This window comes from Lynx rufus, unplaced genomic scaffold (assembly GCF_022079265.1).
Source record: "Lynx rufus isolate CCGP_SWC_20201006 ecotype Redwood Valley unplaced genomic scaffold, mLynRuf1.p SCAF_24, whole genome shotgun sequence".
NCBI lineage: Eukaryota > Metazoa > Chordata > Mammalia > Carnivora > Felidae > Lynx > Lynx rufus.
In genome coordinates this window covers 16,670,435-16,809,182 of record NW_025814839.1, presented here as the reverse complement: position 1 = coordinate 16,809,182, position 138,748 = coordinate 16,670,435, and the positions used below count along the sequence as shown (strand labels likewise).

General features: G+C 47.5%; 4 protein-coding genes across 7 annotated transcripts; 2 read left to right on the top strand and 2 right to left on the bottom strand.

Moving 5' to 3' along the window:
• Positions 1-87,858: 87,858 nt before the first annotated feature.
• SMTN (smoothelin) lies at positions 87,859-110,354 on the top strand. 3 transcript variants are annotated; one of them, XM_047088387.1, is made up of 22 exons: positions 87,859-88,002; positions 89,688-89,817; positions 94,351-94,499; positions 94,889-94,982; positions 95,069-95,147; positions 95,243-95,340; positions 96,238-96,558; positions 96,647-96,719; positions 97,317-97,388; positions 97,469-97,589; positions 97,671-97,990; positions 98,180-98,352; positions 101,493-101,645; positions 101,733-101,808; positions 102,894-103,058; positions 103,156-103,218; positions 103,441-103,507; positions 104,453-104,626; positions 104,814-104,931; positions 105,523-105,674; positions 106,633-106,798; positions 110,050-110,354. In XM_047088387.1, exons 2-21 carry the CDS (start codon positions 89,767-89,769, stop codon positions 106,775-106,777), a joined length of 2,664 nt encoding a protein of 887 aa, XP_046944343.1. In that variant the 5' UTR covers positions 87,859-88,002; positions 89,688-89,766; the 3' UTR covers positions 106,778-106,798; positions 110,050-110,354. The 3 variants fall into 3 exon arrangements, with proteins under 3 accessions (XP_046944343.1, XP_046944341.1, XP_046944342.1); XM_047088385.1 differs by having other exon boundaries at positions 97,469-97,990; XM_047088386.1 differs by lacking the exon at positions 97,317-97,388 and having other exon boundaries at positions 97,469-97,990.
• A 159-nt stretch (positions 110,355-110,513) lies between these two features.
• SELENOM (selenoprotein M) lies at positions 110,514-113,020 on the bottom strand. Its single transcript, XM_047088186.1, has 5 exons — positions 112,828-113,020; positions 111,590-111,625; positions 111,372-111,406; positions 110,941-111,019; positions 110,514-110,863 (listed from the first exon to the last, which is right to left on the bottom strand). Exons 1-5 carry the CDS (start codon positions 112,945-112,947, stop codon positions 110,705-110,707), a joined length of 429 nt encoding a protein of 142 aa, XP_046944142.1. The 5' UTR covers positions 112,948-113,020; the 3' UTR covers positions 110,514-110,704.
• Positions 113,021-120,646: 7,626 nt separating this feature from the next.
• On the top strand, positions 120,647-129,605 carry INPP5J (inositol polyphosphate-5-phosphatase J). Of its 2 annotated transcripts, none has more exons than XM_047088395.1 (13): positions 120,647-120,751; positions 122,390-122,446; positions 123,885-124,006; positions 124,138-124,246; positions 124,456-124,572; positions 124,908-125,083; positions 125,496-125,607; positions 125,748-125,857; positions 125,996-126,179; positions 128,093-128,230; positions 128,392-128,469; positions 128,586-128,690; positions 128,889-129,605. In XM_047088395.1, the coding sequence occupies exons 1-13, from the start codon at positions 120,647-120,649 to the stop codon at positions 129,393-129,395; spliced, it is 1,920 nt and encodes a 639-aa protein (XP_046944351.1). In that variant the 3' UTR covers positions 129,396-129,605. The 2 variants fall into 2 exon arrangements, with proteins under 2 accessions (XP_046944351.1, XP_046944350.1); XM_047088394.1 differs by having other exon boundaries at positions 122,390-123,543; positions 123,890-124,006.
• Positions 129,606-129,783: 178 nt separating this feature from the next.
• PLA2G3 (phospholipase A2 group III) lies at positions 129,784-135,186 on the bottom strand. The gene is made up of 7 exons (XM_047088415.1): positions 134,646-135,186; positions 133,499-133,631; positions 133,116-133,250; positions 132,543-132,850; positions 131,718-131,847; positions 131,492-131,608; positions 129,784-130,842 (listed from the first exon to the last, which is right to left on the bottom strand). Exons 1-7 carry the CDS (start codon positions 135,184-135,186, stop codon positions 130,638-130,640), a joined length of 1,569 nt encoding a protein of 522 aa, XP_046944371.1. The 3' UTR covers positions 129,784-130,637.
• Between the last annotated feature and the right edge of the window lie 3,562 nt (positions 135,187-138,748).

The following is a 138,748-nucleotide window of genomic DNA, read 5'->3' as shown; positions in this document are numbered from 1 at the left end:
TTAATAAAGTACATGTATTGTGTATGGACATGGGAAAATGGCCATGATATATTAAGTGAAACTATTAATAGAAAAAATGTATAGTGTGAACTCACTTAAAAATTTGTGTTTATGATGCATAGAAAAGTCTACTAATGGCTTTCTTCGAATAGTGTAGATTACATGAGACTTTCAACTTTATACATTTCTGTATTTGAATATTTTACACTACTCACATTACTTTTAAACTTTATTTAAAATAAAAGAATTTTAAAAATTAAATTTATTGCTTATTGTTTGACTCTGGCAAGTTACTTACCACCAAGCCTATTTTGTCAAATAATATAAAATACCTGTCTTCATGTTAGTGAATATTTAGATAAATATATTCATCATCCAGTACTGAAACTGACAAGGTCATTGTACTTTGTTTGAGGAACTCAGAATTCAGTAATTGTTTTTTTTTAATTATCCAAGCCTATCTCTTTAAATGAGTGTATTTGGACTATCAGGATATCATAGTATCAGTGTTCATCAGTGATTCACCAGTTCTTAACTGATATTGATCTACTAAGGCCTATTGCAGTGTTCACACTGGGTAGGTAGAAGGGGGGAAAAATCACATTTTCTTTGAAATCCTTGGTTATTCTTACTTCACTACAGTCAAGTTCGATAGTGGCCTTTTTATTGCAAAGTCCAGTACATGTACCTCTTCCGTGAACTTCCAGCAGACTGCTCCCAACACACCTTGGCACTCTTTTTTCCCTTAGGTGTTGTGACATTTCTCATTTTCTTCCTGCCTTTCTGGCTATGCTCCACTGTAGATACTTTTCTTCTCCCCATCATTTAAATATTAGTATAATGGTCATCCATTGATTTTTGCCTCCCCTGAGTCATTTCTCCTTTCCTTTAGTGATAGATTCCCACTTTTCTTTGGGATGACTTTTGAGTCATAGGTGACCCAAAATCAGGAGCCGGGTCATTCTGATGGTAGTGTTCCAAGGAAACTCTATCAGAATTGGTGCAAGGACATCCCTCTTGGTTCCCTGGTTCCTGTTGTCAAGGCCCAGCTATCCCAAGTTTTACTTTGATTTTTATAGACCCCCATGTATCCATAAAATATGTTCCCTTTTCATTTGTTAGCTAAAGCAGGTTTGTATTGCTTGCATCCAAATTACTGAATGATAACAGGAATTGATACCACGGAATTAAGCTTCAGACCCTGAGGAACATGGAAGATCTGGAACTGAGACTGAAATACAAGCAGCAAAAACTTGCTCTGTGTCCCAGGGTGGGGGAAATGAGCAATTCTTATTGGCAAAGGAGCCAGTACAGGTACTTCCCCCTTGTCATTTGGAAGCATGTGCCGAGTGACAGCAAAATTTGGATAACCAGGTAGCTGTTGACAATAGAACAATTTTAAATGGATAAGAAAGCTGTTCTACTGGCAGTGTCTTTTCACTAATGTATACAGGTGTGTTGGTGATGGTTAAATATGCCAGCAGATGCATAAGTTGTACATTTCAAGGCACACCTTAGTTTAATAACTGAAGGAGACTATCACCCAGGAATCTTAGGTTTGACACTGAATGTGATACATGGAAATTATTTTTAAGTTCTCTCCTGGGGGAGAAGAATCCATTTTCTACAGTATATTGAATGGAAACATTTATAAAATTATTCATGTTGAAGAATGCATGTTCTGGACAGCCAAAGGATGTAACATAATGGACAGCTATATTCATCTGCCCAGTGCCTTTTTCCTCCTTTGAAAGCAGCACTTCACCTTCCCTTTGGGAAACTGCCCTTCTCCCATGCTACCAGAAAATAATTTGTAAGGGGCATATGAGTTCATGTTACTGAGACTTCCTCAGTTGCCCAGATTTCCTGATTTTCTTGAATGTTAAGCTTCTCTAATTCTTGGGAACTGCCTTATTATATCCTTCCAATAAATTCCATTGGCCGTACAGGCTGTTACATATGGCTGCGAAAGATATCCCTGTATAACCATATGCAGAGGCCCTTGTAGCCAGGGTCAATTTTTGTTACTTACAGTCAGAGAACCCCAAGTGAATCAGTGCCCCTCCTATGTCTTGGGCTTTCTTGCCCTACTCTGAAAAATCTCAATTTCTTATTTTTTTTTTTTTTTTTTAAATTTTTTTTTTCAACGTTTATTTATTTTTGGGACAGAGAGAGACAGAGCATGAACGGGGGAGGGGCAGAGACAGAGGGAGACACAGAATTGGAAACAGGCTCCAGGCTCCGAGCCATCAGCCCAGAGCCTGACGCGGGGCTCGAACTCACAGACCGCGAGATCGTGACCTGGCTGAAGTCGGACGCTTAACCGACTGCGCCACCCAGGCGCCCCGAAAAATCTCAATTTCCATGGCTTTGGTGTCCAACTATATGTTGATAACTTCCAGAGTCCTATTTTCAGCCCAGATGTATTTCCTGAGCTCTAGATCTGAAAGTCCACCTGGCATTTGGATGTCCCTCTGCTTGATGAACACACAGATACTTCACACTAACCCAATCATTTTCCCCCTCAAAATCTGCTCTTCTAGTGTTCTGTTCTTGATAAATGGCACCACCCTCCACCCTGTTTATCAAACCAGAACACAGGAATTATTCTTGTCACTTCCTTCTCCCCTGTCACCCCAGACGTCCCTGTTAGTCATTAAACTCTCTTGGTGTATCATGTAAATAAATATACCTTAAAACTGTCTGCTTCTATCATCCTTGTCCAATGTATCTATTGCTAGGACTACTGTGATGCCATTCTAGTGTCACTGTCTCTGCTGTTGTCCTACTATAGTCTGTTCTTTACAGAGCAGCTGGAGTAATCTTTGATACGCAGATCTGATTGAGTCACTCCCTGCCTAAAACCTTTTAATGGTTCTCCAATTGTTTCAGAATAAAATCTCAATTTTTATTCTGGAACTTTATCCATGTTTACAAGGCTTTTTGTTATCTTAACTCAAGCCTTTTATCTTTCACCACTTGAAACAGGAACAGCTCAACTTCATATATTGGAGTTTCTTATAATATTTCATATGAAAAAAGGATTCCATGTGGTTTCTTTTAGTTTTTATTTATTTATTTATTTATTTATTTTTGAGAGAGACAGAGCACAGCAGGGGAGGGGCAGAGAGAGAGAGGGAGACACAGAATCCAAAGCAGGCTCCAGGTTCTGAGCTGTCAGCACAGAGCCTGACACGGGGCTCAAACCCAAGAACTGCAAGATTATGTCTTGAGCCAGTCAGACACTTAACTGACCACCCAGGTGCCCCGGATTCCATGTATGTAAAGAGAAGATTCCATTAAAAGAATAAAATCAAAACCCATTGGTATTCAGAACTACCCAATTGGGGCACCTGGGTGGCTCAGTTGGTTAAATGTCTGACTTCAGCTCAGGTCATGCTCTCAGTCTATGAGTTTGAGCCCCGCTTCGAACCTGTGCTGACAGCTCAGAGTCTGGAGCCTGCTTCAGATTCTCTCTCTCTCTCTCTCTCTCTCTTTCTCTCTCTGCCCCTCCCCCACTCGTGCTCTGTCTCTCTCCTAAAAATAAACATTAAAAGATTAAAAAAAAAAAAACTACCCAATTGATTACCTATTTCTGTGAATACTATATTTTCTTCCAAATATCTCTTTCCATGAAGTTTCTAAATTAAATATCATATGTTACTACTATATAGAACTACAGTAAATGCCTAAAACGCAACCAAATCCCTGACTCAAAAGATACACAATGCCAGAGGGACTACAAATTTAAATGCTAAAATGAAATATTGGAAGCATTTTTAGGAGACTTTGTAATCTTATGATGGGGAATCATAAGCAAAACAAAATCTAGAAGCCCTCAAGGAAATTATAGACATATTTGACTACATGAGCAACTTTGGGGAGAACAAGTCTTGGTTCTATAAAAGACACCTGACAGATGGGAAAAATTTTCCAACACAAGTGACAGAAATAGAATTAATATCCCTAGTATACAGAGAATTCCTACGCATTGATTACTACAAAACAGTCATCCCAATAGCAATGCAAGAAATCTAAAAGATCAACAATAATTATCACTAACCATTTATTTAGAACTTGCTATGCGGTAGACATTGTTTCACTTTACAAGTATTATTTACCCTTGGAGATAGGTAATGTCCTTATTTTACAGCTAAGAAAACAGGCTCAGAGGAGTAAAGTAACTTGCCCAAGTCATACAATAGGTGGTCCCACGTCTTGAGCTATGACACAAACCCAAGTAATTCGACTCTTGAGTCCATGCTTCAAACCATTATTCTCTCTGGCATTTCAATAAGCATATGAAAGTGGATCAAGTGTACACTTGGTCAGTGAAATGTAAATCAAAACCCAGTACCATTGGTCACCTGTCAATCAGATGCAAAATTTAAAAGAACAATGATCAGTGCTGGCAATAATTAGGATACATGACAACTTTGTACATTGTTGGTGCGAATGTGGATTGTTCCAGTCTTTTAAAATAATCTGGCCATATCAATTACAATTTTTAAATGCATCTTTTAACCTAGCAGTCCCACTTTGAAAAACTGTCTCAAAGAACTAAAGGCACTGAGATACAAGGACATCAGTAGGAGACATTAGCTGCAACACAGCCTGTGGTAACAGAAAAATGGAAACAATTTGAGAGTCCGTCAAAGGGGAATGGTTGAATCATTTATAGAACAGCTACACTCTGAAGTATTATGGTGCTGTATAAAAGAATGAGATTTCTAGCTCTTGTGGCATGTCCATGATATGTTTAAGTGAAAAGACAAAGTTACAGAATAATGTATATCGTGAGCCCCTTTTTGTGAAAACAAAACCTACAAGTGTCTCAGTGAATAAATGATCATGAAAGAAAGGTGGACACACAGCAGACTATTAGGTGTAAACTGAAGAGTTTGAAGAAATTTAGTACTTTCTACATATTGGCATGGTTTCACTAGTTGTGGGAAATATATGCCTTTTTAAAATAAAAAACAAACTCCTTTCTAAGAAATAATATATATATATATTTTAATTTTTAACGTTTATTTATTTTAGAGAGAGAGAGACAGAACGTGAGTGGGGGAGGGGAAGAGAAAGAGAAAGAGACACAGAATCCGAAACAGGCTCCAAGCTGTAAGCACAGAGCCTAAGGTGGGGCTTAAACCCGGGAACGGCGAGATGATGACCTAGGCTGAAGTCAGATGCTTAATCACCTGAGCCACCCAGGCACCCCAATTTAAATATATTTTTTAAAGAAGCAATTAAATTGCAACTGGACATTTTGTAATTAAAATATGCTAATCGAAGAATGATCATCAAAGGGCAACAAAGAATATGGTTAGTTACATTTTACATATTTAGGGTTGCTTTTTGAACGTGCTTGGTTTCCAAGTGACAGGTCCTTAGCCTTTGGATAGGCCACTCTGTGCAACAAAGAGCTGTTCATTAAGGTGCCACGTTCTGACAAAGATTGGTTGTCTCCTTGTGTCTGTTCTGCCCAGAATAAACACATTTCCCAGCCTCCTTTGCATGTAGGTATAGCCCACTGACTACATTTTAGCCAATAGGGCATGAGCAACTGCTGCAACTTGTCCATAAAAGAATGTGTGCCCATCTCTTCCTTCCATTCTGCTGACTGCAATGTGGGCTTGGCGGCTGGAACTTGAGCATGTCATAGACTATGAAGGAGAAGGAGCTGTGTGTGAATGGTGATGGAGCAACAAGCTAGAAGAAGCTTAGGTTTGTGATGAATACGGAGCCACCATACGCCTGAACTGTTTACCTCTGGGCTTTGTTTATAAGAAAAGCTTCTATCCTCTTTACCTAATTGGTACTTGAGGTTTTCTCTCCTTCACAGCTGAACCTAATCTGCCCACAAATACTTTGATGGGAATATTTCTTAGTACTTTCTCAATCCATCTGTTCTAATTTTTATGCTACCGAAGCAATCTGCCCCCTAGCTGGACTGACAAAAAGTGCAGTGCCCTAGGTGGATGACTGGTCAGGTCAAGAACTAGGCATGTGTCTCCCATCATAATCAGTTGCTTTATTAGCCAGGTGCCCATTCTTTATGCTCCCGGAGTTCCCACTGCTGTGGACATCTATTGCTTTTGTATTCTCATTATCCATCGCCACTTCTTTTGAATTTCCCTCCAGGACTTTTTGTATGCTAACTACTCCTGGCTCCAGGGTGAGCACATAACCAAGGCTTACTGACCAGAGCCCTGCAGCCCCTTGATCAGGGTATTTACGTAAGGGATGAACACATGATCTAAGCCAAACCAATCGTATAGAAACTAGAAGTTAATTCTGAGAGGTGAGAGGATGGGGGCGGGCGTGTTTAAACAATGGAGAAAGGCATTTCTTTTTGTTTTGGATCCACCAAATTTAGAACTGTAAGGCTATCAGTCTGGTACTGCTGGTAACCATCTTGCTACCTTAAGGAGACTGCCTGAGAATGGAACATGCACAGGGGCCTAAGAAAGAGCATCCTCAAAGATATTGTCCCCCCGGGGTCCAGCCATTCCTGAAGCTAAACTAACCCTGGCCTTTTTTTGCAAGCCAGTAAATCCAACTTTCACCTATTTCATTTGAGTTGTCTTCTCTTTTCATGAAATGGACAAAGTCCTAACTAAGCCATCCCATTTCAATTTATTACCAGCACCTGACATGTAATGTTTAGAAAATATTATGAGATCAGTCCATAAGAGGCAGAAACTTAGAACCTGTTAACTCCAGTAGATTGAGCCACAGAAGTTTCTGCGTTGGCAGAACTGAAGACACTGGCAAGCTGCTTAACCTCTCTGAGCCAATTTCTTTATTCATAAAAGGAAGAATAGCAACAGTCCCAATCTCAAAGAATGTGAGGATTGGGACACAGTACTAAGCACAGTGCCTGGCACCCAATAAGCCCTTAGGAAATGGCAGTTGTTGTTAGTAGTAACATTGAGGCAACAATAGCCTGGAAGCCTCTCAGCTCAGCCAGCCAGCCATTCCCCTGCCATCTTTTTAATCTCAACTTGCCAGTGTCAATGGCATACATGCCATCATATTCAATCTCTTTTATAAGAAAAATCAATTCCTTATTTGCCCTATCACTCTTGGGAGTGCTGGTGGCAGCAAAACATGTCACATTCCATTTCTCTTGTGGGCTGAGGTCCTTGGATGCCACCCATGCCAGCTGGCCTGTTAGCAAATGTGGCAGAAAGCCTGGATTAAGGAGGCTCAATTCTCATTGATAGAAACATGTTCTTCCTCATCTGTCAGAGCAGGTGGCCAATCTGGGCATGCTCCAGACAGATGAGTGGCTCACCACTTCACTGTCACATTGAGACTCAGCACTCCCAACTGCTCCTCATTTAAAACAACAACAACAACAAGCAGGGTTAAGTCACAGTTAAGAATCCTGATCATTCACACCAAGAATAAAAGGTATTTTTCTGTTTTCTGTTCAGGTATAATTCTGACTATCCCAGAAGGCCTATGGCTTTATCCCAGGTTGCCATCCTGGACTGCCAGGACTTCGAATCTTAAGGAAAGTAGCTGAAATCAGACCTAGTCATTAGGTCAGGGAAAATTGGCCAAAGCCAAATTTCATCAAGTGGCAAGCACTGAGGGGCCTCGGGAAGCCCCAGGCTCGTTATTGTCATTCTCCTGGGGCAAAAGCAACAGAACAGAAACATCCAGCTACGTTTGCCTGACTCAATGCCAGACTTCTTTGGACAAGAACTCTGATTTCTCAAGTTCAGAAGATGTCTGGGACTGTCTGGATTTGGGGAGAAAATAGTTTTCCCAGAGAAGGTATTCAACTTCAGATGCTGTTTTAGATGGTCCAGGACTCTGGAGATATACACAGATCAGGGCTTCAAAGACTGCTGAGTTGGTGGGAGGGAGGGAGAGGATGATAGGAGGACCATCAAGCCCACTTCACTCTTACCACAAAGATTTCCTGACATGGTCAAAAGATAATGACTACAGTCCTCAAGATGGTGTTAACTTCTGTCCCATCTTCAGAACACATTGCCTGTAGCATACTATGAATTAACATGTTTAAATCCTTTGGTTGCATTGTGACCAGCACAATTATGCTGAAGTATATTGTTGTGTGTATGTTACAAAATTCATTTTACAATGTGATCAGTTATACCACAAATTTTGAAAAGTTTATGACAAAACAAGCATGAAATTAGAGTCCAAGGCCACCCACACATATCTGCCACCATCACCACTGAGCTGAGACAGCCCAGAAAGCCATCCCAAAGGCAGGGCTCAGCTGGGGTCTCCATGAAAGGCAGCCTGTGGCAGGAGACCATCAAACCTCCTGTGGTCCCTACAGAGGATCTAAGTAATTACATGGCTTCTTCCCATCACTCCCTGCCCCAAAGCAAAACCCCTAGCCACTCTGAGATATTTCATTTTCTCTAATGTTGGGAAATCTTTCAGTAATCAAAAGTAAATGTGGAAAATTTCAAGAAACCTCAAGTCTATAAAAGCAGGCATCCTTGGCCTTGGCTGACAAGCAAGTTGATACCAAGTTTTTTTTAGCGCTTCGCCAAATGGATTGCTGTTTCCTCGGGCCTTGGGCACCCAAAAAGGGAACGAGGGCTCAGGCTATATTTATGGCTCTTTGCCTAGATACCTCTCCCAGTCCCCTCTTTTAAGCAAAGAGCCCCACTCTATAATCATATTTTGTCCTCCAGAGCCAGACCTTGCCTATTTGGACCTGTTTTATGATAAGTAGGTACTTTTGGCTTTACTTTCTGTGCTTGTCCTTGGGCCTAAGGGGGAGAAGCAGAACCTGCTTGTTCCCCCTCCCTTGCTTCTCTCATTCTGGTCTTTCTTCCACTTAGAAAATTTGAGTCAAGCTTCCATGTTCCTCACATATGGGCCTTTCAGGAAACCAACTTCCTTTTACACATCTCTGTGTACCAAGTTGATATGGAGAAGATCCTCACATACTCTCCCCAACTCTGGTTCTCCCCCTTTTCCTAATCCTATTGTGTCCACCTTCTATCCATACCTTGTGAAATTTTTTATGGAGGAAGGTGCTCAAGATATATAGAGACATAAGAAAAATGGCTGTAAGAAATTTGAAAACTATATGCAGGTTATTACTATGAATTGAGTCAAAATGTGGTGTTACAGGTCCAGTTACATAATTTGTGGACCCCAGTGCAAAATGAAAAGACAAAGGCCCTTGTTCAAAAATTATTAAGAATTTCAAGATGGCTCAGGGTGCCTAGGTAGCTCAGTTGGGTAAAGCATCTGACTCTTGATTTCAGCTCAGGTAATGATCTCACAGTTTGTGAGTTTGAGCCCCATGTTGGGCTCTACACTGACAGTACAGAGCCTGCTTGGGATTCTCTCCCTCTCTCTCTGTCCCTCCCCCCCCCCACAAAAATAAATAAATAAATAAACATTTTTTTAAAAAAAGAATTTCAAGATGGCAGCAGCAGAGCATTAAGCCAATGTGAGGCCCTCCTGAGCACAGGACTCTTCTAAGTATGGGGTCCTAAATATGCATGCAGGCCCCATGCCCAGGAATCTGGTTCTGGTGGTATATTTCTCTCAAATACCCTTTGGTTAACAGCCTGAAACACATCCATGCCACTCAGTCTGCCAATTCTGGCCAGCATTTGGTATATCAATATTATAATATATACTAGTAATTATCATTTATTAGTGCTAAGAATGGAACTAAGCCCTCTGGCTGTTAACTCAGTTAATACTCAGAATATTCTAGTCATTACAGAGGAGGAAAACCTGAGTCCCTCATCTTGTAGGTGGTCTTCTACTCAGATTTCTAACCAAAACCCCATCCTCTAAATGACAGATCTCTTTCAGCCTGGAAATCAGTGGGACCCATGGTGGTGGATAAATAACAGAGGTAAGACTTTTATAGGCATTCAAACCAGGAGATTTTCACATAACAGAATAATAACTTTCATTTAAGAAAAAACCTTTAGTTCGTGCCAGGTGCTGTGCTCTGCAGTTTACACCGTCATCTAATTTGACACCTTTCTGGTGTGAGTTTTATTCCCTAGCCCTAGTGCAAAAAGTTCCTTAAGTCTTTATCTCTCTATAGGTCGTTTAATACTGCCCTGAGTCAGCTTGCCCACATACAGCCCCACCCCAGCCATGGGCTCTTTGTGATGTCAGAAAACAGACCCCACATGGAGGCTTCTCTGCCTTCTCATGACATTATGGCTGAGGACTTCTTTTCCTTCTGGTATCCAGGGACACTGGCCCTTACCTCAGTTCCTCAGACATACACCTGGACCTTCCCCTTCTTCACTGCCAATGGTTTATTTCAGTTCCCCCCAAAAAGAAGCAATGCAAGGACAAGCAAGACCCAGGTCACTTCCATGTTTGAACATGTTCCAAATCCTGTCCCCCTTCTGATTTCAAATTTTCCATGGCCTTGAAACATTAAACACTAAGGGGATGGGGGTATAAGGCAGAAATTCCAGCCTCCTTTTGCTAGGGCTCAGCTGCAGAAAGGAACTACTGACATTAGAGGGTGTTTGTTTGTTTTTTTTTAATTTCAGTAACTTGCCACATTATATCAGATTAAGAAACTTTGGCTGAAAGGAGAAGTCACTGATCTCAGGTCCTATAGATAAGAAATGGCAGGGCTGGGGATTTGAAGCTGTTGACTCTAACCTTCAACTGTGGACTCCCTACCCCAGCATTAGAGTCACCCTGAGAAAGCTCATTAAAACTTCCCAGGCCACACACTGGCCTACAGAATGAGAAACTGAGAACAGTCTGCATTTTTTAACATCCTGTGTGTTACCTAGAAGCTTTGGGAATTTTTACTTAAAATTCCAGCCAACTTCACAATATTAACTGTGGCAGACAAACTCTAAGGTGCCCCCACTATGATCAGTGCCTTCTGGCGTTCACACCTGTCTTAGCTCAGGGTGCCATAAGAGAATACCATAGACTGGATGGTCTACTCAACAAAAACTTATTCTCTCACAGTTGTAGAGGCTGGAAGTCTGAGATCAGGGTGACCTGCCAATTTGGTTTGTAGTAAGGGCTCTCCTCCTGGCTTGCAGATGACTACCTTTTTGCAACAGCCTCACATGGCCTTTCCTCAATGTGTGTGTGAGAGGACAGAGTGAGATCTTTGGTACCTCCTCTTATTTCTTCTGTAGAGGTCCCATCTCCAAATACAGCCATGCCGGGGGTTAAGGCTTCCACACGATTCTGTTCATAACACACAACATTCAGTTCATAACAACACCTTTGAGTAATCCATTCGGCTTCAGTTGGACTTCCCCCTGAAGTGGGACTTGTGATTTGCTTCTAACCAATAGCATCTGGCAAAAGTGATGGGATGTCCCTCTGTGATTTCATTGCATTATATAAAACCCCATCTTGCTAGCAAAATTGCTCTACCGGCTCTTCTTGCTGATTTGTTGAAGTAAGTGGCCATGTTGGGAAAGCCCACATGGCAAAAATTACAGACAGCCTCTAGGAGCAAAGGGTGGCCTCCAGACAAAGGAAGAAGCTGAGGCCCTCGATCTTACAGCCTTGAATTCTGTTAACAACCTTAGTGACCTTGTGAACAGGTTTTTCCCCATTCATGCCTCTTGATGAGAATGAAGTCTGGCCAACACTTTGGCTGGTGCCTTGTGAGTCCTTGAGAAGAGGAGTCAGCCAAGCCATGCCTGGACTCTCAACCCACAGAAACCGTGAGGTAATAAATGTGTGCTTCTCTAAGTCCCTAACTCATTTGTTACACAGCAATGGAAAGAAAGCTAATACATTAGAAAACATCACAGTCTCCACTAACAGGGCTCCCTCTTTTTTTCACTTCTACCTAGAAGAGCTTGTGTACCTACTGAGCATGACAAAGAACACATGCCAAATTGTCTATTAAAAAAATTTTTTTAATTTCTTGATTATGCAAAGTAATAGATATTCATTGTAGTACATCTGGAGGCACACCAAAAAGAAAATAAAAATTACCAGGAATAATTTCCTCCCACTCCCTCAGATAACCACAGATAACATATTGGCAAACAGCCTCCCCCAACTTGGTTCTATGCAGAGAGACCAGATAAAGTTACGAACAGAGAACACTCTGTACGGACTGTTTTGTAGCTTGTCCTTTCCACAGTGTCAGCCCACATTTTCTAAAGAATTTGAAGCATTGGAGGGGTGAACTTGTTCTTGGTATTTTGGGAGATTGCCAGACCCCACTTTTAATGACCTCAGGTTTTTCCCAGGCTGGGCTTTGGCAAAGGGGACTCATAAAGAGAAAAGTGAGGCCAGAGAATGGGTGACATGCCCAAAGCCAGATAGCCTGTTGTCATCCAGAAATTTCTCCCCCCTTCAAATGCCTCATAACATTGTAGTTGAGCTGTTATATCCCCAAATCTGTTACTCTAGAAAATCTTGGGAGAGTTCGGTTCGTGTAATCCACAACCTAACCTCTAACCAAGAGGGGTGCTCAGAGGGGCTTGGAATAGAGACAGCCAGCACCCCTCTCCTGAGACCTGGCCGGCCCACCATTCATGAGGTCTGATTATCCCCTGGCCCCCAGAGCAGCTAAAACGACCCCTGGTGCACCATTTCAGAACTTTTAGGGTTTGATCTTTTGAATGTGAGAGGGAAGGTAGTAAGGAAGGAGATGAGAAAAGGAAGGCAAGAATCATTTATCCAGTAAATTTGTCACGCTTCTGGAAGTCCAGGCCTTAAGCTAGGTACTGAAGCCATGGAGATAAGTACCACAAGGTCCCAACCCTAAACAATACTCCTATATTTGAATGTGATACAACAAACAGGTATTATTCCTGCAATTAAAAAAAAAAGTTTAGCAAATATATTTTTTTAAGATTTATTTATTTATGGGAGAGTGCAAGCCGGGGAGGGGCAGAGAGAGGGAGACAGGAGATTCAAAGCAGATTCCATGCTGACAGGCTGACAGCAACCAGATTGATGCGGGGCTCAAACCCACACACTACAAGATCGTGACGTGAAGTCGGACTCTCAATTGACTGAGCCACCCAGGTGCCCCAGTAAAGACATTTTTAAGAATGCCTGAGTTAGTTTAGGGGCACCTGGGTGGCTCAGTCGGTAAGCGTCCAACTTCAGCTCAGGTCATGATCTCATGGTTCACGGGTTCGAACCCCATGTCGGGCTCTGTGCTGATAGTTCAGAGCCTGGGGCCTGCTTCAGATTCTGTGTCTCCCTCGCTCTCTGCTCCTCCCCCATTCATACTCTGTCTCTCTCTCAAAAATAAATAAACATTAAAAAAATTTTTTTAAATAATAAAAATAAATAAATTTTTAAAAAGAATGCCTGAGTTAGTTTAACACTTGTAATTGTGTGATTATTCCAGTTGTTTATTATTATGTAACAAACCACCCCAAAACTTCATAGTATAAAATAACAACCATTTAATATACTCATGATTCTATAGGGTCAGAATTGCACAGAATATAGGATGGATGATTCATCTCTGTGCTTAGATATCTGGGACACCAACTGGAGTGCCTAATATGGCTATAGATGGCTGAAACAGCTCACCTAGGGCCATCTGTCTGGGTCCTCAGTTGTTCTCTGTGATGTATCTTCTAGGTCAGGAATGACCAAGATGGCTCCCTCATGTCGATGCATGGCACCCGAGCTGAGAACAGTTGGCTAGCTGGAGGCAGGTTGGGTTACTTTCTGTGACGCTGCCTTTCCACATGACTAGCTTGGGCTTCGCCTCAGCATGGCAGTCTCAGGATAGTCAGACTTCTATGTCGTTATGTGGCTTCCCCCAGAGCAAGAATTCCAGGAAAGAGGAGATCCTGTAATCAAAACTGAAGCCACAGTGCCAAAGTCACATACCATTACTTCTATTTTATTTTCTGTTCATTAGAAACAAATCACCAAGTCTAGCCCACACTTAAGGGAAAGAGAACTAAGTTCTATCTCTTGAAGAGAGGAGTATTAAAGAATTTGTTATTGTTGTTATTTTTTAAGTAGGCTCCATGCCCAGTACAGAGACCAATGCAAGGTTTGAACTCTTAACCTGGAGATCAAGACCTGAGCTGAGATCAAGAGTCACTGACTCTTGGGGCGCCTGGGTGGCTTGGTCGGTTAAGCGTCCGACTTCGGCTCCGGTCATGATCTCACGTCGGTGAGTTCAAGCCCCACGTCGGGCTCTGTGCTGACAGCTCAGAGCCTGGAGCCTGTTTCAGATTCTGTGTCTCCCTCTCTCTCTGGTCCTCCCCTGTTCATGCTCTGTCTCTCTCTGTCTCAAAAATAAATAAACGTTAAAAAAAAAATTTTTTTTTAATAAAAAAAAAAAGAGTCACTGACTCTTGACACTTAACCAACTCAGTCACTTCACCAACTGAGCCACCCATGTGCCCCAGGGGTATTAAAGAATTTATGGACGTATTTCTTCAAAAGCACCACATCAGCCATATATTTCACTACATCCTGGGCCTTAGACAGGCACCCCCTCCAATCCTCTGCTCTCTTGGAACCAGTTCAAATCTCCAGCCTTGTCTCATAATGAGCAGTGTGACTGATATCCTTTTCCCTCTGGTCTCTCCCAAACACTCCTGCTCTTGTCTTCTATCCACAAGAACTTAACAGTATATATTTTCCCATCCTTTAAACAGTCCCCTCCCTTAAATGAATTCTGACACCAATTGTTAAAATAATAAAAATTCTGTTTCTTACATGAAACTTTGTATGGAAGAAATTATTCTGAAAGGAAAGTCCCTCTCCAGCCATACTGTTAAGCAAATGTGAGGACAAAAGATATCTGAAGACAGGCAGGGACTCTGAAACTTTCTCTTATACACCCCCTCTGAAGAAAAACACTTGAGAAAGTACTCCAAAACTGATAAAGGAGTCCAGGGAAAAGACTAGCAGGAAAAAAAAAAACAAAAAAAAAAAACAACAAAAAACAGGTGCCTGTGTAGCTCAGTCTTTAAGCATCTGACTTTTGCCGAGGTTATGTTCTCACAGTTCGTGAGTTCAAGTCCCGCATTGGGTGAGCTCCAGCCCTGCTTCAGGTAAGCACCAGCTCCGATTCAAGTAAGCCCCCCTTCTCTCTCTCTCCTCACTCTCTCTGCCCCTCACTCACTTCTGCCCTCTCTCTCTCTCTCAAAAAGAAAGAAAGAACCAAGAACAGTGGAACTAAAGCAAGAAAATGTTTGAAAAAAATCCAACCTAACAGCTATTCACCAGACTTACAATACAATCTGTCAAAACCAGAATTGGATATTAGCTGTCTTTGGGACAAAAACTGTAGGAAAGAAATAGATGTCATTGTGCAAATTAAGTAAAAATCTGAAAATCCTTAAAAGTGAAGATAAGAGCTTCTGGGTGGCTCAGTCAGTTAAGCGTCCTACTTCGGCACCGGTCATGCTCTTGTAGCTGGTAGGTTCAAGCCCTGCATCTGGTTCTGTGCTGACAGCTTAGAGCCTGGAGCCTTTTCAGAGTCTGTGCCTCCATCTCTCTGCCCTTCCCCTACTCACACTCTCTCTCTCTCCCTCTCTCTCTCTCTCTCTCAAAAATAAACATTAAAAAAAAAAAATTTTTTAAGTGAAGTGAAGACACAAGACTCTCTGCCAAAAAAGGAGGATGTAGTTAAGAAAATCGGTGGAAGGAGCACCTGGGTGGCTTAGTCAGTTAAGCAATCAACTTTGGCTCAGGTCATGATCTCACCGGTTTGTGAGTTCAAGCCCCGCATTGGGCTCTGTGCTGGCAGCTCAGATCCTAGAACCTGCTTTGGATTCTGTGTCTCCCTCTTTTTCTCTGCCCCTCCCCTGCTCACACTCTCTCTCTGTCTCTCTCTGTCTCAAAAATAAATAAACATTAAAAAAAATTGGTGGAGGGAGGTGGGGTGAGGAGTGAGATACAAGCTACACTGGAAAATCATGGTCAGGCTAAAATGCACATGATTTTGGACAAATGATTGTGATTTAAACAGTGAGAAACAAAAATCACCAAATAGTCTAAAACAAAGCTGACTTTATTGCCTTCCTGGCACAGGAGAGCCATGCCACTCAAATGCAAGTTCCACAGGTCTCTCTGAGTGAAAACTGAAGTAAATAAAAGGGCAGGAAAAAAGAATGCATCAAATAAGGCAAGATTCTGATTTATGGTCTAGCTGGTTCACAAAGCAGATTGTCAAACCATGTTTGCACATGGTCACCCTTAAATTCGGTATCACAGATAGAAGGAATCTGATTTCGAATAAGTCCAAAACGTTACAAGATTCCCCTGGGTCTCAGGTCATTCAGCAAGGTGCTTGAATGTACATGTTTGAAGCATAGCAAAGTGCTGTTTGTTTGTTTGTTTTTTAACAAGTATGAAACTACCCATCCCTTATTGGACAAAAAAAAAAAAAATGGATAGAGAAATAAGATTAATATTCTGAATTCATGATTGATTTTGTTGAGTTTAAAGTAGCAGGAATAAGTATTTTCACAGGATGTCTTTTTTTTTTTTTTTTTTTTATCCCTACAAGCAATCTGTCACTTTTATTGGATCTTTTCTTGGATCAGCCTTTCTCAATTGCTTTCTTCTAATGGGTTCAGGTTTAAATCCTTATCCTGTTCAATAAATCTTTTTTAAAGTGTATGTGCGTGTTTACTGTCTACTTAGCCATGACAGTTGTCTTCTGATTTTCATTTGGCAGGTGACAAGGTTTTATTACATGGAAATTTAAAGTTACAGCTATTAAGCAAACAAAGTTTAATCAAAAACACAAGGTTCCCTGGGAATGCAAGCTGGTGCAGCCACTCTGGAAAACAGTATGGAGGTTCCTCAAAAAACTAAAAATAGAACTACCCTACAACCCAGCAATTGCACTACTAGGCATTTATCCAAGGGATACAGATGTGCTGTTTCGAAGGGACACATGCACCCCCATGTTTATAGCAGCACTAGCAAAAATAGCCAAAGTATGGAAAGAGCCCAAATGTCCATCGATGGATGAATGGATAAAGAAGATGTGGTATATATATACAATGGAGTATTACTTGGCAATCAAAAAGAATGAAATCTTGCCATTTGCAACTACGTGGATGGAACTAGAGGGTATTATGCTAAGCGAAATTAGTCAGAGAAAGACAAAAATCATATGATTTCACTCATATGAGGACTTTAAGAGAAAAAACAGATGAACATAAGGGAAGGGAAACAAAAATAATATAAAAGCAGGGAGGGGGACAAAACAGAAGAGACTCATAAATATGGAGAACAAACTGAGGGTTACTGGAGGGGTTGTGGGGGGGGGGATGGGATAAATTGGTAAAGGGCATTAAGGAATCTACTCCTGAAATCATTGTTACACTATATGCTAACTAACTTGGATGTAAATTTAAAAAAATAAAAAATTAAATTAAAAAATTAAAATAATTAAAATAATAACAAAAAAATAAAAGTGAAAAAAAAAACCCACACCGTTCCCATCCTTACTATTTCACAATCTCTTTTTAGCTATAGAAGGGAGGCACCAGGGTGGCTCAGTCAATTAAGTGTCTAACTCTCGATCTCAGTCAGTTCAGGTCTTGATCTCAGAGTTGTGAGTTCAAGCCCCACACTGGGCTCTGCACTGGGCATGAAGTCTACTGAAAGAAAGAAAGAAAGAAAGAAAGAAAGAAAGAAGAATCTGAGGGAGGCAAAAGGAGACTCTGGTTTCACTTCAGTTCTTTTTCTTCTATTAAATTCTAGTAAGATAAATTAAATGTTTTATTTAAAAAAAATTTTTTTTAACGTTTATTCATTCTTGAGACAGAGAGAGACACAGCATGAACGGGGGAGGGGCAGAGAGAGAGGGAAACACAGAATCGGAAGCAGGCTCCGGGCTCTGAGCCATCAGCCCAGAGCCCGATGCGGGGCTCGAACTGGTGGACTGCGAAATCGTGACCTGAGCCGAAGTCGGACGCCCAACTGACTGAGCTACCCAGGCGCCCCTAAATGTTTTATTTTAAAAAGCTGAGACTCCATATGTCATGGTGATGAAATTAATGATGATTTTTTATTTTCATCTGTATGTGTTTGTATTTCTGTAATTTTCTTTAAACATTTAACCACAGATGATCCTGACTGGCTAAGTCAGTAGAACATGTGACTCTTGATCTAGGGGTTCTAAGTTTGAGCACCACTTTGGGCATAGAGCCTACTAAAACAAAACAACAACAACAACAACGACAAAATTCACTCCACCCTAAAAATAAGTTATGTTTTAAAAGAATAATTACAGGGGCACCTGGGTGGCTCAGTCAGTTAAGCAGTTGACTCTTGATTTCAGCTCAGGTCATGATCTCACGGTTTGTGAGTTTGAGCCTGACATCGGGTTCTGCTCTAACTGCGCAGAGCCTGCTTGGGATTCTCTCTCCCCTCTCTCTCTCTCTCTGCCTCTCCCCTGCTCTCTCTCTGTCTCTCAAAAATAAAGAAATGTTTAAAAAGTTAATAATTATAAAAGAAAAATAAATAAAAATTTAATCACAAATATGCATTATTTTTGAATCATAAAATGTTATTTTATAAAAAAAATTCAAATATATATTTTAATGGATGCTCATGACAACTTTAACCTTAAAAATAAAACTGCCAGTTATTTTACCAGCAAAAATTGGCTTATTCAAGAAGGCAGGGAATTGCAATCGGGGACAAACAAGCTATGGCAAAACCATAGAGGCAAGTCCACAGAACAAAGAAGAGGAATGCTTTGTTATTGAGAAAAGGGGGAGATTGGAGGGACTCTTATAAACAAAAAGTCCATTGGGGTGCCTGGGTGGCTCATCTGGTTAAACTAGTGACTTGGGCTCAGGTCATGATCTCACAGTTCATCAGTTCAAGCCCCGCGTCAGGCTCTGGGCTAACAGCTCAGAGCCTGGAGCCTGCTTTGGATTCTGTGTCTCTGTCTCTCTCTGACCCTCCCCTGCTTGTCTGTCTCAAAAATAAATAAACATTTTTAATAAATAAATAAAGAAACAAACAAAAAGTCCATTGGCGTAAACTGGGAGTTTGAAGTATAGTGGCTTTTCATTGGCTGAGCTGTGACAGTCTCTCCTTGACTAAGCTGTTGCCAGGGGAGGAGGAAAGCCTTCCTCCTGCTGGGATAGTAAAGAAGTATCCACATGCAAGGTGTGTCTCTTCCCGTAGGGTCTGCAATTGAGAAGTGATAGGGCTTGAGAGTGCCCCCTGTCAGCTTCCTGACTTCATTCTTTTTTTTTTTTTTAACATTCATTTTATTTTTGAGAGACAGAGAGAAAAGAGCATGAGCCAGGTAGGGGCAGAGAGAGACAGAGACACAGAATCCAAAGCAGGCTCCAGGCTCTGAGCTGTCAGCACAGAGTCCGATGCGGGGCTGAACTCACGAACTGTGGGGTCATGACCTGAGCCAAAGTCAGATGCTTAATCGACTGAGCCACCCAAGCACCTCCCTGACTTCATTCTACATGAGGTTTCCTTTTATTAATTTCCACACAACATCGTTCATAATAACAAAAAATGGCAAGCAATGGAAAGCTCTGTCAACAAGGGAAGAGAGTGGTTAAAGTATTGTATCCTCATAAGTGATGATATAGCTATTAAAAATATTGAGGTAGTTTTACATGAAGGGACTTGGAAAAATATTAAAGAAAGCAAATCGCAGAAAAAATATAGTTTCATGTCTGTGGGGTATAGAGAGCAAGATGGAGTCACTCATGTCAAGCAGTAACTCATGTTAAGCAGTGACATAAGCAGCCAAGGGTGTTGCAAGTAAGACCAGATATCACTGAAACCAGCATAGTCTGGTGGCACTCAGACAACCAGCAAAGCCAAGAAAGCCTGGAAAAAGCAAGAGCTGATAATCACTAGAACCAGAAATCGTCTGCAAAGACCCAGGGCTGATTAAACTCCTTTAAGAAGGGAGGACTTTTGGGGCACAGGCCAAGTCATGATCTCAGGTCATGATCTCATGGTTTGTGGATGCAAGCCCCGTGCCGGGCTCTGTGCTGACACCTCAGAGCCTGGAGGCTGCTTCAAATTCTGTGTCTCCCTCTCTCTCTGCCTCTCCCCTGCTCACACTCTGTCTCTCTCTCAAAAATAAACAAACATTAAAAAAAAAAAAAGAAGGAGGGAGGACTTTTGTAGCCAACTGTCAGATTCTCTAGATGCTGAACCTTCCATGTCTGACTGCATTTGAAAGGCAACTTCCGTCAAACCTTCCTCTTGGGGTGCCTGGGTGGCTCAGTCCATTAAGCAGCCAACTCTTGGTTTTGGCTCAGGTCATGATCTCGCAGTTTGTGAGTTTGAGCCATGCATCGGGCTCTGCACAGAGCTTGCTTCGGATTCTCTCTCTCTCTCTCTCTGCCCCTCCCGTGCTCATGCTCTCTCTCTCAAAATAAAGTAAAAATAAAATAAAATAAAAAGCTTCCTCTCAATTGATCTCTGAACATAATAGAGATCCTCCACTGCTTCAACATAAGCAATAACACCCTAGAACAGACGACCTGGACCAGACTGAGTCATCATTTCAACTGCAGGCTCACTGACCGATTTGGTATTCAGTTCATTAACTTCTTACCCCTTATTGTATCTTGTTGTGCTGGCTTGTATTGTGCCTTGCTTTGTGTGACATGTGTGAAGCCAAGGTAAATGCCTACTGAAATGTCATTGAGTTTGGAATCCTGGTTAACAATTACGTTAACCTCGCTTTATGATAGAATGAGGGTGACGTTATGGAAAGACATAACTTGTGTCTTTGTAGTGTGCTCAAGACATGGGCTACAAGAGTTCAATTTAAATTACCTAGGTATAACTCAAAGGATTTGGAGATTAAAAAGAGAGAAACATAGAGATATATGTGTACAAGTGTATATTTATGTGTATGGAAATGCAACTTGACCCCTAAATGCAAACTGGTACTCAAGTGGAAAAAAATGATCTGATTTAGGAAAACTAGGTAGAGTTACTAAAGAAGGTACAGTATATCTTAAGAGCACATATACTGAACTGTATGAAATGTGAAATCTTTTAGGGGTAATTTTGACAATAATAAAATTTTACATTATGAACTGACTTTAGAAGCCATCACTAAACACCATGTTAGGACATAACTTCACTCCTTATGTGTGGACGAGAAATTAACATCTGATAACTGATGTTAACCTTTAGTTAACAGTCGCTGGGAGACAGACTGTTACTTTGTGTTTTTTTGAGAATTTTTTTAAACATGTATTCATTTTTGAGAGACAGAGGGTGAGTGGGGGAAGGGCATAGAGAGAGGGGGGAGACAGAATCCAAAGCAGACTCCAGGCTCTGAGCTGTCAGCACAGAGCCAGACGTGGGGCTTGAACCCATTGACCCTGAGATTATGACCTGAGCTGAAGTCAGACGTTCAACCGACTGAGCCACCCAGGAGCCCCCAGACTGTTACTTTTAATACTTACCCACATAGAGTTCTATATTTTGGATTTGTTAGGTTTATTCATAATTTATCACTTTCAAAAATTATAAAGATTTATAAGTCTTTATATAATGCACATTATCTTTCTCCATTAATATATATTCTTATAATACTATTTTTAATGGTTGCATTTAGTTGGACATTTAAGTCTTCTAGTTTTTTATAATGATAAACACTCTCATACATAAACCTTTGTTCATTTTTCCATTTATTCTTTTATGAATTCATCCTGGGGGCGGGGGGGGGGTGGGGAGTGGGGAAAGGATATGCATTGTTTAGTAACATATTTGTGAGGATAAAGTAAAATAATGCTGAAAAGAACCTCACTTCTATAATTTTTGCCACTGGGCTTGGACCCAGGTCTGAAAATCCCTGAAGGTTAAACAAACATCTGGGCCCCATTTCAGTTGCCACAGACTAGGCTTGTCCCTGAATGGTACACGGACCCTGACCCTGACACTGACTCTGAGCTCAGGAAATTCAGCCTTTTTTTTTTCTTTTGAAGTTTATTTATTTATTTTGAGAGAGAGAGAGAGAGAGAGCTTGAGCAGAGGAGAGGCAGAGAGAGAGAGAGAGGGAGAGAATCCCAAGCATGAGACTCCATCCCAGGAACCACTAGATCATGACCTGAGCCTAAATCAAAAGTCTGACGCATAACTGACTGAACCACCCAGGTGCCCCCAGGGAACTCACGTCTTGAGGGGAAAACTGACAGAAATAGTTACAAAATAATGCAACTCATGTCAAAATGAAAGTGCAATGTCAGAAGTGGGCTACACTTCTCAAACTTTAACAGGCACATGCATCACCTAGAGATCATTTAAAAGGCAGACCCCTGATTCAGTACGTCTCCTGGAATAGAGCCTGAGATTTTGCATTTCTACCAATTTCCAGGTGATGCCAAAAGTGTGGTCATTTGCACACCACACTTTTGGTAGCAAGCGTACAAATAGAAGATAAACAGAGCTTTCCAGATGCCTGAACAGAATTTTGAAAGATGAATATGAATTGCCCAGTGAGTTAAGGAGGGAAAAGTTACCTTGATGAGGTGTGGGACCCAAGGAATTTAACAAAAATCCCCCACCCCTGGACAAGCAGAGCAAGACTAACTCCATTTTGTGCTACACCCACCATCTCATGTATAACCCCCATATGACCTACTTATTGCTTAAGACACTCCCCCACCCTAGTCAAGCCGCTAAGCACACCCTTACTGGAAATCGGCTCATATAGGAATGCGGAACCCCTAACCGCCAAACTTGCGCGCCAATTCTTAAACCCCACCTTTTGCCCGCCAAACTTGCGTGCCAATTCTGACCAGAGTGATAGGCAAGTTCAAACAGTTACTATAGGGTAAATTGTAATTCAATTGGCTACCTGCGTGTGGACTGACATGACTATGCAACTTTCTGTGTGTGTTACAATCTCATTGGCCACTGGCCCCTATAAAACTGCTACGCCTCTTAACCTAGGGGTCCAAGTCCCTGCTCCGCTGTGTCGGGTATACTTGGGCCCAAGCTCAAGCTTGCAAATAAACCCTCGTGCATTTGCATTGGTATCGGCTCCTTGGTGGTCTCTCGGATTCGAAATCGGGGGCATTACAGAGGGACCACAAGGCAAATGGAGGGCAAAATACAAGCTAGCACACACACCACCCCCCAAAGTGGGATATGTGTTACTCCTCAGGCAAAAACAAAGGAAAAGAATTTTGGCTGCCCAAAAACAAAGGAAAATGGGAAAAAATGGTTAAACTGAATAGAGTCTCAAGCAGTTTACAAGAAAAAGGCAATCCCATCAACAGCCTAAAGTCCAGGAACTCCCTACTGTCTTAATGTTAATGCTTTGATAGATGGCAAAACAACATTAGCTTGACAATAGCTAGGCCTTCAATAATCTGTGAGTCTTTAGCATATGAAAATCCCTTTGGAGCTCCCTCTCCCCTGACTCCATAAAATGGTCCCCATCCCGCCCCCACCCCTACAGTGCAGCTCTTCCTGCCCATGAGTCCTTTCCCCATGCTTTAATAAAATCACCTTTTTGCACCAAAGACGTCTTCAAGAATCTTTCTTGGCCATCGGCTCTGAACCTCACGAACCCCACCATCACCCCCAAATCTCAACACGCTGGCAAAGGGAAGGGCTTATGAAAAGACACAGAGGTACAAATGGCATGGTTTGTCTAAAGCACCAAGTTCAGGGACGCCTGGGTTGCTCAGTCACCCAGTCAGTTAAGCGTCTGACTTCAGCTCAGGTCATGATCACATGGTCCTTGAGTTCCAGCCCTGTGTCGGGCTCTGTGCTGACAGCTCAGAGCCTGGAGCCTGCTTCAGATTCTGTGTCTCCCTCTCTCTTTGGCCCTCCTCTGTTCATGCTCTGTCTCTCTCTGTCTCAAAAATAAACATTAAAATAAATAAATAAAGCTCCAATTTCAAAAGGTAAGATTCAAAAGCACCAAGATCAAAAGGAAAGATCAAAAGAGCTTTCTGACCTTCCCTAAGGTGGCATCAATGGTGATGAAACAGAGGAGGAGGAGACTTCAGGGTGAACCCTCCAGCTGGATAACTGACTGGATATGAGAAGTAGAGGAGGGCATTGGGGTTAGGGGGATGGGTGCCCCCACCAAGTGATTGAATAAAGAACCTAGTGCAGATTTGACAGAGAAAGTAATGAGTTCATTTTGAGATTTGTGGAAAGGAGGTGGAGGAGTAGGAAGCAGTGAGACATTAGTGAGCCCTCTGGGGACAAGCTGGAGCAGGTAACAGGCAAGTTGTCAATGTGCTGGGTAGTCAAAGCCATGGACTGAAAGGAGAAGGATTCTCTAAGCCAAAGGAATAGACTGAGACACTCAGAACCACCACTGTAAAGCTGCAAACCCATAAATGATGTTTCTCATCCTATAGTTGAGAATGTGGGGATAAAGCTAGATGCCCTAGACACCCCAAAATTATCATCAACACCTCACACAAAGAAATTGCATGGAAATGTTTATAGCAGCTTTATTCATAATTGCCCCAAACCGGAAGCAATCAAAATGTCTTTCAATAGATGAATGGATAACTAAACTACGGTACATTGATACAGTGGATTGTTATTCAGCAATGTAAAGAAATAAGCTATTAAGCCATGAAAAGACATAGAAAAACCTTAAATGCATATTACAGAGTGAAAGAAGCTGATATGAAAAGGCTATGATTGTATGATTCCAGCTGGACAACACAACACTGTAGAGACAGTAAAATAATCAGTGGATGCTAGTTGAGATATTGTGATTTATAATAAGAATTAAGCATTTGGCAAATCAAAACCACAATGAGATACCACCTCACACCTGTCAGAATGGCTGACATTAACAATGCAGGCAACAACAGATGCTGGTGAGGATGCAGAGAAAGAGGATCTCTTTTGCACTGCTCGTGAGAATGCAAATTGGTGCAGCCAGTCTGGAAAACAGTACGGAGGTTCCTCAAAAAACTAAAAATAGAACTACCTACGACCCAGCAATTGCACTACTAGGTATTTATCCAAGGGATACAGGTATGCTGTTTCGAAGGGGCACATGCAACCTCATGTTTATAGCAACACTATCAACAATAGCCAAAGTATGGAAAGAGCCCCAATGTCCATCGATGGATGAGTGGATAAAGACGATGTGGTATGCACACACACACACACACACACACACACACACACACACACAATGAAGTATTACTCTGCAATCAAAAAGAATGAAATCTTGCCATTTGCAACTATGTGGATGGAACTAGAAGGTATTATGCTAAGTGAAATTAGTCAGTCAGAGAAAGACAAATATCATATAACTTCACTCAAATGAGGACCTTAAGATACAAAACAGATGAACATAAGGGAATGGAAACAAAAATAATATAGAAACAGGGAGAGGGACAAAACATAAGAGATTGTTAAATATGGAGAACAAACAGGGTTACTGGAGGGGTTGTGGGAGGAGGGATGGACTAAATTGGTAAGGGGCATTAAGGAATCTACTCCTGAAATCATTGTTGCACTATATGCTAACTAACTTGGATGTAAATTAAAAAAAAAAAAAAATTAAATTAAAATACAAAAAAAAAAAAAAAAGAATTAAGTATTTGGTCTTCATCCCTGTTCTGACACAAAGCTCCTAAAAACCTTGGAATTTGCTCAGTGACAAGAGTGACAAAATGTGTCTTTGTTATGTGAATGAAGTGGCTTTTGGAAAACCCCTAGGTAACCTAAGGGTGGGGGTTCCTTCCCAAGAGAAACAACCACGTGATTAAATAGTTAGAATTTTCAGTCCCACCACCACCCCCACCTCTAGGGTGGGGAGAAGGGCTTGATATTGAACTCAATCATACCTATATTATGAAGCCTTCAAAAAAACCCAAAAGGACAGGGTTTGGAGAGCCGCCAAGTTGGTGAACACATAGAAATACAAGAGAATTCCAGAATGCCTTCTGGAAACTCTGGGCCTCTTCCCACATACCTTACCCTATGCATCTCTCCCATCTGGCTGTTCCTGAGTTATATCTTTTTATAACAAACTGGTAATTTGGTAAGTAAAATGTTTGTCTGATTCTTTGAGACACTCTAGCAAGTTACTAAAACCCACGGATGGGTCATGGGAATATTTGATCTATAGCCGATTGGTCAGAAGCACAAATGACAACCCAGACTTGTGATTAGCTTCTGAAGAGTTGGGGGGTGGGAGGTTGTGTCTTGTAGGACTGAACCCTCAACCTGTGGGATCTTAAGCTCTCTCCAGACAGATAGTGTCAGAATTGAGTTAATTGAGTTAATTGCTTGTGGTGTTGGAAAAGTACACACAGAGGTTCGTGGAGAGGGATGAATAATGAGGCACAGGGGATTTTAAGGCAATGAAATTCTATGATCCTGTAATGGTGGATACAATTCATTATTGCAATTCTCAAAACTCAGAACTGTACCACACAAAGAGTGAACCTTAATGTCTGCAAATTTTTAAAAAGTCACATAGGAAGTTGGGGGATCCTAGGAAGGAAGGCAGGCCATGATAAAAGAATTTGACTCTATAAATGTATGAGTAGGTGAAACAACTTCACTGAAGGGGATCGGGTACTGATCTAAACAAATCTTTGGAATAAGTCCAGTCTTAAAGGCAAAAGGAAATACACAGAAGCATTGCTCTATTGATATGATTGTTTCCTATGTGGGTACAGGTTAACAATTCTGATATAAGAATACTGGAATAGAATGGTTAAATAAATGGGTATCAGGTGGCAATTTTCTGTGTTGGAATAGGAGTTTACAGATAACCAAAGGTAGAAACCTGGAATGATCCATGTGGTATTGGATACATCAACATGAGCTCATGTTCAGCTCTCTCTCTCTATATATATACATATATATAAATATATAGCTATATATAGAAAAATGCATAGATGTGTGTGTGCGCATGTGTGTATATAGTTATAGTTAGTAAAACACAAATATTTTTTGCTTTATCAGCTGAGAGGGCCTAAAAGAAATGACACTCCTGTAGCCACAAGAATGCCTAATGTCCAGATCTTGGTTTCTAATGCTGATCTTCAATAAAAGGAACCAGAACTCCTTGCAGAAATAGTTGGTTCTAGGACAGGTGCAGGAAATACACAAGATGATCCAGGATCATCATATAATGCCAAAGAGTAAAGAAATACTCAAAAAAAAAATTAATGAGAATATGTCACAGGAACCAACTGAAACAGTTCCTGATGGCCAAAGCTAAAACAATTTGAGCAAGAAAAAAAGTAGTATTGGATTATGACACAAAGCAAAAAATAAATATCCATTAGTCCATAATGATATAAATGACTGAATAAATTAAGAAAAGGGAGAGAAGACGACAAGTCTTCTACACAGAATGGAATGAGCTGAATAGTGTCCCTCAAAGACTCATGTTCACTGGAACCTCAGAATGTGACTTTCTTTGGAAATAGGTTATTTGCAAACAGAATTAGCTAAAGATCTTCAGCTGTTTCACTGGATTTACAGTGAGCCCTTAATCCAGTGATTGGTGTCCTTATAAGAAGAGAAGAGGACACAGAGGTACACAAAGAAGGCCATGTGAATGTTGAGGCAGAGATTGGAGTCATGCTGTCACAAACTAAGTAATGCCTGGGGTTACCAGAAGCTGGAAGAGCCACAGAAGGATTCTTTCCCAGATCCTTCAGAGGAAACATGGCCCTGCCGACACTTTGACTTCAGACTTCTAGACTCCAGAACTCTGAGAGAATACATTTCTGTTGTTTTAAACCACCCAGTCGGTGGTAATTTGTTATTGGCAGCTCTAGGACTAATACACAAAAGAATTCTAAATAATTTATGTAGATATTCTGCTCTCAAGGAGGGGGAGCATCAGTCTTCACCCATTAGGCACAGTCTGTGCATAGTGACTTCCTTGCAAAGTGTACGATATAGAAAGGGGAACAACGAGTAACTTGACAGTGGAGAAACCTGACAAACACTACATCAGCCATGTGATCAAGGCCAATATCAACAGTCATAAATCGTGTATGCTTACTATGAGGTAATGAAAATGGAGACCTCTGTGGTCTCCCTCCCAATAGCCCAAAATCATGAGACAAGCCTAACAGTGGAGCAGCCTAGAAAATACTTGACCAGTAGTTCTCAAAACTGTCAAGGTCACCAACAATCAGAAAATATGATAAACAGTCACAGCCAAGAGGGGCCTAAGGAGAGATGACAACTTAGTGTAATGTGGTATCCTGGAGGAATCCTGGAACAGAAGAAGGACATTAGGTGAAAACTAAGAAAATCTGGATAAAGTATGGATTTTAGTTAATTGTAATGTATCAGTATGATTCACTAATTGTAAGCAAATGTATCATACTAATGGAAGATGTTAATAATAGGGAAATCAGATGCAGGGTACTCCATACTATCTTGTCAATTTTTCTATGAATCTAAAATGTTCTAAAAATAAAGTGTATTAAAAAGAAAAAAAACTAAACACAAAGATGTAGAAAGTGAAGATCTTTCTCTTCTGTTTTGAAGTCTTAATCCTCAGAGGATTAGATTAATTAATACATTAATAAACTTGGTGCATATCCAAAAAAGAAAATTATTAACATCTCCCAGGGATGTGCTCCAGGGAGCCATGGTTGTCATCTCTGGCATCAACCTGTACATCCCAGCAACTCTTGTCTGACTGCACGAGCAGGATGACCCTGTCAGCCCTGACGACCCAAGCCCCTTGTTCTCAGGGAGTCAGTGCTCAAGAGCACCCTACAGAGATGACCCTCCCAGACCACAGCTGATTGGCCCAGGGGTGGACATCAAGTTCCAGCTGAGCAAATCAGACTCTGCCCTGGAACGTGCTTATTCCCTCAAAAGTCAGTCCTGCAGCATTGAACTGGAAGGAAAACAAAAACTCCAGTGGCCATCTGCTGGACAGACAGGGAGAAACAGTCAAGAGGCCAGGAATCTCTTGGACAGACAGTTCCCGCTCCAGCACATGGTGAAAAGGAAGAAGCCTGTCCCTGGCAACAGGTGTTATCCATCAAGGAAAGCAACATGGCATTTTACAGAACGTGTGCTATTTGTACACATGGCAAACAACTATTATAATCCATTTGCCTTAAAAGACAATGAAGAAAACCTGGGTGGCTCAGTCGGTTAACATCCAACTTCGGCTCAGGTCATGATCTCATGGTTCTTGGGTTCCAGTCCGGCATCAGGCTCTGTGCTAACATTTCAGAACCTGGAGCCTGCTTCAGATTCTGTGTCTCCCCCTTTGTCTGTCCTTCTCTCAGCTCACACTCTGTCTCTCTCTCTTTCTCTAGAATAAATAATATGTTAAAAAACATTTTAAAGAAAGAAAGAAAGAAAAGGAAACCAAAAGATTTCTTCACAGGGGAATTTTGTAGAAAGTTTAGTGCTAGTTAGGTTTTTCTTTTTCTTTTTCTTTTTTTTTTGTAATCATTAATTTTGAATGTGCTGGGGGAGTTATAAACAAATCCTTGCACCTATCAATAATATTTTAAAATAACAATAACAATAATGATAGCTTATGCTTACTAGTTCCCAGTTGCCTTTATAGGAACCAGACTAAGCATTCGACATACACTGTCTCTTTCATTCTTCATTAGCCCCAGGAATTAAGCACTAATATCATCTCCATTTTACACACAAGGAAACAGACGCTTGGAATGTTAGTATCTTACCCACAATCAAATAGTGTTTAACTTGTCAGCTGAGAAGTCACAGTGTCCCTAAACAGAAGGAAATGTAGAAAATGTTGAGGCTGCTGTGCACTTCTAAGGGGAATCCATTGAGCTGAACCTGTTCAATGCCGTTTGTTTCTGTAACAGAGCCGGAGCCTCCAGAAAACTCAGGAGCTCTGCGGGGGCAAGGCAGGACTGTGAGCCGGCCAACTGCATAGACCTGTCCTACAGCAAAGCCCATGGAAGAGTGGGCCTAGAGCTCTCCAGTTCAAAGAAGCACAGCTGAGATGTGGCCTACCATGGGCAAGATTTGGAGCTGGACCCCCACAACAAGACCTGTAAGGCAGAGCTGAAGCTTAGAGCGAGTCACATGGGAGGTGTCATCATCTTTGATACCACCAGCCTGCTGAAGAACCCAGGCTTCATGAGCATGGCACCAAACCCGATGTATAGTTCCCAAGTTCAACAGCTGCTGCATAGGAAGGAGAGTGCAGTAAGAGAATGATGGCAGTGATGACCATGACAGAGCTGGTGAATGCTGGACTGGAAGTGAAAGATTTAAAACAAAATGAGGATACGCAGTGGAGAAGGTTAGTCACTGAAGTCTTGACTGCTTGAAGGCAATGATTTCAGACTGGAAAACAAAAATTGAAGAAATCTACATGGACATTGGGGAAAAGGAGGTGGGTGGAAAAGTTGCCTGGTGATAGTTAAGAAGTAACTGGTCTTCAAGGTGCATAAGAGGGATTTATAGTAGGGAAATGGGATGATTTAGATCTCCTCATAGACTGCAGAGGGAGGGAGGGAGAGAGACAAACCAAAAAACAGAATCTTTTTTTAAAAATTTATTTGTATTCAAGTTAGTTAATATATAGTGTAGTATTGGTTTCAGGAGTATAATTTAGTGACTCATGATGAGCACGTAACACCCACTGTGCTCATCCCAACAAGTGCCCTCCTTAATGCCCCTTGCCCATTTGGCCCATCCCCCCATCGACCTCCCCTCCAGCAACCCTCAGCTTGTTCTCTGTATTTAAGAATCTCTTATGGTTTGCATCCCTCTCTGCTTTTATCTTATTTTACCCTCCCTTCCCCTATGTTCATCTGTTGTGTTTCTTAAATTCCACGTATGAGTGACATCATATGGTATTTATCTTTCTCTGATTGACTTATTTCACTTAGCATACTACACTCTAGTTCCATCCATGTTGTTGCAAATGGCAAGATTTCATTCTTTTTCATCACTGAACAGTATTCCATTGTATATATATACTACATCTTCTTTATCCATTCATCAGTCAATGGACATTTGGGGTGTTTCCATAACTTGGCTACTGTTGGTAGCACTGCTATAAGTATTGGGGTGCATGTGCTCCTTCAAATCAGCATGTTTGTATCCTTTGGATAAATACCTACTAGTTCAATTGCTTAGTCAGAGGGTAGTTCTATTTTGTATTTTTTGAGTAACCTCCATATTGTTTTCCAGAATGTCTGCACCAGTTTGCATTCCCACCAACAGTGCAAAAGAGATCCTCTTTCTCTGTATCCTCTCCAACATCTGTTGTTGCCTGAGTTGTTAATTTTAGACATTCTGATGGCTGTGAGGTGGTATCTCATTGTTGTTTTGATTTGTAGTTCCCTGATGATGAGACTCTTAACTATAGAGAACAAACTGATGGTTGCCAGAGGGGAGGTAAGTAGAGGGATGGGTGAAATGAGTGATGTGGATTGGGAAGTGCATTTGTCATGATGAGCAACGGGTAATTTAAATAAATAAATAAATAAATAAATAAATAAATAAATAAATCCCATAGCCTTAAATATGGCCCTATTACTTTAGAGAGATTTTAGGTAAGAAATTCAAAATACTAGGTAATGGTGAAGAGTGAGGAAGAACAGAATGAACCACAGAATAGGGGTGTCCATGGAGCATGAGTGGAAGAAACTCCCTCTCTATGTTGTGTTTGCCATCAGAATTGTATATGGGAGATAAAGAAGCATGGCAAGTCATTTTGGGACCAGTCTTTAGGGGTGTCAAAGGAACAACAACAGCATCAACTCTACATCTCCCCACCCACAGAGATGTCAAAAGTAGTTCTTTGTGATGTTGAAGCCACCCCAGGGCTACCATTGGCTGGAACAGTGCCTTGGTGACCAAAGCCAAAGGGTGTGGCTCCTTGTTGCCTAAGGGAGGGTGGGGGGGGGTATGTGTATATACACACATAGAGGTCAGGAATCCTGGGATAGATCACTGGGAGGCTTAAATATGGTGATGGGATGTGCACACCGGAAGAACCTAGCATAAATGTAGAACAACCAAGCATAAGAATGAAACGGCCAACCCCACGCACCAAAGGAAGGAAGGAGCAGAACATTTCCTGTCAATCCAACAACAAAAAAAATGACAAGGTGCAAAAGGGAATCACAAGGGCAACGTTAGGCCTTCAACAGAATTCAAAAAAAACAAAGAAAGCAGAAAAGCCAACAATAATAGTCTGTTACTACAGGATGAACAAGAAAATAAATCAAAATCGGCTGGAATATAAAGAGACTCCAGAGAGCTCCGATGATCCAAGTAATGCCCTGTGAGTGGCAGGGGCCAGAGATTTGGACCTATCTCCTGTGTCTCATGAGGATGCAGTGAATTGCCAACTACAGAAAGACCAAATCTGAAAAATAGAGGGTATACCAGTGGTGATGATGGCAATAAGTCAAGTTATCAACAAGGAAAAAAAAACTTGAGAGCTGAGTCTTTTTTTTTTTAATGTTTATTCATTGTTGAGAGGCAGAGAGAGACAGTGCGAGTGGGGGAAGGGCAAAGAGAGAGGGAGACACAGAATCTGAAGCAGGCTCCAGGCTCTGAGCTGTCAGCACACAGCACAGAGCCCGACGTGGGGCTCGAACTCACAATGGTGAGATCATGACTTGAGCTGAAGTTGGACACTTAACCAGCTGAGCCACCCAAGCACCCCTGAGTCTTTTTTTATTTAAGTTCATTTATTTTGAGAAAGAGAGAGCACTAGCAGGGGAGGGGCAGAGAGAGAAGGAGAGAGAGAATCCTAAGTGGCTTGTATGATGATAGCTTGGAGCCTTATGTGGGGCTCCACACAGGGTTCGATCCCATGAACCATGAGATCATGACCTGGGCCAAAATCAAGAGTTGGACACAACTGACTGAGACACCCAGGCACCCTGAGAGCTGTGTCTTAAATCCAGATCTATCTGATTCCAGGGCCCATTCTTTTGAGACCAGTTGATACAGACCTTTCAAAACAATTCATGGGTTATAGTGGAATAGAGCACAGGCAAAGTCTTTGCCTCAGTTTACTCATCAGGGGTGCGTGGCTGGCTCAGTTGGTAGAGCATGCAATCTTGATTTCAGGGTTCTGAGTTCAAAACCCACAATGGGAGTAGAGCTTACTTTAAAAAAAAACAGTTCCTCATGAGTAATACCTACCTCATGATGATTAAAAGAAATACAACCTATAAAATGCCTTCATAGTGTTTGACACATAATAGGCACTTAAGAAACCAGTATTTCCAGTGTTAACTGAGTATAAAATCCAACCAGCAGAAATCTTAGTTGGCCAAAACAAGGACTGATTGGCCCAAACAAGGACAAGGTATATGTGGGGGAAGGGGTGTGGGGGGGTGCTCTTTGGTTATCCTACTCTTTTTTTTTTTTTAATGTTTATTTACTTTGAGAAAGAGAGAGAATCTGAAGTAGGTTCCATGCTGTCAGCATAGAGCGGGACGAGGGGCTCAATCTCACAAACCATGAGATCATGACATGAGCCTAAATCAAGAGATGAAGAGTCAGACGCTCAAGTGGCTGAGCTACCTAGGCATCTCTATCCTACTCTTGTTTTTCGGAGGGGATTTCAAAGATTAAAACACACACACACACACACACACACACACACACACTGTTGCCATGTCTTGCAATGAAAAGCCACACAAGTTTTTAAGATTTTGAATTAGCCACAAACATTTCAAACTTAGGAGATCACACAGAAAAATACGGATTCCCAGTTTCTTTGGACAAATTGGAAGCCCTGGCAGCACTAGACGCTTATTCCCCAGTGCTGCAATCACCGGAGCTGAGAGGTCTTGTTTAGACAGAGGGTATGCCCTCTGTAGGCATGTGTCATAGTCACTACGACCCATAATGTTCCTAACGTGGAGGCCTCTGAGATGGCTCGCAATGTTCTTTTCTAACATTTTATTATATCAAACATACAGAAAAGCAGAAATAATAGTACAATGAACTCTGTATTCATTTCTTATGGTTGCTATTAGAAATTACCATAGATTGGATGGCTTAAAACAACAGAAATTTATTTTATTTTTTTAAGGTTTTTTTTTCAGAAATTAATTTTTTCACAGTTCTGGAGGAAGTCAAAACATGAGCAGGGCCATGCTCCCTCTGAAGGCTCTAGGGAAAAAACTTTCTTAGCTTCTTCCTAGCTTCTGGTGATTTCCAGTAATCCTCGGTGTTCCTTGGCTTGTTGGAAACAATCTCTACCTCTGTCTTCACATAATGGGTTCTCCCTGTGTGTCTCTGTGTCTCCAAACCTCTCTCATTGTATCCTCATAGGATTGAGGGTCCCTTCTAATCCAGTATGACTGCATTTTAACTTGATTACACCTGCAAAGGCCCTATTTCCAAATAAGGTCATAATCAACAATACTGGAGGTTAGGACTTTAATATATCTTTTTAGGAGACACAATTCAACCCACTACAACTCCCCATTATCCATCACCCAGCTTCAATAACTATCTATATATTGCCAAAACTGCTTCATATATGCCTCCCGCCCCCTACTTTTGGCCCATTACTGATTTTTTCCCAGCCTTATGGAGGTATTTATACAATAAAATTCACCAAAGATAAGCATACAATTAAACCAATTTTGGTAACTTTATAAAGTTATACAACCATCACCACAATTATTTTAGAATATTGCCAGAACCCTAACACATTCGCCTGTGAGTGCAAACACTCACCTCCACTTCAAGCTCAGCCCTGGGCAAACAATGACCTACTTTCTGTGTCTACAAATGTGTCTCCTCTGGGCATTTCATTTAAGTGGAATCATATAATATGAGACCATGTGTGTCTGGCTGTTTTCATTTAGCATAAGGTTTTCAAGGTTCATCCCTGTTGTAGCTTGTATCAGTATTTCATTACTTTTTATTGCTGAATAATATTCTATGCTGAATAATTTTCCATTGTTACCATATTTTGTTTATCCATTCACCAATTGGTGGGCATTTTGGATTGTTTCCAGTTTGGGGCTATTATGTGTGATGCTGTCATGAACATTCATGTACAAATTTTTGTGTGGACATATTTTCATTTCTGTTGGGTTGATACCTAGAAGTGTATCTGCTGAGTAATGCACTAATTCTGTTTAGTGCCTAGTGTTTTCCAAAGCAGCATACTTTTTACATCCCTATCAACAGTGTGTAAGGATTCTGATTTCTTCATATTCTCACCAATACTTGTTATCGACTTTTTGAGTATGGCCATTCTAGTGAGTGTGAATCATGGTTTTGATTTGCATTTATCTGATGACTAACGAATTTGAGGCTCTTTGCATGTGTGTATTGACTATTTGTGTATCTTCTTTGGAGAAATGCTTATTCAAGTTTTTTGCTCATTTTTGTTTAAGTTTATTTATTTTGAATGAGAGAGAGAACAAGCATGAGCAGGGGAGGGGCAGAGAGAGAATCCCAAGCAGGCTCTGCACTGTCAGCACAGAGCTAGACTCTGGGCTCAAACTCACAAACTGTGAGATCATGACCTGAGCCAAAATCCAGAGTTGGAAGCTTAACCAACTGAGCCACCCAGGTGCCACTTTTGCCCATTTTTAAATTGGGTTATTGGGCTTTTTTATGATTGAGTTATAAAAATTGTTTATATATTCTAGATATCAGTCCCTTATCAGATATATGATTTGTAAATATTTTCTCCCATTCTTTGGGTTTTCATTTCATTTTCTTGCATTGTCAATTTGTTGTCCAAAACCGACCTCCATGCTTTGGAGCCAAAATATAACATGAAGACAGAGTTTGGGATAAAGAAGAACAACAGCTTTATTGCTTTGCCAGGCACAGGAGGCTGCAGCAGGATATGGCCTTCAAAACACTGCACACCTGCCGAGAGGAAGGGACTGGGGCAGGGGGTTATGGGGAAATACAGGATCTAGCTGGTTTTGACAGGAATCGTGTACTTGCTGCCAGCCTCTGTCAGGTCTTTAGGGTGGTACTGAGTTCTTCAAACAAAAGGCTAAGAAGGGAGGACGGGAGGTTTGCAGAAGAGAGGAAAAATGTTACTTTAAAATAGAGCCTCGAGGGACACATGGGCAGTTCAGTTGGTTAAGCATGGCTCAGGTCATGATCTCATGTTTCAAGCCCTGTGTCAGGCTCTATGCTGACAGCTGGAGCCTGCTTGGGAGTCTCCCTTCCTCTCTCTCTCTGCCCCTCCCCCACTCTCTCGTGCTTTCTCATTCTCTCTCTCTCTCTCTCAAATAAATTAACATTTAAAATAAAACCGAGTCTTATTGAAGCATTAGGGTAGCCCTTTTGATTTTTGTTCAACTTTATGCTTTTAAACTGTTCCACTTTGAAGCATAAAAGTTTTTAATTTTGGTGAAGTCCAGTTTCTCTCTTTTTCTTTTGTTCCTCATGCTTTTGGCGGCATATCTAAGAATCCATTCCCAAATCCGAGGTCATGAGCTATAACCCTATATTTTCTTCTAAGAGTTTTATACTTCTAGCTCTTACACTTATGTCTTTGATCTATTTTTCACTAATTTTTACATATGGTGTGAGATAAGAACCAAACTTCATTCTTTTGCATGTAGTGATCCAGTTGTCCCAGCACTATTTATTGAAGACTATTATTTTCCCATTAAATGACGTTGGTGGCATCCTTGTCAAAAATCAATTGGCCATAGACACATGGGTTTACTTTTGGACTCTCAATTCTATTTCATTCATCTATATGTTCTTCCTTATGCTAGTAACACACTGTCTCAATTATTGTTGCTTTGTAGTAAGTTTTGAAATTAGGAAGTGTGAGTTCTCTAACTTTTTTTTTTCAAGATTGTTTTGGTTACTCTTGGCAATTCCATGTGAAATCTAGAATCAGCTTGTCAGTTTCTACAAAGAAGCCAGCTAGGATTCTGATATTGTGTTGAATCTGTAGATCATTTTGGAGAGTATTACCGTTTAACAGTATAGACTTTCCAATTCATGAACATGACATCTTTTTCCATATATTTAGATTTTTCTCCCATTTCTCTCAACAATGGTTTTTTTTTTTTTTTTTGGAGATGTTTTGTGCATCTTTTGTTAAATGGTTCCTAAGTATTTTTTCCTTTTTGATGCTATTGTAAATATAATTATTCTCTTAATTTCATTTTAAGATTGTTCATTGCAATTGTATAGAAATACAATTGGTAATTTTGCATATTGATCTTGTATCCTGCAACTTTGCTGAACTTGTTTCCTACTATAAGCTTTTTTAATGTATTCCTTTGGATTTTCTTCTTTTTTTAATGTTTATTTATTTAGAGAGAGAGAACATGAGCAGGGGAGGAGCAGAGAGAGAGAGAGAGGGGAGAGAGAGAATACCAAGCAGGCTCTGTGCTGTCAGCACAGAGCTCCCAGATGCAGGGCTTGATCTCATGAATCATGAGATCATGACCTGAGCTGAAATCAAAGAGTCTGACACTTAAACCAACTGAGTCACCCAGGCACCCCTGTTCCTTTGGATTTTCTATATACAAATCATGTCATTGGCAAATGCAGATTTACTTTTTCTTTTCCAGTTCAATTATTTTTCTTGCTTAATTTTTCTGGTTAGAACCTTTAACACAATGGTGAAGAGAAGTGCCACGAGTGGACATTTTGTCTTATTTCTGATCCTAAGGGGAAATTTTGGTGTTAAGTATGATGATAGCTGTAAGCTTTTCATAGTTACCTTTTATCATGTTGAAGTTCCCTTCTATTCCTATTTTATTGAATGTTTTTACCATGAAAAGGTGTTGGATTTTGTCAAATGCTTTTTCTGCATCTATTGAGATATTCATGTAGTTTTTGTTATTTATTCTATTGATATTATGTATTACATTAATTAACTTTTGGATGTTAACCAACCTCGTATTCCTGGGATAAATTCCACTTAGTCACGGTGTATAGTTCTTATTTTCTGTTGTTGGGTTCTAGTCCATTTTTTAAAAGTGTACTGTGTTATTATTATTGAGTTGTAAAAGTTATTTATATGTTACAGATACAACTTATTTATCAAATAATATGGTTCAAAAATATGTTTCCCAATCTGTAATTTGTCTTTTTATCTTTTTATAAATGTGTGCTTCACAGAACAAAAGTTTTTCATTTTATTAAAACCCAATTTAGTTTTTTCTTTTGTGGATCATTATTTTAGTTCATATCTGAGAACACAAAGGTTTTCTCCTGTGTTTTCTTCTAAAAGGTTTAGAGCTGTAGTTCTTAAATTTATGTCTGTGACCTTTTTTCAATTCATTTTTCAGTATGGTGTGAGGTAAGGGTGTAAATTCATCATTTGCATATTGATATCCAATTGTACCAAAACCATTTGCTGAAAAAAAAACTACCTTTTCTTTATCAAATTGTCTTGACAGTTTGTCGCAAATCAATTGACCATAAACATAAGGGTTTATTTCTGGGCTCTTGATTCTATTTTATTGATATATATCTAGCAATTTGCCAGTTGAGTTTGTATTTGGTCAGTGTAAGTCCTCCAACTCTTCTTTATTTTCCAAATTCTTTTGCCTATTTTAGAAACTTGCATTTCCATATAAATTTTAGGATAGGTATGACAATTTCTACAAAAATCCTCCTAGGATTTTACTGGGATTGTATTGAAAGTGTAGATCAATTTGGGGGAAATTGCCATCCTAACAAGTCCATGATCATGAATGCCTCTCCATACATTCCAATATTCTTAAATTTCTCTCAGCAATGTTTTGTAAGTTTTGGTGTATAATCTTGCACTCCTTTTAATAAATTTATTCCTAAGCATTTTATTCTCTTTTTTTATGCTAATGTGAATGGAATAATTTTTCTCACTCCATTTTTAAATTATTTGTTGCTAGTGCAGACAAATACAATTTTGTTTTAAGATTTTATTTTTTAGGGGTGCCTGGGTGGCTCAGTCAATTAAGCGTCTGACTTCAGGTCAGGTCATGATCTCATGGTTCATGAGTTTGATCCCCACATCAGGCTCTCTTCTGTCAGCAGAGCCCACTTTGGATCCTCTGTTCCGCTCTCTTTCTGCCCTTCTCCACCTCATGCTCTCTCTGTCTCTCTCAAAAACAAATAAACATTTTAAAAAGTTTTTAAGATTTTATTTTTTAAGTAATCTTTACACCCAACATGGGGCTCAAACTTACAACTCTGAGATCCAGAGTCCCATGTTCTACTGACTGAGCCAACCAGGCACCCCTACTATTTTTTCCTTTATATTAACTTTGTATCCTATAACTTTACTAAACTCATTCATTAGTTCTTACAGTTTGTGTGTGTGATGGGAGGGAAATTCCTTAGGATTTAAAAAAAATTTTAAATGTATTTTAAATAATCTCTACACCCAATGTGGGGCTTGAACTCACAAGAGCCTCATGCTCTTCCAACTGAGCTAGTCAGGTGCCCCTCTTTAGGATTTTCTATATGATGACCATGTTATCTCTGAATAAACACAGGTCTACTTTTTTATTCCCAAAGGTGCCTTTAATTTCATTTCATTCTTTTTGCCTTGATGCCTATCTAGAACCTCCAGTACAATGTTGCATACAAGTGGCAAAAGTGGACACACCCTTGCCTTGTTTCTGATCTTAGCAGAAAAGGCATTTCAATCTTTCACCATAATGATGGTAGTCATAGGTTTTTCATTAAATTCTTCTTTTTTCTTCCAAGATTTTATTCAAATTCAAGTTAGTTAACATACAGTGTAGTATTGGCTTCAGGAGTAGAATTTAGTGATTCACCACTTACATACAACACCCAGTGCTCATCATAAGTGCCCTCCTTAATGTCCATCACCCATTTAGCCCATTCCCCTACCCACCTCCCCTCCAGCAATCCTCAACTTGATCTCCATAGTTAAGAGTCTCTTATGGTTTGCCTTCCTCTCTGTTTTTATCCTAATTTTTACTCCCCTTCCCCTATGTTCATCTGTTGTGTTTCTTAAATTCCACATGAGTGAAATCATATGGTATTTGTCTTTCTCTGACTGACTTATTTTGCTTAGCGCAATACTCTAGTTCTATCCATGTCATTGCAAATGGCAAGGTTTCATTTTTTTTGATGCCTGAGTAATATTCCATTGTATATATGTACACCACATCTTCTTTATCCATTTATCTGTTGATGGACATTTTGGGTCTTTCCATAATTGGCTATTGTTGATAGTGCTGCTATAAACATTGGGGTGCATGTCCTCCTTTGAGTCAGTACTTTTGTATCCTTTGGATAAATACCTAGTAGTACAATTGCTGAGTCATAGGGTAGTTCTATTTTTAACCTTTTGAGGAACTTCCATACTGTTTTCCAGAGTGTCTGCACCAGTTTGCATTCCTACCAACAGTGTAAGAGAGTTTGCCTTTCTCCTCATCCTCACCAACATCTCTTGTTTCTTGAGTTTAATTTTAGCCATTCTGACAGGTGTGAGGTGGTATCTCATTGTGGTTTTGATTTGTATTTCCCTGATGATGAGTGATCTTGAGCATTTTTTCATGTGTCTGTTAGCCATCTGGATGTCTTCTTTAGAGAAATGTCTGTTCATGTCTTCTGCCCATTTCTTAACTGGATTATTTATTTTTTGAGTGTTGAGTTTGACAAGTTTTTTTATAGATTTTGGATTCTGGCCTTTTATCAGATATGTCCTTTGCAAATATCTTCTTCTATTCCATACGTTGTTTTTTAGTTTTGTTGCTTCCTTGGCTGTGAAGAAGTTTTTATCTTGATGAAGTCCCAATAGTTCATTTTCACTTTTGTTGTCCTTGCCTCCAGAGATGTGTCTAGTAAGAAGTTGCTATAGCAAGGCCAAAGAGGTTTCTGCCTGTGTTTTACTCTAGATTTTGATGGTTTCCTGTCTCCCATTTAGGTCTTTCATCCATTTTGAATTTATTTCTGTGTACAGTGTAAGAAAGTAGTAACCTTCTATTCTAAGTTTATTGAGAATTTTTATTATTACTAGGTGTTGGATTTTGTCAGAAGATTTTCCTGTACCTATTGAGATGATTGTGTAGGTTTTGTCCTTTATTTTCACTGGTTTTTATTTTTTATTTTTTATGCCCAATGGGCTTCTTTCATTTACGTTGGCATCTTGGCAACTGTAGGTTGTGCCCCTTATTGTTTACTTAATAAAAAAATGTTTATTTATTTATTTTGAGAAAGAGTGGGTGAGCAGGGGAGGTGCAGAGAGAGAGAATCCTAACCAGGCTCCACACTCAGTACACAGCTCAATGTGGGGCTCAATCTCACAAACTGTGAGATCATGACCTGAGCTAAAATCAAGAGTCGGACGCTTAATTGACTAAGCCACTCAGGCATCACTTAATAATTTTCTTTATTAAAAATTTTTTTAATGTTTATTTATTTTTGAGACAGAGAGACACAGAGCATGAACAGGGGAGGGTCAGAGAGAGAGGGAGACACAGAATCTGAAACAGGCTCCGGGCTCTGAGCTGTCAGCACAGAGCCCGATGCGGGGCTCGAACCCATGGACTGCGAGATCATGACCTGGGCCGAAGTCGGACGCTCAACCAACTGAGCCACCCAGGTGCCCCAATAATTTTCTTTAAATTAGGGTGCTTGACTGGCTCAGCCAAAAGAACATGTGACTCTTGATCTCGGAGTCATGGGTTTGAGCCCAAGGTTGGGTATAGAGATCACTTCAACAAACAAACAATCAAACAAACTAACTTAAAAAAATAATTTTATTTAAATCAACTCACTTGAAAAAGTTGTTTCAGGAGCGCCTGGATGGCTCAGTCAGTTAAGCATCTGACTCTTGATTTTGGCTCAGGTCATAACCTCATGGTGGTGGGATCAAGCCCTGTGTTGGGCTCCCCACTGAGCTTGGAGCCTGCTTGGGATTCTCTCTTTCCTTCTCCCTCTGCCTCCCCCTTCCCCACACTTGCACACATGCTTCTCTCTCTCTCAAAAATAAATAAATAAATAAATAAATAAATAAATAAATAAATAAATATTTTTATTTTGAAATAATTATAGATTCACTGGAAGGAGCAAGAAATGTACAGGGAGGTCCCATGCACTCCACCCAGACTCCCCAGTGGCAACATCTTACATAATTTAACAATTTATGGACCATGCTTTTGATATCAAAACCGGGAAGCTGATCTCGATATAATCCACAGAACACATTCAGATATGCACCTGTGTCTGTGTATGTATATGTGAGTATGTGTGTGTGTGTGTGTGTGTGTGTGTGTAGTGTTATGCAGTTTTATTGCATGTGTGGCTGAACCATCATAAGACTTCCTCCTGCTTCCTTTGTAGCCACACCCACTTCACTCCCTACCCATCCTTCATCCCTGGCAACCACTAATCTAGTCTCCATCTCTATAGCTGGTATTTAATGAATGTCACATAAATAGAATTGTGCAGTACACATTCTTTTGAGGCTGACTTTTTTCACTCAGCATACTTTCTTTGATGTTCAACCAAATGATTGCCTGTATGAATAGTTTCTTAGGGTTCTTTTTGTTTTTGTTTTATTTATTTATTTACTTACTTATTTATTGCTGAGTAGTATTCCATGGTCTGAATGTAGCATGGTTTTTTTCACCATTCATCCACTAAAGGACATTTGGGTAATTTTCAGTTCGGGGATATTATGAATAAAGCTTCTATGAATATTTGTATACGTGTTTCTGTAAGAAAGTAAGTTTTCATTGATGGGTTGTATGGTAGGTCCATTTTTAGTTTTTTTTATTTTTAATTTTTTTTTCAATGTTTATTTATTTTTGGGACAGAGAGAGACAGAGCATGAACGGGGGAGGGGCAGAGAGAGAGGGAGACACAGAATCGGAAACAGGCTCCAGGCTCCGAGCCATCAGCCCAGAGCCTGACGCGGGGCTCGAACCCACGGACCGCGAGATCGTGACCTGGCTGAAGTCGGACGCTTAATCGACTGTGCCACCCAGGCGCCCCGGTCCATTTTTAGTTTTGAAAGAAACTGTTTTCCAGAGATGCTGTACCATTTTATACTCCCACCAGCAATACGAATGATCCCATTTCTCCACATCCTCACCAGCATTTAGTGTTATAATTCCGTATTATTTTGTTCTAATAGGTGTGTGGTGATTTTACTTGCATTTGACTAATGTCTAATGATGTTGAACATCTTTTCGTACATGCTTCTTTTTGCCATCTGTATATATCCTCTTCGATGCAATGTCTGTACATGTTTTTTCCCCATTTTCTAATCAGAGTGTTTGGTTTTCTTAATGTTCAGTTTTCGAGAGTTCTTTATATATTCAAGATACTATTCTTTTGTCTGATATGTGGTTTGTAAATATTTTCTCCCAACCTATCATTTGTCTTTTGATCCTCTTATTGGTCTTCTGTAGAGCAAAAGTTTTTAACTTTGGCAAGCTCCAATTTATCAATTTTCCATTATGGACCATGCTTTTTAAAATAAGAATTGTGGGGCACCTGGGTGGTCAGTTGAGCATCCAGCTTCGGCTCAGGTCATGATCTAGCAGTTTGTGGGTTCAAGCCCCACATTGGGCTCGCTGCACTAAAGCTGCTATCATTGCAGAGCCTGCTTCAGATCCTCTGTCCCCTTCTTTCTGCTCCTCCCCCACTTGTACTTTCTCTCAAAAATAACTAAACATTTAAAAAATAAAAATAAAAATTGTATATATTAAAGGTGTACAACACGATGCTTTGATGTACATATATAGTGAAACAATTACTACAGTGAAGTTAATTAACTTACCTCCTCACATAGTTCCTCTTTTCTTGGTGATGAGAGCATGCAAAATCTGTTAGCAAATTTCCAATATTATTAACTATAGTCATCATGCTGTACAATAAATCTCTAGGTTTACTCACCTTACATAACAGCAACTTGTACCCTTTGACCGATATCTCCCCATGCCCCCCACCCCACCACCCCAACCCCTGATAACCACTGTTATACTCTCTGGGTTCTATGAGTTTGACTTTTTTAGATTCGACATGTAAGTGAGATCATGTAGGGTTGTTTGTTTTTTTTTTCTTTCTGTGAATAGCTTATTTCACTTAACATACTGTATGGATCAATGCTTTTGGTATGAAATCTAAAAACTTTTTGCCTAGTTCTGGGTTTCAAAGATTTTCTCCTATGTTTTATTTTTCCCAGATGTTTTATAGCTTTATGTTTCACACTTTAGTTCATAATTCATTTTGAGTTGCTTTTTATAAGGTGTGAGGTTTTCTTTTTTCTTTTTTTCTTCTTGCCATTTTGGCACCATTTACTGAAAAAGTTATCCTTCCTCTATTGAATTGCTTTTGCTCTTTGTCAAAAATTAATTGGGCATATTTATGTGGATCTATTTCTGGATTCTCTATCCTATTCCATTGACATTCCCTGCATTAGGTCCTGTGGCTATATAGTATGCCTTAACATTGGGAAAGTGATTCCTCCTATTTTATTCTTTTTAAAAATTGCTTTGGTTGGGGTGCCTGGTTTGCTCAGTCAGTTGAGTGTCTGACTCTTGATGTTGGCTCAGGTTGTATCTTGCTGTTGTGGGATTGAGCCCCGTGTTGGACTCCAAGTTAAGCATGAAGCCTGCTTGGGATTTTCTCTCTCTCTGCCCCTCCCCCACTCACATATGGGCACTCTCTCTCTCTCAAAATAAATAAACTTCAAAATAAAACAAAATAAAATTGAGCCCTTTCCTTTTCATATAAATTTTAGAATAAGATTGTCACTGTCTAAAAAAAATATTTTTTGCTGAGATTTTGATAGAAATTTTGTTAGATCCATAGATGAATGTAAGCAAAATTGACATCTTTGTAATAATGAATCTTTCAATTCATGAACATGATATGTTTCTCTAAGTATTTAGGGCTTCTTTGATTTGTTTCTTCAGAATTTTATAATTTTCATCAGACAGATTCTGTTCATATTTTGTTGGACTTAGGCCTGAGTGTACAATTTTAAATGTAATGATGGGTTACATTAGTTGATTTTCAAATAATGAAACAGATTTGCATACCTTGAATAAATTCCACTTGGTTGTGGTATATTATTCTTTTTATTCATTGTTGGATTTGATTTCCTAAAAATTCTTTGAGAATTTTTGTGTCTAAATATATGAGAAATACTGATCTGTAGTTTTTTCTTTTTGAGCTGCTTTTGTCTGTATTTGGTATAGGGACAGTACTAGCCTCATAAAATGAGTTAGGAAGTGAAAAATTTTCTTTTATATTCTGGGAGAGAGTGTGCATAATTGGTGTTAATTCCTTGACTGTTAGGTAACATTCTCCAGTAAACCATCAGGGCCTGGAGGGTTTTTTTTGTTTTGTTTTGTTTTTGAGAGCATTTAAAGTTTTAATTTTTTAATAATTAAAGCATTATTAAGGCTATCTATTTCACCTTGACTGAGCTTTGGTAGATTATAGGTTTTGAAGAATTAGTTCATCTCTTCTAAGTTCAGTTGTTTCTGAACTTAGAAGTTGTTTCTTCAGTGAAGTTATTTGTAGTATTCTTTTATTATCCTTTTAATAACTGCATGATTTGTTATGATATCTCCCATTCCATCCTGATATTGATTTCTCTTTTTTGTCAGTCTTGCCATAGGTTTGTCAATTTTTAAATATTTCCCCAAAGAAATAGCTTTTTATTTTATTAATTTTCTCCATTGTTTTTCTGTTTTCTTTTTTGTTTGTTTGTTTTTCTGTTTTCAATTTCATTTCTCTCTGCTCTTATATTTATTATTTTCTTCTCTCTGCTTTGGGTTTATTTTTCTCTTTCTAGTTTCTTGAGGTGGGAACTTAGATTATTAATTTAATATCTTTACTATTTTCTAATGTAAGGATTTTTTAGTGCTATCAATTTCCCTCTCAGGACTGCTTTAGCTACATCCCACAAATGTTAATATGTTATATTTTCATTTTCATTCAGTTATATATTTTTTAAAAATGTCCTTTGGTAGGGGCACCTGGGTGGCTCAGTCGGTTAAGCATCTGACTTTGGCTCAAGGTCATGATCTCACAGTTTGTGGATCCTGCTTCAGATTTTGTGTTTTCCTCTCTCTGCCCCTCCCCTGCTTGCACTCCGTCTCTCTCTCTTAATAATAAATAAACATTAAACATTTTTTTTAATTTCATTTGATATTTCTTCTTTAACCTATGAATTATATTAAAGTGTTTAATTTAATTTCCAGGAGTTTGGAGATTTTCCTGTTGTGTTTCTGTTACTGGTTTCTAGTTTGATTCCATTATGGTCCAAGCACATACACTGTATGATTTCAATTTTTAAAAATTTGTTTAAGTTTGTTTTATGACCCAGGATATGGTTCACCTTGGTGAATGTTCCTTGGTCACTTGGAAGGTATATATATTTTGTTTTGGTTAGGTGGAGAGCTCTATAAATGTCCTTTAGACCCTTTTGGTTGATGGTGTTGTTCAATTCTCCAAATCTCTTCTGATTTGTTTAGTAGTTCTATCAATTGCTGAGAATGATATGCTAAAATTCCCAATTCTAATTGTAGATTTATCTATTTCTCCTTCTGGTTATATCACTTTTGCTTGTATATTTTGGAGCTCTGATGTTTGTTGCATATACATTTAGGATTGCTATATCTTTTTCATGGATTGATCATTTTATCATTAAATATTGTCCTTCTTTGTTTCTAGTGATTTTCTTGCTCTGAATTCTAATTTTTTGACTATTAATATAGTCATTCCTTCTTTTTAAAATTAATGTTTGCATGATATAACTTTTTTATCATTTTACTTTCAACCTACCTATACACTATGTTCGAGATGAATTGCTTGTAGACAGCATATAGTTGGATCATAATTTTGAAGTAACTATTGATATGTTAGGCTTAAGTCTGCCATTTTATTATGTGTTTTCTGTTTTTTCCCTTTGTTTCTCATCCTGTTGCTTTTTACTACCTTCATATAGGTTAAACTTTTAAGTAAAGGTAACATTTTTAGAGTTCCAGTTTGATTTATGATGTTTTTGAGTATATTGCTTTGAATACAGATACAATATACATATGAAGTGTGCAATATATTGTACAGAATGTATAACATACAAATTTATATATTTGTAGTGTTTCGAGTGACTCTCCTAGGTATTACCATATAATTATGTAATTCATCACAGCCCACTGGTGTTGATATTTACCACACTGAGTGAAGTCTAGAAATGATATTTCCCATTTAGTTCTCTTTACCTTTCCACTTTTTTGAGATAATTGTCTTATATAGTTCCTCTATATACATTGTGTGCGACATCAGATGATATTATAAATTTTGCTTCAATCATAAAATATGATTAAAAATCATGAGGTGAAGGATAGTTTACTTTTATTTCTACCCATTCCGTTGCTCTTTAATTTCTTTTTTTTTTTTTATTTAAAAAAAAATTTTTTTTTCAACGTTTATTTATTTTTGGGACAGAGAGAGACAGAGCATGAACGGGGGAGGGGCAGAGAGAGAGGGAGACACAGAATCGGAAACAGGTTCCAGGCTCTGAGCCGTCAGCCCAGAGCCCGACGCGGGGCTCGAACTCCCGGACCGCGAGATCGTGACCTGGCTGAAGTCGGACGCTTAACCGACTGCGCCACCCAGGCGCCCCGCTCTTTAATTTCTAAACGTTCTGTCATTTTCTTTCTGATGAGAGAATAAACTTTACCCATTCTTTAGTGGCAAGTCTGCTAGCAGCAAATTCTCTTAGTTTTCATTCATCTTAGAATGGTTTTATTTCCTCCTTCATTCCTCAAGGATAGTTTCACCAGATATAAGATTTGGGGTTGACAGTTTTTTATTTTATTCAGCAATTGAAAAATGTTGTGCTATTTACATCCTGATTCTATGGTTTCAGATGAGAAAGTTGCTATCATTGAAGGTAATATTCCTTTATTGGTAATGTATCATTTCTCTCTGGTGGCTTTTATTTTTTTCTTTGTCTTTGGTTTTTAGAAGTTTAATTAAGATGTACCTTGATGTGGATCTCTTTGAGTTTATCCTATTTGGGGTTCATTAAGCTTCATGTATCTATATTTTTATGTCTTTCACCAAATTTGAGAAGTTTTCAAATATTGTTTCTTTGAACACCTTTTTAGTCCCACACTCTTTCTCCACTTCTGGAACATGATATGAAAGTTAGATCCTTTGTTATCGTCCCACAGATCCATGTCCCACAGATCCATGAGTCTCTGTTCAATTTTTTTCAATATTTAAAAAAAATTTTTTTGAAGCAGTTTTAGTTTCAAAGTGAAACTGAGATGAAGGTAGACAGATTTTCCTTATTTGCCATGCCCCATACATGCATGGCCTTTCTTATCAATATTCCTCACCAGAGATGTACATTTGTTAATAACTGATGAACCCATAGTAACACATCATTATCACCAAAAGTCCATAGTTATCTTAGGGTTCATTCTTGGTTTTATATAGTCTATCAGTTTGGACAAATGTATAACAATATGTATCCTTTATGCTCTACATATTCATCCCTCCCTACCCCTAACCCCTGGTAACCACTTATATTTGTACTGTCCACATAAGTTTTGCCTTTTCCAGAATATCATATAGTTGGAATCATACAGTATGTAAATTTTTCAGATTGACCTCTTTCACCTAATACTATGCATTTACGGTTTTACCATGTCTTTCCTTTCATTTCTTAATTGCTCATTTATTTTTAGTGGTGAATAGTATTTCATTATCTGTATGTACCACAATTTATTTATCCATTCTCACAAAAAGATACCTTGGTTCTTTCCAATTTTTGGCAATTATACATAAAGCTGCTATAAAAGTTTATGTATAGGTTTTTGCGTAAACATACTTTTCCACTCCTTTAGGTAAATAGCAAGGAGCACAATTGCTGGATTGTATGTAAGAGTATGTTTAGTTTTGTAAAAAACTGCCAAGATGTCTTCCAAAGTGGTTGCCATTTTGCACGATCTTTTCATATGCTTATTTGCCATCTTTATATCTTCTTTGGTGAGGTGTCTGTTAAATGTTTGGCCAATTTTTTTAACAAAATTTTAATCAAAAAAATTTTAATTTTTTTACCTTCTTATTGTTGAGTTTTAAGTGTTCTTTGCATATTTTGGATGAGTCCTTTATCAGATGTCTTTTATGTATTTTTTTCAGTCCTTTTTCTCTCTGCTGTGCAGATTGAGAAGGTTCTATAGTCCTGTCTTCAAGTTCACAATTCTATTCTCTATCATGTCCACTCCCCTAATGAGCTTTTATTTTGGTTATTGTAGTTTTTAGTTCTGTAGCTACCACTTGGTTCTTTTTATAACTTCTATTTCTTTGTTGAGATTTTCTGTTTTTACATTGTTTCAAGAGAATTTATAATTATTGTTGGAGCATTCTTATGATGGCTGCTTTAAAATCCTGTTTGTCAGACAATTCAAACGTCTATTTCATCTTATAATTAGCACATGTTAAGATTCTTTTCTCATCCAAATTATGATTTTCCTAGTTCTTGGTATAATAGATGATTTTTTAAGTTTTATTTATTTAAGTAATCACTGCACCTAATGTGGGGCTTGAGTTCATGATCCCAAGATGAAGAGTCACACACTCCTCCAACTGAGCCAGCCAGGCGCCCCTGACAGATGGTTTTTTATTGCATCCTGGACATTTTGGTTATTGTATTAGGGGGCTGTTGATCTGACTAAAATCTTCTATTTTGGTAATCACCCTGTTCACATGTAGGTTCTGGCCTATTTCTGTGGGCTTGAGTTCCACTGGCAGCCTAATTTTCTGAGCCCTTGTACAGCTATAATAATCTGCTTCACTCCTCTGGTGATGTTAAGGTTCCTGCTCAATCCCTTATGGTGCCATATGTGGGGGAGAAGTGTTATTCTGGGTCACTTGCTGTCACCGAGGACCTTCTGGCAGTGGTGGGGTTGAGCAGATGCCGCTGGGCCTAGGACTCCCTATGCCACTGGATACCAGAAAAGCAAGGAAACACAGGATTTTGCTGCTGCTGCTGCTTGCTGCTGCCACTGTGGATAGATGGGACTGCCCACCAGTGCCCTGGTTATGGAATGGAAGTTATTATGGCTGAGACTTTGCTCCTGCCCCTACTGGCAGCAAATGAAGCTATCCATATGGGCCACAGTTGTGGAGTAGGTCAATCATGTTACAAAACTGAATGACATGTATTACCAATTTTAACTCCTTCTAAGAACACAATGGCCACGCTAATATGTTTGGAGGACCAGTTTTAAGTTTTCCTCTACAATGCATGTAATGATTGATAGGGAAATAAAAGGTATTTATCCTTGTACCACCTGAAATCACTTCATGGACACCTAAGGCCAATTTGGGGAACCAGCCCTACAGCACACTGAGACTGAAGCTTTGTTTGCCCTGCCTGACGGTGTGGTGAGTAGAAATAATGTCCCAAATGACCTAAGGCTATTTTGTGCCAGGAGAAACTCTAGAATGGGTCTTTGATGCTGTCACCTCACCACATTACAGGCCAAAACCATGATCTGGTTGAAATTCAGAAAACAGCTTGGTGTGTGCAAGCTCCATGTCTCACCTCAAGCAGCAGCCAAATGCTCATATGCTTCCACATTTACCCACTTACATGCTAATCCACTTATATGATTGCCTGCTTACATGTTTACTTATTTACAAACTTTCTGCCCACACATTAGGTGCTTCCTCCCTGACCTCGTTCCACAATTACATCCTGACACACTTACCAGCTTACGTGTTTACCTCCTTACATGCCACACACGTATCTCCTTGCACATGTACCTCTTACGTACTTACACACTCGTGTGCTAACACAATTACTCCTCCAGTCGCTTACACAATTACAGACTCATTTAATCGCAAGCTTACACAATTACATGCTTATCACCCACTCACACAGCTCCAGTTCCAGATCTGGTGTGGTCTCAGCTGCAAAGACACCCGGTTTAACAAGGAAAGGAGGTTGGATTTCAGGGAAGGAAGGCCCTTAGTCACACTCCCAGCAGTCAGGCCCACTCTCATCTCTGGCTCCCGCCTCATACCAGCCTGTTCTTGCAAGAGCCCCTGTCCACACCTCTGACAGTTGCCAACATATTTCCTGTGGTCTGAACATTTTTGGTGGGATATTTTTCCTTCGTCTCCATGTGTGTCAAGTTGGAAGAAAAACAACCAGCATTTGGGACACTTGCACATTCACAGCTTTGTGTGAGGCACCCTGTGTACATTCTCCTCCCCAGTCTTTTGGCAACTGGCCTGCTCCATGAACTGATCCGTTCCCTCTGGTGTGAGTCAGAGTTGATTTTCAAATCAGTAGACACTGGCTTCATGGATGGTGTATGGATAAATCTCCAGGGAAGAACATCCTGAATATGGCTAGTGGAGGGGAAAGAGAACTGGACTGGGGAGTCCATTGGCCTGAATTTGGTGTCCAGATGGGCCTCTTCTAAGCTGTGTGATCTTGAGGAAGTCATTTATCCCCTCTGAGTCTCTGTTTCCTCATACAAGAGAAGGGACAACTGGGGACATAGAGAGGCAGAGACTGGGTCCTTCTGCCTTTCTTTTCTATCCCTGAGTCCGGGTACACAATAGACTAGTAAATGCCTTCCAACCGGAACAATCTTATCCAGACATTCATACTCCGCTGAGCGCCAGACAAGTGATAGGAAAGTGACAGAGCAGTATTCTCAAAGTGGGGTCCCCTCTACCTGTATCAGAATCATTACAATGCTGTGTTAAATACAGATTCCTGGGCCCTAGCACCTCTGGGGATAGGACCCAGAAGCCAGCAATTTAACAACTTGCATAGAGAGAATCACATGCATAGTGTGTGGGAAATAATTTACACTGCTCCCTTTTCTCCACATAATGGATTCTTGTTCATCCTTCAAGTGAACGTCAATGTCGCCTCCACCATGAAGCCTGCCTAGACTCACCCCAGATAGAATTAATTGTATCATCCTCTATGGGATATCTTATTCACATTTGTGTCCCAGACCTATCCCAGGAGCACATAGCAGATGGTCATAATTAAAAATAACCTCCCTCCCTTGACCTGTAAGGCCCTCAATGAACTGATCCTTCCCATTTCTACCTGTCCTCCATACCCCATCAGTTCATCTCTCCTGCCTCTGCCCTGATCCTCAATGTTCCTAGCAGACTGGCCTTCATTCTGTATCTTAATCAAGCCAATTTTTGTCCAGCCTCTCAGCCTTTGCTCTCAGTCCTTCCTCTGACTGAAGCACTCTTTCTTCAGATCTTTGCATGACTGGCTCCTTCCCACTGCACATTCCAATTCTAGATCAAATATCATCTTCTCAGAGATACCTTCTCTGCTCACCCAGCTGAAGAAGGTCCCCAGTAACATCTGTCTCATCACACCATTTTCACTTTACCACACATTTCTTTTTAAATGTTTGCTGTCTGCCTCTCCCCAGGGAACATAAGCTCACGAGATGAGAGATCTTTATAAGTTTAGCTCTGTAATTCTTAACCAGGGTTGATTTTTTACCCCCTGCCCCGGGTCATTTGGCAGTGTCTGGAGACATTCTAGGCTGTCACACTGGGCAGGAGCTACTGGCATCTAGTGAGTAGATACCAGGAATGCTGCTAAACATTTTGCAAGGTACAAGACAAGACAAAGAATTACCCAGCCCCAAATAATAATAGTGCCAGAGTGGAGAGATCCTGGTCCAGCTCATCTCTGATGCCCCAGTGCCTGGACCAGCACCTGGCAAATCTTCCGCAGTTCAAACATTTTTGTGGCATGAACGAATAAAATGTTTCAATTAAACATTGGATTTAATTTTGAAGCCCCAAAAGTCCTTAGAGAGCAATTAAGCCACAAGTTTTCACACTCTGTTTCTGAAAGCCTCAGGCTATGGAGCAGAGTTTCAGGAATTCTGTACACCATGAAGAATTTCCAGCTAAATGCTGACGACGTAAATTTTGTGACTATGGTCTGTTTTATATATTGGGGTCCTGATTGTCTGACAAGTTCTCCTGCTTACAAAAATTGTTCCCAACCAGCCCCCTTATTTCACCAAGCTGGAAGACAGGATACAAAGAAGCTGATAGGCCTGGGTCTCCCGAGTACCTGGCTGGCCTTGGTCACAGACTGGCCACAGCTCTGTGATTTGCCAAAGACACAATTTAGGAGCAAGTTGATGTGATATTAGCAGTTACAGGCATCAGAGACTTATGGGGTGGGTTTTTATCTCGGCTATGCCTCCAACCAATTGTGTGACCTTGGAAAAGCCACTTACCTCTTTGAGCTTCAGTTTCCCCCTGAGGATCTACAAACTAGAGATAATAATAGCACCTCCCTTATAAGGGTGTGATGCAGATCTAAGAAGTTAATATGTGAAAAATGTTCAGAACAGTGTCTAGCACAAAGTAACTGCGATATGTCAGGTGGGTGACCAGCTCATCCCAGTCTGCCTGGGATTTTCCTGGTTTTAGCACTAGAAGCCCTGTGTCCCAAGAAACCAATCAATCTAAGCAAAGAGGAATAATTGGTTATCCAGGCTGCAGTGCATGTTTAATTTTTTTTTAAATTGTCTGATGTTTAGTATCTTCCTATATTAATGTTGTTTGACTTTTCATTACTTAGTATGTTTCATATAATGAGCATGAGAGAAGGATTACTGACAAATCATTTACACAGATGGGATAGCAGGGGACAACTTTAGCCTACTTTCTTCTTTTTTTTTCCCCCTAGAGTGTTTCCCCTTGCCACATATGGTAATGACATTAGTGACTTTTTGCATTGATTTATGAGAACATTTTTCCTGAGTACTATTTTTCTCAACACTTTAATATTATCCCCATTTTTTTCAGTTTTATTGGGATGTAATTGACGTACAGCACTGAATAAGTTTAAGCTGTACGGCATAATGATTTGACTTAACCCACTTCTTAAAATTTTTTTAAGTTTATTTATGTATTTTGAGAAAGAGAGAGAGAGAGCATGAATCGGGGAGAGGCAGAGAGAGAATCCCAAGCAGGCTCTGCGATGTTAGCATGGAGCCTGACATGGGGCTCGAACCTATGAACCTTGAGATCATGACCTGAGCCAAAATCAAGAGTCAAGACACCTAACCGACTGAGCCACCCAGGCACCCATTAACCTACTTTCTAATAATGAAGCAAATGAAACTGTTGACCTTTATTTATCAATTCATGCAAGGAGACCCACAGCACCTCTACTTAGAAAGCACTTTTTTTGGCGGGGGTGGGGGGGTGCCTGGGTGGCTCAGTCGGTTATGTGTCTGACTTCAGCTCAGGTCCTGATCTTGCAGTTTGTGAGTTTGAGCCCGGCATCGGACTCTGTGCTGTGCTGACAGCTCAGAGCCTGGGGCCTGCTTTGGATTCTGTGTCTCTCTCTCTCTGCCCCTCCTCTGCTCACACTCTTGTCTTTCTCTCTCAAAAATAAATAAAACATTTAAAAATTAAAAAAAAAGAAAACACTTTTTAAAAATGCTTATTTATTTATTTTGAGAGAGAGCACTCACCTGAGCTGGGGTGGGGCAGAGAGAGAGAATCCCAAGCAAGCTTCTTCGTGCTGTCAGCACAGAGCCCAAGGTGAGGCTCGAGCCCACAAACCACAAGATCATGACCAAGAGTCAAGCATTTGGGGTGCCTGGGTGGCTCAGTCAATTGAGTGTCCGACTTTGGCTCAGGTCATTATCTCACAGTTCATGGATTCAAGCCCCACATTGGACTTTCCACTGATAGTGTGGAGACTGCTTCAGATTCTCTATCTCCTTATCTCTCTGCTCCTCCCCCTTCTCAAAAATAAATAAACATTAAAAAACAAGAGAGAGGGGCGTCTGGGTGGCTCAGTCGGTTGAGGGGCCGACTTCAGCTCAGGTCATGATCTCGCGGTCCGTGGGTTTGAGCCCCGCATCGGGCTCTGTGCTGACAGCTCAGAGCCTGGAGCCTGTTTCAGATTCTGTGTCTCCCTCTCTCTGACCCTCCCCCATTCATGCTCTGTCTCTCTCTGTCTCAAAAATAAATAAAAAAAAAAAAAAAAAAGAGAGAGAGTCAGATGCTTAACCCACTGAGCCACCCAGGCGACCCTAGACAGCACTTTTATAGCTGTTGGTTTCTTACTGGATGTCCTCAAACAAGAGAACTTTGTTTCTTTTTTCCACAAGTCTGTATTTCCAACAGTTTACTGCTTCATACTAAATTTTCCCCAGTAACACAGAATCTTGGAACTAGAAAGAAGTTTATATTTAGTACAACTGTGCTATTTCCCAGATGGGAAAACTGAGCCCAGAGAAGCCACTCCCTTTTCTGAGGTCCCATACTAATGAAGCATGACGTTGGGGCTCAGACCCAGGGTTCGATTCCTGGGCCAGGGTGTTCTCAGAGGTTCCCAAACTGGGTTCCACATCCAGTGGAAACATTAAGTGTCACAGAGAAGTGGGTAGCTAAGGAGTGAGAGGGAACCTGTGTCACTCAGCAATCAAAACCCTCCTCCTTCTATCACAGAAGCTCCACTTTCATGTGCTAAAAAAATATTTTTTGAAGGCCACTCAATTGTATTATAAGATTGACATTTTCTTCCCTGGAAAATTTGCTCCCATGGAGAAAACTTAACTACTTCTTTGAACCACGTTTTTCTTTTTTACGTGGTTGGAAAAGCAGATGCGTGGCCCTTTAAAAGCCAGCAGTTAAAATGAAAGGCTCATTCACTCACGGGAATGAGCTGGGTGAGTCAGGGCGTTGGTAACAACTAGCCCAGATGTATAATCTTGTGCCTAACACTTAGGAAAATGCTGCCGTTAGGGATCACTTAATAGAACCTTAGAGTGAGGGTCCAGGGGGATCCCAAGGTAGACAGTCTGCAAGAAGCAGGATGGTGGGGGACAAATTGCAGTGAGATCACCTAGAACCCAGGCCCAGGGTGCTGGGCAGGGCAGGAGTTGCTGTTGGTGAGTTCTGCTTCTCCCTACCCTCTCCAATATGATTTTAAGCTGAAACAGACAAAATCCAAGACCAGGAAAACATCCTGGGTTGACCCCCCCCCCAAAAAAGTGGAAGAAAGACAACAAGAAATGGCAAAGCAAAGTTCACAACCTTTGTCCAGAGCGATTCTGGCTTAAAGGAAGGGCGAGGAGGCATCAGCTGATTCCCCATAGCAGAGGTGAAAGCTCAAACTTGACACTCAGCATGACTGGGTTTGAATCTCAGGCTCACCCACTCATTAGCTGTGCAACCTCAGGAAAGTTACCTCACCTCTCTGAGCATCCTTTCCTCATTGGCAAATGTAGATTGAAATGGTACCGGACATATAGGTCCGGTGAAGGATTAGGAAAGAGGAGGGCGGCGACTGGGTGGTTCAGTCCGTTAAGCTTCTGACTCTTGACTCTTGATTTTGGCTCAGCTCATGATCACTGTTTGTGGGATTGAGCCCCCTGTTGGGCTCTGTGCTGACAGCACGAGCCTGCTTGGGATTCTCTCTCTTGCTCTCTCTCTTTCTGCCCTTCCCTGGCTCACACTCACACGTGTGTGCTCTCTCTTTCTCTCAAAATAAACAAACTTTAAAAAAAAAGAAAAGAGGAGGTCTCTGCTCCTTACAGTGCTTCTGTGCCAAGGGAACAGTTGTAGCCACTTTCTATGAAGCACCTACTAAGTGCCCGTGTATGGATGCCAGAGCCTAGCTGTGCAGCCTCTGTCTATTGGGGATACTACCTGGTACTGCAGTAGTTCAGAGTAGGGCTCTCACCATTGTAATTTGTATCCAAAATAGTTTTGAGTCAAAGAACATTCTGGGAGACCCAGAGTTCATCAGTCTTTGCCATGGGTTACTCTGTTTGGCCAGCCCTCCCCACACAGCAAGGGCTCAAGAAATATTTGTTGAATGAGTGACTCAATGATGGAAGAAATTAATGAAAGATGAAATGTTGGTGAGTGTCCCCTACTGGATGGAGGAAGATTTGAAAAAAAAAAAAAAAACCCTCAGGAATTCATGAACATAATGTTGAATGAAATAAGCCAGATACAAGAGAATGTTCAGTGTGATGACATTTGTATGGATTTCTAGAATGGGCAAGATAAATCTGTGATGATAGGAGTCAGAATCGTGGTTACCTGAAGATGGAAGGAAGAGAGCTAGGAAATGGCAGAGCTGGGGTTTAAACCAGAGGCCACTGCCAGCTAAGCCCATGTTCTTAACCCCTTAGACAAACTGCTGCTCAGAAGCCATACAGCCCAGTTTCCCATCAGATTTTGAGAGCTCCTTTACAGTCTCTGCCAAATGATTGGCCAGGTTCCACTTGCATATTTCCAGTGACAGAGAGCTCATTACCTATATGCTTGCAAAGGAGAACTTGGGAGGAAGAGTTCTAGTCCTTATAACAGCCTCTGCTTTCTCCTGCTTGACCTCAGTTATCTTGTGACTGCCACACCTAGGGACTTTTATCCAGAAGTGGCCTTTCTCCTTGTCCAGTCCCTCAGGCTCAATGGGAAGGGTAGGGGTCGTGGTGATAACTTTATAGTGGATTCTCTCACACACGCCATTCTTGTTCCTTTGAAGAGAAGAGAAGGCAAAAGTGTCATGGAGGATGATTTGGGAACAGTTCAACAAATGTAAAATGTACATATTCTATAACCCAACCATCTCTCTTCTTGCACATGCATCCAGAGATGGAGGGGCAAAGAAGCACAGAGCAGCAGGGTTTGTGAGAATAAAAACCTCACAAACAATCTAAATGTCCATTGATGGAGGACTGGTTACAACACCAGAGTGTGTCCTTCCACTGAAGGATGCCAGAGCAGTTTAAAAGGTTGGGAATGAGGTATCCACCCAAGAGAAATGAGAACACATACCCACATAAAGACTTGCATGCAAACATTCATAGCAATATTATTCCTAATAGCCTCAAACTGGATACACTCCTAGAGTCCACCAACTGGCAAATGAACAAGCAAAATGTAGCATATCTGTACGATGGAATATTAGCAAAAAAAAAAAAAAATTACAGAAAAGAAAACATGAGGGGTGCCTGGGTGGGTCAGTTGGTTAAGTGCCAGACAATTAACAGCTTAGGTCATGATCTCATGGTTCGTGGGTTCGAGCCCCGCATCGGACTCTGTGCTGACAGCTCAGAGTCTAGAACCTGCTTCAGATTCTGTGCCTTTCCCTCTCTCTGCCCCTCCCCGACTCATGCTCTGTCTCTATCTCTCAAAAATAAACATTGAAAAAAAACTTTTTAAATTTCTTTTAATGTTTATTTTTGAGAGAGAGACAGAGTGCGAGCAGGGGAGGGACAGAGAGAGAAGGAGACACAGAATCCGAAGTAGGCTCCAGCCTCCAAGCTGTTAGCACAGAGCCCATTGTGGGGCTCGAACCCACCAGCTGTGAGATCATGACCTGAGCCGAAGTCGGATGCTCAACTGACTGAGCCACCCAGGCGCCCCTCCTTGGACAATTTTTTAACTTAAAACAAGCAAGCAAGCAAGCAAGAAGAAAAGAAGCAATACAAAAGAGCCTAGAGGCTACGGTCCATCCTCCAGCCCATCTTTTACAATTACTGGGCCCATGGATTTAGGAAATTGTCATTTGTAAGCAGTAAATTGGATGTGTCTAAACTTAGAAAGGACTTCAGGAATGATCTAGTCCAGTTCCTTTGCTCTATAGGTGGAGAAACTGAGGCCCAGGGAGGGACTGCAGCCTGGCCAACGCCAAAGCTTGTTGGGCTTGGGCCAGGGCTGCAGTCCAAGCCCCGGATGAAGCTCCTAGCTCTGCCCCCGCACTATACTCTGCACAAATTGTTTCGTGTCTCCGGGAAGGGGGAGTTTATAAATTTGGCCACGTTTTGGAACAACAGAGCCATAAATGGACATGCCCGCAGGAGGCTGGGAGGTACCTGACCTTTGAGGCTGGGGGTGGGGAGGGGAAGGGAGAACAGGGCCAGCAGCCTCAGCCCTGGCCCAGATTCTTGCATCCAGGAGAAAAGAAAACTGGAGAAAAGAGCTAGTCCAGAGGGAGGCTGCAGATGAAGCAGGTAAACACGGAGGGCCACATGGACCTGGGTCAAAGGCCCCCCGCCTACCACTGTTTGGCTGGGTAACCTTGGACACATGCCTTCACCTCTCTGAGCCTCAGTGGTCACCAAACCTGGTAAATGATGAGAACGTGTGGAAAGGTTATAAAAATGCAGATGACCAGGCCCCAACTCCAGCTTACAGAGAATCAGATTCTCCCAAGATGGGTCCCAGGCAACTGTATTTTCCAGAAGCATCTTGTGGTAGTCTGCATCACTAGAGAACTGGAATTCAGGAGTCACTGACATCAGCCTTAAAACAGGCTTCTCAAAATCATTATTTTTATTAGACTCTTGCCCATAGAGGAAAACCCAGGCTGCCTAGCATGCCATTCAAGGCCTCCATGGCAACAGAACAACTTCACCCCCTCCCCACTTCAGCCCTTTACATTCATCCCTCCGTTGTTTCAGCAAACAAGGTTGAGTATCCCCTCTACAGCCCCACATAAAACCAGGTCTCTGCCTTCCCTGGCAGTCCAAAGTGGGAATAAATCAAATTCTACACTCCATGATTCTCTTCCTTTTTTAAACACATTCACATTCACACTTTCCAAACGAGACAGTTCCTTCAAGTTGGACAGTCCACCATCCCATTTGGCTTCTCTTTTGATGGAAAATCCATATCCCTTCTTCCATGAAGTTTTCCAGCTGTTCTCTGCCCCGCCCCCCCCCCCAGATGGAATCACTACCTATACAGGGCTCTACCCTCTAAATGAATGAGTAAATAAATGAGTGGAATTCTTGATTGATTTGCCTCCCGGCCCTGGCGCAGTTTGTAGCCAATAAAAATGTTTGTTGCAATACAATGAACACTGGATTCTCTGAGCCAACTCTGATCTGAATGCAACTACCACTGAAAAACATTCAGTCAGTCAACATTTACTGAACATGTATTATGCACCGGGCATGTGTAAACAAACCAGATCACTCCAGATGGGGTTAAGTGCAAAAATGAGTGCTCTGAGAGAGAACAATTGAGAGGTGCTGTTTCAAAGAGGGTGGTGAGGAAGCCCCTAGGAGCTGAGGCAGAGCTGGCCTGCAGAGCCCTAGAAGGGGTGACTTGATTTGGGTTTGAGAAGGGCTCTTGGGCTTCTAGGTGGTGAGTGGAGGTGGGGTGGGGACAGTGCCAGAGCCGAGTGATGTGATTAACAATGGTGTGGAGAGGTGGGGCCCAGCCACACGAAGACAGATGCCACAGGGGGGCCTGCAGCTTGGGTGGGACAGCTCATCTTCCAAACTTTAGAGTCTTTGATGCTCTGAGCCTTATATGTTTTAAACACACACACACACACACACACACACACACACACACACACAATTAAAGAAAACAAAATCCCTCAGAGCCTCAGAAGTTGGCTAAAGCCCATAGGATTGTCTGTTTTTTTAAAAAAATATATTTTCCCACTGAATCTTCAGTTTTGTATTTCCAGCAGCTGGCATCCACCCAAGGGGACAAGTTAGCTGAGACAAACAGGCTTCCGTCCCTCTGTCATTGTCCTCTGGATCGCTCGTGGCTGCTAAAAGGGTCATTTCCTGAGGCCTCAGCAGGGCTAGGAGGGTGAGGTGTGGGGGCCAGGCCTTCCCACGGATGCAGCTGGGTCAGCTGCATTTCCCGAGAGGACATTGCTTTGGGGGAGGGGGTGGGGCAGGCAAAAAGCAGCCCCGGAGGTCAGGCAAGCAGCTCCAGCCCAACACTTCATTAGTAAGTCAGTCACTTGAGGTTTAACAAAACAATGTGGTGAGGTTCCCAGGCTAGCCCACAAGAAGAGCCTGTAGGTCTGATATTGGAGAGTCATTTGTGTAGGATGAGAGGAACTTAGCCCAAGAGAGGTTCTGGGCCACCTGATTTCAAGACTCACCAAATTCAGGCTAGGTGACCTGGGAATGATCCTTTAAGGTGAGGCTGGGCTGTGAACACAGAAAAGCCCTTCCCTCACTGGGAGGGGCAGGGGGCCCTGACTCTGGGACAGGGGACTCCAGGCATGGAGCCCACTCAACTCCATGACTATCTAAGCCACACACAAATTTTAAGTTACTAGGTTCAGCCCCTCCTAGTTACAATCTGGTTTCTTAAACTGATGCTCTGCCCCTGTGATGCGGAGGCTGCCAAGGCTGTGTCTGTCCCAAACCCATCAAATAACCTCCCACAAACCCATTAATCTTGTATCAGGATCATGCACCTTCCTCTCATGTCACTGTCCCTCATTGCTCTCCCAGTGCTCATTACACTGGCTTGGTTTGGGTTTCTCTTTCCTGCCCCGTGGCCTTTGCCCATGCTGTTCCCTCTGCCTGGATCAAGAGGCAAAGTGCTTCCTAGTTCCTTTTTCCTCCTAGAGCTAACGCCAAATAGCAGTAGTGATTTGTGCAGTAATTTGCATGATATCATCTTCCTCCAAAGCATCATTAAAGACGTTCCACCATTGGCCTCTAAATTGGCCACAGAAAGGGAAAGAAAGAAAAAGGACAGTATGTGGAGGGGCTTTTTGGCCCGAGTCTGGAAGAGGTGCACATCCCTTCTGCTCACATTTCATTGTCTGAGAACATGGCCCCTCCTAACTACAAGAGAGACTGGGAAGTAGGGTCTAGCTGGGCCTCAAAGAGGAAGAGATGGATATTCATGCATACTAGCTGACTATCACAGAAATGTGGCTCCCTGACACGAGAAGAAAGGGGTGATGGAGGCCTGGACAGGAAAAAGCCCCTGCTGTTGCAGTACACACCCTTCACATCCTTCCCCAGAGGGAGAGACGTGTCTCCTGGGCCTGTGTCCACCTTTTCCTGTGAATGTAAAACTAATTAGTGGTCAACTCCTGGAGCAGACATAGCCCCTATCCCATGGACGATCACCTCTACCCACCAAAGGCTGCTCACTGAATGCCTGATGGTGTTGTTCTGGCCTCAGGAGCACACTGGAAGTGCCAAGAATTGGCACCCCCAGAAGTAGCCCTTGGCCATCGAAGGATAGAAAATTGGTGGATAGACAACCCAACTCCCTAACCCTTTGGTTGGGATGGCTGAGGTATGGCCTACACGGTCTCTGGGAGGTCCCTAGTAGGGCGGAGCGCTGGTTGTTCACCACAGTAACTGTCCTGATAATGCTTCCCCTACTGGCTCACTTCCACTCCCTGTCTCGCTTCCCCACTCCCTGAAAGGAATTCCTGGGTTCACTTCCCAGATAGATTCCTGACACTTAAATATTTGTTTTAGGGTCTGCTTCTGGGAGGACCCAAACCAAGGCAGCTCCCCGTGCTCAGGAACAATGACCCATACTCTCCTCCCCTCCCATGTCCAGCCTTGTGCTTCAGGGATGCACAGACATCCTTTTGAATTACTTTTAGAAACACAAAAACACATGTCAATGGATTGGTCATCTTGGCCAGGGCCTTGAGGCCAGGGAGAGGGCCTCATGTACTTGAAAACAAGCCTCGGAGGATTTATCTGCCCATTCTGTTTCTTTCCCACACACAGGAAAATCCTGGGCAGGCAGAGCTTCCTGACTCGGGGTGGGGGGGTGGTGGGGAGAAGCCGACAGTGCAGGGTGAAGACTCTCCGCCTTACAAAGAAAATGTCTGGGTGGTTTGAGGGAATGACTGTTACCTTCCTCACTGACTGGAGAAAGGGAAAGTTCAGAATTCTGAGTTCTAGTCCTCAGTCTGCCACTAGTTTACTGTGCCACTCCGGGCTGTTCCCTCCCCCTGGGCCTCAGATTCCCATCTATACAGGTAGAATAATTGTGCACCAGGATATCTTAGCATTGCTACATTCTGCATTTCTTCTGAACTCAGATCCAGGCCTGGCACACTATTTCACTTGTGAAAACTTTTAAGGGATTCAGGAAGTTAAAGCATACAAGTATGTGGAGTATTTTGGAAAACCAGTATTAGCAACAATTAAGAAGAGTTATAGTGATTTGTCCTGTTAATGGAATTTTCCATGGAAAAATACTTTTAAACATATATTTTCTTAATAGATTGGCATTCACTATCAACTTTTCTCTTTTCTTTTTTCCAGGCTCGCTCTGGTCTCTACTTTACAGGCCAAGTTACTTTGACCAATGAGATCATGTTGTTCACTCTCTTAAAACTCATTCATGGATACACAGTGTCAAGCAGGGCCTCCCACAGTGCTTTGCACAATAGCAAATGATTGATTATTGAATTGAATTTGATTTCCAAGCTACTGTGGCCCAAGAAGACACCTTAGGAATGCTTGTTAGAATTGTGTCTAAAGTAAAAGCTAAAAGGCTATGAGTAAACGTGAGGGAAAGCTTATCTGAGAGTAAGGTGCTTGGTATGGACATTGTGGTGTTGGTTTTGGTACTCAGTTGGCCTTTTAGCTTCATTTCAGCTTGTAGATAGATGAAGTCATTGCACAAGTTACTCCAGTTAAGTGAGCTGCTATTGTGCATGCAGACCGTATTGGTTAGGGATGCATTAAGCTGCAAGTTGTAGGATACAGTAGCTTAAACCATAACCACATTGATTTCTTGCTTGTCTGCAAATCTGGATGCAGGTGGGCATAGAGTTAGTCCACCTGCTTAATGATGTTATAAAGACACAGGTCCTTTTTAAAAAAAAAAAAAATTAATACTTATTTTTGAGAGAGAGAGAGAGAGAGAGATTGAGAGCTCATGCATGAGCAGGGGAGGGGCAGAGAGAGAGGAAGACACAGAATCCAAAGCAGGCATCAGGCTCCGAGCTCTAAGCTGTCAGCACAGAGCCTGATGTGGGACTCGAACTCACAAACCACAAGATCATGACCTGAGCCAAAGTTGGACGCTTAACCAACTGAGCCATCCAGGCGCCCCAACACAGGTCCTTTTTACTTTTTCACTCCTCTAACCTTATTTTCAGGGCCTCACGGTCCCAAGATGGCTGTCATTTCTATAAGTATCATCCTTGTTTAAGGAGGGTAATACCCCTGAGCTCTCCTCTCCCTTTTGATCCTTTTATGAGGAAAGCTTCCTAGAAGCACCCTAGCATACTTTCCCTATGTCTTACTAGTCAGAACTAGGTTACATGACCGTTCATATTAGTTACCCATTGCTGGGGAACAAATAACCCCAAACCTAGATTCTCAACACTGCCGTAAATATTTTCCTATCTCTCAGTTTCTGTGGGTCAGTTGGGATGGTGTAGTTTGGTGGTTCTGAATCAGGATCTCTTAGGGGTGATTTGTGCCTGTGTCTTCATTTATAAAGATGACTATATGATGACATGGAGAGTTCGATGCCACTGAAAGAAAAGTTTAACATTACTCACAGTTCTCCTAGAAACAAGAGGCACAGCATGTGTGTGGGGCCATAGGGGGAAGCACCAGTGTTGGTCAGGAGGCAGAAAGGAGCAAGAGAAAGCCAAGGCCATAACCTTCATTAGGGTTTCCGTGGGATAGGCAAGGAAAGGCAGGGTAATGTTTGGGTAGTTTGGGTAATTCCAGTGGGCTCCGGGGCACAGGGGCTGTCCCTAGTTGTCTAGTACCTGGCTTTGGGATGATCTAAGTCAAGGGAAATATTAGCTTGGTATATGAGTTAGATAAAGAAGTGTCAGGAGCGTATGGACTCAGGATTGGTTGGTTTGTACATAAAAGGTGGGCTCACCAACAGGTTGTTTACTGTCTCTAGGAATTAGCTAGCCCTGGGTGGGGCAGTCTTTTCCCAGCCAGCAAGGCCCCCCAAAGATGTTTAAACATCATAAAATATAGAAAAGTTAAAATATGATTAATACAGGGGTGCCTGGCTGGCTCAATTGGTAGAGCATGTGACTCTTGATCTCAGGGTTGTAAGTTCAACCCCCAAATTGAGTGTAGATATTACTTAAAAAATCTTAGGGCACCTGGTGGCTCAGTCAGTTAAGCATCTGACTTCAGTTCAGGTCATGATTTTGTCATTTGTGGGCTCAAGCCCCACATCAGGCTCTCTGCTGTCAGCACAGAGCCTGCTTTGGATTCTCTCTCTCTCTCTCTCTCTCTCTCTCTCTCTCTCTCTCTCCACCCTTCCCCTGCTCATGCTCATTCTCCCTCAAAAATAAATAAATGTTTAAAAAATAAATAAATCAAATCTTAAAAAATATATGATTAATACAAAGATATCTCTGGCTGATGCTGCAAGTCAAAATGTTGGCCCACATTCAAAGGTTTGACTGGGGCTGGAGCCACTTTCCAGGTCTCTCACTCACATGCCTGGCATGTTGGTGCTGGCTACTAGTGGCAGGACTTAGTTCCTCCCATGTGGGCCTCTCCACAGGGCTGTTGAGTGCCCTCACATCATGGTGGTTAATTTCCCCCAGAGCAAGTAATCTAAGAGAGCAAGGTAACAGCAACAATGGTTTTCATGACCTACCCTCAGAAGTCACTCTTTGAAATGAGTCACTAAGTCTAGCCTACATTCAAGGTTGTGGGGATGAATTTCCACCTTTTCAAAAGGAGGGTGTCAAAAAATTTTACAGACATATTTTAAGGCCACCAGACCATTCCTGACTGCAAGGGAGTCTGGAAAGGCAAAAGAGAACAGGATTGTTGTGACTAGCTTAGACTAATCATGACTGACTCATAGCCTGGGATACAATCCCACCCCAGACAAAAATCAGTGTTCAGTTAATGAGGAAAGAGAGGGAAGGCTGGTGGGAGGCATTTTATCTGCCACAATGGTGATGATAAAGATGAAGGGGACTAAGGTTTCCAGGTATCCTGATATTGCATGAGATATATTCCTACTAAAACATTATTTGTTGCTTATATGAAAGTCAGTTGGTTTTTTTTTTTTTAATTTTTTTTTTCAACGTTTATTTATTTTGGGGACAGAGAGAGACAGAGCATGAACGGGGGAGGGGCAGAGAGAGAGGGAGACACAGAATCGGAAACAGGCTCCAGGCTCTGAGCCATCAGCCCAGAGCCCGACGCGGGGCTCGAACTCACAGACCGGGAGATCGTGACCTGGCTGAAGTCGGACGCTTAACCGACTGCGCCACCCAGGCGCCCCAGTTGTTTTTTTTTTTTTTAAAGAGAGAGAGAGAGAGTCTCAAGCATGCTCTGCACTCAGTGGCGTGGAACCAGATGCAGGGCTCAATCCCACAACCCTGGGATCATGACCTGAGCCAAAATCGAGAGTCAGACACTCAACCAACCAAACCACCCAGGTGCCCTTCTGAAAGGCAAATTTAACTGGTGTCTTCTATTTTCATTTGCTAAAAATCTAGCTCCCATGGTGGGAAATAAGTCTTCAATGGTCATGGAAGGAAGCCAGTGAGGAGGTGGCACTTCTTAGGAAGGAGGAGCTAAAGGAAGCCTGGGGGTGCCTGGAAGAGGAACAGATGTTTCAAAGCCTAGGGTAGGTTCCTTTTGGTGGGGGAGAGCAGGAGGGTGAGGTTGAGGCCTTCTGTGGTCCCAGTCTTTCTCTCCTCTGCTCCCAGGCCACCTCCGCATCCACCCAACACCAACACCAACACCCCCAACACCACCATTTCCTCCATTTTGATCTCAAAAGATATCCGGGAAGCTCTAGCTAGAGGTATCTCTCTTTTCAACACCCTGAAAAACCAACTCATAAAGCCGAAGTAGGGGCTGCGGGCAGCGTGGCAAAGCGCATGAGTGGTGTGAGAACTTGGAGCCTCACTGTGTGACCTCAAGCAAGGCCCTCCCCTCTCTGGGCTTCCCTTTCCTTGGCTGTATAATGATGGTTGGTCTAAATTGTCTCCAAAGGCCCTTTTACTTGGCCTATGTGTCTCCTTCCCAAAAAGGAACAAAAAGACATGGGTGGTTTCTCTCGTCCCGTCTCCAAGCCAAATTCAGACGAAAATGTCCAGGGTGACATAGATTTAATATAAACAGTGGTGCACTGATACTCACAAATACCCCAAAAGGAGTCCCAGATGAGCTATTTTTATCCTTAAAACACACACACACACACACACACACACACACACATACTCACTCCAACCCCCATCACCCCCACCCATAAATTCTTCCAGTTGGTTTTTACAAGAAGACAAGAGTTCCAGTTAAGAGTGCTAATTAAACAGCTTTGACTGTGGGCAGAAGGGAGGCTGGCGAAAATCTTCTCTCTGGGCATGATGTCATCATAATTGTGCATTTCTCATGACCCAAGAATGTGAGTGTGTTTGCACTGCACGTTGAAGCCAGTGATGCAAGTGTGGCCTGGTAAACAGGCCCCAGACAGGCAGGCCCTGCAAGGAGCCGCCGTGCAGAGGCCTGGCGGAGGCCCAGGTTGCTCTTAACTCCTTCCTGGCAGAACTGGCTGGTGGGCTGCTGAGGTTTGGCTAGGGAGCCTTCTCTACTCAGCCCTTGCTTCTCTCCCAGCCAGGGTCCCTGCTGGTGACAAGCTCTGAATGTGGAGTCACTGAGACCTGCATTCTACCCACCTGCACCATTTGCTTGCTCGAGGGCCTGGGGTATGTGACTTCTCTGCCCCGAGCCTCAGTTTTCTCATCTGAGAAAATGGGGAGATGAATCAGGGCTTCAGTCCCTTGTCTTCAACTCTACAGTCCACAAAGCCCAAATATCCAAGGGCTTTTCCATACATTTGAAGAAAACTCGTGTGGAGGCCAAACCTGGGGCCCCACTTAGATTCAATACTTAAACTTCTCACTACAGCAATATTCATATATTTGATTGGAGATGGGTGGGCCCAGTCCCCACCAGATTAAAAAAAATTTTTAATGTTTATTTATTTTCAAGAGAGAGAGAAACAGAGTGTGAGGAGGGGAGGGGCAGAGAGAGAGGGAAACACAGAATCCAAGGCAGGCTCCAGGCTCTGAGCTGTCAGCACAGAGCCCGATGCAGGGCTTGAACTCATGAACTGTGAGATCATGACCTGAGTCAAGTCAGACGCTTAACTGACTGAGCCACCCAGACGCCCCCAGCTCACCTTTTAAAACCCCCAACATTCTGAGTTCTGAAACCTGACCAGCCCCAAGAGTGTTGATCAGGGGTTGTAGGCCTGGGGCACCTGCCTTTTGTTCACTGGGAGACGTACTAAGACACTGCCTTCTGCTGAAAAGTCCTCCCTGAGCACAGGGCTTAGCTCTGTGTCAGCTGTGTCCCAAGCTGCCAGCTCAGTGCCTGGAACACAGCAGTCACCCAACCAACAGCTATTGAATCAATAGCTGAAGTTACTCATACCCCATAAATGCTGGGATGTTGATCAAGGGGAAACTGAGGCCCGAGCCTCTGAGATAGCCTTCCCTGGATCCTTTCCCACAGAGGGAGTTCTGACTTTCCCCAAAAAAGGTAGCTGCTCACATTTCTGTGTTGGCCTGCTCACAAACAGCTTGGTGACCCCCCTCTGACATTCCAGAGCAGCCTCCTCCCCGGCTGGCTGGTTTGCGGGCATCAACGAGTTTTCTTTGGCAGAAGGTTCAACTGATTGGAAAAAAAAAAAAAAAAAAAAAGGCAGGGCGGGGGGGGGGGGGGACAAGTTGAAAGCTGGAGGTGGGGAAGGGGTGGTCACAGGGTAGAGTGGGGGCTTCTGGGGAAGCTGAGATCTGCCAGCTGGCCTGAGACTGTGGACCAGATTCTGGGACCCTTCTGAGGACTGTGACTGTGTCAGTAAGCTCCTGTCTTAATCCTAGAACTGGAGAATTACCCAGACCTGTGCAGAGCTGCCAGGATGGAAAAGGCCTCCCCAGTGTGGTCTGACCTATTCCCAGCTGCTGTGGAGCCCCGAGTAACTCCCTTTTCCTCTCTGGGTCTTCGCATGATAAGGTTGGAGAATCCAGCAAAACAAAGCTGACATTATAGACACACACTTGAGTCCAGGCCCAGGCTCTTCCTCTAATTGGACAGGGAGTTAGAGCCAGTCACTTTCCTTCTCTGAGCCTCAGTCACCTCATCTGTAAAATGGCACTGAGTTATAGGGATTGTGTCCTGATGAATGTGTTTGGCACATAGTAGTGATAAAGGAATGTTAGTAAATTACCCTTGGCCTGGATAGCCCTCCTGATCTGATGTTCTATGTTAGGCACTAAGCACAGTAATAACCTCATTGTCTGAGCACCCACTATGTTCCAGGCACTGTGCTAAGTGATTTACAAGCATTATTTTTTTCCATCCTCCCAAAATCTCTCAAATGGGTACCAGCACTATCCCCATTTGTCAGAGGAGAAGATAAGGTTCTGAAAAGTGAAGTGACTCTCCCAAGGCTGCACAGTTAGTGAGAAGCAGAGCTGGATCTTCTGGACTCTAAACACTTCATACCAGGCTTCAAGAAAGATCTAGCAGCTAATTCTGTGCTCAGCTCCTTGAAGCAAGAGATTCCAAGCCCAGCTGGGCCACACCCTGATGTAACATATGACCAGTGCAGGGGCCTCAGTTCCCCTATTGGAACCATGGGGAAGATCCTCCTTACTCTGCAGCGCTGAGGTAAGGATGCTGGTGACCTTGAGAAGGATTTGCAAGCTATGAGATAGGACAGGCACTCTCAAAGGCTCAGAAATGGGGGACCAAGGGAAAGAATTAATCCTTTCTAGTCTCCCTAGCAAGTATCAGATCAACCATGGAGAGACTGGAGTAGGGAAAGTGAGTGAGGGATAGTTGCATTGGAAAGGCTCTGGGTTAAGGGAACTACTCAGAAGCTAAGAAGTGAAGAAGTGGTCCCAGCCCTCCCCTAGGACCTGACCTTCACCACAGTCTGTCCGTCCATAAAGAGTTGGGCAGAACTGCCTCTAGAGTCCAATGGATCAGAGTTCAAGTCTCAGTGCCACCCATCTCCACTGGGCATCCTTTGGACTTCCCCTCTCTTCATGTCAGTCTTCCCAACTGTGAAATGGAGGTGATAACAAGAGCCTCATCAGGACTGTAGTGAAGACAAGCCTTGCCCAAGGATATTGGTTGAATAATTATCTCCTGGCACCTTGTCTGCAAGGCTTCTAGTCTGGAAGGAGAGACTATATATAAAGTGTCTGGCACAGGTAGGTGCCCACTGGATGGATGGAAGGAAAGAAGGAAGGAAGGAAGGAAGGAAGGAAGGAAGGAGAAAAGGTAGGAAGGAGAGGGAAAAAGAGGGAAGGGGAGGGGAGGGAGGAAGGAAGGAAGGTATGAATGGATGTGATGAGTATCTTACTCTAAGTCACACAGTCTGGAAGTAACTATTCCTGACCTCACACTGGGCACCAACGAAAGCACAAGAGTTGGTTAGAGAGAGGCACTCCCTGAGCAAAGGTTTGGAGTTAGGAATTATTACAGCATGGATAAGACACTGGTCTCACTTGCTCAACAGGATCCTATGAGGAAGGGGATCTGATTACAGGCTCTCCCAGAGTCCTTTGGGGCAAACCCAGCAGTTTGTATGGGGAGTAAGGCCCCACAGCCCAGAGGAGCAGGCAGGAGCAAGCCCAGCCTGGGGGTCAGGCCTCAGAGGGCCTGGTATGGCCATATTTGGTTTTCAAGGAACTGGGAGGCTTCTTACCAGCTCTGCTGCCCACGCACGGGAGTAAGGCCACCCACAGTTGCTGAGTCAGGCAGACAGCTGGGGTCGGGAGCAGAGGCCCCACAAACAGGCAACTGTAGCACAGTTGTCCAGAGCCTGGTCTCTAGAGTCAAGAAGATGTGGATTCAAATCCTGCCTGACTCTGATAACTGTGTGACTAGGCCAGCCACATCACCTTTCAGAGATTTTGTTTCCTTTACCTGTAAAATAAAATGACAGCAGTAAGGACGAGCACCATGACTGAGTTTGCTATGTGCCAGTCTGTGCTGAGGGTTCTGCCTGCATTATCTTGCTTAATTCTCATCACGATAGAGAAGTATTTTTATTGTACCCATGAAACACAACACGTGAGACCAGTGTTTCTCATTTGTGCCTCAATAATTCCTGATCCCAAGCCTTTGCTACAGTCTCCTCCACCTGGAGTGCCTCTCTCTCCCTCACCAGCTCTATGTGTTCTTTGGTGTCCAGTACGGGATTCTGACTGTGGGACATGGCTATCCCCAGACGAGGAAGCTGAGGCACAGAGAAGCGAGGTCACATGCAAGTAAGAGACATAGCTAGGAATAGCTAGGAAGTACGGAGCAACTTCCCCACCTTCCCATTCTATGATATCATCACTTCCCTACTCAAATACCTCCACCTGCCCCTATAAAACAATTCTCCCCTTTTCCAGTTTCCAATTTGCTGCCAAAGCCTAACAAAGCCTGCTCAGGCCCTCCTAACCGCCCCATGCAGAAGGTAGGCTAGACAGCACCGCCATTTTATGGATGGGAAAACCGAGGCTCCGAGAACTAAAGCAACTTGCCTGAGAATTAGCAACCAGCCAGAGGGGCAACCAGAATTAGGCTGCAATGCTGACTCCCATTCCAGTGCTCTCTCCATCACAGTAAGCTGACCCTCCACGTTTTGAGAAGAGAGCTTTCACCTCTCCTCCCAGTCAAGCCACCTCTAGACAGATGTAAGGATAAAAGAGAAAATGGGGGTGCCTGGGTGGCTCAGATTCTTGATTCTGGCTCAGGTCATGAACCCAGGGTCATGGGATCTAGCCCATGTCAGGCTCCATGCTGAGCGTGGAGCCTGCTTAAGATTTTCTCTACCCCGCTCCCCGCCCCTCTCTCCCTCCGCCTCCTCCCCCACTCATGCTCTCTCTCTAAAATAAATAAAATATTTTTTAAAAATTAAAAAAAAAAGAGAAAATGAATCTGAGGCCCACTTGAAAGGAAAGGTCAGGCAAGACTAGTAGGGCATTTCGCAGATAGATAAAGAAATCTGGCCTGATTTGAAAATCATAAAAGAATGAAGTGAATGAACAAGCTATAACAGTTCTGAATCAGATCATTCCCTCATGACATGCAGGAGACCAGAACAGCTTTCTAACTCATTAGCTCATCTCATTCGTTTCGGAGGTACCTCTTGCCCTACCATGTGTCGGTAGCCGTGCTGTGCTGAGAGGCGAGAACTCTGCCCCAGAGGAATCATTACCTGGGTGCTTCCCAGACTCGGGGATTTTACATCCCAGTAAAGTGTTCTCCCCAAATGCGGCCACATTATGTTATTTGTCAAAGAACATTAAAGAAAAGGAAAAATAAAGCATTACTTTCTACTCTCACCAAAAAATTTAATAAGGACTAATCTCAGAATCTAGCAGTTAAAAAAAATTACCTTTGTAACTCACCACATTGTTCTAGTTTTCTCCCTAGCCGCAGGCCGATGCAAACTGTATCTAAGTGGGCATTTGGCAATTCCCAGATGAGTGGGAGAAAGAAAACATCTACAGAAATCATTCAGAGTAGCTATATTCTTTGGGAGTCTTTGGGTTGAGAGCTACATAAAACTATCCTGGCTACCTTAATACAGATTTTTGGGGAAGGGATTTTATTGGTAGATTGGATTCTAGGGATTATGTAGTAGACAGTAGGGTCAACCAACCAACCTACACCTGGCAAGGACAGAAAACTCCAAAAACAAATAGAATTAGGTCTCTCTCGGTTACACTCTCGCTCTCTGCTTCTCTCTGTTACCGTTCTTCCCTCTCTAGTGGCAGATAGGGTTCCCCCACGTAGCAGAGAAAGTGATGGCTAACAGCTTCCATGTTTCATAACTCATGCCACCATAGACAGATCAATTAACTTCTCAGTTCCAGTAGGGGGGAGGGGAGGGATCCCGGAAAGTGTCTGATTGGCCCAACTGAGTCAGGTGTCTATCCCTGGACCAATCAACTGTGGCTTGGGATTGGTCTGTAAAAACATGGCAGCTTCCATGAAAAGTCATGGTTGGAGTCAGAAGAGGGAAGAAGGGGGCGCCTGGGTGGCGCAGTCGGTTAAGCGTCCGACTTCAGCCAGGTCACGATCTCGCGCTCCGTGAGTTCGAGCCCCGCGTCGGGCTCTGGGCTGATGGCTCAGAGCCTGGAGCCTGTTTCCCATTCTGTGTCTCCCTCTCTCTCTGCCCCTCCCCCGTTCATGCTCTGTCTCTCTCTGTCCCAAAAATAAATAAACGTTGAAAAAAAAATTTTTAAAAAAAAAAAAAAAAAAAAAAAAGAAGAGGGAAGAAGATCTAGGCCAGTGGACTGGGCGGAAAATACCACAAATGTCCATTGTGGAGATGGTAAATGCCCTAATAAAGGTGCAGATAAAGTATCACAGGAGTTCAAGGGAAGATGACATGATTTCTAGCTGTGGAGATCAAGTAGACCTTCTTGGAAGAAGATCTGAGCTGAGAATATGTGGAATATACAGAGATTCTAAACGTCATTTCAAATTCAAAGAGAAAAATAATAAGTACTGGTAGAGGAGAAGGTGTCATCTGAAGAAGCTATATATTAATGCTTTACTTTGTCAAGATTTTTATTATTTTTAAAAAATGAGATATAATTCATATATCAAATTTATAAAATATTTTATTATGAAATAACTTTAGACTTATAGAAAGTTGCAAAAGTAGTTCAGAGTTCTGCTAAAGTCTTCACCTTCTGTACCCCTCACGTAGTTCCCCCTAATATTAACATCTTACACGACCTTGATACAACAATCAGAACCAGGAAATTACCACTAATAGAATACTATCAACTAACCAACAGAGCTTGTTTGAATTTTGCCAGTTTTACTTTTGCTGTAATCCAGAATCCCACATTGCATTTAATTGTTATGTCTGCTTAGTCTCCTCTAATCTGTGACAGTTCCCCCAATCTCTCTTTTCTCTTGAAACCTTGACACTGAAGAGTGATGGTAAGTCATTTTACAAAATAGCCCTCAATTTGAATGTCTAATGTTTTCTCATAATTGGATCAAGATTATGCATTTTTGGCAAGAATGCCACAGAAGCAATGCTGTACCCTTCTTAGTGCATCATTCAGGGGCTACATTCTGTCAACGTGATTTATTACCAGTGATGTTAACATCGATCACTTGCTTAAGGAGGCATCTGGCAAGTTTCTCTGTTGAAAAGGGCCCGTTTGTAATTAGTAAGCATCTTGTGGGGGAGATAGTTAAGACTACACAAAAATATAAATTTCTCATCATTTAAAAAGTGCTATCAAATGTACACTTTCTACTTTTATTCCGCAAACATCAACTGTACACCCACTAAGCACTGGCCCAAGATAATGACTTGGTTATGTATGGCCCCATGACCTTGCTAGACCGTAGGATCCTTATCTGTAAAATGGGTGTAATTCTGTCTTACCACCCAGGGCTGCCAAGGATAAAGTAGAACCATGCTTGTTGAAAGTATTCTGTAATGCTAGCTGGGATTTTTCATTCTCCTTCTGGGGATCTCCACTTTGTTGTCACTTCCACCTATCATAGGTCTTCATTTCCATCCTGCCTGCATCCATGCCTGCAGGCTTCTGTCTGTTCTCACTGACCAGACTCCCTCAGCCTATTTGCCAAGCCTTATTTGTGATGTCATTTAATAAGTTTTGGAGACAAAAGGTGAGCCCTGTAGAGGCTGACAATTTCCTCCAGAATCTCTGCTTATAATTTTGGGAGGTGTCTCAAGGTGTTGAGTGACACCTGGGACCCATGGGTGGCAGGCGGGAGGTCCTTTCTTCCATGATAGAAATAAGTGGAAGAAGTAGGAATTGCCTTCCTCCAATAATGTGTTGGCCCTGAAAAGGAAACTCTCACACCCCACAGAGTATTGAACAAGCTTGGATGGATACTTGTCTCTTACAGAGAGCTCTAACATGGGCATACTTTATTTATTTATGCATTTATGTATGTACGTATTTATTTATTTATTTAGGAGAGAGAGCAGAAAGAGAAGGAGAGAGAGAATCTTAAGCAGGCTCCATGCCCAGTGCAGAGCCCGACATGGGGCCTGATCTCATGATGGTGAGATGACCTGTGCCAAAGTCAAGAGTCAGATGTTTAACAGACTGAACCACTCAGGCACCCCTAAGATGGGCATACTTTAGGGGCGCCTGGGTGGCGCAGTCGGTTAAGCGTCCGACTTCAGCCAGGTCACGATCTCGCGGTCCGGGAGTTCGAGCCCCGCGTCAGGCTCTGGGCTGATGGCTCAGAGCCTGGAGCCTGTTTCCGATTCTGTGTCTCCCTCTCTCTCTGCCCCTCCCCCGTTCATGCTCTGTCTCTCTCTGTCTGAAAAATAAATAAACGTTGAAAAAAAAATTTAAAAATAAAAAAAATAAAAAAAATAAAAAAAAGATGGGCATACTTTAAATTAACAACTTCATAATGCCAAAGGATGAGCTCACCCCTGACTCAACCTCCTAATTTCTAATTTGAGAACAAGACTTTAGCAAACCAAGAAAGAGGCACAAGTTAAGTAGCAGGTCTCACTAACCTTAGCTGTCACAGTCACTCCTGAGGTTGAATTCAACCTTTTTAATTTTTTTTCCTAACGTGTATTTATCTTTGAGAGAGAGAAAGAGAGAGAGTGGGAGTAGGGGAGGGGCAGAGAGAGAGGTAGACACAGAATGCGAAGCAGGCTCCTGGCTCTGGGCTGTCAGCACAAAGGCCAACATGGGGCCTGAACTGACGAATCGCGAGATCATGACCTGAGCCAAAGTCAGATGCTTAACTGACTGAACCACCCAGGCGCCCCGAATTCAGAGACAGGAGCCATCCATGCTTGGCTGGTTCTTTGTACCAGATCATTATGAAGATCAATAGGATAGAGGATGAAAGTGCTTTGGAACTTCTATAGGACCAAGTCAATATTGCTTCTCCCATTCTGTCCCAAGGGCAGCTTTTAGGAACTGCTTGCCCAGAGCAAAGAAGGAAGGTTGAAGCCCCCCAGCTCTGACATCAGCACGAGCCACCCTCTGCCTTCCTTCAGCCAAGCAGATGAGCACCTCAAAATAGAGCCCTCTAAGTAGAGACCCAGCAGCATACAGGGCATTCCCTCCAGGGTCCTGAGCAGTTTCCTCCTGGACAAGTCACAGGCCTGGGTTTCTCCCACCCATCTAATATCTGGGACACAAGCTGCTGTAGGTTGGACTCTTGCCCCACTAGCACCTAGGCAGGAATTTGTAGCAGCAGCTCAAGACTATTTGCCAATTTTATTGACCTCTCCCCAGTGGGCCCTGGGAAACACCATCCCCTGTAGACCACTAAGGCAACAGCTCTTCTCAAAGGCCTAGTAACCTTCAGGTTTAAGAGACTTCCTCCCTCCTATCACCCAGTTGATTCTTGTGGCCACAAACCCAAACTACAATGTGCACATGAATCCCCCTGAAAATCTTTTTGAAATACAGATTCTGGTTCGGTAGGTTTGGGGTGAGGCCTAAGACTGTGTTTCCACCAAGTGCCCAGAAGATGCCAAAGCTGCTGGTCCATAGACCACACTCTGAATGCAAGAAGTGTTTACTTCTAACCAACAGGCTGATCACAAGGAGGTCTGGAAAGCAGAAAACAATTTGAACTGAAACAACGCCTTTGTTGTTTCTACCTTGAAGTTTTTATAATCTTGATACCACTTCTGATGGCCTTCCAGCAGAGTCTCATTTTGGTCAATGTGATCCAGGGAGGTTTCTAGTTTTTGCAAACAAAGGACCTTTCCAAATACCACAAAGCAGTTTGCCCCCCAAGGTCAGAAAGGTTTACTCTCCCTCAGTGCACTCCTTATCTTCCAGCCCCAACCACCACAGCCTGGTTAGAGCCATCTGCTTCTCAAAAGAATCAAGTCCTTTGTAGGGGGACATTTAAATCTCCTTCAACAACATAAAAGGGGTTTTCAAACATTACCCTGGGGATTCCTTATTGCCCTCTCTTAATATTTTTCCAGAAAGAGGGGCATCTGGGTGCCTCAGTTGGGTAAGTGTCTGACTTCAGCTCAGGTCATGATCTCACAGTTCTTGAGTTTGAGCCCCACATCAGGCTCTGCGCTGACAGCTCAGAGCCTGGAGCCTGCTTGAGATTCTGTGTCTCCCTCTTGCTCTCTGCCCCTCCCCCATTCCTACTCTGTCTCTCTCTCTCTCTCAAAAATAAAATAAAAACATTGAAAATATATTTTTTTCCAGAAAGAGACCTGAGGTTCCTTTCTGAGCTTCAGTCCCTTGTTCTCCTCCCAGCCCCTTAGCTGTCTTGTGCATTAATTAGCTGGTAACTAATTACTCCCTAATTGTCAACCAGCTGACCCATTACAGGTTCCCACCCACATCAGTGACAGGACAGGGGGGTCAGGGCGAACCCCCTTCCTTTTGGCAGAGACTTGGCTGGGTTTACTTCTCCTGACCCTGCCCCCAGAAGGGGGAGTTATCCACCTGATTGGTCAGATTCCAGAATCCTGACTGGTCTTTGGTGGGGTGTAAGGCATTCTTTCCAAGATCCCAATCTCCACAGGTCCACTGGGGACTTAGGGCGGAACCCCTTGCAGGATTCACTTCAGAAGGGAGCAGCTACCCTGGGGGAATGCAAACCCAGGCTGGAGAGGAGGGAGAAATAAAAATGCAGATTACCCTGTGAAATTTCCCGATTTTCAAAGGTCAACAACAAATTCAAAAAGTGTTTTTTTAATTTTTTTCTAATGTTTATTTCTTTATTTTGAGAGAGAGAGAGAGAGAGAGAGAGAGAGTGTGTGTGTGTGTGTGTGTGCATGCGCCAGCGGGGGAGGGGAAGAGAGAGATGGGGAGAGGGAGAGAGAATCCCAGACAGGCTCTGCACTCTTAGCTCGGAGGCTGATGCAGAGCTCGATCTCACAAACCATGAGACCATGACCTGAGCCAAAATCAAGAGTTAGATGCTTAACGAACTGAGCCACCCAGGTGCCCTTAAATTTTTTTTTAAATTTTATTTTAGAGAGAGAGCACGCACAAGCAGGGGAGAGAGGCAGAGGGAGAGAGAGAGAGAGAGAGAGAGAGAGAGAGAGAGAGAGAGAATCTTGAGCAGGCTCCATGCTCAGTGAGGAGCCCAAGGTGGGGCTCGATCCCACAACCCTGGAATCATGACCTGAGCTGAAATCAAGAGTCAGACGCTCAAACGACTGAGCTACCCAGGTGCCCCCAAAAAGCTTTTTAAAAGCCCTGTAGGCCAGACACATGTCTATGGGCAGGACCTGGCCCAATGGGCACCATGGGTACGGTGAGGTTTGGTGAATATCTAGAGGTGTAAGGGTGATGGAGAGGAGTGAGGAAGGATGCTACCTACATCCCGGATTCTGGAACACCCTTACTGGCAAAGACGTGCTCCAGGAGGAACTCACTGCCACAGGCATATTGCAAGGTTCTGTGCGAGGTTGGGGGTTACAAAGCACACTGTGAGGTTTCACACTTCTCCAAGGCAGGATGGGCAAATGGCAGGAGACCTGGGTTCTAGTCCTGGCTTGCCCTCCTGTAATTACTTTGTGTCCTCAGGCTAGTTCATCATCTCTGGGATTCACACACAGCCTGTGTTAGCAACAGGTTAACTAAATCATGTGAGGAAAGATTATGAAGGACCTTGAGTGTCTGTGTAGGGAGTTTGAGCTGGATCTGATTAGGGGGTAGAAGCCACTGCAGGTTCTTGAGCAAGGGAATGACATTCTGAGTAAAGTATTTCAGGAAAATCAATCAGGCCACCAGTGCAGAGAAGAGGGTCCCATATCATCCAGGTGTGGTGTCACAGCAACTGTGGTGAGACAGCAACTAAAGCTTATGCAAATCAGATCTTATCATCCCTAGCTCAAAAGCCTTCAGTGGCTCCCTACAGTCCTCACATTGAAGTCCTTCTTACTGTGGTCCATAGGCAGGACCAACTTCACAGGTGTATGATCTGTGCAGTTCCCCAGGGTCCCGTGCTTGGGTTAATGCTCTACTGTTACCATCTTGAAATTCTTAATTGTTTGTTTGTTTGTTTGCTTTTTTAACAAGGGGCTTCATGTTTTCATTTTGCACCAGACCCCACAAATTATATGGCTAGTACCACCCATAGGGACCCTTTGGTCTGGTTCCTGCTCCCCTCTCCCTTCTCATTCCCACCCCCCTCCCCCCACTCTCTTACCCTTCAAACTCCAGTCACAGACTGTCAGCTCCATAATACCTGTCAAGTCTCAGCATATGCTCACGAACCTCTGACTGGCTGGCTGCAAAGGGAGGCTCAGAGATGGGTTAAATGGGGAAGAAGGGGAGGCCACCTCTTTCCCATCTTGGACCTTTCCTTCTGTGTGAGCAGACATTTTCAGAATGCCCAGACCACACACCCAGCAGGGTCTGCTCTGGCTCTGGCCTTTCCCCAGCTGGAGCCCATTAGCTCCAGACCCTCTTGCCCTGCCCCTTTCTCAGTGATGGGACAATCCTAGAAGTGGATTGGGAAGGGAATGAATTTTACAGGGCCAAACTGTAGTCTAAAGGAAGCAATAATGAGGGCATTTTAGACTTCTGTCAGCAGAATAGACATGGGTGCTTGGGGGCTTTGTGCTTATAAAGGTTTGTTGAGTGACTAATATACAACCGAGGGAATTTTTTCTTCTCTTAACCAAGTAAATAAAACCATTCACACACACCAAAGAGGTAGGAGGAAGGGACAGAATTTGCACAAAACATAATAAATGTGCTGACCCTGGCAAGGTAAGATCAGAAATAACATCACATCTGTCCAGGTGGCTCACATTTATTAGGCAGTGCCCACATACCAGGATCTAAGCTAAGCTCTTGACGCACATAAGCTCCTGAATGTTCACCCCACCCTATGAGGTTGGAACTATTCCTCTCCCCATTTTGGGGATGAGAAAGCTGAAGCCCAGAGAAACTAAGTAACTTGCCTAATGTCACACAGTGAAGAAGTGAGAGTTGAGACTTATACCCAGACCTGTCCAACTCTAGATCTGTCCTGAATGCTTCACTACCACAAAATAGCTACTAACTGGCTCGCTGTATGATTTCAGGCAAATTCCTCAACCTCTCTGAGCCTCAGATTCTTCACCTATAAGTTGTCCCTTATTTAAACCACCCTGTGCTAGGTGCTGGTAATAATTTTTTTTTGATGTTTATTTTTGAGAGAGACAGAGACAGAATGTGAGTGGGTTGGGGTAGAGAGAGAGGGAGACACAGAATCCAAAGCAGGCTCCAGTCTCTGAGCTGTCAGCACAGAGCCTGACACAGGGCTCAAACTCATGAACTGTGAGATCATGACCTGAGCTAAAGTGGGACACTCAACCGACTGAGCCATCCAGGCACCCCTGGAATTAATTCTTTTTAGATATTAGGTCTCTGCTTGACCCTTCATGACAGCCTGGTGAGAGAGAGAATGTGGCAGAAACAATGCTTTATGTTCTCCACCATGTTCCCTCTTCCTGGGCACAAAGGAAGGGCGCATCCTCATCTTCCCTTGCAGTTAGTAGAGTCATGTGGCTACATTCTGGCCAATGAAATGACATGTCACCCCCGGGCAAAGCAATTAAGAGTAGGTGAGCCTCATTTGATTTTTAGGCTCCCTTTCCACATGCAGAAGATTCAAAAATGGATTCCAGGGAGGGCCTGAAGGAGTCATTGCTTGGAAGAGAGGTGCCTACCAAGAGAAATGGGTTGGGAGAGGGCTGCTCTTTATCAGACTTTATGTGAGTAAAAAATAAACTCTGCTTGGGTTAAGCCACTGAGATTTTCAGTTTGTTACATTAATTACACTGAATGAAACTGTATACCGGGGGGGCCTGGCTGGCTCAGTTGGAAGAGCATGTGACTCTTGATCTCAGGGCCATGAGTTCAGGCCCCACGTTGGGTGTAAACATTACTTAAATAAATAAATAAACTAAAAAAAAAGGGGGGGGACATCTGGGTGGCTCAGTCAGTTGAACATCTGACTTCATTTCAGGTCATGATCTCACAGTTAGTGAGTTCGAGCCTTATATCGGGCTCTGCTCTCAGCACAGAGCCCACTTTAGATCCTCTGTCTTCCTCTCTCTCTACTCCTCCCCCACCTCTCAAAGACAAATAAACATTAAAAAAAAAAAAAAAACTGGGGGCCCCTGGGTGGCTCAGTTGGTTGAGCATCCAACTTCAGCTCAGGTCATGATCTCACAGTTCATGGGTTCAAGCCCTGTATCAGGCTCTGCTCTGGCAGTGTGGAGTCTGCTTAGGATTCCCTCTCTCTGCCCCTCCCCCATTTGTACTCTCTCTCTCAAAATAAGTAAACTTAATAAAAACCGTATGCCAGTTATTAATTGCTACAGCAATGCTGCATAACAAATCACCCCAAACTGAGTGCAATAAAACAGTAACCATTTATTTAACTCATGATTTCATGGATTGACAATTTGGGCTGGGCTCAGCCAAAGGTTCTTCTGGTCTTAGCTGGGCTTATTCATCTGTGGTCAGCTGTTGGATCAGCTGGCGACTGACTAGCACAGCCTCAGCTAGGACAACTCATTCCTGTTCCAGTGGTCTCTCATCCTCATGCAGGACAGCCCAGATTTGTTCATGTGACAGCTGAGAAGGTTCCAACAGAACAAGCAGAAGCTACAGGATCTCTTAAAGTCCAGGCTCAGAACTGGCAGTGTCAACTTCCCTGAATTCTATGGGCCAAAATTAGTCATATGGCTGAGCCCTGATGCAGGGGGTAAGGAAATAGATTCTCCTGATGGGACGGGGTTTCAAGGTCACATTGCAAATGGGCTTGCTTACAGGGAGGCAAAGCATTGAAGTTTTCTTTTTTTTAATGTTTATTTTTGAGAGGGGGTAGGGGCAGAGAGAGAGGGAGACAGAGGATCTGAAGCAGGCTCTGCACTGACAGCACAGAACCCAATTCAGGACTCGAACTCAAGAACTATGAGATCATGACCTGAACAGAAGTCAGACACTTAATGGACTGAGCCACCCAGGCACTCCGCATTGAAGTAATTTTTGCAAACTATCTACTACAGGAAGTATTAGTGCCCCCATTTGAAAGACAAGGAAACTGAGGCCCAGGAAGATGAAGTAGATAGTGAATGGAAGAATTGGGATTTAAGCAAAGCCTGAAGCACTCTTCAAGCCCCAAGGTTCGCTAGTGACTCTGAGAAATGGACCTCTTCGTCCAGAAGGAACCTTTCCACCTCTGCAAGCTGAACCTAGAATCTAGCACCCTAGCCTCCTGGGGGAAGAGGTCCCAAAATCTGGAACTTGCTCTAGCCTTTGGAAGAACAGGTCATACTTACAGAAATTTGAGACTACAGAACATCTTGAGCTCCAAGCCTGAAGCGTCTGTGACTGCAGTAAACTGGGGCTAGCAGATGATCCTTCCCCTCCTGGCCTTCATACATCAGATGTCCCTAAAGACCTACTTTGCTGTGTGACCCAGGCATAGCCCACACCCCACTCTGTGCCTCAGTATCAGGAAGCAAACTGTAAAGAGAGAAGAGTTCAGCCTCTGGAATCACAGCACTGGCCTCCAATCCTGACTCTTGCTGTTTGTCCTGGGCAAGTCCCTTCTCCTCTCTGAGCCTCACATTTCTCTCTCTTCTATAAAACAGGTACAAGAAGAGTCCCCACCATGGAGGCTGCTGTAAGAATTGAATGAGTGTGGGGCACCTGGATGGCTCAGTCAGTTAAGTGTCTGACTTCAACTCAGGTCATGACCTCACAGTTCGTGAGTTCAAGCCCCGCGTCGGGCTCTGTGCTGATAGCTCAGAGCCTGGAACCTGCTTCCGATTCTGTGTCTCCCTCTCTCTCTGCCCCCTGCCCTGCTCACACTCTGTCTCTCAAAAAGTGAATAAACATTAAAATAAAATTAAAAAGAAAAAAGAATTGAATGAGTGAATACATAATGTAAATGCACGATGTAAACAACCCACTATCCTCAAGGTGGGCGCCTACTATCTGGCAGGTGGTATTAGTATCATCTCAACCAAACCCTCATTTTACAGAGAAGAAAACAGAAGTTAAGGCAGGTGATGCAAGTTTCCAAAGCCACACAGCTAAGGAGCAGTGATGTCCCAGCATACTCAGGTTTATCTGATTCCAGAAGCCAAGGTCCTAACTTCCCTAGAGTTTGAGAGTCCTGGGTTAGAGTTTGAGAGTCCTGGGTTTGAGTCTCAACTCTGCCCCTTCAGCCACATGACTTTGGGCAAGTCCCTTTTCTCTTTGGGTCTTTTTTTCCTCATAAAAATAAATGATTTTCCCATAATACCTCAAATGGGAAAATACACAGAAAATGCTTAGTGCAGCATCCAGGACAGACATGTATATGCTCAGCAATTAGAGGCTGCCATAATCATTAGAGGAGAGTTGCTTAAGTCTCTGTGCCTCAGTTTCTCTATCCATCAAATAGCGTTAATAATAGTCTTATCTTATTGGAGTGGCCATGAGGAATAAGTGAGTTACTGTGAGCTAAGCTTTAGCACAAAGCTTGGCACATGCATATACTTCATAAGCACTCGCTTTTATTTTTAAAGTCCTGAAACCTGTTTCAGGCCAGCACAAGACAGTAGGGGACCCTAGCAATCCACTGGCTGCAGCTCCAGGCATTGCCTTTGCTGCCACTCAGCTATTATTAGGCCCAGAGTCCTCCTTTCAAATCCAGATGGGGAGCTAGAAGGGTGGGCAGGGCTGGGCCTGGCTGGCGGATGGCTGGGAAAGCTGCTTGGAGGCCGGTTTGGGTTTGGGCCCCACCCCGCCTGCCCTCCCTCGCCTGCAGCCGGTCCAGCTGCCACGTCTACACTTGGCTCTGAGGTCTGCACCAAACACTCCCTCCCACTGTGGCCGCCTCCTCTGGGAAGGTTCAGAACATTTCCACAGCCTCAGCACTTTACCCACTCCAGAGAGACCAGGTCTGCGTGGAAACTATGAATTGGACACTGCTCACCTCTGGAGCCTGCAAAGGGGCCATCTACGCTCTGGCATAGAGGTCTTCATGCTTTCAATGAGATCTATTGGGTCGATCAAGGAGAAAGGGACACACAGCTGGGTTCAAATCCCAGCCCTACCACCAACATGCTGTGTCAACTTGGACAAGTGACCTTCCCTCTCTGAGCTTCAGTTTCTTTATCTATCAAATGGATATAATCTTAGCACCTACTGCACAGGGTGGTGATGATGATTAAATGAGTGAATGGCACATAATAGGCACTCAATATGTGCCAGCTATTGTTATTTCATGCTTGGGCGTGCCAAGCCAAGGGGGAAATAAGAGATTTGGGATGCTAGGGATCTGGGGTGCAGAGTGGCTCCACATCCAAATTGCTATGTGACCTGAAGCCTGTTCCTTGTCCTCTCTGGGACTCAGATTATCTATTTGGATCATAACGCAGGCATCTAGGATTCTGTGATGCCAAGATGCAGCAGCTATGCTGAATAGTTAAGAAATAGGATAAGGGCCCATGTGGGCAGGTACAGATCCCAAATGGCAAAAAGCAGGGTACTATGGTTAAGAATAAAGATTCTGGGTTCAAATCCTGCATGAAGTGCTAGCAAGGCTTGGCCTCACTGAGCCTGTCTCCTCTTCTGTATAATGATGGTCCTACCTCACAGGGCTCAAGCTGTGAGGGTCTTGGTAATAACAAAATAGCCTCTCATGTATTATAAGGGTGATCTAGAGCCATGCTCCAACCCATGGAGCCCCTGTCATGAACCTAGATGGATGTCAGGCATCAGGGAACTCCCAGAAATCACAAGAGGTCCAGGCCAGCCCATCCAGAATCCTCTCCTTTTTCCATGAGGCTGAGTTCCTGGGGTTCATCACTGCACAGTGGGCATCTCAGGCCTCCTTCTCCTTCCCAGAGCCCACTTGCCTCCAAGTTTCCAAGGAAGAGTCATTCCTTTCCCATCCCTCAGCACTTAAGGCCAGGCCCCCTTCTACTCCAAGCCCGGAAGTTTATCTGGCACTGTCGCTCAGAGAACACAGCAGCTGGATGACATCATAGAGGAGACAGCCTTGTCAAACTGGTTTGCCAAACAGGTCCCCAGTCCTACTCCTGGGGCTGCTGGCCATGATCATGGGGGCCTCCAGTTCTGCCCATGAGGAGGAAGGTCACAGCCCTTGGATCCTGCCAACCTCAGTAAGGACCAGTTGTCCTCAAGGACCTCATGCTCCAGCTTCACCTGCTTGACTTTTCCCCAACAAAATCCTCACAGTCTTACCTCCCTTCCTTTGTTCATGCTGTTCCCTTCACCAGATTGCCCTTCCCCATCCCCGCAGCATGCCAAACAGCAAGTGAGAGCTTCATTTTGTACAGCTTTTAGGGTCCAGATACTGTGTCTCCCCCACTCTGACTAGGCTGTGAGACCCCACCAGCAGGCCCAACCCCGACCCATGCCTAACCCTACATCCCTCCCTGTAACCAGCAGCCCCCTGGATGCCCTCATAGACCCAAGGTTCTGGCCTTGGCTGGCCTCACAGGTACTTGTGAACGTATCCCAAGGTGGGGCCTCCCTGAAAGTCCTGGTATTTTATGTTGTCTAGTCTGGGGGGAGAGAACTTAGGGAGCTCAGGCCATAATTCCTACATTGTGCAGATAAGAAAATCAAGGCTCTGAGAGGACCAAATCTTTGCCTGGGGCAGAGTCAGGGCTAAGACCCATCACCTTTCTTGCCTCCTGATCCCAGGCCTTGGCTGTTTTTGCAGGACCCTAGATGGGGGGGAGGGGGGGGTGCGGAGAGGAAGCCAGGGTAATTCAGGGATCTGGCACTGCTGGCTTGGTAAAACATTTATTCTCAGACTCAAGCACTAGAGCAAAATATTACCCTTGGCCCCTGAGCTGCTCCAGCCACTCTCTGCTCTGCCAGTCCAGGATTAGATCTGGAGGGATCTGGACCCTTTCTATTATAGCCCCTTGCTCGGGAGGACCAGAAGCAGGCCAGTCCAATCCCATCCTTTTTCAGATGGATAGAATGAGGCCCAGGCCTCCCCAGTGCCTACAAGATATGTTCACTCTGCTCACCTGGCATTCAAGGCCCTTCACAGATGGGATGACCCTTATCTCCATTTCTTGCTCCATCCACAACCCATCTCTCCTCCTTTTCCTACTTACAAACCTCCTGTCCTTTACTCACACTATTCCCCTACCACAATGCCTTTCCCCCTCTTCTCTGGGTGATGAATTTCTATGCATCTTTCCTCAAGGATCGGTTTGCACATCACTTCCTCCAAGAAGTCTTCCAGGATTTCCCCCATCCTAGAGGCAGCAAGATGGAGGAAAGGGCCTTAGGCATGAGGCAGAATTCCACTCATTTGAGTGCTATTACCAGCCCAAGGTGCCTTCACCTCCCTAAGCTTCCTTCTCTGTAAAATCCAGGTAATACTTGTCTTGCACAGTGCTCAACTTGCAATAGGGTAAACCCTGTGTTTGACATGCAGCAGGTACTCAGATAATGCCAGGCCCTCCTCATGGGTTGTTTACTCCTTCCTAAACTGTGGCTGAAAGCTTCTCCAGCACTGCATGCGGCTACCCTTTGATCTTTGTTTCACCACCACCACTATCCCCCCCCCCCCTTTACAGGGAGGAAGGAAGAATCAGGCAGGTAGGTCTGGAAGAGGACCCCAGCCCTGAGGGCTTGACGGCAGGGAAGGACCCAAGCATCTCTTCCTTGCTGCAAACACCTGGTGAGCACGCGTGACAGATTAAGTAGGTGGGAGCACACTCAACTGTGTGGTTCCTCCCAGCCTGCAGGAAGGGGCGAGGGGTGAGGGGCGGGACTAGCTTGAAGCAAGCCATTCATTGGAGCAGACAGCCACATTCTCAGGCAGGCCCTGAGAATCCCAGCTAGCCTAGGTGTGCCCCACCCCAACGGGCTGTTCCAAGGGGCACCCCAGGTTTGAAGTAGAATCAAGTTAGCCTTGATTGGGCTCTGTTTGCTCCTCCTCCTGTATGACCTTCACAAGTCTCTTCCCTCTCTATGTTTTGGTCTTCCCATGTGGAAAGTGGAACCACCTCTCAAGATGTGGGGATCAAAGAAGATGACACTTTTTAAGAGTCTGGGAGTCTCTCTAGATGGGGGTGAGGTGGGATGGGTGGTCCCAGAGGATCTGGACAGCAGGGCTGTGGGGCTCTGCTGGGACAGTACACTGAAACCACTCCCCCACAACCCCACCTCACAATGGGTAAAAGCAGATTCTGGACTTAAAAGGTGTTGGTATGAATCACACAGTTCCACTACCTATCAGCTGTCGTCCTCAACTGTAAAATGGGGCATTAACAGTTGGGCTCAAAACAGTCGTTATAGGGATTATATGCCTGGTACATGGCAAGTGCAAAATAAATGTGTTGGTATTGTTTTTATTTGACATACAGGACTCCAGACCCCCCCTCCCGGATTCCTTAAACAGGCAGGGTCCAGTGACCCTGGATCTGTGGATCTGTGGGAGGGTCCTGGGCCTCCAACACGACATGAAGTGGCTTTCCCCAGTGGGTCTAAGCTCTTGGGTCCTCTGGCTGATTCCAGGTGTTGTCTTGGGCATGTTGTCTCTGTCTGGGCCTCAATTTCCCCCATTTGTTGAATGAGACCATGGACTCTGTATTCCCCATTTAGGACTAGCGCAACCAGAAGCGCACCCTCAGGGGGCTGGGGAGGGAAAAGCATGACAGATGAATGAAACGTCCGTTCAAAGGTGTATCGACTGGGGAAAAGTTACTGTGATTGATCCTGCTCCACCTGAGATGTTCTTTGTGATGCACCAACATAGGGTCGAGGTGCTGCCGGTCACAGTCCCTGCTCTGAGGTGGCCGGGACCAGGTGTCCCAAAAGCAGCCTGGGCGGCAGCCAAGCCCAAATGCTAACGCGAGAAGGGGGCGGAGTCGGGGGAAGGGACAGGGTCTCACGAACAAAGAGGATGGCGGAGAGGGGCAGTTCTGAAGATTCCGCGAATCTTCAGACGGACGGTCCCGAGCCACTTACCCCAGCTTTCGGCGCCCTCCCCGACTTTAGTGCAAAGCTGCGTCCTCCTGCCGACTACCGCCCAACCAGCCAAGGCCCCGGCGGCAGTGGCCCCAAGACTACAAGCCCCTACAGTCCTGCCCTCGAGGGGCGGGGCCTGCTACAGGGGCGTGGTCGTCAAATTGAATTTCCCCAATGGGGCACGAGGATGGGCGGGACCCTCCCAAGGATTGGCTGCCGTGGCGGCTCGGGGCAGGGCTGGCAGGGCCGCTGGCGCGGCTGGACGGGCGGCGCTTGCAGAATCTCGGGGACGGTTGCTGAGGGGGACTGGGATCCCGGTCGCGGCGCCTTCCGCCTGACCGTTCCTAGTCTATCTGTCGGATCCCGAGTGACCTAACCTGAGCCCGCGCCGGACGGGTGGGCCGGACTGAGAGGTGGGTGTGCAGGCCTCTGGGCGGCACCAGGACCCTCGACGGGTCCTGGGGGTGGAACCCGGATATCTGAACTAGGGTTCTGGGACTCCCAGACGTGGAAGCTCCCACCCATCCACGGGGGCTCTAAGCCATGAGATAAGGTTCTAGACTGCGGGAAAGGATATCACGGACCTCCAGGAGGCTCCACAACCCCCAGGGACCCTAGACTATGGGGGCACACGCCTTGGGGAAGGTCCCACATTACTCTGAGGCTTCTCTCAATCCCCGGAGACCCCAGACTATTTGTATGACAGGGAGCCCTGTCCCGCAGCAGCGGCAGTCCCTAAGGACTTCCTGGGCGTCCTAGATTATGCATTAGCGACCCCTGCCCTTCAGTAGACATGGGGGAATTCAGTGTCCATGGAACCTAAGTCTGGTGATTGCTGAGTGACACCCTTGGGGTTACCCCAAAGTAGGTAGATAAGAGGCAAGGACCCCCCCCCCAGATGAAAGATGGGTGGTTGACACCCACCCACGCCTAAGGGGATGGGACAAGCAAGCAGCGACTTGAACTGGGGGTCTGAAGAACCCCAACTGTATGAATTAGGAGCCCCCCTCAGACCCCTTTACCGGATGGGGTGACTCGACAAGTGACTGTTCTGGGGAGGGGGAAGGCATGACTGAGAGATGAATCATTGAGGGGGGGGGTGGCAATCCTGGGGCCATTTCAGTCACCATACATTAAGCACCTATGGTGTGTCAGGTTGTGGGCCCTCAAATTCCATAGACATGAGGGCTGCAGGAAGAAGGAAGGAGCTGCACTAGGAGGTTGGGCCAGGATTTAGGGGGCCATTTTGATGCAATGATGGAGCAAAAAAAGCCCCTAGGGGCACTTTGGAAGGGGGCTTCAGAAGCCAGAAGTGGCCAAGATTTTGATTAAATCCGTTCCTGCTCTTTGGGTCTTTGGAATCCTACCTTCCCCTTGTGACAAATCCCCGCCCTCTCCAATCCTCAGTTTGCCTATCCAGAGGCTGGACGTGTCAGGTTCTGTAGGCCATTCTAGCTGGGGAATTCAATTCTAAGTGTGTAAATTGGCAGGAGGAGCCGGTTGCCTGGACACCTGGCTTCATGAGGTCTGGGCAACTGGCATCAGGGGGAGGGCAGGAAGGGGAGGAGAAAAGAGGAGTGTGTATAGAGGGCTGCCCTCAAGAACTGGAAGACAGGAGGTTACCTCCGATGGATTAAATCACCTGGGGTAAGGAGGGCAAGTGGCAGCAAGGATTTGGATATGGGCTCAGCCCACAGAGACTGAGCTTTTGGTCCGAGTGGGGGCTGGGCAGGCCCTGGGGATGGGTGGGTGGGGCAGGAAATGAGTCTGGCAGGCACCCCCTGGTGGTGAGCACGGCTGTGGTGGACCTTCTCAATCCTCTAAACTCTCTGATGCTTAAGACAGGGTGAGGGCCCAGTTTAGGCCACACAGCAGGCTGGCATTGAGTTCGCTGTGCTGGAACCAGGGACTCCCACACTTGGTTTAAGTTTTTCAACATACCACCCTAGGGCAGAGAGCAACCCCCAGCCAGCAGCCACAGGTAGTAAGAATGGGACACCAACAGATTATCATGGGTTAGAGAAACTGAGGCACAGGGCCCAAGTGCCTGTGGTTTCTAGAGGTCCCAGCAGGCCTGATTCATGTCTGTCCCCTGCAGATTCCTTGAGCTGGTGTCAGGTGCCACAGGCACCAGGGATCTCACCAGGAGGGGACAGACAGAGCTAGGAGCCATCGTGATGGCAGATGAGGCCTTAGCTGGGCTGGACGAAGGAGCCCTGCGGAAGCTGGTAAGTGGCCCGATCATCCCTGCTGTGATAACAGGCAAGCCAGGTCAGAGGCAGGGCCTGTCCAGGCTACCTCTCAGCTGACAAGAGGAGGGGAGGGAGGAGGGGGGAGGATGAGGGCTCAGGGGAACAGGGCTAAACCTGTTATGCATGGCTGATGCAGAGGACCCAGTAGCATGTGCCTGTCTGTGCCAGGTGCTGAGGCCTGGTCCCTCCCAGTCCCCCCACTGCTACCACCTGTTTAAACAGTAACTGCTGAGGACTCGCCCATGTGTAACCACAGGTGTGGGGAGGCTAGATTTTCTCTCCCAAGCAACAGCCTGGGCAGTGTCCACCCCTGGAGGCTGGCCCAATGATAATAGTAGCAGCAATGATTAAAAATGCCAGGGCACAGTAGGGGTCAGGCTGGGTGCTAGACCATCTCACAGAATGGTCACAGCAGCTCCAAAAGCCAAGAGGGCACTGTGGCTCAGGTGAAATAACCTCCCTTAGGGCACCCTGCTAGGAAGATAGAGTGCCAGGATCCAAACAAACCCCAAAGAGGGCCATGGGGGACCATATCTTGGGTAAGTCAAGGTCAGAAGAGCCCATAAAAAGAGACAGGCTTTGGGGGCCCTTATAAGCTCTGTCACTTCTAGTCTGTCATTTTTTTCTGAGCCTCAGTTTCTTTACCTGTAAAATGGGAGCTGGAGATGTGTGCAAACATATATGTAGGTCCTAGAGTTGGCATGGGGATGGAATGAGGCATGGGCCCAGATCTTAGGGTGGAAGAAGGATGGGCCCACTCTTTCCTCACTTTCTTGAGGCCCTATCTAACCATAGCCTCCCCCTTCCCCCATTGCCATGCACAGAAAGGCTTTAGGGCAACAAAAGAGGGCAGACATGTACCCACTATCAAAGGCAGGGAGCTGCAGCACTGGAGGGGCCAGAGCTCTGCGCCCACCCTCCCAGCTCCGCCCTTGACCCTTGTGAGGGTGGACAGTGGAGGGGGAGTGGGATTAAAGATTTACCTTTCCTAAGAGAAGGCAAGTGACCTACCCACCCCCATACCATTCTTCCGGACGCAGGGGTCACTCGGCAGTGTCCAGTGCTGCCATAAGCTACCCAAGGCAGTCAGACCAGCACCTTAGACTCTCTGGGTGTCTGCCATCACCACAGCCAGCTGTGTGCTGGATTGGTTTCCCAGGGGTTCCCACCACGTCAGCTCGACCTCCCCCCTCAGGTCAGGAAGTCAGATGGGGGTAGTAGACGCAGAGCGTTCCAGAAAGAAAGCCAGGTCCCCGCGCATCTCCATCTCTAGGGGTCCACTCTGAGGCTCAGGGTTCTCCAGTCGCCACTCCCTAACCCCATGCAGAGTTTGGGTGCTGGGTTTTCAGAGAAGCCAGAGCGGTAGCTGTAATCGGCCCAGCCCCGCCCCCTCCCTGGGAAAGGACTAAACCACTCGCTGCCCCTCGTCTAGGGGCGGCAAAACCGCCCAAAGTCTTTCGCACCCCCAGACCGGTTCCTCCACGGCCGGCGCCCCGCCATTACTTCGCCCGGGCATTGCCGAGGGTCCCGCCCAGAGCTCCGGCCTGGCTCCCGCCGGCCTCGTGGCAAGAACGGCGGCGTCCCAAGCCGGGCCCCTCCCCGCGGGGTCGGGCCTTATAAGGGAAAGCTGGCCGGCGCCCCAGCTTCGGGCCGATTGGGGACCCGGGCAGCCGCTTCCGGCCTACGCTCCCGCACATTCCTGTGGACGAGGCGGGGGTGCCTGCGCGGGATGGGGGCACTTGGGGACAGGCACGCCGCGTGCCCCTCCGCCACATACCGGACGCCCTCCTCCTCAGTCCCGGGTTCAAGTTCAGGCTCCGACGCTCCCTAGCTGGGTGACCTAGGGAAGCTGCTTAAGTTCTGTGAACTCCGATTTCTTCTCCACAACGAGAGACATTAAAGCAGGCGGTGGCGGGGGGCTTCCTGTCTGGCTCCCGACTGGGCGCCTAGTGCTGGGCTCCCCGGGAGAGGCGTGGGCCGTGCCCTGCCTGGGAGGGCGGGCGGTTCCGGAGCCTTCGGACCTTCAGCGCCCCCTGGCGAGGCCTCGCTCCACTGCCGGCCCGTCCCCCATGGGACTGAGCGAATGCCTGGAAAGTCTCCTGTATTGTGCTAGTGAGGAGACTGAGGCCCAGGGAGAGCCAGAGCGGGTCAGACCCCACCCCCCACTCCCAAACGGCGAGGGCAGAAAGGCCCGGAGACCCGCCCCCCAGGAGGAGGAAGTGCCCTCTTTCCTCCCGGGAGAATTTCACTGGGCAGTTTCAGAAACCGCCCTATCCCCTTCCCCTTCCCTCTGGTGGACAATGGCGCTTTGTACTTCCTTCCCTCCCTCCCACAGCCCCCTCCACACACAACGGTGGGGCCCGAGAGGGTAGGGAATATAGGATGCACAGCAGGGTTACTGTGGGCAGGCCTTTGCTTTCAGGCCCAAAGAGGAAAGGTCATGCTGGGAATGATCAGTGGAATGAGGTTGTCCTTCCCCCAGCCCCATCCCACCCACTTGGGGAGAGTATCAGACAGGGACCAGGGACTTCTACTTTCCAGATGGGGATAGTGAGGCTCCTAGGGATTACAGAGGTAGCCAAGTTTCCACATCAGGCTGTTTTCAGAGATAAGAACCCAGTCTCTGGAACCCAGGGCATTGGGAAGGGGTACCCAGGAGACAAAGGGCTAGTCATTTTATCTCTTAGCCTCTTTACCCTCTGTCTGTCTCTGTCTCTACCCTCTGGTCTATCTCTAGTCTAGACTAGAGAGGGTTCCTAACATAGTATGCCAAGGTCCTTGAGGTACCCACCATGGCAGACACACCCCAGCAACAGAGCTATCTTCAGCCCAAGGCAGACTCTGGAGTCCGAGAAACCTGGGTTCAAATCCTGGCTCGGGTCATTTGGCCTTTAGCAAATGACTTCTCCCCACTGAGCCACAGTTTCTTCATCTGTCAAATGGGAGTAATAAGGTACCTAGGATTTCTGTGAGATTAGGACAAACTGCGGACTCAGCGCAGGACCTGTTAGATAGGTTCTCAATGTTACTGATATCTCGTATCTTGTACTCTTTTGCCCTTGCCTCTCTCTCCTTCTGAGTGGCTGGAACCAAGGAGGGGGTGATGTTTACTGCATGTACAGCTATGAAGGGGGGACCCCAAGTCGCTGCCCCCATCCCCATCCACTGCCCTGAGGTGGGAGTCATTATTCCATTTGGCAAATGAGAAAAACAAGACACAGAGAGGTTAAGGACATGCTCCTGACCACCCAGCCAGGACTGGACTGAAGCTGGAGCAAGCTGGGGGTTCTGGCCTGAGCCTCAGGGACCCTCCCATAGCTCTTCAGCAATGTGGAGCCTGAAGGAACCATGGAGGGATCTGTCCCCCGGGGGTCTCCCTACTCTTTTCAGACTGGGACAAGTGATGGCAGAGTTGGGCCAGCCCATGCACCCTGTTGTAACTTGGACCCCCACCCGGGAACAGGAAGGAATGATGGGGGAGGAGCTATAAAGAAAGGAAGTAGAGGATTCCTGGACCCTCCCCCTGAATGATTTGGGGAGTGGGGACAGAGGAAATCACTTTGCCTATACTTGCTCCTATTTGGCTCAGGCCCATACTGGGGATTTATCTCAGCCATTATCTTCCTGGGGTCCCTGTGCCAGTCCTCTCTCTCTTGAGATTGGGCTGGGGAGGTGGGTGGTAGCAGTGTAGGGGAGGCAACAGAATTGACTGACTCTGCCCAGAAAAGGTGCCCTTTCCTGAGAGTGGTTAAACCAACCATCTCCAATTTCCCAGGAATTAAGGGGCTAAGAAGCTGGTGGGAGCACCTGTCCCTCATTGCCCTCTCTAGGGCCCTGGGTAGACTCTAATGCAGCTCTATTATCTGAGGGACTGACCTTCCTACTCTGGGCCTTGGCCCCTTTGACAGTGGATAGCGCTGGGCCAGTACAGGCAGGAGAAAATAGCCCCCAGCCAAGCAATAAACTAGGACTCCTGAGCACCTGCCCTGCCTCAGTTTTCCCATCAGTCCAGTGTGGATGAGGCTGCCACCCCCAGCAAGACTGTAGTGCTTTGGGACTAGAACATGGGAGTCTTCCTTGCTCACAGGGTGGACTCCATCTGCCCTAATCACCCTTCCTTCCCCAGGGACACTGTTGGGGCCCTGTAGGGTAGCCTCCTTCTTCCTGCAATACTCCCTGGCCCTTGGGAATTTGATGAAGGACTCTGAGTGACAGGAGTTGAGTCTCAAGAAGGAGTGCCTGGCTTGGCACCTGGCACAGATGGGCAGTTGCTGGCTGCCCACTCTGTGAACCATAGTGCACAGTAGGCTGTCCAAGAGCTCTGGTTCCATAAGCCAGGTCTCCCTGAGACCCTGCGTGGGTGGGAGGGCAGGCTCGTGACAGACATGTGGCAGAGAGAGTGGAGACAGACCACTCATTGTGGCCCAGGCCAAGCTGTGGGCAGCTGGTGCCCGCCCTCCGCCCCTGGCAGCCAAAATGATTTGCCCCTCACCCCCGCCTGCCCCACAGTTGGAGGTCACAGCGGATCTGGCAGAGCGGCGGCGCATCCGCTCAGCCATCCGGGAGTTGCAGCGGCAGGAGCTGCAGCGTGAGGAGGAGGCCCTGGCATCCAAGCGCTTCCGTGCTGAGCGGCAGGACAACAAGGAGAACTGGCTGCAGTGAGTGGCCAGGGAGGGATGGTCATGCAGGTGGGAGGAGTATGTGCCAGGGCTCGGCTTGTGTTGTGCAGGCAGGCACGAGCACAGGTGTGTCCGCTGCCCATGTGGGTGTGCAAATGGCAGTATAGGCAGGCATATGGAATATACAGGGATGTTTATGGGCATGGACCACTCACCAGTCATGGAGTCCTGGACACACCCACGTAGATAACACGTCTGAGCCTGTGGTATTAGTGCTCACGTACATGGGCATGCATGTGCCAGCATGTAGCCAGAGGGTGTGCTTAGCTACCTACTCCTCTGTGTACCCTGTCCTGCCCCTACCCTCAGCCCACATCCTCCATGACTTGGCTATGGCAGTAGGAGTTATAGTCATGATGTCCCTGCAGCTCTCAGCAGCAGGAAGCGGAGCAGCAAGCTGCTCTGGCGCGGCTGGCAGGGCGGCTGGAGTCCATGAATGACGTGGAAGAGCTGACTGCACTGGTGAGGCCCAGGGCAGGGGATGTGGCAGGGCAGGGGAAGACCTGGACTCCACAGTCCAGCACCTGCGGCCTGTTTCTCACCCATAGCTGCGAGGTGCTGGTGAGTATGAGGAACGCAAGCTGATCCGAGCTGCCATCCGCCGCATAAGGGCCCAGGAGATTGAGGGTATGTGCCCTGCCCTGGCCCTACCCTGTGTACTGCTGCATGCCACCCACAGCACCTGCTGGCCACTCACCTGACATGTTTTCCTTCCCTTCCAGCTGCCACGTTGGCTGGGAGGTTGTGCAGCGGACGTCCCAACAGTGGCTCAAGAGAAGAGAGCAAGGGGCGGGCAGCACACAGGCTGGAACGGTGTGAGGTAAGGAATGTGAGCAAGGTGGGCAGGTAGCCCAGTGTCCTGTGCCCACAGATGCTAGCAGCACAGAGCACCTACTTGTCTTTGCTAGACTGGTACCTCATGGGGTGGGGAGGTGTTTGGGGGACACTATCTGCCTAGTCTCTTGGATAACCTCTGGCCACATGTCCCCCAATCCAGACTTTGTATCTTCCCCTCAAAGCCAGACTGTCTACACAGCTCCTGAGTGTGTCTCCCTTACCAACTTGCTGGCCTGCCTTCTTCCATAACTACATTTCACCCCACCATGGCCATCCAGCCTCCACTCAGTAGCCAGTGCAATCTCCCTGAAATGCAGATCTGAACCTGACCTCCCTAGCTTAAACCTAGCCTGAGGCTGTCCTTCTCCCTCCAGACAGCCCACATCCTTAGCTTGACTCTACATATCACACCCCAGCTGACTCTGTGGAGCACTGTTCTCCAGGAGTATGGGTGAGAGGTCGGGCCATGGAGGTTCCTTCAGTGGCCAGCAGAGGCCGCTGGTCCCAGTTCTTGAAGGACTCCCCCTCCCCGCCACCCCGCCCCAAGCTGCCCCCGCCACACACACACTCTGATTAACCAGGCCAGGATCAGGGGTCAGAGGCCTCTGCTCCAGGGATCTGTTAAGGTTGGGAGTCCCCAGGAGGTCTCCTGTCATCCCCAACCCCTGGCATAGTATCTAGTCCTCTTTGAACCACGCTTGACCAGGCAGTGCCAGGAGGTTAGGAAGTGAGTATCAGAGACCTCCCATGGTGTGCCAGTGCCCCTGCATGTGCAGGTGTGCCCACAGGAAGCTATGCCTAACCCCTCTGCTTTGCATGCCCTGCCCTGGGCACCTGCCAGCCTGGGGAGCCTTGACTGCATCATGTGGGTCTCCCACAGGTGCCGGAGCGAGAGAAACAGAAGCAGCAGGCAGAGATCCCAGAGCCAACCCCAACCCCCCAGGGCACCAGCCGAGATGTGACCACAGTGACACTCCTGGTGCAGGCCCCACCTGGGGGCACACCCAGCTTACCTGCCTCACCCGTCAGTTCACCTACCACTGCTTCTCCTGAGCCTCCACTAGAGCCTTCTGAGGCCCAGTGTCCTGCTGCTGAGGCTGTGGGCAGCCCCGAGTCACCCTCCAGCCCACCCAGGGCCACCAGCCCTGAGCCCCAGGAGCTGCCAGCCACCCCCAGCACTGAGAGGCAGGTGGTCAACAAGGTGAGTCTGGATGAGGGACAGGGATGCCAAGCAGGTGAGCTCCTCAGTTTGGGAGTCAGGCCCTGCCCATGCTATGTCTCCCCTGCAGCTCCTGCCTGGCCCCACAGAGCCCCCAGCTGTCCAAGGCCCCACCAAAGGTCCCTCCGACACAAAGAGAGCAGGTGAGGGTCCCCATAGGGGTAGCTATAGGCCTCCCCTTCCCTGTCTGGAAAATGGGCTCTAATGCCTAGACAGCTTCAGCTTCCTCAAGAGGAAGCAGTCCCTAACACTCCTCCCACTGCCCTGAAGTGTTCCCACCCCCAGCCTGGCCCTCCCCAACCCCCATCCCATGGCCAGAGGCCTCCCTGCAGCCTTGAAAGGCAACGGGCCTCAGGCACATTCTTTTCCCCAATAAGGGAGTGCGCCCATCTCCCAGCTGAGGCCATGGGCAGTGCTGGACGGGGCGGGGGGGTGTCCTGTATCCCCATCAGCAGGAAGGATCTGGGCACCCTTCCTCCAGCCTAAGCCTAGCCCAAGCCCCCAGGAGTGTCCAAGTCATCCTAGGGTCAGTGCAGGAGGAGAAGGAGGAGCCTATAAGAGAGATACAGCTGAGTGGGGAGGCCAGGAGCTATGGGAGGTGCAACATGGGACGGGGAGGCTGGAATACAGGAAGGGGTTGGGAAGCTGAGGAGGTGTGGAGGAGAGACTTATGAGAGGCGGAACTTCCATATCCACTCTCCTCTGTCTTTCCCCACCTGGCCATCTCTCCAAACTGCCAGACCTGGCTGGACCCCGTCCCTGCCAACGCTCCCTGTCCATGCTCAGTCCCTGCCAGCCAGCCCAGAACCGAGGTACTACCTGTTCCCACTATTGCAGACTTGGGGCAGTCCCTGTCCCACCCAGTCACTGATAACCCTCCTGTCCCTTCTAGAGCCCACCACTCTTGCCAGTGGACCTTCCTCATTCCAGCGGGCTGGCTCCGTGCGGGATCGTGTGCGCAAGTTCACATCTGATTCTCCTATGGCTGCTGGGCTTCAGGAGGGTCCACCCCGGTTGGTCCTGGGTCCCTCGACCCCCACAAGACTCCTGGGCCCCTCCCACATCAGCACTACTCCTGCCTCCTCTTCCAACAGCTCCTCCTCACGGGGCTCCAGCGACACCTCCTCCCGACTCAGCAAGGAGCCACGAGGAACAGCCAGGCCCCTGGCCCAGCTTCAGAGCTGCCCCCGGGAGGAGGGCCCCGGGAGGCGGGGCTTGGCTGCCAGGCCCCTTGAAAACGGAGCAGGGGGGCCCGTGGCCCGCTCAGAGGAGCCCAGTGCCCTGCTTCCTGTGCCTATCGGCACTGCCGAGCCAGGGGCCAGTATGAAGACCACATTCACCATCGAGATCAAGGATGGCCGTGGCCAGGCATCCACAGGCCGAGTGCTGCTGCCCACAGGCAACCAGAGGGCAGGTAGGCCTCCCCCCTGTCTCCCCACTGCTGGGGATGAGCATTTGCAGACAGCTCTGCATATAGAACGAGTGCTGTGGTCAGGCTTCAGGGTGTCTCCAAAGGATGTGCTGGGAGCAAGGGGCCCCATTAACCTTGGCTGGCATTGCCCTCACCCCAGCTGATCTAACAGTGGCCCTTCTCCTCCTCCAGAACTGACACTGGGACTACGGGCGCCTCCCACCCTCCTTAGCACCAGCAGTGGGGGCAAGAGCACCATCACCCATATCAGCAGCCCTGGGACCCTGGCGCGCCTGGGTAGCGTCACTCACGTCACCAGCTTCAGCCATGCCTCCCCTGATAGCCGGGGAGGCTGCGGCATTAAGGTGAGCCCATTCTTACCCCACCAGCGTCACCATCCATCAATCTTATATAAACTGCTTCAGGATGTAGGGCTAGCAGGATTCCTCTGCTTCATTCCTCCCCCACTGAACACATGGGGAAACTGAGGCCCAGAGAGAGAAGGTGGCTACCTACAGTCCAGAACCAGTTGGTGGCAGAGCTAAAGGCAGACCCTAGTGTACCAAGCCACTAGGTGTGTCAGAAGCTTACTCTGTACTGGCCTCAAGCTTCTCACATGCTGATCTCTGGTCTTTAGTCCAAAATAGGTTGGTTGATTCCTAATGAACAGATGGGAAAATTCAAGCTCAGAGAGGATGGTGAGGACTTGCCCCCTCTTCTGATGGCCCCAGTGCCCCTGCTCCTACTCCATACTGGAGCTCAGCCCCAAGAAGCAAAGCTGCTGATCTGCTCATCCAAGATCAGCCTAGCCTGTTAGGAGATTGGAGATTAGTGATTACCATCTGCGTCAACATCTCTGGGGGAGGGGGGGTTGAACAGAAACATTGATGGGGGGACAGGCAGGGGGTGCCAGTCAGGTGAGGCAGCAGCCTAACAGGTGCCACGGGAACTGAATACGCCGCATCCCTCCATTATTCATTCCTGAGCCTGGGATCAGCTGGCTGGAAGCTCAGCTGGGGAAGGGATCCCCAGTGGGCCACCTGACTGTCCAGGTAATGTCCTCTGTGCTGCACCAGGGACTGAATGGGACTTTGGTTGAGGTGAGATGGCTAGAGCCAGCTTTGGGCCTTCTCAGGGGTAACAGGGAGAGGGTGGGGGGAAGAAAGCACCCTTACCCCCACAGAGCAGGACTTAACTGCTCTCTGCCAAGAGAGTGAGGGGATGGTAGCTGAGGCCCTTGGGGTGGGTGGGAGGTGAAACAGTGAGCCCTGCATGTGATACCACTAACGCATCTCAATTTCCCCATCTAGAATCAAGGGAAAGCAGAAAAGTACCTAAAATGTGCTCAAAGTCTGTGGTTGTATCCAAGCACCACAGACAGGCCAGAGGATATTTATCTCAGGGACGAGATGCTTGTTATAGCAGATTGCTCAAAGTCCCGCCTCTCTGTGCCTCCATTTCCTCCATTTGTTCAAGGATTTCTAAAACAGCATGGCATGAAGGCAAAGGAGTGCAGGCTCTTGGAGTCTGGCAGACTGGATCCTCACAGCTAATGCAAATGGTAGCCCAGGCAGGCCCATTTATTGCTTCCTGCCTCAGTTTCCCCATCTGTGGGGCATGGAGCCCTGGCCTAGGTAATTCTTCAGAACCTGTGCAGCTTTGCTGTGTTGCCAGTCTGTGATCTCTGCACGGCCAGCACCAGGCCTGGCCGTCTGCCTGCTTGGACAGGCCACCCCTCCCCCACAACCCCCTCCACAAGGAGCCCAGAATAGGTTTCTATTTGGGCCACAGCCCCAGCTGGCGGGTGGCAGGCTGGGAGGCTGGGAGGCCAGCAGGGGCGGAGCAGGCCCACTGCCCTTGCCTTCGCCCTCAGGCCAGCTGCAAAGACTCTGACACTGCCAGCCAGAGGCAACTGTCCCTACCACTGTCCCCATCGTCATCCCACCACAGAGCCCCTGCCATCACCATGCCGGGGGTACCAGGGCCCGGGTCTGAGCTGGCTGCAGCCCTTGAGGAACGATTGCACTTGGCGTTGGAAGAGCTGCGGGCAGTGGCTGAGGCAGGGCGGGCGGCAGTGACCCAGGCAGCTGAGGCAGCTGCCTCGGCCATGGAGCCAGTGGCCCGGGCAGCTGAAGAGCTGCGGGTGGAGACAGCAGCACTGAGCCGGCGGCTGGATGCACTGGGCAGGCAGGTGGAGGTGCTGAGCCTGCGCCTGGGGGTCCCACTTGTGCCTGACCTTGAGCCTGAGCTGGAGCCCAGTGAGCTGCTCCTGGCTGCTGCCGACCCCGAGGCCCTCTTCCAGGCGGCTGAGGATGCCGGGACCCCTGTGGCCCACCCGCCTGCCTTCAGCACCCGCCGCCGCTCCTCTGCTGGCCCTGCCCGCAGCAGCAGTCTCGTAAGTCCCTATGGGCTGGGGGGACAGGGGTGGTTTTGAGCAGGTTCTGCCCCTGCTGACTGACCTTTGGTGTGCCACTACCTTCTCTGAGCCTCAGTTTACATATCTGCAGAGGGGACTGGAGTGCTAGTGCTCTAACACTCAGGCAAGAGAGTGCCAGGCTCCTGGCCCTGAGGCATGCATGGCGGCTGCCCTAGCAGCCCCTGGCCAGGGCCCAGTCCCCACCCCCACCCCTACTATGCCCCAGTCAGGCTGAGTCTCCCTAGAGCAGCTGCCACCTCAGCTCTCCTTACCCTTACAGCAGACTGAGAGGCCCTGCCAGGAGGAGAGGGGCTGTGATAGTTGGGCTGGGGGCTTGTCTGCAAGTGCTTAGAAGATGTCCTGGGAGGGGTAGGGTGCTAGGTTGGGGCCACAGGCCCTTTAGAGGGTAGTTCCCAGTATGGAGCAGGGAGCAGGAGCAAGCTTCAGAGAGGACTTGGCTCTGGGCAGTCCCAGTCAGACACCTGGTCAGGAGCCCAAGGGCCCTGGTCCAGCCCCTTTGGTGTGTGTGTGTGTGTGTGTGTGTGTGTGTGTGTGTGTGTGTGTGTGGGGCATGTGCTGCCTGGGCACTGGCCCAGGAGGGCTCAGGCCTTGGGAACTTCCAGGACAGAGCACAGCCTGCTTGGGAGGAGGCTGGGAATGAAGCAGCAGAAAGAACTCAGGTTTAGGAGATAAGCTCAGCTCAGACCCCAGGCTACATCACACTTCTAGGACTGTGGGCAAGTCATGCAGCTACCCTGAGCCTCAGTTTTCCCTTGTGTTAAATAGGGACAGTAAAATCCCTAGTGCTTATACAATGCTTACTACCAAATGAAAATCACCGTTATTGACACTGTTAATTATATTAACGCAATTCCACGTACACGGGAAGCCCTACAACAAGGCTGTCAGTGCCTCTTCTCTGAGTCTGACACCAGACGACCATCTTTGCACAGGCAGTCTGACTGGTTAGTAGTTATTTCCAAGGCTGTGCCAGCAGACCCACGGCCCGGTCCCCTAACCATTGGCATGGGCATGGTTGGTTTTGTCCACACCCCTCCTTAAAGTCCATGCCCACTCCCCACCCTGCAGATGGAGCCAGAGCCAGCAGAGCCCCCGTCTGCAGAAGTGGAAGTGGCTAACGGTGCTGAGCACACCCGGGTAGACAAAGCACCAGAGACGCGGAGTCCCCTGAACACTGAGGAGCTGATGGCCATCGAGGATGAAAGCATCCTGGACAAGATGGTATGGCCAGATCTGGTGGACTAGGGGTTGGCAGGGGGCAGGGACCAGCAGGCACCAGGTGGGTAATGACAGGGGTTCTATCTGCAGCTGGATCAGACTACAGACTTTGAGGAGCGGAAGCTCATCCGGGCTGCGCTACGTGAGCTCCGACAAAAGAAGAGAGGTAGAGAGCCTGTTGCCCCACCCTAGATCCAGTTGCTCCATTCCCCAGCTGCTCCCTTTACTCTGGGGTCCATTCATGGACATGCTAGTTCAGTACCTGCCCTACCCAGCTTCTTCTCTAGACCCAAATGTTCCCTTGCCTCCTTCTCCCTGGATCCAGCTTCTCCCTTCCCTAGCCACATCTCTCCCCCTGACCACCCCAGTTATACTGTCCCCAACCAGCTTCTCTTCTCCTTCCCAGACCCAGGTACTCCCTCTCCTAGCTACTCCTTCTTGGATCCCATTGCTTCTCCACCTACTGCCAACTACTCCTTCCCTGAATCCAGATACTCCTCCCAGCAGCTGCTTTTCTCTCCTTGAGTTCCACTGATGACCACTGTAGCTCTGCCCCTACCCAGCTTCCCCTTCTCTGAGCCCAGCTACTTCCTTCCTGGACCCAGCTATTCATTTGCTTGGATTGTAGATTTATTTCCTTCTCTAGATACTCTGAATCTAACTGCTTCCTCCAGGCCCCATTGATGGCCACCTGGCTCCTATGCCTGCCTACCTACTTCTTTAGGCCCAGTCACCCCTTTTGCCAGCTTCTCTCTCAACTACTCTTTCCCCGGATTGAATTACTTCTCAGGTACCTCCAATTACTCCTTCCTTGGATCTAGATATTTCTTCTTCTAGCTGCTCTTCTCCCACCTAAGACTCATTTAAAGACCCACTCAGCTACTAGCCTCACTCAGCTTCTCCCTCCCTGAATTCTGCTACTTCCTCGCTGGATCTGCATATTCACTCTGGAAGCTACTTATTCCCATAGAAATTCCCTTCTTGGATCCAAATACTCCCCCTTTGAGTTCAGCTCTTCCATATTCCTTTGTTTCTGCCTGAGTCCATTGCCACACACCACCTCTCCCCCACCCCCTGCCAAGTTATAGCTATCCCCTTACCCTCAGCTACTCCTAGAGAGGGTCCTTGTCCCCTGTGTCTTCAATATTTCTAACAAGTTGCCCCCCCCACCCCATCTTGTGTGCCCGTGCATATGTGCTCTGTGGGTGATGGGTGGCCCTTCTGGGCATGCATGGGGCATCCCCCACCCAGACCAGCGGGACAAGGAACGGGAACGGCGGCTACAAGAGGCACGGGCCCGGCCAGGGGAGGGCCGTGGCAACACAGCTACTGAGACCACCACGAGGCACAGCCAGCGGGCAGCCGATGGCTCAGCTGTCAGCACTGTCACCAAGACTGAGCGGCTCGTCCACTCCAGTAAGAGACCAAGCAAGGCTCAGGGCTCCAGGTGGGAATATATCCACCCCACTGGCCCCATGGCTCATATTCTTCCTCTCATCCCCTGCCCCTCCAGATGATGGCACACGGACGGCCCGCACCACCACGGTGGAGTCGAGTTTTGTGAGGCGCTCGGAGAGTAAGGCCGCCTGGTGTCGCCCTGTGCCTGACTGCCTGCCCACCTCCTCAGACTCATCCTCAAGCTCTCTCTCCGTACCTTCATCTGTGTGTCTCTCTGTCCAGCAGTCACTTTCTCTTCTCTGCCTGAGGCTACCACCATCCCCCCCACAATAGCCCGCTGCCCCATCTCCTGATGTCCAGGCCCAAGCCCTCACCCTGCTCCTCTTCCCCTTTATTGCAGATGGTGGTGGCCGTACTATGGTGCAAACCAAGACTTTCTCCTCTTCATCATCCAAGAAGATGGGCAGGTGAGCATAGGTACCCATCCCTAGACCACAGAGGAGTCAGTGCCACATGGGACCTCACTATATACCCATTCTGCAGAGGGGTAGACCAAGGTGCTTTAAGGTGATAAGCATACAGCCAGGGAGAGTCAGAGTAGGAGTCAGACCACTCCTGCTCCCCTTATGATCTCACCTATTCCTCAGCCACACCACTGAGGAGGCCAGAGATTTGCTCAGGGTCTCACAGCTCTTAGTGGCAGTGATAGCATTGAGCCCTTAGAGAGGCCTGCCTGCCAATGAGCTGCCTGGTGGCACTGCCACTTCTCAGTGTCTGCAGACCACATCCCATGTCACAGAGCACCTTTGCACTTTAGCCCCATGAGGGAGGAGTACACCTGTATCATACAGAGTGTATCAAGGCTGTTAGGAGCAGAATTCATACTGGAAACCACAAGCGTCCAAGAACTCTGACTCAGAAAGGCCTGTGTTCGTGCACTGCCCCCCATGCCCTCTGAAACCTGAGGCCAGGGGCCTGTTTCCTCATCTTTAGTGGAAATAAGGGTCCCTCCCTCCTTGTGAAATTTAAAATGGCACATAGGAAAGGCTCAATAGACATAAGATGATGATGATGATGATGATGATGATGATGATTATGCTGGTAGGTATTATTAGTTGCTAGTGCCCAGAATCTGAACTCATCTGTAACTTGATCATGCAGTGAGCCTTCTCAGAGAACTGCCCCCAGGGCCAAGTCTGTTGAAGGAAAAGAGTGGCTCCCACCTTCTTCACCTTTGAGCCTCAGTCTACCCTGTAAAATAGACGTGATAAGGACGACTCCCTTGCGGGCCGGCTTGTGGGTTGTGGATATACCACAGAGTGTAGAGTCTGGAGCACGACAAGTCCCTTCCCTTGGCAATTGGGGGTTGAGGCTCAGGAGCGGCCTAACAGTCGCCTCCTTATCCCCCCCAGTATCTTCGACCGCGAGGATGAGGCCAGCCCACGGCCCGGCAGCCTGGCCGCACTCGAGAAACGCCAAGCAGAGAAAAAGAAAGAGCTGATGAAGGCGCAGAGCCTGCCCAAGACCTCAGCCTCCCAGGCGCGCAAGGCCATGATTGAGAAGCTGGAGAAGGAAGGCGCCTCTGGGTGAGCGACAGTGGGCGGGGCGGGGCCTAATTAGTGCATGGGGCGGGGCCAGAAACGGGAAAGCGCTGTGGGAGCAGAGCTGGGAGGGGCCTGAAGGACAGGGAAGGCGGGGCCTGGAACCCACTGGGTTGGCCACCAAGGCAGCACGCCTTGTGACCTGCCTGACCTGCCTGACGTGCCCCTGCAGCAGCCCTGGTGGACCCCGTGCAGCCGTGCAGCGTTCCACCAGCTTTGGGGTCCCCAATGCCAACAGCATCAAGCAGATGTTGCTGGACTGGTGCCGAGCAAAGACACGTGGTTATGAGGTGAGCTCTACAAGGCCAGGCAGCCCGGCTTCTTTCTCCTACCCGCAACCCCCACCCTGCAGCTCCGCACCTCCCTCTTGGCAGAACTCCTCACCCCCTGTGCTTTTCATAGTCCCCATACCTGGCAGGGACGATGGAAGCCCTCTTTTGGGATGAGGAAACAGGCTCAAAGGAAGACACACAACATATCCTAGATCCAAGAATAAGTGATTAAGTGGGAGGGCCTAATGAGGGCCCAGTTCAGAGCCAGACCTCACCCTCCGAGTCCCCCCTCATTGCTCTTGGGGGTAGGGGTGGAGGTGAGGGGGCTTGGTAAATTTCTGTAAGTAAGGAAAGGAGTGAAGGAGACATAACCATGGTCTTAGCTGGGTGGTGCTGGGCCTCCTGGTTGCTCTGTGACTGTAAGTAGTAGACAAGGGAGTTGACAAACTTAATTAAAGGATGCTCATGTTCCCACTGCCCATCCCCTGTGCAGCCTTGGGCAAGCTATAGGGCCTCTCTGACCCCAGTTGCCCTATGCCTGGAATGCCAAATGCTGGGGGCAGAGAACTCATAGGGAAGCTGACCAGTCCTCCCACCACCCATACGTAGCACGTGGACATCCAGAACTTCTCCTCAAGTTGGAGTGATGGGATGGCCTTCTGTGCCCTGGTGCACAACTTCTTCCCTGAGGCATTCGACTATGGGCAGCTCAGCCCACAGAACCGGCGTCAGAACTTTGAGGTGGCCTTCTCATCTGCTGAGTAAGTGTGGGCCCCAGTCCTGCTGGTGTCAGCTGGGCATCTGGGACTGGGCATCTGGGCCAGGCCCAGCTGCTCCAAGGCCCCTTGAAGCTGGCCAGCTGCACTGTCAGACAGCGGCTGAGACCCCCTTCCCCAGAAAGCCCCTGTCCTCTCCACCCTGCCCACCTGCTGCTGAGTGTGCCAGGTGCCCGCCGGAACGAAGGAGCCACCGGCCCGCCTACCAGCCCCAGCCAAGGCCCACCAGGTGGCCCTGTCCATATCCCCTCCATCCTCCCTCTGCCCCTTATTCCCTCTCTCTCTCCCTTTCTCTGTCCTGCTCTCCTCCCACTATCACCAGAGCTTCCTGCTCCCACGGGATCCCGGCTGGAGATTCCAAAAGGAGGCTCCTGGCCTGGGCACCGTGCCCGTCCAGCCTATATAGGTGTTGCCAAAGGCTTATATAGGACATTAGCAAGCCCTCCACTTTGGAATCGTTGCCCCGTCTGCTCACCTCACCCTCAGCACCCTCCATCTGTCTTTCCTTCTCTCCTTTTCTCTTTCTGGTTCCCCCAGATTTCTTCCTCTTCCTCCTCCCCCACCTCCTTTCACGCCTCCCTCACCTCCCCTCCCTGGGGCACAGCCCTCCTCTTCAACCTCAGTGCCAACGCCATTGCCCCCCACCCCATTCCCGCTTTCCCCAAGAGTTCTCTGCACCTGTGACTGGTCTGGCCCCCCACCCCTGTCTGCATTGCACACCATTAGTGATGGGTAGTGAGCGGCACGTCCACAATGGGAAAGAGGCATGCGGGGGGGGGGGGGCCGGCAGACTGCAGCACTGAGAACGTAACTGAACTCTTGTCTCTGTGTGTATGTGTATGTGTGTGTCTCTGTGTTCTCCCCTTTCTCTTCTCTGCCTCTTCCCCCTCTCCTCTCCTGGGCCCTGCCTCCCTGCCCCTTCCCGGCCCCCTACCCTCCCCAGGACCCATGCGGACTGCCCGCAGCTCCTGGACACAGAGGACATGGTGCGGCTTCGAGAGCCTGACTGGAAGTGCGTGTACACGTACATCCAGGAGTTCTACCGCTGTCTGGTCCAGAAGGGGCTGGTAAAAACCAAAAAGTCCTAACCCCTGCTCAGGGGCCCCACGGTGAGAAACGCCTCCTCGCCTACCTGCACTGTATGCTGGAATCTGCTCAGAGGGGCCCAGAGAGAGACTGGGAGGTGGGTGGGAGAAGCAAGGGGACCCCGAGAAGAGCCAGAAGGAGCCAGACATGGCCCTGTCTTCTGATAGTTCAGGGCCTAGCAGGCAAGACCATTCTTTTAATGGGGCAGTGATGACCCACATGAGCAGGACTGAGATGGAGGAAGCCCAGGAAGGAACCCCAGAGGAGGTACCTGACCCAGCCTACAGGTCCAGGACAGCTATCTGAAAAAAGTGCAAACCAAGCTAGGATCTGAATAACAAGTTCAGGCTAGAGGAGGGAGAGGGAGTCCCAGGCAGCAGGGTGAGTCTATGTACAGGGCTGGGGGTGAGAGAGATGAAGAGTGTAGCATACATACTCAGGAAGGGAAGGAAGTTTAGTCTGGGTTTGAAGGGGAGAAGAGAAGGAAGTTTAGTCTGCATATGAAGGGCAGAAGGGAAGGAAGTTTAGTCTGGGCTTGAAGAGAAGGGGCCACAGGAGTTTGAACTTCCTCCTAAAGACAGGAGTCATAAAAGATTTCCAAACAGAGAAGGGGTCTGGTTAGCATTCTAGAACAATGTCTGGATGAGGGATGGGGGTGGTGAAGGAATGTGCTAGATAGCTGGAGCAACTTAGAAGTAGGAGAGGCTGACTGATGGATTCAGTTTGGGGGTAGGGGGAGAAGGAGGCTCAAGAAAGCCTACTAGGCCTCAGGTTTGGGCACTGGGGAATTGGTGGTGCCACACTCCTTGGAGAGCTCAAGAGCAGGGCCAGTATAACAAGAAGATGTTTCTGGTTAGGGTTCTGGGTCTTCAAATCAGCTATGACATTTTCTCTCTAGTTACCTTACCTCATGGCTACAGTAGGAATTCAGGTCCTGAGCTAACTGTCCATTCCAGACAAGTTGCTCAGAGAAGGGAGAGAGTGGCTCAGAGTCTTGGAGGTTTTAGGTCAAGAGACTACTGGAAACTAGAACTCCATATTCCCCACTTAGAGGCTCTTTTCTCTACCCCATCACTTTTCCCACCCATTGTGCAGAGAGAAGAAAAGTCAAAGACCCAGAGGGAGGGGATTCCCCAAATGAGTCAGGGACAGAGCTAGGGATGTACTCAGATGCCCCTCAGGGCCTGGAGCCATGTGGGGGGCAGCCCACATGTGTACACATCCACCCATAGATAAGCCGTGCAGGTGAGAGGAGGATGGGTTTGGTTTTGTCTCCAGGTCATATATGGACTTACAAGCTGCTGCCCAGCAGACTGGCCTGGAGGGAAAGGGGCCCAGCCCAACCCTGATCCAGTTGGAAAGTGTGACTCAGCTGTGCTGTTGCTCGAATTGCCCTCTGTTTGGCCTGTCACTGGGGCAGCTGAAGCCCTGAGCTGTGAGCCCCAGTGTAAACAATGGCTTTATAAGGTCTCCAGGGAAGACACCAGAGGTGGGAGGGAGCTCCACGCTGGGGAGCCCAGGATCCCTGAAGAGATAGCCACAGTTTGAAGAAACTGCACAGAGAGGCTGCCTTCTTCACCATAGTATAGCTGGGAAAATAAGTCCGGTCTGGGGCAGAGACGCCAAGGGCACATAGCACATCGGCAACAGAGTCAGAAACCCCCTCACTCATCTAAGTGCTCCCAAGGTCTCAAATGAGGCAGAGAACTTGTTGCTATAAAGATGGGAAAGTTGAGTCGCAGAACAGGGCAGGGCTTTATCTAGCACACACAGGTGATCAAGGGTACAGTGTGGACTGAAACAGAGGTCTTCTGCCTCCCAAGCTTCTTTATGAAGGAGTCTAGGTGAGCTAGGAGTAGGCTACAGTCCTACCATGGTCCCAGGTTTGACCTTGAAGGCACAAGATGGAAGGTAGTCCTGGGCCCATTGGTGTGTTACCGATAGGAGCTGTTCTTCCCTGTATGCTTTCCCTGCCAAAGGAAACTCAGTTAACGTGGACTTATGGGAGGGGGCAAGGCAGAAGAGGACTTGCTCTGGGAGAGGAGGGGAAATGGAGCCAGGGAGCAAACTCTAGCTTTAGAGCTCTGGGGCTGTCAGTTGCTTAGTAGCTGCAGTCCATTCACCCCAGAGTGGGGAGATGACTCTTCAGTAGGGAAGAGGGGCTCCAGACAGGTGTCAACACCCAGGGCTGGGGCACTTAAGTCCCAGGAGGCCCAGCCTTGTACCTACCAAGCTATGGGAACTGAAACAAATGAATTCTGCTCTGTGACTCAGTCTCCCTCTGTAAAGTATGGCTGGAACTCTGGAGGATGACAGATGGATGGTCCCACTCTTGAGCGTGTTGTAGGTGTCCTGTCTGTATTGCTTGGGACCCTCATCTGCTTCTCCTGCTCTACCCAAGGAGGGGGGTAAGGGTTAAAGAACTACACACACACACACACACACACACACACACACACACACTGTCTTCTATCTCCTGTAGCAGGATTGTCCCCTGGGGCAAGGACAGGGGTTCCCAGGCCTCTCTACAGGAGGTACCAGGCCAGGCATCTGAGAGATGCCCAGAGGGTCACTGGGGCGGGTCCTGGCTGCAGAGAAAGATGTGCCATTGGTAAGGCCCCTCTGGATTCAATGGCCCAACCCAGAGGCTTTTGCCAGCTGGAGTGTGCCATTGAGGGTATGCAGGAAGTGGCCCTCCAGAGAGAATATGGGTGAGGTCTGGAGTCAGGAACCTCCAGGGCTAGGGGTAGAGACCCGGACCCTGCCCGGAGTGGGATGGGGCATGGCTCTCCTCCCATCTCCACCCACACCTGCTAGGCCTGGCTCCCAATAGTGATGCTTCTTTTTTTTTTTTTTTTAATTTTTTTTTTCAACGTTTATTTATTTTTGGGACAGAGAGAGACAGAGCATGAACGGGGGAGGGGCAGAGAGAGAGGGAGACACAGAATGGGAAACAGGCTCCAGGCTCTGAGCCATCAGCCCAGAGCCCGACGCGGGGCTCGAACTCACGCACCGCGAGATCGTGACCTGGCTGAAGTCGGACGCTTAACCGACTGCGCCACCCAGGCGCCCCTATAGTGATGCTTCTAGGCTTGGGTCAGTGGGCCCTGGGGTTTCCTGTCTTCCCAGAAAGCTTTTATCCCTTCACTCAATCAAGAATCTGGAGTTTATGGAAGACCAACAGGCTGCAAGCAGTGAAAAGACCTCCGGATAGAGGGTAGCCACAGGAAATGGGGCCAGCACTGACAAGTACCCCCGTGCCCCCTTCCTGCAGGATGCTGGTGGACTGCGTGCCCCTGGTGGAGGTGGAGGACATGATGATCATGGGCAAGAAGCCCGACCCCAAGTGCGTCTTCACCTATGTGCAGTCGCTCTACAACCACCTGAGGCGCCACGAGCTGCGCCTGCGCGGCAAGAATGTCTAGCCTCCCTGCCGGCACGGCCAGCCTACGGCAAGATGACCCCACCATCCAGGCACCATCCCCTCCCTCTGCACCTGCCCACTGCTGCCCTGTCTGTCGCGACACCTTGCCCCGCATACACACGCTGCGTTTTGATAAATTATTGGTTTTCAACGACCCTGACTCCTCCCAGCCTGTCTTGGGGGTTGAATGGAGGGTAGCTTGGCAAGGTGTGGACACATCCCCACTCCAGCAGCCAAGTATTTGGGGATGCTGGGAGTCTTAGGGGGGCTCCTATTCCCCACCCTCCCGCAACAAAGAAGGAGTCGAGTCTCAGTTAAGGCTGAAGAGGATTTAATTGAGCTGGGGAGGGAAGAAAGGGGGGTTAGCAAGAACCCCCAACTCCATCTCTGCCGGCTCTGGGACGGGGCGTCGGCCCTCAGCGAGGGAGGTGTTCCCGGGACGCTGAGCGCTTCATTCTGTCCCCAGGGCTCAGGCGAGGGAGGGAGCGGGCCCGCATACCCGGACCTAAAGGTCAGCGCGGGCCGGAGCGCCTTCGTCGGGCCTGGCAGGCGCCCGCAGGTACTCTGGGGGAACAGGTTCGTCAGGCGCCGCCTTGCGGTAGAAGCCGAGCTCCTGCACAAGCTCATTAATCTCCTCGCGGCTCATTTCGCTGAGTGGGATTCTCTTGAAGTAGAAGAGGGAGGTGAGTGCACCTCGCCCCGCCCTTAGCCCCGCCCCCCATCTGGCTTCCAAGGCCTCACCTCCAGTTCTTCATAGCGGTGGCCCAGCAGGACGAGCTCTGGGTCTGCCCCTGGGAGATGTTTCATTACCATGTTGTGACTGGAGTTGTTAAGGTGGGTTGTGGTGACCTGAGGCAGGTGGGGTCTCCCACCTACGAACAGAAAGTGAATAGCGCTGCTTCTTTAGCCCAGGTAGGGTAGGGATCCACATTTACATGTGAGGAAATTAGAGTTCAAAGAAGCAAAGGGCCCTCTTTTTCTGTGTCAGTGGCAACCATCACTAGTCAATTTCTCTTGCCTACCACCTAGAAATTCTCTGGCCAGTCACTATCAATCAATTCCACTTGTCAGATGAAAACCATTTGTCATCCCTATCTGTAAAGTTAAGTGGAAGGAGATTCTCCCAGATCCTCCTCCCCATTCTCCCTCCCCCAGAACGGAAAAAAGGATACTATAAAGGGATATCCTGGGTGACGAAGGCCTTCACCTGGGGAAGAACCAGAGCATCAGACCCCAACCACCTTCAAACACCAACAGGAAACTGAACCCTGCTAAGGTCACACGCCCTTGACTCCCATCCCAGGGAACTTCCCCCACCCAATCTTTAGGATGTTACCCTCCCCTCAAGTTCAGTGGTGACAGAGCTAGAGACCCCTTCCTTCAAACTTACCTCCTTCAGGCGATTCAGCTGTCATCCCCCACAGGTCTGGAGGGAGACAAAAAGGGATAGGTCAGAAGTCCTTCATGTCTGCCCCAACCACACCCTCCAGACCATTTTACCCTCGTCCCATAGTTGGGTGGGGCTATGGATTACCCCTGGAACAGCAGCTCCCAAGGTATGGACATGGAGGTTCCTTATGGGCAAAAGGGGGAACTCTGTAAAGATGGGAAAACTGAGGCTTATGAACATCAGGAGAGAGAAGAGCAAGACCAGAGACCCAAAGGGCACTTACCAGCCTTGGGGCTGTTGCCTGCACACCTTACTGACTGTTGACTCACTCCCAATCAATGCCCAAAAGAAATGATTACTCTACTTCTTTCAGGCAGTAGAGACCGGGGCCTGGTCTTTGGCCCCTAAAGCCTCAGGGTGAAGGCAGACCAGAAGTAAACAGCTCAGAATTGCCCTGGGAGATCCCATTAGAGATACCTGCCATCTGGTCCCTATCTAACCCCATGAAGAACTGCCCCTCCATTTGGTTGCTTCCCCAACATGGGAGGGTGGGTGCTCTCCCCCAGCACTCCCAGAGGGAGAGTGCCACCTCCCAGCAGGAGTCCAGACCCCAGGAACACCCATTCTAGTCTTCCCTCCTCCTCCCCCTCCTTTTGTCAGACAGTAAACTAAGGCCCGTAGAGGATCTGTGATGATTCAAGTCACACACAAAACAGGGGCTCTGACGGGTAATTTCCCCACAGAGGAGGATGAGGGACTACTGCTGAGTTAAGTGTTGGTAATGCAGTTGGCTTTTGCGTGGTGGGGCAAGCGCCCAGAGTCTTCCTTCCCTCAGGCAAGGGAGAGACAACCGGAACTGGGGTGGGGGAGGAATTCCAGTAAAAACTGGAATAATGGGAGGATGTAAAGTTGGGCTCCAGAGGGCAAGTTTAGAAGAGTCACAGGCCCGGAGTAGAGTTAGGGGACAGGGCCAGTGTGTCTGGGGACCCGCTGTCCGGCCGGCCGGATGGGAAACTGGGGAGGAGTTCGTATTTCCAGGCCGCAAGATCGCATGTCTGGGGGCTGCCACGGTGGGTGCTGGGGCGTCCTGAGGCTGGGGAGAGGGGAGGGATGGTTCTGGCCCTGAGGGGAATTTGGGAGTCGGGAGGGTCGTCGGGTCAAAATGAGCAGTGATTCCAAGGCTAAAAGGCCACAGGGTTGTGGTTAGTGGTCCCTGAGCTAGGGACCAGCGCACTTACCTCTACCCGGGCTCGGGCCAGGCCGTGCAAGCGGTTCCAGTCGGGCCGGAAGGTGGTGACGGCAGCCGCAAGAGCCGCAAGAAGCAGCAGCAGGGGCGGTGGAGGAAGCGGGAGGTGCATCGGAACCGGGCCGAAGATGATCCGCAAGAAGGAGGCGAACCGCTGGGCCCCTGCGCCACGTCTGGGTCCACCGGCTGGCCCCGCCCCCACTCAAGGCCCCACCCAGCTAGGGACCACGCCCCTACTGTCGGTCTCCTCCCCAGGGGCCTCTAGCTCTCTCCCAGCGAGGTTCGGGGTCTTCTCTGGTCCGCAATCTCCTCTGGCCCTCAGGCCTCTAATTTTCCAGCCCCAAGAGTGTCCACGCTCCCTCTGCCTGCCGAGAGCGTAGAAGATACGGCAGGATGAGGCCAGACAATGCTCCCTTACGCCGGCAGGGGGCGCGGGAGGGATGCAGACAAGGGAGTTTCTGGGCCAACCACTCGACTCGAAGATGGGGGAAACTGAGGCTTGAGGAATTCTTGTTTGTGTCTTTTATTGCTTTGGATGAAATTCTGATCTAGGTTTCAAGCCCCTGGAGTACACATGATGGCGGACTGTGCAATGTTACGTACTTTGTAGGGGCTGGGAGGATAAAAGTGTTAATACACATAAAGCTCTTTAGAACAGTACCGGGAACATTGTTTGTTAGCTTTCATTATTTCATTTTTTTACCTCATAAAGGTCCTGTGCACTCTGTTTTGCAAGTTGAGAGACAGGCTTAGAAAAGTAGAGCGATGAGGTTGTGGATCTGGGATTTGAACCTGAAACATCCCTGTGCTCATCTCATCAAACCAAAGATGACTGGATAAGGACACCACCTCCCCTCTTTAAGCCTGAGGCAGACACAGCAAATTAATCACCGTGCTCTTTCTTGTTAAATCTAGACTGGGAATCAGAATCCTTCTCAACATCAAGCCAAAGCTGCATGATGACTTTCATAGACCCTTAGGCATTTCTGCCTTCCTGGGCCTTTTCGTCCATTAAAATAAATAAATAAATAAATAAATATCCATTAAATATTGCATTTTACAACTGCTTTGATTTTAAAAAATGAATACAATCTTGACTGTATTAATTATATGTTTTTTTCTTTTAATTTTAAAAGAAATGAAAATTAAAACATATTCATAACCTCTAAAAGTGTCATGGGCCTTAGACACTGAGCCTAATGGATGAAGTCAGGTTTCTTTGCTTATACCCTGCTATTTCACATTCATTGAATTGATTGTAAAGATATAATAATAATAGGATTAGAGTTGTTATTTAATACCCATTCTTTGTAAATACATTAGGGGCTGTAAATATAATTAGTTTTGTCCAGACTATTGACATGATAAGCTATGTCTAACACTCTATTTACTGCTGTGGAAATGTGAATTCATCCAAGTTTTCTGAGGGGCAATTTGACTCAACAAATCAAAACCCTAAAAGCATTTCTTCTATCCAGTCATTCCACTTGTCAGAATTTGGCCCAAAGTAATCATCAGAGAAGGGACCAATTGTTAGGTTATCAAAACATTGTTTACCCAGCTGTGGACTTCGGGGTCCATGCTCTGGCTCAAATTCTGGTGCCCAAGGCATGGGCAGTGGTGTCTGTGGGAGGAGCTGCTGAGTGTCGCTGGGCACTGGATTCCCTGTACCTTCCGGCTTTCGCGTTTTGAGGCATGGATTTATGGAACAAAAAGCAAAACTGGAGTTTCCCTGAGGACGAGAAAATTCCACCCATGGACTGCAGCAGCCCCTCCTGCCCAGAAGTTTCTAGACTACTGGCATGTCCTACAGATTTCAGGTGTGCCATACCCACCTCTACAGTTGTATAAGCCAGTTTTTTGCAATAAATCTCTTAATGTATGAAAAACAAACAAACAAACAAGCAAGGGAACCCAGCTGGTTTAGTCAGTAGAGCACGCAACTCTTGATCTTTGGGTCATGAGTTCGAGCCCCACATTGGCTGTGGAGCCTACTTAAAAATAAAATTAAAATATTAAAAATATATATTATTAAAAAAAACACAAAACCACTGTTTATAATAGTGAAAAACTGGAGTCACAACCTAAGCATGTCACATCAAGGAATGAGTTAAATAAGTGATGCTACCTCCAAAGGATAGAAAATCACGCAGTTGTTTTAAATGATGCAGCATAGTGTTGAATGACATGGAGAATGTTCATAGTTATGGTATTAAAAAAATCAAGCTATAAAACAGTAATATCAGTTGGGAGTTGTGATGCTCTGGGCTGCAAGTCATTGAAACCCCAAGTTAAACTGACTTAAACAATAAATGAAATCTGTTGGCTCAAATAACAAAAAAATTTAATGGCAGGGAGGGCTTCAGGTGAGTTTTGATCCTGTTGATAAAGTCACCAAGACCTGATCTCTCTCCATTCTGCTTTCCATTCTGCTTTCATCCAACAGGACCACAGGCTTCTTTATTCATATCTAATTAAGGGAAGATGATATTTTTTGGTAAACTTCTCAGGAGAGAAAGCAAGCGTTCTTTCCCAATAGCCCTTAGCAAAAGTCTCCTTATATCACACTAGTCCATACATGATCCAATCATATGGCTAGGGGAATGGAAATTGCTCATTGGCTTAACCAGTTGAGACCCATTCCAGAAGCCTATCAAGGATATGAGCTCCAATGGATGTTGTAGCATCAACAGAGTAGCCAACCAATTTTATAAAACACACATATAAAGATACATATGCCTAGACCGAATAACAGAATTTAGAAGGAAACACCCCAAGAAGTCAAAATGGTCATCTCTTGGTAGATGAAATTACAGGGTGAATTTTTTCTCCTTTATACTTTTTCCCATATTTTCCATAATAAATATGTATTAGCTAAATATAAACAGTAAACATTGTTTACAAAAATAATGGGACAAATGCCATGGGTTTCCTCAACCTTACCCCATACCTCAGCAAGAGCCTCAGAGTGGCTGAAGCCAGTGGTCCCATGGAGCCTGTGGCTTTTCTGCTGACAGAGCCAAACCTCAGTGCCTCATGGGCCCACGTTGTTCACTGGACAGATGCCACCAAACCACTCTCATTGCATTAGCCTAGATGCTGTGGCCTAGAAGGGCCACAGCCTGGGCTGCTGAGGGTTGACTAGCCAGCCAGTAGAACCAGTGGTAGAGACACTGGCCATTACAGTACCGGGAACATTCTGGCATCAGTACCCATGGGAGGCCCAGGATCTCCCAGAACAGATCTCTGCTTGTAAACCATGCCCTTAAGTGGCATTTTGTAATCTAGGCTAGCAGCTTTCCTCAGATGGGTCTGGGTTTGGGGTTTTGTCTCTGATGGGGTCAGACTCAGGGTCTGGGGCAGCCCTTAGCCTAAGGCCAAGTTTAGAACTGAATCTGGGACTGGAGTCAGGGCAGGGCTCAGTCAATAACTGGGCTTGGGCCTCAGTCAGTGACCAGGATCAAGGCTCAGTCTATGACTACACTCAGGGCTCAGCCTTTGACCACATTCCATGCACAGTCTGAATCCAGGGCTTAGTGTGCCACCAGAGTTGTGTGACCTGGGGTCAGAACTCATTTTGAGGTCAGGATTCAATCAATGATTTTGCTCCATGCTCAGTCTGTGTCTGAGACCATAGCTCAATCTGCCACCAGGTTCAGGGGTTAGTTAATGACTACACTCAGAGCTCAGTCTAGACCTGGTATTGGGGCTCAGTCTTAAATCAAGGGTTAGTCTGGACTGGGGTTAGAATTCAGTCTGTGACGATGGCTCAGTCTTAGGCGAGGATCAAGGCTTAATCTGGGTCTAGAATCAAGGTCTCAAACTGGGATCAGCCTTAGGGGTTGGATCAGCCTTGGGCCCCAATTGGGTTTAGTACATGTGTAGAGTCACGGTTCAATCTAAGACTTTGGTCAAGGTAAGGTATAGGCTTAGACTTGGCATGGGATCAGGGCTCAGTTAACACCAAAATTAGGGTTCAAATTGGATCTGGGATCAGGGCCAGGGTTTAGTCTGGCTCTATGCACAGTTCTGAACTCCAGAAAAGCAATTTCTGGATACATGGGAGCCCAGGGCAGGTCAGCCTGCAGGAAACAACAGCCCCCAAGCAAGTTTATATTCTTGCAGTAAGCCTCCCCTTCCTTGCCGAAGCCGGTGTCCTAGAGCCTTCTAACCTACATGGCTCTGCTGCCCAAGATCCCCTCGCACCAGAATAAAAATAGCCACTCACTTCAGAGCAGCTGACAGCGGGTGCTGGGCTGTCTGGGAGGAGGGGGAGCTAAAGAGAGGGAGGAGGGATGCCTGAGCTCAGCTCCAGCTGTGTGACCTTGGGAAAGTCACTCCTTCTCCTTGAACCCATTGCCTGCGGGGCAGAATGGGAGGTGAGGATGACACCTGTGCTCTCGAGAGGGTGAGAATGAGAAGACAATGACATAACATGTGGCACTCAGTACCAGTAAGGAACCTTGAAGGGAGGAGAAATGTTCTTCTGTGCCCTGTATACTTCCTTCTCAGGGAAGACCTCCTTAATGCTTACCTCTTCCACCTTCCCATAATACCCTATGGCACACTGTACATCTCCAGAGATTTATCAGCTAGTGGCCACAGTGTGACTTCCCTTACTGTGGGTCTCAGTCAGGGTGGTCAGGGAGCAAAAGGAAGGAGGGCACACCCTTTTTTACCATTACCATCCTCAGGTGCCCTTGAGAGGTGGCTCAAGGAAAAGGAATAGGGAAGAGAAAGTCTGCCTTCCCTGCTTATGGTGGATTTACTCTGAGCCAAAGGACTATGAGGGCACATATCCAAATTTTGCACGCTTTCATAGCCCAGACCTTCCATACTCCATTCTTTTGTCCCTGCTCCTCCCTCTGCTTCCCAGGATACTTCTCCTTTTTCCAATTTGGCAATACTGACTCTCCTTCAATGAAGGAGTTCAACAGTCACTTCTACGGGGGAGAATTATTCACTCCCTCCCCAGGAACCTTACTCTTTGACCCCTACTGGCTGTGTAATCCCTAGAGCTCAGTTTCTTCCTCTGTCGAATGGGGATCTTATTACCAACCTCACAGGGTTACTATGGAGAGTAAGTGAGATAATTTGTCAATCATCAGCTCCCTCCTTTCCTATTCTTGACCTAAACAGCCTGAAGTGTAGCACTAAGAGTTTCCAAGAGGGGGTTGGACAAGATGTACCCTCTGCCTTAGTACACCCCCCACCCCGACTCCCTAGAGTGAAAGGAGGGAGCCAGGAGGGGCCTTTGGAGACAGCCGTCTCCAGGGGGGCGGTTCTCCCTGGCAGCTGCCCCCAGCCTGCCGCCCGGAGCCCCAGAGCCTGTTATCAACCTCCTGAGTCATCACACCAGGAGCTCAAATATAGCTCTCACCCTGCTCCCTTCTCACCCAGGGTCCGCCCCCCCCCCCCCCCCCCCCGCCTCTTCCCCTGGCAAAGCCACATCTGGGTCTCAGAGCCCCTTTCCCTTCCCCCCAGGAATGTAACTAACACTGGGCCACCAGTGATCAGTTTCAGATCAACCAAATGGGCAGGTTGGAGCAGATAATGATGGTGATATTGATGACGATGATGGCACTGGTGATGATAACTTCAGAGCAGCTGCCCTTACTGAGAGCTTGCTTGTGCCGGGCTCCATGCTAAACACTTCATATGTGTTATCTTGTATCTTCACAGCAATCTTAGGTGGTATCTATCATTTTTATCTCCCTTACACAAATCAGAAACCGGAGTGACCTCCCCAGGTAAGTCAATGGCAGGGCCAGAAACAAAATCCCCTATGGGATCTGACTTCAGGGAGAGAAGATGATAGAAAATCCTGGGCTGTCCTGCAGTGTGCAGGAACGCTCTGCTTGCTCATTTGCATGATATTTGCCTGGCTTCCGAAGGACATTGATGCCCCTGTCCTACCCCTGGATGGCTGAGCCCTATGACAGATCCCAGTCCCTGCCCCCACCCCGCTTCCGGGATTACATCCGAGGCTAGTACTCATGGGGGCCTCAGCTTTCTTTTCTGTACAATAGGAGTCAGAGGACTGGGCAGGGTTAAGTTCAAATTGTCCTTCCCTCTTTAGTGGCTTGAGCACCACCACCATGTCCACTCTCACCTCTTCCTTCACCACCCCCTCCACCTTCACTTTCAGCTCTACCACCATCTCCTCCTCCATCAACATAACACCCCCCACTGTCTCCCTGCCCCTACCTCTCCTTCACCCATTACTATCACCCTCATCACCATCACCACTCTCCCTTCATTCTACTACCTCAACCATTGCCAACATCTATAACCCTTATCACCTCCACCACCTCCATTTATACGAACCATCGCCACAGTCTCCATCATCCGTGTCAGTCCTCCACTTCCAACATCATAATTATGTACATCACTATCTCCACCACTACAGTCACCTCCCCGGTAACCATCACTTCCACCACCCTTCATCACCCCCAGATCCTTTCTACTCCAGGGCCCTAATGTGACCTGGGCCTCTGCTGCTGCAAATCCCAGCCTCACAGAGACGCTGGCCTGGAAACACAGACTAGACCAAGAGACTGTCAAGCAGAGGTGGGAAGCCCATCCAGGAGAAGGGGATGAGGCATCTGTCCACATGGCTTTCACACAGGGGCCACGTAGTCCCATGGGGATACAGAGGTGACTGTTGACCAACAGAGAGCTCTGGGTACAAAACGCTGCACCTTTTCTTCCTAAACTGAGTGAGATCACTCCTCTTGGAACAGTCAAGCAATTCCAGAGGAATCAGGATTTCAGGGGCTGCTTAGCAGATAAAAGTGAGAGAGGGAAAGAGGCAGAAGCAGAGGGCCCACCATCCTCCCTGGCCACCTCTGAGCTCTGTCATGCATTCACTCTTCTCACTCAGTGATTGAGTCAACCGCTCATTCAGCAAACACTTCCCCAGACCCAGTGCTGGGTCTTGGCCTTCTAAGTTTCCCAAGCCTATATTTGACCTGCCAGTCTGTTCCCCCACTGCTGGGCCTTTCTCCACCCTAGTTCCCTACCCCCAGATACCCCAACTGGTTCCTGCGGGTCTTGGGTCACTGAGAAAACTCCCTTTCCTCACTGAAACTCCCAAGACCTCCCCAGCTCACCAGGTGACCTTGAGCTAGTCCTTCACCCAAACCACACCCAGTGAGTGCCTGAGAAGAAAGATGAGAGGGGCTGGCCTGTGGAGGCAACCTGGGCTGGTGACAAAGTGTTTGCAGGATAGCAGGGGGTGGTGCTGAGGCTGAAATGGGAGGGGACTCCAGTGGCCGGAGCCTGAGTGTCTGGCTCTGGGATGGAAAGGATCAAGCCAGGCTGGGGCGGGCACCAAGGCCCGAAAATGGGGCAAAGGTGGGGGCCAAGGCAAGCCCTGGGCTGGCAGGGAGTCAAGAAGGTTGCGGGATCATGGCAGGGATTCAGGTGCCTCTGCCATCCTGAAAAGGGTGCTGACCTCTGAGCTACCTGTCTCTACCTTATCCTCAGGTGTGTCAATATCCTACTCTTGAATAAGGGCCAACCAGGCCTACTGGCAGGAGGATGGGGCAGACAGACAGCCCCCTCCATGCTGCCAGTTGGGAACCAGGCCAGGCCAATGGGCACGATCTCCACCCTGCCCCATGGCCATTGCAGCCTCAGCAGTCAGCCTGAAGGGTTCCCAGAAGGTAGGCCACCTCTAGGCTGGGAAGTGGGTGCCTGTGTCTTTAAATTCTCAGCAGGTTGAAACGGCTGATGACATCACTGGTTCCCGGGAGCGGAGGAGCTAGAGCCAGAGCCCGAGGGAGCCCGGGCTGCTAGGGGCTGCAGACATGGAGGGCCAGAGCAGCAGTGGCAGCAAGAGGCCAGGGACCCGGACTGGCCTGCGCCCCCTGCCCATGCCCCATGGGGTTTCTCAAACTGAGGCACCTTCCAAGGTAAGACCCCTAAAACCTAGCCCTCCCATCCCTGATCCTTGGTCCCACACACCCCCACGCACCGCAGGCACCCTGGTGCCCCTGGCTGAGGGGCTGGCACTCTCCTTTGCCCACCAAGCAGGGGCTAGGCAAACAGGACACTTTGGGGGCTGAGAGGGCAGTGATGGGACACCCAGAGAGAGATGGAGTTAGCCATAGCTAGGAGCCCCCAGGAGAGCCCTAGACTGGGTGTCAGGGAATCCAGCTGTGCTCCAGCTTTGCTGTGTGACCTTGGGCAAGTTGCTTGTTCTCTCTGAAGCAATGCAAAATGAGGAGGTTTGTCTTTGTCCCTGAAGACTAAAACGGTGACATCTGGGATGTCTAAGTTGTTAGTGCTGGAGGCGGTGTGGTGGTTGGGGGGACACTTGGAGCCAAGGAGGATGCCCAAAATGCAGCCTCAAAGAGCTAAGTTTGGGGAGGAAGGTGGAGGCAGAGTTTCAGGTTCTCTGAACCGAGAAGGACACTGGACACAGACAAAGCTGCATGTCTGGAGGCAGGAATGGGGCCACCTCAGGGCTAGTGTAAACCTTCTGCTCTCCCTGGCAAAGGACGTTTTATCCCGTCTTCTGGAGACAGGGGCATCAGAAACAGAGGACAGATGGGAAGGGGGAGAAGGTCCCAGCAGAGCCTCATGTCCCCCCACTCCACCTGCCAGACAAAAAGAGGGTACATGCTTGCCTGTCCTCAAAGGTAGGGGAGATGGGGAGAAGGTACAATTTGGGCACAGAGAAGTGCAATGCCAAGATCAACAGAATCCTGGACTTTGAATGTTAGAATCACACTTGATGAGAATGGATGATTCCATGGGCTCAAATGAAATCCTAGCAAATGTTGGGGTCATAAATGCAGAGACTATGAGACCAAGGCTTCTCAGGAACAAGGTGTGGCCAGAGATCCTTCACCAAATTCCTTCATTTTACAGACAAAAACTGAGGTCTTGGGCAGAGAGGTGCTTGCCTAAGGTCACACAGAGCTGGGCTTGGAGTTGACATGGCCAGTCTTAGTCCTGGGGTCTTGCTCCTACATGGAACTATGGGTACTGATGAGGAGGACAAACAGGAGCACGACCGAGGAGTTTGGGATGCTTGGCAGCAATGAACCTGAGGGTTCCTGGGTGCTGTGAAGGGAAGGAGGGGTATTTAATAAGCTAGACCCGAAGTGTCCAGAGAGGACAGGTCTGGGGTGTCAGGTCAGTACCCCTTAGCCAGGAGAGCAGCAGGAAATGCAAGGAGCATTGCCAAGGGAAGATGGCTTCAGCCATCCAACGCTCCAGCATGACCAGGGAGTTGGTGTCAGCCAGGAAGGCAAGGAGATAACCCTTAGGTTCAGGCTCACACCTTGCCTCCTTTGAGTTGGGGTCTTAGTTTCCCCATCTAGGAGAGGTGTCAGACTTGAGGGAGGGGATAAGTTTCTGCATCCTGTTTCCTCCCAAAATGAAGGTGATTCACAGCAGAATGGATTGAGGTGAGAAATTAGGAAGAACTTCCTTGCAAAGATGTGCGTTTCTTAGCTAGATGGAGTTGACCGGGGTCTCTATGGAAGTTGGGGCCCAAGCCCCTGGTTAGGGCTACCCTAAGTCTTTGACTTGTCTTCTGCAAGGTGGACTCAAGTTTTCAGCTCCCAGCGAAGGAGAATGCAGCCCCAGTACCCTCCGAACCAAGATTGGCTCTAGCACCTGTGGGGCCACGAGCAGCTAATCCACCTTCCACAGAGGGGCCAAGGCTGGCTCTGGTGTCTCCCCGACCCATCCTGGCTCCGCTGTCTACCCCTAGCAGGCAGAAAACCGCTCCTGCCCGCCACAGTTCCAACCTGGCTCCAACGTCTGTGGGCCAGTTAGTCATGTCTGCCCCAGCTGGGCCGAAGCCTCCTCCAGTGACCTCAGGCTCAGTCCTGCCTCCAACATCCCTGGGGCAGCTGGTAATGTCTGCTTCAGCAGGGCCAAGGCCTCCCACAGCCACTCTGGGGCCCAGGCTGGCTCCAACATCCAGGGACCAGAAGCAGGTGCCACCTGCCTCCGTGGGACCCAAGCCAGCACTCGCTGCTTCGGGCCTGAGCCTGGTCCTGGCATCTGAGGAGCAGACACCACAGCCCCCCTCCAACTCTTCCCCAGTTTTGTCATCTTCTCAGGAACAGGCCCTGGCTCCAGCATCTGTGATACCAACCCCAGCCTCTGTGGGATGGACACCCGCTAAACAGAGGGATGCCCCAGCCCCTAAACCTCTCCCCTCTTCTGAAGGGCATCTCCAGCCTTCAGCTCAGACATCTGGTCCTTCGGGCTCCACATCCTTGATCCAAACACCCCCAGACCCCCGAATCTCCCCCTCATTCAGAGCCCGTCCTGAGGCCCCCCGCAGCAGCCCTGAGGATCCTGTCCTGTCCCGGCCACCCCAGACCCTGCCTCTAGATGTGAGCCAGAGCCCTCCAGAGCCTACTACCCGTTCCCCAGGACTTCTGTCCCCCACCTTCCGGCCAGGGGCCTCCTCGGCACAGACTGTGCCCCCACCTCTGCCCAAGCCACCCAGGTCTCCCAGTCGTTCCCCCAGCCGCTCTCCCAACCGCTCCCCTTGCGTTCCCCCAGCCCCTGAGATGGCCCTCCCCAGGCCTAGCACCCAGGGGGCAGGACCTAGTGGACACCTGAGCCCCAGTGTTCAGCCCCAAGAAACTCCAGCTCCGGTCACCACCTCCCCTTCTACATCCACCTCATCATCCTCTTGGTCAGCTCAGCCTACCTGCAAGAGCGACCCTGGCTTCTGGTGAGGGGGCCCTCTCCCGAGGAGGGTTGGTGGGGCTTGAGCTCCAAAAGTAGCCATTCTTCTAGGGTGGCTTACCCTACACTGCCCCAGTTTATTTCCCTGAGGAAGACTCCTTGCGGGTGCTGTGCCTACTGTGGGATCTTTAGAAGACAGCATCTCCTGCTAAGGGACTTGCCCACCCCTGCCTCCCTCCGGGAGAATCTAATAGGAGGGATATTGGGCCCACAGTCCTTCTGAGAGCTTACACCCACACCTGCCTCAGTTTATTTCCCCAGAAAGAGCCCTGTGGGAGGGAGGTTGAAGATGAGGGAGTGGTGCCCAGTGATAACCCCTCCTACACCCCCAGGATCACTGTGGTCACGTGGAACGTGGGCACCGCCATGCCCCCTGATGACGTCACATCCCTCCTCCACCTGGGCAGCGGTGGCGATGACAGTGAAGGGTCGGACATGATTGCCATTGGGTGAGGGGGCAGGGCATGTGGACCCCGCTCCTGAACCCCTTATGCCTCCCAGAGCTTTGCCCATGGGAGGGGCTTCTAGGGCACTCCCAGACCCATAGCGACCTCATCTCCCACCCTGACCCCACCACCAGGTTGCAGGAAGTGAACTCCATGATCAACAAGCGGCTCAAGGATGCACTCTTCACAGACCAGTGGAGTGAGCTCTTCATGGACGCGCTGGCACCCTTCAACTTCGTGCTGGTAATGTTTCCCTCAGCCCCTGGAAGGGTGGAGACCCCTGGACTCCTGGCCCTAGCTCTGCCTGGACTCACCGTGGGGCCTGCTGGGCCTCTGTTGCCAGGTCTGTGAAATAGGAGGATGGAGGAGCAGATCTGAAAGACTTGGGGAAAGGGCACAGTGGGGCGGGAGAGTTGTGTGGGGTCCCTCAGCCACGTTGCCTCTCGCCGCAGGTGAGTACTGTGCGGATGCAGGGCGTCATCCTGCTGCTGTTCGCCAAGTACTACCACTTGCCTTTCCTGAGAGACGTGCAAACTGATTGCACACGCACTGGCCTGGGAGGCTATTGGGTGAGCATGGGAACAGCCCTGGAGGGGACAAGGCCCCAAGGGGTCTATAGATTAGTTCCCTGGTCCCTCAAGCATAGGCAAGGTCCCCTCCCCTTTGTCCACCTCTTACCCTGAGGTTTACTTCTCCCCAACCCCGCCCAACACCCCACACCATTTTCTAGACCCAGCCCTCTTTCTGTTCCTGACCCATCCCAGTGTTCCGATCCTTTCCTAGAACCCACCCCTCTCTAAGCCTTTTCTAAGGGCTGGCTGGCCTCACCCCTCTCTTGCCCCGCTCAGTGCCTCTTCTATTTGCCTAGGCCCTACCCTTGACTCACTCCACCCTGTCTCCCAAGGGCAACAAGGGTGGAGTGAGCGTGCGACTGGCGGCCTTCGGGCACATGCTCTGCTTCCTGAACTGCCACTTGCCAGCGCACATGGACAAGGCAGAGCAGCGCAAGGACAACTTCCAAACCATCCTTAGCCTCCAGCAGTTCCAGGGGCCCGGGGCACATGGCATCCTGGATCACGAGTATGGGCGCTGGCGGGGCTGGTGAAGGAAGGGTGGGTCTCAGAAGACACAGTACAAATACTTGGCCACAGGAACCTGAGGGCCAGTCTGGGTGGACCTTGTGGGGGAGAGGCAGAGCCTATGGGGGTGGGTGACCACCTAAACTACATCTAGGAACACGAATGCTGGTAAGTTTGATGGTGGGGCAGAGCCTGCTGGGTGGAGCTTTGCTGAGGGGTGGGGCCTTGCTGAAGGCCCCAGAACCTAACTTTGTTCTAGATCCACATCCCCCTGCTGCTCCTTGGCAGGGTAGATCTGCTGCCACCCACTCCACCCACTGCATCATCACTAGGGGCATCCAGTGCTGTCGTTGGATGGGGGTAGAGAAGGATCTTTCACCCCATGGACCCTCCTGACCCCCACCCCTGAACAGCCTCGTGTTCTGGTTTGGGGACCTCAACTTCCGCATTGAGAGCTATGACCTGCACTTTGTCAAGTTTGCCATTGACAGTGATCAGCTCCACCAGCTCTGGGAGAAGGACCAGGTATAGAATCCCAGCCCACACCCTAAACACCAAGCACACAGAGCATGACTGGACACACTTTTGTATCCTCAGCTCTTGCCCTTGCCTTCACCTGCCCTGTCCAAGCTGTTGTCCAATTCTGCCCTTTTGGACCTTCACAGCTCAACATGGCCAAGAACACCTGGCCCATCCTGAAGGGCTTCCAGGAGGGGCCCCTCAACTTTGCACCCACCTTCAAGTTTGATGTGGGTACTAACAAATATGATACCAGGTGAGCTCAGCACTGGGACGAGGTGGACACGTGGGCTGAAGTCGTCTGGATAGGGAAGAAAGCGGGGCAAGAAGTAAGGCTGGGGGCTGTGCCTCAAACCCTATCCCCTGAAACTTGGGTCACCCCTGCTCACTGCAGTGCCAAGAAGCGGAAGCCAGCCTGGACAGACCGTATCCTGTGGAAGGTCAAGGCTCCAAGTGTGGGTCCCAGCCCTTCAGGACGGGAAAGCCACCGGCTCAAGGTGACCCAGTACAGCTACCGTAGCCACATGGAATACACAGTCAGCGATCACAAGCCCGTGGCTGCTCAGTTCATCCTGCAGGTGAGTCCTGGCTTCATGTTCCCCTCATGACATCCCCAGGTCCAGCTCAGCATCCCTTCATGGGGACATCCCCATGGCCCACCAGTAATCCCTTGCACCTGCCTTCAGCAGCATCCATTCATCATAGCAGAGTGGGAGTGGGTTATGATCTCCATTTTCAGATGAGGAAACTGAGGCTCAGAGACACAGCATCATACCAGGGTCACACAGCTGATAAACAGAAGAATTAGGATTTGAACCCAAGCTAGCCTAATTTCAGAGTCTATGCCTTTTCCACTAATCCCTAACTCTGTTCTGAGAAAGGATTAGGGCAATTTATGCTAAAATTCGCTTTATATATTCATATAATAAGACCAGCAAAATCAAAATGTTTATTCAGACTCCGTATAGTTTTCCTTCATATTTATTCATTATTTGTTTATCATTTTACTATGTGCCAGGTGCTATAAGTGAGGTAGTAATGGGGAGGAGGAGTAGAGACATGAAAAATACAAAGCTAAATTCTAGTTACTATAATTTAACATTGTGTTTAGGGTTGAGGTCTCTGGTTGGCAAAGTAAAAAGGAGAAATGCTAGAATGTCAGAATGGGACCTGAGAGACCATGTAGTCCAACACTCTGTTTTTCTATGGGGGAAACTGAGGCCTTCTAGTGGGGTAGGCATGTACCCCAAGCTGCACATACTCTCAGCAGCAGAGGAGGGTAGATCCCGCCTGTCCAGTCCTGAAACCCAACTCTGGGCTCTCCGATTCCCTTGATCTGATAAGAGGGAACCCTGCAGACCAGAGAATGTTTTCCCTGGTAACTTTGTCATGTGGTCAGTCAGTGGGCCATTGGCCAGTATCCTCAGCTGGGAATGCAAATCTGCCCACATCTGGCCTCCCATAATCTTTGGTAAGAGACTTGGGTATGAAGTTTAACCTTCAGTCAGGAGCCTCACCTTCAGAACCACTCCTTCTGGGTGACTTTTGAGTGCCACTCCTTTTGGGTACCCTGACCTCCCCTCCTCATCAAGGACTCTGACCCTTGCAGAATGTTACCTATCGAGCACCTAATACATGCTAGTCCCTGTGGCTTTGTCATCCCTTTGAATGCCTTAGTAGGCCCTGAGATATCTAAATTCTCCTCCTAGTTTTACTGGTGAGGAAAATGAGGCTCAGAGAACTTAAGTCTCTCATCCAAAGCAACACAATCAGAACGGGGCTTAGTGGGAGTTTTGACCTGCAAGGCCCTGGAGAGCGTTTCTAAGAGGCCACCCCAGGCAAACCTTCTGTTAGGAACCTAGGGACAGGGAGAAGATGTGCTGGTTTCTTCTGGAACAGCCTGGCTCAAAAACTGAGGAGTGAGGGAAACCTGAAACCACATAAACAGGGGAGCAGACAAAAGCTGGAGGCTGACACACCATCTGAGTCCTGAGGGACAGAGAAAGAGCAATGACAGAAACAGGGCTACACTATTCACTTCAAAGCTGTATTCTTACTCCCTTACGAGGCTATGGGCATAAAGAGCCCTGGGCTGGAGGGTAGAAAGCCCGGCATTTATCCTAGACCTATTCTTTTTTTTTTTTTTTTTTTAAAGTTTATTTATTTTGAGAGGCGGGGAGAAGGGGCAGAGAGAGAGAATAAGAGACCGAGACTCCCAAACAGACTCCACATTGTCAGCACAGAGCCCGCTGCAGGGCTTGAACCATGAACCATGAGATCATGACCTAAGCCGAAATCAAGAGGCAGATGCTTAACTGACTGAGCCACCCAGGCGTCCCTATCCTAGACCTGTTTTGCCTCAGTTTCCCAGTCTGTAAGGTGGTTTCAAAGACCCTTTATCTCAGCCTATTTTTGCTGACTCAGGCCCAAGGGCCCTAGGTACATGGGATACTCGAGGGTCTCCCCTGATGTTCCCCCTGCCCCTGGGCAGTTTGCCTACAGGGACGACGTGCCGCTAGTGCGGCTGGAGGTGGCAGATGAGTGGGTGCGGCCAGAGCAGGCTGTGGTGAGGTACCGCATAGAAACAGTGTTCGCCCGCAGCTCTTGGGACTGGATCGGCTTGTACCGGGTGAGAAGGGCAGGGATGGTCAGTGACTCAGGGAAGGGAGGGTCTGGAAGAGCAGCTGGGTACCCAGGGGGAATTACTGGCTTCTCCAGAGTTTGTTGCTACACTGGGGGGCCACTGGAGTAAGGTGATAGGAGTCATAACCCTGATTCCTCTCGCCCCAGGTGGGTTTCCGCCACTGTAAGGACTACGTGGCTTATGTCTGGGCCAAACATGAGGATGTGGATGGGAACATCTACCAGGTACTTAAGGGGAGGGGAAGAGTGGGAGGAAGTCCCTGTGGCCCTTGGGCTCAGGACTTGGCTTGGTCAGTCTTTGAGGCTGACCCCAACCTGGGCCTATGCCCTGGGCCCATCAGGTGACCTTCAGTGAGGAGTCACTTCCCAAGGGCCATGGAGATTTCATACTGGGCTATTATAGCCACACCCACAGCATCCTCATCGGTGTCACTGAGCCCTTCCAGGTGAGTAGGTCAGACTGCAGGACGAGGGGTACTAAAAGCCCCTGTTCAAATGTCACAGCTTCCACATTCTGCTCCATGATCTCCTACAAGTAGCCTAACCTTCCTGGGTCTGCCAATGGGCAGGGTTGGAGTGGTTCCAAGACGCCTTGAGTGGCTGGTTGGGGAGTGAGACAAACCAGTAACCAACCTTCCTCCCAGATCTCGCTGCCTACCTCGGAGTTGGCCAGCAGCAGCACAGATAGCTCAAGTGCCAGCTCAGAGGACGAGGATGACAGTACCCTGGAGCTGCTTGCACCCAAGTCCCGCAGCCCCAGCCCTGGCAAGTCCAAGAGACACCGTAGCCGCAGCCCGGGCCTGGCCCGCTTCCCCGGCCTTGCCCTGCGGCCCTCATCCCGTGAACGCCGCGGTGCCAGCCGCAGCCCCTCACCCCAGAGCCGCCGCCTGCCTCGGATGGCCCCTGACAGGGGCAATGATGGTAGCAGCCGGGGCAGTAGTGAGGAGGGGCCCTCTGGGCTGCCTGGTCCCTGGGCCTTCCCACCACCTGTGCCTCGAAGCCTGGGCTTGCTGCCTGCCTTGCGCCTGGAGACTGTTGACCCTGGTGGTGGTGGTTCCTGGGGACCTAATCGGGAAGCCCCAGCCCCTCATAGCCTGTCTCCCAGTCCCCAGGGCCGGCAGGGGCTAGAGGAAGGGGGCCTGGGGCCCTGAGGATGGATGGGCAGATGGGCCCAGGCAGTCCCCACTGTGCCCCAATCTTCTGCAAACCCACCTGTGTCCCTCTTGCTGCTGCTCCAGCTTTATCCGCACCTGCCACTGTCTTGGCCAGGGGTGGCCATCTGGGGTCCCCCAAACTGAGTCCCGGCACCTCAACTGTGACAATCAGCAAAGCCCTATTGGCCCCCATCTGGGATGGGGGGGGGCAATCCTGGAGGTCATCAATTAGAAATTAAATTCTCCAGCATCACTCCTGACTCCTTCCTAACTTGTTAGCAGTCTGGGGGTCGGGGTAGTCAGAGGATCAGACTCTAGAGGAAGACGATGACAGATCTGACAATTACCAGGCACAAGCTGTATATATACATTACACATGCCATCTCTTTTAATCTGCACCACAACCCTGAGTTGTGGTATTGAGTTCAGTGCAATTCTTAGACCCCTTTCACAGATGGGCAAACTGAGGCCTCCAGGAGGTGAACCTCTCCAAATCAGACACCTAACCACAGTTTGGCTCTACGTTACAGGGAGGGAACATTTACAAGGTGCTAAGCACTGTCCATGTATTGGTTTACTTAATCCTCAACAATCCTATGAGGTAGGTCCTGATTACACCCTGCTTTTTCAGAGGAGGAAACTAAGGCTCAGAGTCAGGGAGGCCCCTTGCTCAAGGACACAGAGATTTGGGCCAGGGCTGGGCCAGGAAGGGCATGGCAGCTGTTAAGAGAAGGGATCCCCCAGGGAGAAGAGTTAGGAAGCCCTCTCTAGCCACCCTCCTCTTTCCTGGATTCAGACACAGGCACTTCTGTGATATCCCATCTTCTGACCTACTGCCTCAGGCCTCAGCAGATAGGTGCTGGGGTTCCTCTGAGCAGGGTCTTGAGACACATATTAATTTTGCGACCTGAAGATACATGTACCTCTTACTAGTACCTCCTGAGGCTGCTGTAGTAGGTTACCCTTTCCCCATTCCCCAGAATGAGCCTCTTGAACACCACATCCAAGCACAGAGGCGTTGTATCACCAGCTCAAGATTGCTCAGCACAGCAGGAGACGTGGTCTGGCATTTCAGCCTTGCTCCCTCTTCCCCCCATCCAGCCTCCTGGCTGTCTACAAGGGCCTGTGCTATGCTTCAATCTAACACATGGAGAGTAGGCCAAGACCCCCAGGGCCTAGCAGAGCCAGGAGCAAGGTCCAGTTTGGTGCCCAGGAGAGCTGGAACTGAGGTCAGTGGTTCTAGGATTTCTGCTGCCTGTCAGGTCTCCAGGCTGCCTGGGTCAGCTGCAGACACCGGTCATAGAATGACATGGGGGCTCTTGGGTGATTTGAAGGCCATACCTGCCCCTCATCTGTGGTCACACCCCAGAGCTGGAGTCGCCTCTGCTGAAGTCGCTGCAAGTGCCGAGCTGACACCTTGATGGCCCTAGGGTCTCTGAAACAGCTGTGAACGGAGAAAAGTGGGGCAGGTGGTCATGGCTGCCAAGGATCCCACCCTGCTCTGCAGACAGGGGGACCGAGGCCTAGAGAGGAGCAGGGCTGGCGCCAGGGAAGGGTGGGTTACATCTAGAAGGGGGCAGAATAAACCTGGGCTAGCACCCAGAGGCCCCAGTTCTGCTGCTAGCTGGCTGCAGAAACCCGGGCCAATCTGGACCTCGGTTTCCTCACCTGTGAAAAGGGAAAGGTAACAAGCAGCTTTCTCTGGGAATCAGAATTGAAATGAGATTTTAGGTTAAAAGCAAGAGTTAAGCAAGTAAGCCTTTTACTGTGTGCCAGGCAGGCCTTGGGCTATATGTGTCACACACGCCATTTCCTTGGCTTCTACATCCATTTTACGAATAAGAAAATGGAGACAAGGAGAGGTGACTCAACTTGTGACATCACACAGGAAGTGAAAGAATCAACATCAACCCATATGAACCAACTGCAGAGCTGAACCTGGAGCACGAGGGAGTAGGGTATGATGAAAATGGAGCTCAGAGGTGCCCTAACCCCTTTCTCCATCCCCTTAGTCCTGGCACACATCCCCATCCCCACAGGCAACCCACCCCTTGGGAAAATGTCCCCTCCCTCCTGGCCTTGCCATGACTTACCCTGTGCCCTCAGCACAGTCCAGTGGAGGGGTCAGCTTGAAACAGGTTGTGCCTAGCAGCTCCCAAAGTACACTGGTGCCTGCAGGTGGGCTGCGGAGCCTCAAGAAGCGTGCCAGGCTGAGGGCAGAGGCAGGATTAGGCTAGGGTAGTGCCTGGCCACCCAGCAGCCCCCTCTTAGTGACTGGCAGCAGGCTGCCCACCCCCCAAGGGCCCAAGCAGGCCTCACCGGCGTGTGCAGTTGCAGTGGAAGAGGGGCTCATGAGCACTATTGAGCAGCTGGAACTTTGTTTCCTGAGGCCCGATCTGCTGCTCACATTGATCCAAGTGGCGGAAGCTGCGGCAGGCTCGGCGGACATCTGGGTTGGGGGAGCATGGTGATGAGGGTAGCCCAGTCCCCAGCAAAGCCCTCCAATGCCCACTGCCATTTAGGAGGAACATAGGCACATGCGCTCAAACACAGTGTCCTCGTGTCTCATGCCCTTCGTGCCCTCAGAGTGCCACACACATCACACACACACACACACACACACACACACACACACACACACACACAAACACACATGGCAGTGCCACCATAGGGGAAGCTCAGAAGAAGCCTATGGGCTTCCATAGGGGAAGCCCAGGGTGATCAGGAAAGGCTTTTTGGAGGCAGAGACTGCTAAACCGAGGCTAGGAGAAAAATTCGGGAGAGTGCTCCAGGCAGAAGGAACAGCATGAGCAAAGGCCCAGAGGTGGGAGAGAGCAACCAAATGAGGTTTGTGAGTTTCAGCTGGGAAGTAGTCTGCAGGACCAGCACCTGAAGGCCCCTGGGTGTTGGGACATCATCATCTGAAGTAAGAGGAGCCAGGTGGGGGCTCAGTGAGGAGTGATATGGTCAAGTTTAAGGCTTATGAAAACCCCTCTGGCTGCAGCATGATTTGATGGGAGAGGTTGGGAGACCCCCAGGAGGAGTTTGGAACAGGAAGGGAAACAACACAGGGTCCTCGACCTTGTACAGAGGCAGGGACACCTTCCCACATCAGGAACCCCCAAAGTTAGGTTTGGAACTCACCCTGAGGTTTTAGGCCACTCCATGGCCCCTGGAGGCCTGGATGGGTGACCTCCAGCCAGGCTGTGGGGGACATATCAGGCTGGGTGGAGGCCACAGGGGTCCGGAGGGCTGTGGTGTTGGTTTTGATGGGGTGCTTAGACCCTTTCCATTGCGGTGGTCGCTTCTGAGGATGCTGCTTCTGTTGTGGCTTGCTAGGGGCTGGGTTCTGAAGGCTGGGAGGCTGGGGGGTGGCTGGGGAGCTCCAGGAGGCATTATAGAGGGTCCTGGGCTGGAGGTGGGCAAGAGGTATGGAGCCATACCTTCTGCACCTGGAAGGTGGCAATTGGTAACTCATAATACCCCTCCCAGAAGCCCTAGGTTCCTCTCCATGGAGACCAAGTTTCTGCCAGTCCCATCCCTTGTCCCACTGGGTTGTATTGGGCACCCAGGGAAGGTCTGCATCCTGGCCCTGTCCTGAGGAGAAGACAGGGAGGATGAGGCATCATTCCTCATACAGGACAGATATACAGGCAGGCATCCCTCCCTGGGCTCCCTCTCTGGCTGGGAAGGAGATTGAAGGGGGCAGCTACATACCCTCCCCACCAGTACCACGCCACACACGCCTCCTGCTCCTCCAGCACGAAGCAGGGGACCTCCAGCACATTGAAGAAGGCCACACCCACGATGTCCGAGATGGAGTCCTGCTGGTTCTTCAGGCATTGCTGGAACCTGCCCCAGAGCTGGTACTCAGGTCCCTGGACCACAGAGAGCCACCTGGCTCCTCCTCCAGCCCACCCAGTCACTACCATCCAGGTGGTTTGGGATCCAAGAGTCTCTTCTTCTCCTAGGGTCAGCTTTCCCACCTGCATGGTAGGGTGTCTGACTAGCTGATTCTTTAGGATTCTTTGGAATCCCAGTCTCTGCACCCAGGAACTACTCCACCCGTAAGTCCCCAACCCTCTCTGCCCACTGCCAACCTGGCATCACAGTCACAGTGGGAGATGGTGTGGAATCGGTAGTTTCTGATACCATAGCTGTACTGGAAGGGCGAGATGTTCTGTGGGCATCGGTCATGTTCCCGGCAGCAGAGATCAGGGCCTTGGAAGATCCCTGCAGGAAGCAGGGGCAGGGGCACCAGCTCAGCAGGGTCCTGGGCACCACACACTGGCTATGCCCATCCAGTGCAAGAAGCAGGGACCTTATTCTCACCCCAGCCCTGGCACAGATGCCCTGGGCGGCCTCAGACCACTGTCTGTGGGACACTCAGTTTCAAAGCCTGAAGAGAGCACCCATGCGCAGCCTCTACTGGGCAGCTCCAAGTGCCAGGCAGCCCACCCAGGAGCCCTTGTCCAGGAAAGGGACTTACTCAGGGACTAAAGTCTGCCTCCAGAGCTCCCAAGCTCACACCCCAAATAAAACTCAGAAGTTATGAATGTGTGTGGAATGGAATGGCAAACAGGCAGGGTGCAACCTTTCTCATTGGCACGATGAAGCATTGTCAGGATGCCAGTCTGCTCCAACTCAGGTGCCAAAGCCTGCCCCCAGCCTGCCATGCATGCACAAAGACAGCTGTACTGACAGTGCAAAAAAGTCATCCATGTTTGTTTGTCAGTAAAAAGCAATAGTGCCTTTTACTGAGCATTTCCCAAGTGCCTGGCACTTCCCACACCCAAGCTTACAGCAGCCCTGTGAGGGAAATGTCACTTTCATGGTTCAGGTGAGAAAACCAAGGTTCAGAGAGGGGAAGTGACCTGTTCAGCTTGAATTTGCTAACCCAGGCCTTTGGGTCTCAGTGTCCATTCCACTGGGCACCTTGTCCTCATAAAGCCTCCTCTTAGGTGATGGTGTTTTGGCTTGGACAACCTGGGACCCATCCCAGTCCACCCCCTCCCTGGGATGGTGATTAATGAGGACTCCAAGTTTTGACTAGGACGTTTCCCATCTATGACCTAATTCAAGCAACCCATGATGAGACTTATGGTCACCCCATTTTACAGATGAAGACATTGAAGTTTACAGTGGTTAAGTCATTCCCCCAAGGACACACAGTCTGGAATAATGGGGGCCAGGGCAAAAGCCTGCACTTCCCTCCCCTACCCCCTAGTCCACATCCCCATCACTCACCCAACTCTGTGGAGTTTCCGGCAGAATCCCCGACTCCACACCACAGCGTGCCAGGCATAGTCCAGCCTCTCTTCAACCGCTGGTGTCCTATGCTGCTGGGTGCTCCTCTGTGTCCTTCTGCTTGCTCTTCCCTGACCCCTGCTGCTCGCTTCTCCCTAGCCCCTGCTGGACCCTCTTCAGTCCCTCGGCAGGCTCCCCACTGACTCTGAAGTGTGGCCAGCGCTCTCTGCAGCTCAGGTCCAGGGGTGTGGATGAAGGCGCCCCGGGTGATCTCACCAGCACAGAGAGCACTAAAGGCTGCAGTGAGCTCTGGCTCGTCTTGCTGGCTACAAGATTGCAGCCTCCCGTGCTCATCCCAGTGGGTGTGGACCAGGGCCAGTCCCTGGGCATTCTTGCCCAGAAAGCTCAGGGTCCCCAAGGGGCTGCCGGGGGTGGGCCTGGCCAAGTGGCAGGAGGTGCTGTCCCAGAGGAGGGCAGAGGAGCTCCCCACAGCCACTCCCAGGAAGCTCAGCATCCCTAACAGCACTACCAGAATCCCCATTCTGTCCTGGCCCAGCCCAGTCAGACAAAGCCCCCACAACACCTACCCCTGGCAGCGCACGAGGCAGCAGATTTAAGCAGCTGAGCGGAAGCGGTGCCCTGCAGACCCTGCGGCAGGGCCAATGAATGGAGCTTTGGGAGGAGTAGGAAGGAGGCTGGAGTATGGGGTGATCTCTGGCTTGTAACTGAATCCACCGGCTGGGCAGGCCGCTGATTGGCCAAGGAGTGTACTTGCCAAGGCCCACGCCCCCATTCACCATGCCTTTCTCATCCAGTCACCTGCTGCCAGCCCCGCCTGGATGGGGACTGTGGGAGCCAAAGCCTTGGGCCCTGGGGCAGGGGGCCAGGAAGGGATCCCTTTCTTCCTAGGGAGGGAAGAGGGTTCAGGGGCTCAGAGGAAGCTCCCAGAACTCATCCTTAGACCCCCACCCCAGTAGTGGCTGCCACACCCTCCTCCATGAAGTTGGCAGAGGGCCATGGCCTCTACCAGAGTTGGGTGAAAGAGGTGAGGGCAGGGTTTGGGCCCTGTAGCTACCCCCACCCTGGGAGCTCCTGAGGTTTCTGGTAAAGGGAGCATCCATCTCCTGGCCACCTGGAGTGTGCCCTCCCACCATCACCCAGGGTTGGTTCTAAGAAAGCCTCTTGGCATAATCAGGGAACAGCACCCCAGGGCTCTCTATTTCCTGGGACTCAAAGGCAGAGGCCTGGCCAAGCAGCAACCCTCTTGATCTGATGGTGGAAACATAGCCAGAGCAGACCTTGAGAGCAACATGGGGCAGAGCTATGCTCCAGACTTAAAGGGACTATGGCCCCCAGAGGAGTAGAGGGCTGGGCAGGGGTCTCAGTCTGCAACCATCTCCATCCTTGGACTGTAGCCACCAGTGGGACACAGTAGCGTCATGTGCTCCCCAAGAGGAGTGGCCTCTCCACTAGGGAGAGTTTACAGCCAGCACGTGTTCCTGTGTCCCAAAGCTAACGTATCATTCGCCTTCCAATCATCCAGGGAAGTTGGGGTGCTTACACCCATAATGCAGATGAAGAAACTGAGGATCGTTGAGGGTGAGGAAACCTCAGGGGACAGGATCTAGCTAGGGAGGGGTTAGAGGCTGGCAGTATAGTTCTTGGAAAGCTTTACTGGGAGATCAGAGCTGGTAGGGAAAGTGATTGTCGTTCTTCCCATCAGCCTACTGCTCCTCCAACATTCCTCCCAATCTCCATCCAAGTCTCTTCCAGGAGGGTAAGCCCCAGTGAGGCAGAGCCACGGGCAGAGCTGGGGGAGATGCTCACTGTGCATAGCAGGTAGAAGGGGGGCTTTAGGGTGTGTAGGCCCACCTCTATACTCAGAACCAGCCTGGGCCTGTGGTTCAGGAGGTCATGGCTGGGGACAATGAAGAGGGAGAGAGGGTGGGAGTAGCCCAGAGCCAAACTCCTTCTCTTCAGAGGTTGAGAAAAGGGATGTGGAATAGAGTGTGGTGGTGGGAAGGGTAGGGAGACCTGGGGTTCCTAAAGGTAGGAACACCACTGAACAAAGGTGGGTCCCTCTGGGAAGAATTCTAATGTTTTGAAACCATTGTTCTGGTAATTTTCCCTAACTGGAGGAATGGCCACCCACCTCTGCCCACCTTTTCCATATTACAGAGCTCATTACCCACGGTGGCTGGGAGGTCCCATGGCAGGAACCCAACTTTCAAGGTCAAACAGACCTATCTGGGGTATTGACACTGTGTGACCTCAGGCTTTGAAGTCTTAACTTCTCTGAGCCTCAGTCTCCTTATCTGTATGATGGGTCTTATCACAGTAGTCAGTTCACGGGATGTTGGGTAAAACTCTCCACCCAGGAACTGGCATCCAGGATACTGTCACTAAAGTCTCAGGACATCCCTGGGCAGGAAGCAAATTGACCAGGAGAAAGCAAGTCTCCAGATTTTCAGGCCTCAGCATCCATCAAAGTTAGTTCCAACTAGGCCATGACCTGGTTTTGTGACTTCAGGCTTGTCCCTCTCCCTCTCTAGGCCTCAATTTCCTCCTCTGTACAGTGAAGAGCATGATGGCAGTGATCTTTGAGGTCTTTTTTAGTCTGGGCCCCAAAAGAAGGCAGGCTGGGGCCTGCCCAGGCCTCAAGGGAAGGTGTCACTGGGTTTTCCCTTCAGATTCCACCCAGTGGCCACGTCAGTCAACCTACAGGACAAGCTTTGGAGCCCTGCCTCCCATTGGGTGCCCCTCAAAAGCCTTACCACAGAGGATGGCAGGAGCCAAACCAGCAGGACAGGATAGGCCAGGCCCTGCAGACAAAAGGGGAGCTGAGGCTTTCTTCTGGATCCCCACCTGTCTGGAGTGGGGCAGGGTTCACAGTGAGTGAGTGAGGGGCAGAGGTCTGTGGGGTCTGATCATTTATCGCTCTTTCTGTCCATCGGTCCCCATCGCTCTGTCACCTTTGGCTTCTCTCTCATCCTTCTCTCCCTTGGTCTCTTTCCCTCTCTGGCCCTGATTCTCCTCATTTCTTTCTCTCTCCTGTATCTCCCCCTCTCTCCATCTTTCTCTGACTCTAACGCTCCATCTCATTTTCTCCCTCCATTTCTTTTTCTTTCCTCTGTGTGGCTTTTCACTGCCCCTCCCCCTGTGTTATTGTCTCTGCTTCTCTCCCTCCCTCTCTCTCTATCTCATTTCTTGTGCCCTTGTGTCTCTGAGGATCCCTGTCCTCTCCCCTGGCTCTCTTTCCCTCTTTTTCCTGTTTCTCTCTTAATTTTTATCCCTCTCTCTGTTTTCCTTTTTGTTTCTTGGGGTCTTCTGGTTTTTCTCCTCCCTTCCTGTTCTCTTTCTTACTCATTCCCTCATTATGTCTCATGGTTTCCTCACTTATGTGTGTGTCTGTGTGTCTGTGTCTGTTTCTCTCCCCTCATTCTTCTCTCTTCCTTCCTTCTCTGTTTGTTCTCCCCCTCCACACCCTCACCCCAGGCCCAGGACCCAGGGTACCCAACCTTTTCCCAGCCATGGTCTCATCTGATGCCCACAACCCCTGCCCCTCCCTAGGGAAACAGGCAGGGTAGGGCTTCTCATCGACTATTGAGATGGATGGAGAGTCTCCAAAAGGGAAGTAACTTGCCAGGAGTCACACAGTAGATTTGGGAAAAGCCAGGTCAGACTTTCCTTGGGCTGTGGGGAGGATTTCCCGTGATCCTGGGAGACTCTCAGCTCCCCTACCACCTCCCCATCTCAGGGACTTCCTCCCCACTGCCTGGAGCCCTTGGAGCTTGCCTTCTCTACCCCACCAGGAGGGCTTTCTGCAGCTCTCTGTGCCAGGAGAATGGTGTGGGCAGTGCCCAGCTCCAGAACATTCTGCATTCATTCAAAAACAAATAGTTACTGAGTGTCCACTACTGCCAGGCACAGGGGGAGCCCTGAACAGAAAGAGGAGGGAAGGGGGACAGAGCATGCTCAACTAGGGAGATGGAGAAGAACTCATCCCCTGAGGGGACAGGGTCTGGCAGCCCAGGGGAGCCAGGGCCTGAGTGTCACTTGGGTCCTCTAGGAAGCCACCACTAAGATGGAGCTAGAAGTGCAAG

Bases quoted from the DNA above. Each gene is read 5' to 3' on its own strand.
- INPP5J (XM_047088394.1), top strand. From the start codon at position 120,647: ATGGAGGGCCAGAGCAGCAGTGGCAGCAAGAGGCCAGGGACCCGGACT. The intron at 124,007-124,137 runs GTGAGGGGGCAG...CCCCACCACCAG, and splicing joins TCGGACATGATTGCCATTGG to GTTGCAGGAAGTGAACTCCA. The intron at 128,231-128,391 runs GTGAGAAGGGCA...CTCTCGCCCCAG, and splicing joins ACTGGATCGGCTTGTACCGG to GTGGGTTTCCGCCACTGTAA.
- SMTN (XM_047088385.1), top strand. From the start codon at position 89,767: ATGGCAGATGAGGCCTTAGCTGGGCTGGACGAAGGAGCCCTGCGGAAG. The intron at 94,500-94,888 runs GTGAGTGGCCAG...ATGTCCCTGCAG, and splicing joins AACAAGGAGAACTGGCTGCA to CTCTCAGCAGCAGGAAGCGG. The intron at 104,932-105,522 runs GTGAGCTCTACA...ACCCATACGTAG, and splicing joins CAAAGACACGTGGTTATGAG to CACGTGGACATCCAGAACTT.
- PLA2G3 (XM_047088415.1), bottom strand. From the start codon at position 135,186: ATGGGGATTCTGGTAGTGCTGTTAGGGATGCTGAGCTTCCTGGGAGTG. The intron at 133,251-133,498 runs GTTGGCAGTGGG...GCTCTGGGGCAG, and splicing joins CACTGTGACTGTGATGCCAG to GTTCCAGCAATGCCTGAAGA. The intron at 131,848-132,542 runs GTGAGTTCCAAA...CCCCCAACCCAG, and splicing joins GAGTGGCCTAAAACCTCAGG to ATGTCCGCCGAGCCTGCCGC.